The sequence below is a fragment of the Pinus tabuliformis genome, chromosome 3_1, assembly GCF_031772625.1.
Source record: "Pinus tabuliformis cultivar Carrire ecotype Pingquan chromosome 3_1, CPIR1, whole genome shotgun sequence".
Lineage (NCBI taxonomy): Eukaryota > Viridiplantae > Streptophyta > Pinopsida > Pinales > Pinaceae > Pinus > Pinus tabuliformis.
Window position 1 is genome coordinate 91815864 of NC_142301.1, and position 144179 is coordinate 91960042.

Below are 144179 nucleotides of genomic sequence, written 5' to 3' on the forward strand. Positions count from 1 at the left end.
GAAAACCCAGTCAAGAACTCTTCCTTCAGTAGATTCAAATCAAGATAAGAAACTTCCAGATTTCTTAGACCTAGAAAAATACCTCCTCCAACCACCAATTCAACCCTTCTTTCCTGTATAATATCCTTATCAAAGTCTCCAAGTACCAGCTTCATTGTAGCAGCTTCAACCCATAATTTCGGCCCCCAGGTTCAGGATTTCGGACCTGCAATAGAGAAAGAATTTTTGGCCCTACAATCTTCCCAGAAATTTGCATGTGTGAGAGATATATAGCCCAAAAAATTGATTTAGGCCTTCCCACCAAACTTCGTCCTCTTATAGCTACTTCGCACTCTTTTTCTTCCTCTCTTGCTTGTATATCGAACTTGTTGAGTGAATGTGTCAAATAGGTCAAATTTCCTCTCCTTATACAACCTTTCTGTTGGGTCAAATTTCCCTAATGTAGGCCAACTTCATGGAGACGAGGTCGACTTGGTGTGGAGGTGACAAATTACCTTTTTGACTAAAAAATAATTATTTTTACATCATACAAAAGCCCAAGAAGGGTCTAATAAAAATGAAAATGACTCTAATGACTTAATAAAAAACCTATAAGAAGCCTTCAATGGAGGATTTGACCTAGAAAACTTTGACCCAAGCATGAAACCCATGCTTTAATAAGTCATTTTCTTTAATAATAAATTTTATTTTGACAAGTACAATTATGAAGATCAAAACTAGTTACATTCTTCAACACTCCTTAAGTAGGGAGGTATTCATAATTACATATAAATATGAGAGTAAATGGAATATTTAAAAATTAAATTAACTACGAAGAGTTCTAGCACACTCAGTGTTGCAGACTAGATACCTGGCCAGGGTAATCTATCCAGGTGGGACTATGGGGACTCAAGCTTCAGTCAGTTTAGGTACCATCAAGCTTATAAGCTCTACCACCAACCCAGGGATCTAGTTGTGTATCCAAGGTTGAAGCTCCATGACCAACACCACCCTCCCACTTAGGGATCTAGACATCAACACATAGGCTAGCCAAATGTCCCCCCAACCATATTCCATTAGATGCTTCATCTCTCCCTATCAACTAGATCTATAATATCAACCAACCCAAGCATAATTCTAAAATATTTAAAATTATTATTGAGAAGAAACTTCATCATCATGTCAACTACCTATTCATTTGTTGGTATATACTTTAGCTTCTCGACCTGATCTTATACCAAGCTCCTAATGTCATGGTAATTGTTGTTGATATGCTTCATCCTTGCATGGAATATAGGGTCTTTGGACATCTTGATGTTTCTTTGATTATTAAAATTTATTATTGTAGGATCCATAGGTTTTCCAAATAAATCTAACAAAAGATTCCTTAACCAAATATCTTCCTTTCCTGCTTTACATGCAGTAACATTTTTTTCTTCAGCACTACTTAATGCAACAAGATCATGTTTTCTACTCATCCATGAAATCATTGCAAATACCAAACTGAAGCATCCACTAGTAGTGCTTCTTCCACCAATCTCACTGCCACCCCAATCAGAATCTGTAAGTTAACTTCCTTTCCATCATAATTCAGGCGGTGATGTATAGTGCCACGTAGATATCTCAAAATGTGCTTAGCGACTATCCAATGGTCATGAGGAGGCTCCAACTGAAATTGACTACGAACATTTACAAACAAACATATATCAGGTCTTGTATTTACCAAGAACATCAGAGAACCCAGCAACTTACGATAGCTAGTAGGATCAACGAGATTGGAGTCAAAGCTTCTTATCTTTTTGAGATTAGTGATCCATCACACTGAATCTCCGCAATATCTCGATTTTGTATTTACCTTGACCCATATATATCTCTACAGGTTTCTGGCAGACTTCCAAACCCAAATAATAGTGCATAAGTCCCAGATATTTCATTTCAAATTCAACTGCTAGCATTTTCTTACATTCTTATATTATGCGCTCCACACCTGTAATAAACAAATCATCCACATATAGTAGTATAATGATTGGTTCAAACTTCATTCTTCACCACCTTGATGTATATATTTGCATCTACAAAACTTTTGACGCACCCATTTCTTAAGAGATATGCATCCATTCTTGCATACCATGCCCTAGGATCTTGATTCAAGCCATATAGGACTTTCTTGAGTCTGCAAACATATGTATTTCTGCTATTTATTTCGAAACCTTCCGGTTGTTCAATGTATACTTATTCATCAATGGTTCCATTTAGAAATTATTTTTTGACATCCATTTGATAAATATTCCATCCCATAGTAGCAACTAGAGAAACCAAAGATCTTATAGTAGTATACCTGGTAATAGGAGAAAAGGTTTCTTCATAGTTTATGCCTTCCTTTTGCGAAAAACCCCTTGCAACAAATCTCGATTTGTATTTTTCTATGCTTTTATCAATAGCAGGTTTGATTTTGTAAATCCATTTTGAGGGGACAAGTGATTTGTCACTTGTTCTAAGAATCATTTTCCAAACCCCATTCTTCATGATGGATTTAAATTCTTCTTGCATCACCTTATTCCATTCTTCTTGATGAGAAACTTCTTCAAATGTAATAGGTTCAACTTCTGTCAATTTTTTCATATATGTTTCATATCCTGAATATTTGATTGGTATTTTTCTTTCTCTAAAAGTTCATTTTGTAGCTCCATTTCCTTTGGCATCTTCAAGTGTAGCTTTTAACCAATTTTGCCTCTTCTTTGTTTCGAGAATAATTATGAGCTGAATAGGCTCACTTGGTCCTTCTTATTCTTCTTCTTAGTTTGTAGTTGTATTATCTTGATGCTTTTCTTCTTCAAATAGTGGTATATCTTCGTCATCAGAATCAATTGGAATATCCTTAGATATTTTGTAGAAATGATTTTCATCAAATATAACATCCTTCCTAAATTCAATTTGTCTTCCTTCCTTGATGTAGATTCTATATGTTTTTGAAGAAAGATTGTAGCCAACGAAGATTCCTTTTATGCTTTTAGAATCTAATTTCTTTCGCTTGTGTTTTGGAACATGGATGTATGCGGGACACCCAAATATTTGGAGATGGTCCACACATGGCTTCTTCCTTGTGAATTCTTCTTTCGATGTCATATTATTAAGGATTATATGAGGACTTATATTTTGTATATATATTGTTGTCATTGCTGCTTCTCCCCATAGAAACTTCGGTAGATCTCGATCAAATATCATGGTTTTTATACATCCTTCAATTCTTCTATTTTTCATTTCTTCAACTCCATTCTTCTCGGGATTGTAGGGAACAATGAGCTCCCTCTTAATACCTTCTTCTCTACAATATTCAATTGGTTCTTTTTAAGTGTATGCCCCACCATTGTTAGATCTCAAAGTTTTTATCTTTCTTTTGGTTAAGGTCTCCACTTCATATCTAAGTTCCCTGAAATTTTCAAATACTTCATCCTTCGTCTTGAGAAGATAGAGCCATGTATTTCTAGAATGATCATAAATGAAGGTCACATAATAAATATGGCCTCCAAGAGATTTGTTAGACATTGACCCACACACATCAGAATGAATGAGGTCTAATATTTCCTTAGACCTTGTGTCACTACCTGTAAAATGTTTCCTTGTATTCTTTCCCAAAGCACATCCCTTATATACTCCATGATCTTCCTTGATGTTAAGGATGCCCTTTACCATTTGACTAAGTGAGGGTATTATCTTGTAATGAATATTCCCATATATTTTATGCCATAGTTTGATAGGATTTATCTCCATGTGGACTAGGGCTTGAGGATATGGTGTTATAACTCTATATAGTCTTCCTTCACAAACTCCAATAACTTTCACCTTTTCAATACTTGAATATTTTCCCCAAACCAAAACTTTACCATCTACAAATACAACCCTATCTCCTTTATCTTCTAAAAAAGAAATTGAAAGTAAATTCTTTTTCAAACCTGGGAAATAGAGTATATTGTTGAGGTGTATCTTCGCTTCACTTTCCAGCTTCAATCATGTATATCCAAGGCCCTTGACTGCATAATTGTTGTTGTATCGTAGTTCCACTACATGAGAGGATGGTTCCTTTTATAGAGTATGAATTTTTCCACTTTCTCCTGCCATATGTCCTGATGTTCCACTATCAATGATCCATGCATTGTCATCATCAAGGGTACATATAAGTGCAGCCAAGAATCCTTCACTCCTGGCTTTCATAAATAGGTTGTAGATGATCCTTCCAATCTAGCTTCCTGCAATTATTATGATATTGAATCCCATCTTCAAGTAAATTTCCATAGAGGGAGTAATCTTTACTTTCAAGCAAACAAAGTGATCTCCAATCTTCTTTGACCTTGGCTCTGATACCATGTTGAGAAATCAATGCTTATGTGAATTAGGCTTTGATTCATCTGTCTTGATAATTGCTAGTGAATTATGTTAGATTATTTTACTTATTGATTTGTTTATATTTCATCAAGAAATTACCAATTATATGTATATGAAGATCACAAGAACAAGAGACACAAGATGTAGGCGCTCAGCCAGGGAAAAACCCCTATAAGGGCAAACACAGTCAAGAACTCTTCCTTTAGTAGATTCAAATCAAGATGAGACACTCCCATACTCTTAGACCTAGACAAAGGCCTCCTCCAACCACCAATTCAACCCTTCCTTCCTATACAATGTCCATCTCAAAGTCTCCAAGTACCAGCTTCACTGCAGTAGCTTCAACCCAAAGTTTCGGCCCCCATCTTCAGGATTTTGGACCTGTAGTAGTGACAGAATTTTCAGCCCTACAATTTGCCCAGAAAATTCGCACATGTGAGAGATATATAGCCCAAAAATTGATTTAGGTCTTCCCAACAAACTTTGTTCTCTTCCATCTACTTCGCACTCTTTTTCTGCCTCTCTTTCTTGTAGATCGAACTTGTTGAGTGAATGTGTCAAATAGGTCGAATTGCCTCTCCTTATATAGATTTTCTATTAGGTCGAATTTCCCTCATTTAGGCTGACTTGGTGTGGAGGTGAAAAATTACCTTTTTGACTCAAAAATAATTCTTTTTACATGACACAAAAGCCCAATAAGGTTCTAATAAAAATGGCAATGACTCTAATGACTCAATACAAAACCTAGAAATCTTGAATGGAGCCTTTGACCTAAAAAAATTTGACCCAAGAATGAAACCAATGCTTTAATAATTCATTTTAGTTAATAATAAATTTTCTTTTGACAAGTACAATTATGAATACCGAAACTAGTTACATACTTCAACATCTAGCAATGCATCAAATATCCATTTCCAAAATGTTGCTCTCTCCACTGATCATTAGATGCATATATGTTATTCAACCCAAATATTTCATCATCTAAGTTCAAATGTAACCAAATTAGCATCTATGTAGGGTTAATGACCCACAATACTAGAATAGAATCTTGTTGCAAGGAAATGGGAGTAGAAAATGCCCCTTCCACTAAAGTATGAATGGAAAAGAAATAAGTAGTTCCCAACAAAATCACAAATAAGGTCATGTCTAAAATAATCCCAACAATTTAGACTTTACCATGTATAAAAAAATTCACCTCCCTAATCATAATGCTTTTTAAAACATAAAAAAATTCACCTCCCTAGTCACAGTTGACCAAAGATGCTTCCCATATTTCTCAACTCAATACCATTTGATGATTATGGTGCTCAAGACACATCAAATAGACTATTCCATTACTTCATATTGAGTGTTAATGCCTTATGGATTTTTATGAGATTGGTGATCATTTATTGAATTAGATCATGGATCATGATGCTCTAAATTTATGTTATTTGCCTTATTTCACCTTCATAGATCAACATCATCCTTTAACTAAGTGTTTTCACTCTTGGGTTGAGTTGTACAATTGTGGGGCTTTAAAAGGGGTAGCATGTACATATCCCAATCCACACTTAATACTTTCTAGCCTCCAAATCTATGTTGTTCCTCTCATGGTTGGTTGTCACATGTCACCAAAAATTTTGTGCTTCATAGTCTCTAGACAAGGAGGGGCTCTATGCTTGAAGTGAATGTAGCTTAAAAAAAGATGAAAAATACAAAGCAAAATAAAATGAAAATATTTAAAAAAAATCAAAAGCCAAAGTAAAGCTTGAGAAATACCCCTTCATTGTGAGGCCGTCACCCTAAGTCTTATATGATTAAATGAATATCCACAAAAGGGACTAAATGAAATAAAGAAAAAAAGCCTATTGAAATAAACACAAAGAGCAAAGCAAAATAGACACACACACACACAACAAAGAAAAAGAAAGATAAGGGGCAGTAAGAAACATTATTAAGGAAAGCTTAACTCAATGCATAAATGCTCTCTCATATCAAAGGAGCTCATGTGGAAAAACTTCTTAAACAAATTAGCATGACTATGTAATGAAATTCATCAAATTACCCGTTGAAGCATACCATCTATCACTACACCTACTCATTGACATATTTTCTTAAGAACTACTTCTCTTCTTAGGTTTTAACACATGTAATAGGGATCAATGATGCCCACATCATACCTAAACTTGGAAAATTGTATGCATTCTATCAGTTATTGCAAAGTTTAAAAAAAAATGATACTTGATGTTTCTCTACCTAATGGCATTTAAATTTGATGACCCACTTTTTTATGTTGCATTGGAATTGTAGCACAGGTGTCTATGAGCAATTATCTTTTGACATAATGCCTAGAATCCTACTAAATCCACATTATTAGATACAAAATCGTCACGAGTTTTCCAAAATGGCACTTATGGGCCTTTTAGATTCTAGTGTGGAAGATTATTGTCAAATTTTTAACCATTTGTAAGACACCTTTGGAGGAGTCTATTGAGGCTTTTGAGGAGCCTGTCATTCCACATGTTAAGGAAGGTGACTTGGAACTTGAACATAATTTAATTGATTTGGGGAGCATCTTTGGGGTTTTTTAACTCATTCACTTATTTATCATGGATGTTTTGCGTATTTATTTATCATATCTCAATGGTTTGTAAAGATATATTAGTGTTTTATATTCTTTAGGGCTACAAGCTAATAGAATATTATTATTGCGATGCTTGCTAAATCTCTCCATATAAATAAGAAAAGAAACTCTACTTCTATTTCTCCTTTGGCTCTGAATGGATAATTAGAGTGACTTCTTAAGGATGATGTCTTGTGGATTCTTTGAAAAAATCATGGATGCTCTTGGCTAGGGTTTTGTGGATGGATTTATTGAATACTTTGTATCTTTTAATCCTTATGGATTTTGTTTATGAGTGATTGAAAATCTAGTTGTGCATTTTCTAGTGTTGGTGGTGCACTCTTTTTATACTTTTGTGAACAAGCCCCTTCTTCAAAGTTCTTGGAAGATTACCAGTTGAGCATCTTCACCTTGAGTTATATTGAAGCTTGTAAGGTATTAGGTCGATTTTCTCAGGTTTGTAGTGGACAACCCTTATTATCACACTAATTTCACTTACCTCTTTTTAAGAGAGTCCTTAATTGACCCCATATGGTGGGTAAATAAATAAATAAATAGAAAGCACTAGTCTTTTCTCATCTAGTAAACTATAAACTGAACTATAAAATGTTAATTTTATTTTAGGTTAGTTTTAGGGCTTTAGCAAGCTATGTATAATTTTTAGCAATCAAAATCCTACATGTCTAAGGTTTGTCTTACATTTTTTTTCGACCTAAAATAATCTTTAATTGAAAATCAACATTGCTAGTTTATATTGCAACATTCTTGAGATTGGATGTCATCTTGTTTTTAGATATTACGTGCTCTTAAATTCTTAGGATTAAAAAGTTACTTTAAACCCTAATTTTATTTTTTTGTTTTAGCCCTACATTTCACTTGTTTATAGTATGTTCATATGACAAAGGATTTATTGTTGTGACTTGTTTTCCATTGTCATATATTCATCTTTTATGCAAATTTACAACAACAACAAAAAATAGTAATTTCGAGTTTGGGTTGTTTTGGGATAATTTTTCATTCGTTAATTAGTTAATAATTTCTCTCAAACAACCCTAAAGTGAACAAACCATAAATCTATAATTTACCTTGAATCATTGCTAAGTCTTTAATTTGTTTATTATTTTAAATCTGTGGTAATTTGGGTAGTATCATAGGTTACCTAGGACTGGACTTGTCATGCTTTAAGAATTCTAGGTGCCACCAAGGAAGTCTCCCTTATGTTGAAATAAGTTGTCATTTTGTCAAAGGCTATCCAAATGAAAGAGAACGTTACATATTCAAATAAGAAAATTTTGAAATATTATTTTTTTATTTTTGATGCCCCATTTGGATACTCTATATTTTAATGCATTTTTACTCCATTGACCTAGCTAAAAAAGAAGTATAACATATATGGTTGGAAAATTCATTACGATACCTTTCCAACTATATATGGCACTCCCTCTAACTCTTCGCAATTGAGGAGAAATGATTTTTGGATTTTTGATGCCCATTTGGAAACCATATATTTGAATGCATTTTCACTTCATATACCTAGCTCAAATGCAAGCATAACATATATGGCTAGAAATATTATTTTGAAACCTTTCTAATGGTATATGGAACTCCCTTTAACTAATTATTGAGGAGAAATTATTTTTCGAATATTCATTATACATTCTTCCAGTTGCACAAGCCAATTGAGCCAATGGACAAGTTTCCCCGGCCAGTGGAAAGTTGCCCTAGTCTAGACCTTGAATGCACTATAAATAAGCACAAGAAGGAGCATTTTATGTTATTTTCTCAAGAAAATTTGGAGTTGTTCAAACAAGAGAAGAAAAGAAAGAATTATAAGGTTCATACCTCATCAACTAGAAGTGAAGAGGAACTGATTTGGAGAGACTTTGTGGGGAAGGATTTTTGGCACATTTTTGAAAGGTTTTTGGCTTATTTTGGAAAGGTTTTTTGGCTTATTTTGGAAGGATTTTTGGCACACTTTTTGAAGGTTTCATTCCTAGTTCGAGGCTTTTTGAGGTTGAGTATTGTTGATAAGAAGGTCGATTTCAAGGATAATGTGTTGAGGGAAGTTCTATTGCTAAGAAGGTCATGTTTGGGAAATTGAGTGCTTGTGTGAAGGACATAGGAGAAACTACCAAGACGGCAAACTTTATTTGACTAATATTGACTCTTGTACAAGGTTTGGTTTTGATAAATCACAGAGTTCGTGCTTCCTTTCACTTGGAGCTGATAAACCAGGGAGTTGGTGCTTCCTTTCAGTTAGTGCTGAAAAACCAAGGAGTTGGTTCTTCCTTTCAGTTGGTGTAGATAAATCCATGAATTGGTGCTTCCTTTTAGTTGGTTTTTATAAACCAGGGAGTTGGTGGTTCCTTTCAGTTGGTGTAGATAAATCCATGAATTGGTGCTTCCTTTTAGTTGGTGTTGATAAATTTTAATGTATTCTTTATATATATTAAGAAAATAATTCTATGGTTTTCCCTTGCTTTGGGCTTCAACATAAAAATATTTGTGCTTTATATATTTATGTTCTTTTCTTTATATTTGTGGATGCATTGACAAGTTTTTGAAGTTAACTTTTTTTAATATTGATTCACCCCCCCTTAGTATTATTGAATATTCCAACAATTGGAATCAGAGCAGGTTCCTTCAGAAGCAATTTAACCATTGGAAGGTAGATCTCAGTAAGACTCTTAGACAAGCAAGAAGAATACACCAAACATGATCCACCATTGTTTTATGGAAAAAATCATACCTTCTGTAGCATAAGGATGATATTTTTCTTACAAGCAAAGGGATTTGATGTTTGGCAAGCTGTTCTAAATAAATACAAGGTACTAATCTCTACTCCAACAAATTCGGTTGGAAGAAGACTCTATGAAAGTAATTCAAAGGTTATGTATGCCATTCTAGGAGGGTTGATAGGATCAGAATTTGTCAAGGTTATGCATTGTGAATCAACAAAGTAAATTTGGGACAAGCTCAAGAATCTGTATGAAGGAGATGAAAAGGTCCATAGGGCCAAACTTCAAACTTATAAAGGACAGTTTGAACACTTGAATATCAAGGAATATGAAGACATTGCAACTTACTTTCTCCAGGTTGATGAGATCATGAATACTATGAGAGGACTAGGAGAGAAGATCACATATACAATCATTGTTCAAAAGATACTAAGATCTCTCCCAATGATATTTGATTTTAAAATCTCAGCTTTAGAAGAAAGACAAGATCTAGATATGTTGAGTATGGATGAGCTACATGGAATTATTATAGCATATGAAATGAGGACATAATAGGAAAATCCATCTACAAGGGAAGAATCTTTCAAGGTATCCAAGAAAACAAGGAAGAACATGAAAAAGTCAAAAACAAGCTCTAGCTATAGTGATAATTCAAACGATGAAGAAGAAGCCAACTTTGAGAGAAATTTGAAAAGAAGAACTGGAAAATATAAAGGTAAGCTTCCTTTAAAATGTTTTGAATGTGGTAGAATTGGCCATTATGCTTCTAAATTTCATTTTTCAAAGGGGTCAGATAGTGATGAAGAAAGTTATAAGAAATAAAAGAAACAAAGGAAAGAACAAGGGGGAATTATTTAAGAAAAGTCTCTATTCAAGAGAAGATAGTAGCTCATCTGATGAAGATGATGATAGTGACAATGATTCCGATAGAGTGCTCTTCATGGGATTATATACTAAGAATGAAAATCCTGAAAACTATGAAGGAAATCATGAAAAGAAGAATGAGAAGTGGGTATTGAGGCAGAATTGATTAGTGCCTTAAGTGATCTTAGAAGAGAAAGGAAGAAAAATCTTATACTCAAGGAAGAGGTAAAGAAACTAAAAGAATGTTTACAAATTCTGGGCAGGAACTCTGAGGACACCAAGTAGACTATCATAAATCTGAAAGTACAATTATAAGAAGCCAAAGTGATTGAAGAAACACTCAAGAGGCAGTTAAAAGAGAATGAGAGAATAACCGGGAATATAGAAGTTGAGCTAGTCTCCTTGAGGAAGAAACTACGGAAGAAGGATATCCAGCAGAACTTTAACATTATTACCAAAATACTGGATGAGATCATCAGCAACCAGAAATCATTTAATGGCAGGTCTAGGCTAGGATATAAACAAAATAATATTGATAAAGGTTCAAGGTCTATGATGACAGGAAATGAAATTATTATAGAATATGAAATGAGGACATGATAGGAAAATCCATCTAAAAGGGAAGAATATTTCAAGGTCTCCAAGAAAACAAGGAAGAACAAGAAGAAGTCAAAAACAAGCTCTAACTATAGTGATAATTCAGATGATGAAGAAGAAGTCAACTTTGAGAGAAAGTTGAAAAGAAGAATTGGAAAATATAAAGGTAAGCTTCCTATAAAATGTTTTAATTGTGGTAGAATTGGCCATTATGCTTCTAAATGTCATTTTTCAAAGGGGTCAGATAGTGATGAAGAAAGTTATAAGAAATAAAAGAAACATAGGAAAGAACAGGTGGAATTCTTTAAGAAAAGTCTTTATTCAAGAGAAGATAGTAGCTCATCTGATGAAGATGATGACAGTGACAATGATTCTGATAGAGTGCTCTTCATGGGATTATATACTAAGAATGAAATTCCTGAAAAATATGAAGGAAATCATGAAAAGAAGAATGAGAAGTGGATCTTGAGGCAAAATTGACTAGTGCCTTAAGTGATCTTAAAAGAACAAGGAAGAAAAATCTCATACTCAAGGAAGAGGTAAAGAAACTAAAAGAATGTTTACAAAGTCCGGGTGGGAACTCTGAGGACACCAAGTAGACTATCATAAATCTGAAAGTACAATTAGAAGAAGCCAAAGTGATTGAAGAAACACTCAAGAGACAGTTAGAAGAGAAGGAGAGAATAACTAAGAATATAGAAGTTGAGATAGTCTCCTTGAGGAAGGAACTACGGAAGAAGGATATCCAGCAGAACTTTAACATTAGTACCAAAATACTAGATGACATCATCAGCAACCAGAAATCATTAAATGGCGGGTTTGGGCTAGGATATAAACAAAATAATATTGATAAAGGTTCAAGGTCTATGATGACAGGAAATGAAGTAAAGCAAATAAGTTACGTTGATGCACTCAAGGGTCCTATCAAGAAGGAAGAATACAAGCCGCTAAACAAGAACGTACAACAACCAACAACGAAGAAGATTAAAAAAGAATATCATGGCTTCAGAAGTACAACACCATCAAGAAGGCCACCTACACTCAAGCACCCAAATATTTCTCTTGGAATGTGTTATTCTTGTAATAATTTTGGGTAGAATACTATAAACTATTGAGTCTATGCAAGTGGTAGAAGTACAACAAATATCTATGAAAGTACTAAGAACGACTATGAAAGCAATTATGGTAAAAAACCTCATGAGGTTTTCAACAAAAATTATAAGATTTTTGGCGATCTTAGTTATGAAACTGAATGTTACAAATGCAACAATTTTGGAGGCATATCCATAAATAAATAAATAAATAAAAATCAATTTCATATTTCCTTCAAGGGAAACAAGGCAATTTCATGTCCATCATACGAGGGAACAACCAAGAACTTGGAAAAAGAAGTAGGAAGATGTGAAGGTTGAGGAATGTGGGCTTGATCTATAAGCCCAAAGAAAAATAAGTCAATGGTATATTTATAGTGGAAGCTCAAAGCATATGACTAGAGATAAAAACATATTTGTAACATTGAAAAAAGAAAAAGAAGGATCTACCACTTTTGGGAATGATAACACTACCAAAATTATAGGAAAAGGCACAGTTAACCTTGGAAGCCAAGATGTGGTGGAAAAAAATGCATTACTTGTTGAATATATGAAGAATAATATGCTAAGTGTTAGCCAAATGTGTGATCAAGGACACACAGTACTATTCAGTTCAAAAGAATGTGAAATAAGGAAAGAAGGATCAAGGAAATTTGTTACAACAAAAATAAGAACTGCAAACAAAATATACATCCTCAAAGAGATTGGAAAGGAAATATTTTTCCTGGGAAAGGAAGCTGAAAGTTGGCATTGGCATAGGAGATGAGGGCATATACACCTTGAAAATATTTTCAATGATCAACAAGAAGGAATTTGTGAGGTATATGCTTGAAATTACAAAACCTTCAAACACTATATGCAATTATTATCAACATGGAAAACAAACAAGAGTTGAGTTAAAAACTAAGGAACGTTCCATGACAAAACCAATGTAACTTGTACATACTGATTTATGTGGACCAACAAGATCAAAAGTACTAGGTGGTGAACAATACTTCATGTTACTTGTTGATGACTACATAAGGATGATTTGGGTTTGTTTTCTTAAAATGAAGTCAAAAGCTTTTGAAAAACACAAACTATTCTAGGAACTTGTTGAAAATGAAACTGATTTGAAAATCAAGTGCTTGAGATCAAATAATATATGAGAATTCACTTCAAATGAATTCAATGACTACTATGAAGAACATGGAATAAGAAGACACATCTCAATATCTATAACTCCTCAACAAAATGGAGCGGTTGAAAGAAAGAACGAAACCATGGAAGAGATGGCTAGAAATTTGTTGCACAAAGCCAAGCTAAGTAATATTTTTTTGGTACAAGAAATACATACATCTATTCACATTTTGAATAGAGGATTTCTCAAAATCAACAATGCCAAAACTCCCTATGAATTTTGGAAGGGAATACCAGCCAATGTTAAGCATTTCAAAATATTTGGAAGCAAATGTTACATAAAGAGGGATGACCATAAGTTAGGAACTCTCGAACGGATGAAGGCGTACTTTTCAGGTACTCGTGTAAAAGAAAATCATGCAAGTGCTACAATCTTAGACTCAACTATTGAAGAATGTAACTAGTGTCGGTCTTCATAATTGTATTTGAAATAAAAGATATATTATTTATAAAAGAAAATTTTATTGACTTATTAAAGCATGGGTTTCATGCCTGTGTCAATGGTTTATAGGTCAAAGCATCCATTGAGTTCTCTAGGATTTTTGTTGAGTCATAGTCAAAGTAATTTTTGTAAGAGACCCTTCTTGGGCTCCTTAAGGTCAAGAAAGAAAATTATTTTATTGTCTTATTCCTCCTCCATCAAGTCAACCTCTTCAAAAGTCTACTAGTCGGCCTCCAACAAGATAAAAAATCAGTCTTAACCAATTAACAAGTCGGTTTCTCCTATTATTCACGTAAACTCAATTACAGGAAAAAACAAATATATATACCTAGGTGAACTCGACCCCACCTAAAGAAGTCAAGTTCTGATATATTTCAGAGCATTGAAGTGAATGAATTCAGATTGATTAGAGACAGTGGATTTGAGTTCATTGTAGGACAACAAATATTAGATTATCAAGATGATTCAGATCATCCATAGGAAAACAAAGTATAGAATGATTACATAACTAAGGTTCAAAGTACAAGACTGAGATATCATATCACCGCATGGTCGAAGTATTAAGTCCAGGACCAAGGGGCAAAGTGTTGAGATGAGGTATCACATCATTACAAGATTGAAATATTAAGTATTGGACTGAGGTTCGAGGATCGAAGTAATAATACATAATCAAAGTTCTCTATTATCACAGGAACTAAGGAATTTGAGGCTACATAAAGAAGGACAAGCATCTTGATGAACCTCTTGTCAAAAAATGGACTAGCAGATGTGTTGTTTCTTAACAAAGTTGACTTGATGGATGGAAGATGTTCTTGGTCTAGGTAAATAGGGTCTTGATCATCTCAACTTGATTTGAATCTATTGTTGGAAGAGTTTGACTGGGTTTTCCCCTTCCTAGGGGTATTTCCCTAGTTGAGTGCCTACATCTCGTGTTCTTTGTGTTTTTGGCATTTATTTGAATATAAGAACTCTAATATAATTGACATAAGACAAATACAATATCACAAGTAAATGTCAAATTAGAGAAATCAAATATAAATGTTTCCCTTGTGGATTTCTCAACATGCTATTAGAGCTAAGGTCAATGGCATAAAAGGAGGCTAGAAGATCATTGATGGTTGGAAAAAGAAATCTCATCTCTAGCTCTCAAGACTGGGCAACTAAGGAGGGAGATTAAATTAACTCACTTCCGAACTTGATGAGGCAGCAGACCTGGGTTAATACTTAAGATTCATAACAGATTAAGGAAATGAGTAACATTTTTAAGGACCAAACAAAACCGAGTCTTTTTCAAGAATTAGTGAAGGCCTGTGCATGAAACTCAAAGTCCAAATCTACCTCAAAATCTCAAAGGTTATGTAGTTAGTAAAGTAACTAAAAAGTTCAAGTATCAAACGCATGAGAATAAAGTCATATAGAGGCAGTATAGGACTGTCATAAAATATCAATTATCTTTGAAGAAAAGCAAAAGCCCTGTGGATAAAATTGGATAACTATGAAAAGTTTAGCAGTTGAATTGAAAATATCAGCCTTAAAGGAAGAATATATCAAACAACATCAAGAATGTTATGTATCTACCACACTAAATTCTATTTGAAGACTTGTAACAACTTCTACGTCTTATTCTATCTAGCAGTTGAAAAAGGCAATAAAGTAAGCGCAATATCCCTATCTAAAAGAAGGAAGCATTCCATAGCAAGAATTGACTTAGCATCTTAAAAGGTTTCCTATACAGTCAAAATAAGCATCTAGCATCTTATTTCAGCCAGTTGAAGGAGATCTCAAAACTCAAGTAAGTATTGATATTATTCTTTATAATTTAGTCATCTAACAATGTGTTTATAGTTTTCTAGAAAAAGCATTAAGCTCAATGAAACATCAAATCAAATGTATGTAATTTTTTAAGTATGTATTGCATGAAATTTGGGCATCTATATGGTTTTAGGGTTGGCTAGATAGTAATATTGTAGAAATTACATAGAAACAAGCCCTCGTCTTATTCGCTTGTTCCCTCTAATCTCTAAATCATGAAATATAAAGTCTATAGGACAACTCCTTATGAAAAATAGAATTGTACGATATTTATATTTTGACATAATACTAATTAGAATCCCTTGGAATTCATTCAAAGTAATATCTTCTTGAATTTAGATATGAAAAACCCTAGTGTCTTCTTGGAAGTACCTATCAAAATATTGCAGGTATATGGTGACTTGATTAATCAAATCCTTATAGCACAAGTTGACAAACAAGGAGATGAAAATACTTCAGAGGGAGCCCTTCATTAAACTTACTAGGTTTGTAAAAAGGAGTAATTCAAGGTATGTATAAAAACTTATAGTAAATCTTCTTCATATTACAAGGTACGGTCATTTTAAAATGTTTGTTCTACATTACTAACTCTTTCATGTCTAGGTTTTTGAATCATGAGGATTCTTGTTTGGGTGATTAATATTCATATTAAATCTACCCTTATTATCTCTTGTTGTTTACTCACTTTGGTGAAACCCTAACCTTTAGGGGTCACTGTGAAACCCTATCCTTTCAATGCTAAGGGTATGTTAATCCTATTCTTTTGAATTTTAGGGTTGTGGTATTTTTATGACAAAACCCCTAGTCTTTTAGGGTTTGTTGTTATTGTCCAAGTTATAAAATGAAACCTTAGATCTTGATAAGTTAGGGTTTGTTGTCGAAAACTTAGGGTTTGGTAAATTTGGGTTTATGAAAAAATCCCTTGCAATAGTTATAGTAAGATCATTGGAATGAAACCCTAGGTGTATATTCATCTGTATGATCAAAAACCTAGACTGAATAAAATTGATGTATATCTAACTTTGATGTATTAATGTTTGTGTCTTGGTTTTACCTAGTAGATATCAATATGAAATGCATCCTAGATATGTATATGCAAGTATTCTAACTTAATTGTTGATGCTCATAGCTTGTAAAATATATGGTTTGTAACAAAAACCTAGTAGAAATTGATATTCTAGGATATGATGATATTGTTTTCAATATAATGATAAAATGTAGGGTTGGCAACAAACCCTAGATGTATAGTAGGATTGTTATTTGATTCAATTGTTGATATATAAGACTTTGTGTCTCAAATATGGAGTCTAGGGTTTATGATAAAACTCTAGCAAGAAGTTTAAGTTTAGAAGATAAAAGATATGACTCTTGTTGATTATGAACCTAACTAGGTTTAGGTATTTGATTTGATGTATCCATTGTAATGGCATAGTTAACTTTCATGCTTATGTATATTTGTTTTTGGTTGTGCTTGCTATTAAAGTTTTGAAGGTACATAATCTTCAAGATGTTGAAAATGTTCGTAAGTAAAGATGACTTGATAATATTGTTAATTTTGATGATGAAATCTATAAGAATGATGATGATCGAGATGATGCCATAAGAAAGAAATAAAGCCTTGAAAGAATTAATTTTCTCCGATACTATGAAGTTGTTGATTTCCCTAAGTTGAGAGGGATCCTGGATAGAAGAAAGGGTATATCTCCCTAGTTGAAAGGGAGGGCATATTAAGAAATTAAATACCTTTAGTAAGAATGAAACCAAATTAATGAAAGTGCTACAAATAAATGTCAGTGATTCATGAAGTTGCAAACAAAAGACTTGAGAAGTACTAAGGTTGTATTTGGTGCTACTGAAGAAAGAAAGCTTCCAACAAGATGTATTTGGATAACTTGATGATAATATAAGAAGCATTTGAATCATTGAGGAGCCCAAATATTTTTGTTTACTTGAATATGTATTCAAAGGTTTATTATTGATTGGGTTTGTGATTGTGCAAGATATCTCCATAAAAAGTTGAACATCTGAAACATGCTTGGAGTAGTGGATATTTGATTTAGTTGATAAGGAGAGATGAAGCATCTTATGTAAAGATGCTTGGGAGGACACGTGGTCGGCCTATGCGTTGATGTCGATCCCGAATTAGGGAGGTTGGCATTGGTCATGGAGCTCCAACCTTGGATACGCACTTAGATCCCTAGGTTGGTGGTAGAGCTTAAAATCTCGATGGTACCTAGAGTTGCTAAAGTTTGAGTCCATCTTAGTCCCACTTGATTAGAGTACCCCGGTCAGGTATCTAATATGTAACACTGTGTGTGATAGAACTCTTTGTAGTTCATATCACTTTGAGATCTTCCATGTACCTCTATGTGCATAATTATGAATACCTCCCTAGTTAAGAGGGAGTGTTGAAGAATGTATCTAGTGTTTGTATTCATAATTGTTTTTGAAAGAAAAGAAAGGTTATTTATAAAAGAAAATTTTCTTGGCTTATCAAAGCATGCATTTCATGCTTGGGTCAATTGTTTATAGGTCAAAGCACCCATTGAGTGATCTAGGATTTTTTTTTAGTCAAAGTCAAAGTCAAAGTCATTTTTGTAAGAGACCCTTCTTGGGCTACTTAATGTCAAGAAAGAAAATTATTTTATTGTCTTATTCCTCCTCCATCAAGTCGGTCTCTTCAACAGTCTACTAGTCGGCCGCCAACAAGATGACAAGTCGGCCTTAACCAATTGACAAGTCATCTTCTCGTATTATTCATGTCAACTCAATTATAGGCAAAAACAACTACATATACCTAGGTGAACTCAACCCCACCTGAAGTAGTCAAGTTCAGATATATTTCAGAGAAGCGAAGTGAAGTAATTTGGATAGATTACAAATAGCAAAGTTGAGTGCATTGCATGACATTGAATATTAGATTATCAAGATGATTCAGATCATCCATAGGACAACAAAGTGCATAATGAATACAAAACTGAGGTTCGAAGTACAGGACTGAGATTATATCATATCACTGCAGGGTCGAAGTATTGAGTACGGGACTAAGGGTCAAAGTGTTGAACTGAGGTATCACATCATTACATGATCAAAATATTAATTATTGGATTGAGGTATGAGGATTGAAGTAATAGAAGTCTACAAAATCAAATTTCTCTATTATCACAGTAACTAAGGAAATCGAGGTTACATAAAGAAGGACAAGCATCTTGATGAACCTCTTGTCAAAAAATGGACTAGCAGATGTGTTGTTTCTGAAAAAAGCTGACTTGATGGATGGAAGGTGTTCCTGGTCTAGGTAAATAGGGTCTTGGCCATCTCAACTTGATTTGAATCTATTGTTGAAATAGTTTGACTAGGTTTTCCCCTTCCTAGGGGTTTTTCCCTGGCTGAGTGCCTACATCTAGTGTTCTTGTGTTTTTGGAATTTATTTGATGATAAGAACTCTAATATAATCAACATAAGAAAAATACAATATCACAAGTAAATCCCAAATCAGAGAAATCAAATATAAATGTATCCCATATGGATTTATCAACATCAACAAGATAATAGAAAGCACCAATGTAAAAATTGATGAGACAAATTTTCTAAATACCAAGAAGGAAATAAAAAATCCACACATGTTTGAAGAACAAGAAGAGGAAGAAAAAGAAGAAGAGGAGCATCTAGAAGAGAAGCAGCTAGAGGAAAAACAAGAAGAAGGAGCTAATCAACAAGATTTTCAGACACCTTCTAGGACACCTAAATGTCGATATCAAAAGGATCATCCACCAAAACAAATCATGGGGGGAAGAGTGTGGGAGTAGAAACTAGAAGAAGAAAACAAGCACAAACATCGGAGCAAGGGCATCTATCACTATTGTCCACAATTGAACCAAGTAACTTTGAAGAAGCTAGAAATGGTGAACTTTGGATCAATGCCATGAAAGAAGAACTAAATCAAATTGAGAAGAATGAGACGTGGGAACTTGTTCCAAGACCTAAGAACAAAAATGTGGTTGCTACAAAATGGTTCTTCATAAACAAAGAAAATGAAGATGGAAAGGTGACCAGAAACAAAGCAAGGCTAGTTTGCAAGAAAAGGATATGCTTGAGTTGAAGGGATAGACTTTCAAGAAACTTTTGATCCAGTAGCCAAAATGGAAGAAATCTTAATGTTATTGGTCTATGCATGCTCCAAAAGAATCAAAGTGTATAAGATGGATGTAAATTAATTATCCTTTCTTAATGGGGATCTAGAAGAAGAAGTCGACATAGAGCAACCAGAAGGATTCCTATTATCAAAAGATGAAGATTGTGTTTGTAGATTGAAGAAATCCTTGTATGGACTTAAGCAAGCCCCTAGAGCTTGGTACTCAAGATTGGATAGGTATTTGCAGCAACAAGGATTCAGAAAGAGAAATGCAAACAATAATCTCTACATAAAGGAAGATCAAGACAATATGATCATCATTGAAGTATATGTTGATGACATCATCTTTGGAAATGATGATGATAGATTAAACCAAAACTTTGCAAATGATCTGCAAAATGAATTTGAAATGTCTTTTCTTTGGGAGTTGACTTTAATTTTAGGACTGCACATAACTTAGTTGTTGAAAATTGTAATTAGGCTACGTCTCCATAATGACCTAATTGTAATCATGACATTGTATATTCTTTATAAAGAAAAAAAACAAATAGAAATTATATTTCATTTTGGAGTATGGGTTTCAAGTTGAAGTTTGGGTCAAAAGAATGTTCATTGTGCTTTTAGGTTTTCTAGGTCTTTCTAGGATAAATAATATTATCGGTCATGTGTCATAGTCCCATTTGGACTCATTGTAATAAAGAGATATTTATTTTATCAAGAAAAATCCATTTTGTATCACAAGACCAAGTCGGCCCAAGAGCAAGATCAACTTTACCTAAAGGAGGTCTATTCGACCCCTTAAGGAGGCTATAAATACAAGGAGATCAACCTCATTTGGGACATTCATCCAAGTCAAGTTCAATTTTCAATAGTGAAGGAGAAGAAGAGCTAGAAGGACGAAGGAAGGAAGTAAAAAGTGAAGTTTCTTGGGCTAAAACTCTCTCTCTCTCCACACATGCGAAGCTAGGGTTTCTGTGAAGTTGCAGTTGCAGGAGGCCGAAATTATGACAAGTAGTTACAAGGCCAAAATTTTGGGATGAAGTTGCAATAGGTCGAAGTTTGGAAGTTTCCTTGGAGAAGATACTATTGGGGGTTGACTTGGTGCTTGGTAGGGTCATTGTCTTTGGTCTTTGGGCCTTGGAAGTCTCTTTGCAAGCATATTCTAAAGAATAAGGGAAGCATTTTTCTGGGTTTTCCCCCTGGAGGGGTTTTGTCGTGGCTTGGAGCCTATATCTCGTGTAATTTGTCTTATTGTGAACTTTATTTTTTTGGTAATTACTTAATGAACAAAGATATAATAATGTAATAAAAGGCCAACACATATCACAAGTAATTATCAAGTTAAAATAAATCATCTATAATACATAAGTCTCTTAATTTTCCAACATTAGCTAGATGGAGGCACTTTCATCTTTCAAACCAAGTACATCAAAGAAATTTTGAAGAAGTTCAAAATGGAATATTGCAAACTTGTGAGCACTCATATGGTCACCGAATGCAAGTTGAGAAAAGAAGATGAATCTAAGAAAGTGTATCAAAGACTCTATTATGTGACAACTAGATGTAATGCAAGCAGTTGGACAAGTTGCAAGATTTCAAGTTGCACCAAAGGATACTCATGTTCTAGCAATGAAAGTTATCTTCAGATATATCAAAGGAATAACAAACTTTGGGTTGTGGTATCCGAAAGGAAAGGAATTGACATTGGTAGCTTACACAGATGTAGATTTGGCAAGAAGTATAAATGACAGAAGAAGTACAAGTGGAGAAACATTCTACTCGAGAGACTATTTAATATCTTGGTTGAGCAAGAAGCAATCTTCAATATCATTTTCTACAACATAAGCACAATATATTGCAATAGACGTAGCATGTTGTACTCAGGTCCTCTAGATGAATCCAACCTTGCAAGACATACAAGTACAACAACAATCCAATAAACATCTCCAAGAATCTAGTGATGAATTCCAAGACCAAGCATATTCCTATCAAGTTTCACTTTCTAAGGGTGCAAGTAATGAAAAATAATATAAATCTAGAGTATGTTGGGATGAAGGAATACGTTGCAAAAATATTCACCAAACCAATTCCCAGAGAGACATTTGAGTATCTCATAAAGAAACTATGAGTAATTTCTATTCCAAATTGATTTGCACAATCTTCAGCAAAGAAAAACAAGGGGATACACAGTGTCAGGGGGAGTTACCCTTTGTTATTGAAGTCAAGGGGGAGAGAAAGATTAAGAAGCATGAAGTCAGGGGGAGAATGATGGTTTCCATCAATGACAAAGGGGGATATTGGTGAAAGAAGTTGTCATTGATTGCAGAGGTTATCCAAATGAAAGAGAAAGTTTCATATTCAAATAAGCACATTTGAAATATTGTTTTTTGGATTTTTTATGCCCCATTTGGATACCCCATCTTTGAATGCATTTTTACTCCATTTACCTAGTTCAAATGGAAGTATAACATATATGGTTGGAAAACTTATTCTAATACCTTTCCAACAACATATGACACTCCCTCTAACCCCTCTGGTTAAGGAGAAAATATTTTTGGATTTTTGATGCCCCATTTGGATACCCTATATTTGAATGCATTTTTACTATGGTTACCTAGTCAAATGGACACGTAACATATATAGTTGGAAAATTTATTCTGGGACCTTTCCAACAGTATATGGAACACCCTCTAACTCGCAATTGAGGAGAAAATATTTTTCAAATCTTCACTATACATTCTACAAGTTGCACAAGCCAATCCAACCAATGGACAAGTAATCCTAGCGAGTGGACAAGTTGACCCGATCTAGACCCCAAATGCGTTATAAATAGGCACGAGGAGCATTTCAAGTCATCCACTCAAGCGAATTCGGATCTATTCAAACAAGTGAAGAAAAGAAGGAACTCTAAGGTTCATACCTCATGAAACAAAAGTGTAGAGGAGTTTATATGGAGAGACTTTGTGGGGAAGGATTTTTTGCACATTTTTTAAGGGTTTTTGGCTTATTTTGGCAAGGTTTTTTCGCTTATTTTGGAAGGATTTTAGACACACTTTTTTAAGGTTTCAGTCCTAGTTTGGGGCCTGCTGAGGCAAAGTTTTGTTGATAAGGAGGCCCATTTCCAAGATCATTTGTTGAGGCAAGTTATGTTGCTAAGAAGGTCATGTTTGGGAAACCAAATGCTTGTTCGAAGCACAAAGGAGTAGTTTCCAAGAGGGAAGACTTTCTTTGACTAATATTGACTCTTGTACAAGCTTTGGTGTTGATAAATCGATGAGTTGGTGCTTCCTTTCATTTGGAGTTGATAAATCAGGGAGTAGGTGCTTCCTTTCAGTTGGTGCTAATAGACTAGGGAGTTAGTTCTTCCTTTCAGTTGGTGTTGATAAGTCAAGGAGTTGGTGCTTCCTTTCAATTGGTGCTGATAAACCAAGGAGTTGGCACTGATAAATTTGAATGTACTCTTTGTATATATTAATAAAATAATTTTGTGGTTTCCCCCCCTTTAGACTTCCACATAAAAATATTTATGCTTTGTATTTATATGTGCTTTGTTTTATATATGTGGATGCATTTACAAGTTCTTGAAGTTAAAAATTGTTAATATTGATTCACCTCCCCCCTCCTCTCTCAATATTGCTAAATATTCCAACACCTTGTGGACTTGTCCTTTACTAAAGGAAGTAATTGTCTAGGTAATTATGGCAACATTTCTAATGTTCAAATAGTGTTTGTACCTTGTGAAGGATTTGCACTAAGATGCAACATTTTGAAATTGTGCCTAAAAAATCAACATTAAGGGACCCTTTTACAATTGTAAATCACATAAGGTTTGTGGGGATCAGTAATATAAATTTCTAACTATGTCTTTTCTCAACTCCTCTTAAATGTGTCATTGTAAGTCAAGCTAGGAATTATCTTTTGGTTATTGAAATATCCATGAGCAAAAGTGTTTTAAATTTGTTGTTACTCGTAAGAATTTCTAGTCGCATATAAAGGGGCAACAAGCCTTAATTGGGAGTAAATTTTTCTTCCAAGATTTGAACTTACATTTCAATTCCCATCTACATCTTTGTTGAGCAACCATGATATATGTTGTAGAGTTCTTGTGAAACCATCTCAAGCCATGAGAATTGACATTGTAAAGGAAATCAAAGAAGACCAAGGTCATTTCTTGAAATGTGGATAAACCTTATGGGATACTAGGGTTCAACATGAAGACCTTACTTGGAGTGAAGATGAGTCATTATTGTTAGATTGTATCCCCATTTAAAGATGGATAGAGCAAGCTTGTGGATGCACATGACAATCTTGGCGTGATTTTTTTGCTTGCATCCATCCTCATGAGTTGGGATCTATGTTGGGTCTTGATATAATTTTTGAAATAGTTCATGATTATTTTGTACTTTGACATATCCTTGTTTTGGTTCATGGTTAAGCACAAGGGTAGAACTTTGAAGATCGATGAGACGCTAGGGTGGCTTCATTGGTTGTATGATTTTGCTTGGCATTTTCTTTTTTATTTCAAATAGTGTAGAATGAATAAGATTCCTTGAAATAGTAGGTCATTTTGTGTGCTTCTTTAATGCATCTTGAGTGTGTGTTCTTGCTTGCTTATGCTCAGCTATTGCTTGACTTCATGCATTCATTAGTTAGTTACATTAAATTTAGTATTGTCTTAGAAGAAAAGAAAAATATTTTCTATAGTATTTCCTTTCATTTCCCATATACGAAGGTGACCATATCTCCTTGCTGTAGAAATTTTAATTGTAGATTAACCTGATTATGAAATATAACTAAAGCAAAATACTTAATCTATTTCTACAATCAAACTTGCAAAAGCTTAATATATTTGAGCAAGATCAAGAGGAACACATATAACAGAGAAGAAGAATCAATACACATGAAACACAAAAGAATACTCTTGGGAAAGCCTCAGCTAAAAACCCCACTATCTGTATTATCATACAAGTGGAAATATCTCAAAATTACACACAGCTTTAGCTCTCACAACTATTCAGCTCTCAGTACAATCCCTCACACTGCTCATAGACAGAATAGACTGCTCATATGCCTTCTCCTCTGCCCTCCAAGCCTCCTATTTCCTTGCACTGTTTTCCCTGGGTGATCCAGCTGTAACCTTGTGTGACACTAATCTCACACACTGCTCCAACACACTGTAAAACTGTGTAAATCTCAAGGAATGAATTCCTTCTGCATGCAAGAGATTTTCTTATAGGAAAATTCTTGCAACTGATAGTACATTGTCCCTGTCTTTAATCTCAACTAGGTCTTTGTCTGAACTGACATGCATGAGTTATCGATGAGAGAATCTTCAGTTATCTGGAGTACACTAGTTTGATGCATGCATGCATTAACTAATTGAACTCACAATTAGTTCCTCAAACTGTTTGGAACTAATTTAACTTAACTTAACTTAGTTAATTGAGCTAACTAATTACAACTCAAATACAACTCATCCTTATCTCCTTAATTAAGGGATAATTGTTGCATGACTTCACAAAGACTTCTAGCTTGAATTTCTCTAGCTAATTAACTCAAGATGAATTAATTATTTATTTTCCAAGCAGCTGGTTGTTCGGTGCTAAAAGGTGTCTTTTAAAACTCCTAATTACCTCACATTAATTATCAACCTAGGTAAGTCTTTTTGTTTCAAGAGTGTACACAATATGTGCAAGCTATAAATCCAGAGAGTAATGTTTTTTAAGTTGAACTATAAAACTTTATACAAGATTAACTGGATGCAATCATAAATCTCAAGCTATAACTTTTAAAGGAAATAATACATCTAAGCATCAGGACTTAATCTCAAGCAAAACGATAATCAAATCCGAAGCAAGCAATTCAATTGAAAATAGCATCAACCGAGAGCATAATAGCATTAACCAATCTCTTCTAGCTGATTCTATCTAAATCACACTCAATCTCAATTAAGCAATTCAAATGGAAATGATGTCAACCGAGAGTTCAGTAGCATTAACCAATCTCTTTCAGTTGATTCTATAATAACCACACTCTCACGTATGCCCTATTCTGAAATCTTGTAACCGAAATAAAATGAAATCAATGCTCTAATCCACCCCTGCCTGTGCAAAAATAACTCACGCTTATGATAGAAATTAAACACTCTGTAATGAAATTAACACATGCTCTGCAATGAAATTAACACTCACAACCTATAGAATTGACAGAATTGAAATGCAACCGGTAATGGAAATCTACAGCGTTGGTGCTAATCTAGCTAGATCTCCTAGTTGTGGCAGGCCCTTGCCACTTCTGGGAGGAAAGAACTTACAGTAACCGGAGAATTAAAAACCACTCAGGCTTAATCAACATGTCTCATTTGATTCGATTGCACGCGTCAAAAGAAATCAACAGACTCTTTCATTGAATGAAAATAATATAACATAGTCTGCCTGTAATTCAATAGTGATTACATGTATGTATCAAAATCTCTCCATTATCCCCTCTCCTCCTATCATATCCTATCCTATCTCTAATGATCCATATCTCTTTTTGATCTCTGTTCTCATTTAAATACACAGAGAGCAGACAGAAGTTACAACAAAGATGATTACAAAATGATTCACATAACAAAATTGGATTGTTCACAACAAATTGATCAGCAAGATCATATCTAAAATATCTTTCCATCAGCATTCAACAGAAACAGGTTGAATTTGGTATTGCAACTGAGATATTTGGAAACCCGCCGCAACAGCGAATCTAAGACAAAACGTCTTCAGAGAACCTTCTGTTTCTCTTAATATAGACTAAATTTGGGAAAACTTTTTATTTCAAAACTAATTTGGTCCGTTATGAACAAAACCCATGTTTCGGATTTTCTAGATTCTTCTCCATTTGTCCGAAATGTCCAATGCAAAACTGTCACTTCTTATTCCAGCGAATTTCTGAATTGGAATATTTAATGATGAGCTGGAGATCAAATCTGCAATCTGGAAAATATCTTGGAGGCTAAAATGGTAAGTGATGTTACAAAAAATTTATTAATAAACCATCATTGGTAAAATCATGCATAATAATCATCAATTTATTAAAAATAAAGGAGAAGAAATAATATTTATCCATAAGAGCATAAATAATTATAAAATGGAATTATATGATAAACCATGATAAATGACGTGATAAAGAATGGTAGAAATGGATAAAATAGGCGTTAAATAGTGATAATAATAATGCCCAACATACCCCCAAATTGAATATATTGCATGTCCTCATGCAATCCAAAGACTTTGTATTAAACAAACAATAATACAAAAATTGTTCATCTCAACTCATGAAATGGATGGAACAAATGAATTCTTTCTCAAATAATGAATATTCAATTTTAGCAATGTTGATGAAGGCATAACAATTTTTACATTGATGTTCAACTATATGTATATGAAGTTGCAACAAAATGTGATATAAGTAACAACAAACTTCATTAACCATTTCCTCAAAACTACAAACCAGATTTTGCTGAAATTTTGCAAGTAGATTTCTACTATATTAATGTTTCTATGATCCAAAAATTAGATCGTTTTGATGTACGGATCATGAGATATAAACAAAATGGTTTTAAGTGACAGTGCATGATTTCCGAAATTTTATGAACTAATTTAACTTGAAATTATCTGGATTTGTGTATTTTAATGATACATTTTTTTTATCCAAAAATCACAAGAATTCAGTTCATAGTTTTAAAGATATACGCAAATCAATTTCTACACTGTATAAAAATGAAATTGTATGCCTTAAATGAAAAAGAAAGTAGAAAACAGTGATCATGTGTAGCAATTCCTCCTCCAAACTAGAGAATTAGCATGCCCTCATGCAATGCTAAAAAACAAATTGAGGTGGTTGCTACCATCTCTTGAAATCTATGGGGGGTGTTGAGAATGAATAAGAAGATCAATGGATGATAAAGAATATTAATGGCATGGCCATAATAAATAAATAAATGAAAGGAACACTCCCCCAAACTGAAAGAATCTGTCTTTGAAAAATGGGAAGTGGTAAAGATGTGGAATGAATGATGATAAATAATGCTCAATGGATTTTCATGAAAGTCTCCTAAATTTTCAATAAAGCATAAACTTATGTTATTTTACCTCAAGTTTTACCTCTGAAAAAAATGTGGAATGACATGTATGGATTGACATTTGTTGAAGCTGATGTATGCTGATTTGATGCTGAAAGTGATGCAAAAGGTGGAATCCAAACAAGCACATCATGTGCGTTCGCGAGTTGCTCAAGCCTCTGCTATTAAGTGCAATAGTGTGGTCTTGCTGCGAATATAGTTTCCCCCCATACTTATTGTTCTCCTGTAAACAAATCACTATTTTGCATGCAAAATTCTTGAATCAACAGTTTTAGTTTTGAACAACAACAGATAAGCCGTATGCAAAAAGACCAATCAGAAAAAACTGTTGTATAAATGCAATATTAATATTTTGTCAAACCAACAAGTTATGGCAGTGCAGTAATTATATCGCATGCTATCACATAATGCATACCTTCCCCCTCCAATTGGAAAAGGGTGTTAATGACCATAAAGCGTAGGAAAAGTGTTGTTCCGATGGCAAGGCAAGGGAATGAACAGTTCAACAGTAAATGAAGCAGAGTACACATAACAATGATAGGACGGCAAGAGATATGGTTATAATGAGAGCAGTGTGTAAAAATAGTTATGAATAAGAGATAAGATGCTTTGGATTGATGATAAGTTATGCGAAAAACAAAAAGGACAGCAATATGCCAAAAAGATACTTTGTTGATGGTATTCTAACCGAAAATGATGCAATTGATCGAAAAACAATTTCTCGTGCATAAAGGTTCAAAACAGGGAAAAATTAAGGAAATAAATGCTCCAATAAAAAAGAGAATAAGAAAAGGGTATTATAGTAATAATTGATGATAAAATATAACTTCAATACCATAAGCAGAGCCTCTGCTGCCAGCAAGCGTCCATAGCCTCAGCAGGATTGCTTTTTAACCCATATGAGCCAAGATCCTCAATTTATAAATGGAGAGTTCCAGTGTTGTTCTACAGAAGAGATCAGTGTGCTGGCGTGGTAACCAGATAACCACACTGTCATGCACTAGGATGTAGCAAAAGTGATCAGGTGAGCTCGTGATAAGACCTCCTGCTCCAAGGATATTTTGGCTATCTAATGGATCATAACCCTAGTGTGGTGGCCATAGTGGGAATGTCACTTCGCTACATTCTTATGAACATAGTAGGCTGACTCTTGATTAGACCCCCTATCCTTTATCTGTAGGCCAAATTTTGTTGTTATTACACATTTTTATGATAAATAGAGGGAGGCTCAGTACTCCTTAAGAGTAGGGATGGTGGAAGAAGTTAAACATGTCAATAATATATATATATATATATATATACCCATAATCTCATTTATTATAGACAAAGAATATATAACCTGGAAGGGTGGAACCAGCATGGTATTAAAATGATCAATCAATATCATGTATAGCAGAAAACGATGCAGTAAAGTAGTATATAAATAATTGTGTCCCTTTTGAAAAGAATCTATCATCAAGGAGTTATCATGTTAAAGATCATAGCGTGAATGATATTAACTCGCTTCAATAGAATCCATAATTCTTATCCTCATAAAAGTAGTGTACTTCATGCCCTGAAAGGGAATCAGTAAAATGTGGTTGAGATGAACTAGGAATAATCCCACAAGAGGAAAAAGGTGCTATTCACACCACACAAAACTTCACAAGAAGCAAAAATGTTGTTCCGAAGAGGGAACAGCAAAAACACTCTAAAAGTGTTGTTTCCTTGAGGGAACAGCAAAAACTCAAAAAAAGTGTTGTTTCCTTGAGGGAACAGCAAAAACTCAAAAAAAGAGTTGTTTCCGCCTGTCACGTGGGTGACCCGGGTTCGATCCTCGGCAACGGCGCCAAAATGTTGGGTGCTAAAAGGTGTCTTTTAAAACTCCTAATTGCCTCACATTAATTATCAACCTGGGTAAGTCTTTTTGTTTCAAGAGTGTACACAATATGTGCAAGCTATAAATCCAGAGAGTAATGCTTTTTAAGTTGAAGTATAAAACTTGATACAAGAGTAACTAGATGCAATCATAAATCTCAAGCTGTAACTTTTAAAGGAAATAATACATCTAAGCATCAGGACTTAATCTCAAGCAAAACCATAATCAAATCTGAAGCAAGCAATTCAATTGAAAATAGCATCAACCGAGAGCATAGTAGCATTAACCAATCTCTTCTAGCTGATTCTATCTAAATCACACTCAATCTCAATTAAGCAATTCAAATGGAAATGATGTCAACCGAGAGTTTAGTAGCATTAACCAATCTCTTTCAATTGATTCTATAATAACCACACTCTCATGTATGCCCTATTCTGCAATGCTGTAAACGAAAGAAAATGAAATCAATGCTCTAATCCATGCCTTATCCACGCCTGCCTGTGTAAAAATAACTCACGCTTATGCTATAAATTAAACACTCTATAATGAAATTAACACACGCTCTGCAATGAAATTAACACTCACAACCTACAAAATTGACAGAATTGAAATGCAACCGGTAATGGAAATCTACAGCGCTGGTGCTAATCTAGCTAGATCTCCCAGTTGTGGCGGGCCCTTGCCACTTCTAGGAGGAAAGAACTTACAGTAACTGGAGAATTAAAAACCACTCAGGCTTAATCAACACGTCTCATTCGATTCGATCTGCACACGTCAAGGGAAATCAACAAACTCTTTCATTGAATGAAAATAATATAACATAGTATGCCTGTAATTCAACAGTGAATACATGTATATGTCAAAATCTCTCCATTATCCCCTCTCCTCCTATCCTATCCTATCATATCTCTAATGATCCATATCTCTTTTTGATCTATGTTCTCATTTAAATACGCACAGAGCAGACAGAAGTTACAACAAAGATGATTACAAAATAGTTCCCATAACAAAATTGGATTGTTCATAACAAATTGATCAGCAAGATCATATCTGAAATATTTTTCTATCAACATTCAACAAGAACAGGTCGAATTTGGTATTGCAACTGAGATAATTTGGACACCGGCCGCAACAGCGAATATGATAAAAACGTCTTCAGAGAACCTTCTGTTTCTCTTAATACAGACCGAATTTGGAAAAACTGCTCATCACAAAACTAATTTGGTCCGTTATGAACAAAACCCATGTTTCGGATTTTTCAGATTCTTCTCCATTTGCCCGAAACATCCAATGAAAAACTATCACTTCTTATTCCAACGAATTTCTGAGTTGGAATATTTAATGATGAGTTGGAGATCAAATCTGCAATCTGGAAAATATCTTGGAGGCTAAAATGGTGAGTGATGTTACAACAAATTTATTAATAAACCATCATTGGTAAAATCATGCATAATAATCATCAATTTATTAAAAATAAAGGAGAAGAAATAATATTTATCCATAAGAGCATAAATAATTATAAAATGGAATTATATGATAAACCATGATAAATGACGTGATAAAAAATGGTAGAAATGGATGAAATAGGCGTTAAAAAGTGATAATAATAATGACAAACTAGCGGCCCAACACTGGTGAGACTAAATTCGAATTTTAATTCAACGACAAATTAAAATTGGAATATTCTTGTTTCCACATTTCAACACTCCCTCTCAACAAGAAAAGGATTATCTTCCACCCCAATCCTGTCTTTATGGAACTCGAATTTACACTTTGACAATGCCTTAGTTAAAATTTCAGCATCTTGCTCCTCGGTCTAAATATACTGCAACAACATGATCCTCTTCGCCACACAGTATTTGAGATGATGATACCGAATGTCGATGTGCTTGGACCTGTCATAAAATACTGGATTCTCAGAGAGTTTGATACAACTCTAATTATAACAATAGATCACAATTGGATCCATCCTCTGATCAAACAAACCAACTAGAATTTTCCCCATCCAAATGGCCTCACATGTTGCCTGACTTGCAGCCATGTATTCAGCATCTACTGAGCTGAGTGCAACCGACCTTTGTTTCCTGCTATACCAAGAAACTGCAACTGAGCCAAGGTTGAAAATTCCTCCTGATGTGCTCTTCCGATCTGATGGACTCCCTGCCCAATCTGCATCCATGAAGCCCTGTAGCTTCACTCCCTCTGTCTGTATGTACCATAATCCATATTGAGATGTGCCTCTGAGGTATCTCAAAACATGCTTAGCTGCCTTCCAAAACATCTTGGTAGGCTGAACCATGGCTTGACTCAGCTGGTTCACCGCATAGTACAAATATGGTCGTGTGTTCACTAAATACATCAGTGAACCCACAAGCTGCCTGTACACAGTAGCCTCTACTACTTCTCCTGAAGTAGCATCCTCCTTCCTCCAGTTACCTGCTAGAGGAGCCTGCATGGGCTTGCACTTTTCCATGTGGAATCTCTTGAGTATCTCATTGGCATACTTTCCCTGAGGCACAAACAACTCCCCATCCTTCTGCAACATTCCATGCCAAAGAAGTAGTGCGTGAGACCCATGTCTTTCATCTCGAATTCTCTTGCAAGGTCCTCCTTGCAAGACATGATCAACTGATCATCACCTGTCAATATGAGATCATCAACATAAAGTACAATGATCAACTGCTTACCTTTCACCATGATGTGGTACAGGTTCGCATCCACTTCACTCTTTGTGAAGCCCAACCCAGTGAAGTAGTTGTCGATCCTGGTGTACCAAGCATGAGGTGCTTGCTTCAGCCCGTACAAATCTCTCTTGAGTCGGCACACATGCGAATCATGATCGAAGGTCTCAAAACCTTCCGGTTGCTCTATGTACACCTCTTCCTCAATCTTGCCATTGACAAATGTAGTCTTCACATCCATCTGATGGATCTTCCAACCCATCTATGTGTAGGTTTTAACCCCGTACAGAAATTACCTGCATATGAATTCTAAAACACAGAAAATAAATAATCTGAGAGCAGAACACATAAAACACATATACACAGAGATTTTCTACTAGATCCCAAAACCGGGACTACCAGCTTGACTTTTCATTATTTTCCTTTCAATGTTATAATACATATTTATACATGCCGAAGCATCCAATACCATGGACCGAAAACCATCGTGTCCAAAAAACATGTGCGAAAATCATGCGCAAAACCATAGGTGGGTCCGCCCAACCTAACATAGGGTCCAAAACCAAAATTTTCCAGGGCACTGCCCCGAAACCCATAAAGTGGGGTTACGGGTGCCCCTCCCCTGTTAACTACGTAGAAAGAATATAACACAACCCAACACTCTGCTGATAGTGCCAACATTGATATGATAAATGAGTACCTTACTACAGGAGCAAAAGTCTCGTCATAGTCGATCCCCTCGACCTGTGAGAAACCACGGGCAACAAATCTTGCCTTATGTTTCTCCACACTACCATCAGCAGCGTGCTTTACCTTGTAAAGCCAACGGGAACACACAACTGACTTGTTCTTCGGTCTTGGAACCACATCCCAAACACTGTTTCGAACTATGGAGTCATACTCCTCCACCATAGCATCAACCTAGATCAGTTGCTGCATTGCTTCCTCAAAGGAATATGGCTCGGTCTCAACACATTCCCCAACAAGGGCCATGTATCCAGTGTACCTCTCAGGTGACCTCCTCTATTTGCGCTGAGAAGATGGTTCTCCCACATTCTCTCTCGCATCTGACAACAATCTGTCAGCGTCTCTTGTGCACTTCCGTCCCTCTCTGGAAGACTCTGCTTGAGTGGATGTCTCCACTCCTGGAACCTTTGCATGCAGCTGCTCCGCATCAGTCTGAGGCTCCTCCTCCTTAGGAACCAATAGTTCATCCACAGCCTGTAGTTGGAGCTCCCTCTCAAGGGAAACTCGCATGGCCTTCTGCTTATCAAACTTGAGATCTCCGCGAACCACTGTCCTCTGACTGGTAGGCAAGTACACCCGATAATTTTGGGGTGTATCAGTGTACCCCATAAGTATCCCCAACTCAGCTGTCGGCTCAAGTTTCTTCCGGGCATCCTTGGTTACATGGAAATATACCAATGAGCCAAAGATCCTGAAGTGACCCACATCTGATCTCTTCCCAGAGAAAGCTTCCTCTCATGTTTTCATCCCAAGTATGCAATGCAGGCTTCTATTCTGCAAATAGACTGTTGTGTTGCATGCCTCAGCCCACAAATGAAGTGGTAGGCCTTGGTTATGTAGCATCGTCTGAGCTTCCCCCACAATCGTTCTGTTCTTCCTCTCGACTACCCCATTTTGCTATGGGTTATGAGGTGTCTTCAACTCCCGTTTAATTCCTTCCATTGCACAGAAGTCCTTAAACTCTTGAGAGACATACTCTCCACCATTTTCGCTTCTCAAGGCTTTGATATTCTTCCCTGACTCTTTCTCAACCAAAGCTTTGAACTCACAAAACTTTGAGAAGGTTTGGTCATTCTTTTGCATGAAATAAATCCAGCATTTACAAGAAAAATCATCAATGAAAATCACATAATACCTTTGCTTCACGGTGGATTTTGTCAAGAATGGTCCTCACAAATCAGTATGAACTCGCTCTAAGATTGCTTCAGCTCGACTGTCTCGATCATGAAAGGAAGACTTGGTGTACTTTCCCAAGGTACAACCTTTGCATGTGTCCACTTGCTCAAGTTTACCTTTGGGAAGTCTGGTAGAGATCTATTACATTATCTTCAAGGCCTCATGATGCAAGTGGCCTAACCGCATATGCCATAACTCGCCAATGTCTTGGCTTTGCACCAATTCTACTTTCGAACTCAATGCAGCACATTCATCTACCTCTAGTTTATAGAGATTTTTCACTCGAATCCCAATCCTCTTGGTCTGACCGTGGCTATGTGTCTTAGGAACACCTTTCCTTTACTAAAGACAACATCGTAGCCTTTGTCCTCCAACATCACGATCGATACCAAGTTCTTATTCAATCCAGGCACATACTTTACATCAGTCAAGGTGAGAGGAGCTCCATGCTCCCTCTGAAAAGAAATCATGCCTTCTCCTGAAACACAGTACTTCCCGTCATCACCCATCTCTATGCACATCTTGAGGTCTTTCTCCTCCAAGGTACTGAATAAAATTTTATCGCCAGTCATGTGGAATGAGGCACCACTGTCCAGATACCAAACACAACCCACCATGATGAAACCATGCATGCGATGAGGGTAAAATCCAATTCGAACTGAGAGGCTAATGCCTCACCTTCCAATCCTTTCGAGGATCCCTTCTTGGATTTCTTCAATGGACAATTAGTTGCATAATGGCCCATCTCATGACAATTAAAGCATCTCACTTTAGATTTGTCAATCTTCTTCCCTCCGTGAGAAGAATTCGATTTGGAATGGAAAGCCTTCCCTTTCCCTTTTCTTGCCTTACTTGCTAAGGCCAAATTTTCTTCATCATCATGCTTAGATGAAGAACCATCTCTTGTGCTTCCCCTGATCTCCTCCTGCATTAGATCCGACTACAGTCGTTCCCAATCCGGAAATTTCTCTCTTCCATTCACAGAGTCTTGGTAGCTATTCCAGCTCTTTGGAAGACCGAGGAGAGCAAGACTCACCATATCATCATCGGCAGTAGTTATTCCCACACTACCAAGCTCATCTCTGCAAGTGGTGAGCTTGTTCATATATGTAGAAATAGTATCGCCCTTCTCCATCTTGATTTTTCGAAGCTTATCCTTGAGCGCCAATTTCCTCTGGTCGCTACTGTTTTGATAGAGGTCCTTCAATGTCTTCCACATTGAAAACAGAGTCTCCTTCCCATGGAGACTTGAGACAATATGGTCTCGAACTCCCTCCAGAAGAATCTGTCTCACCTTCGCCACACACTTCTTCCATTCAGCCAATTCTTGTGCATTAGCTACAGCTGGCTTGCGGATTTCTTGATCAATGAAATCCTTCAAACCATTGTCTTCTAATACCGCTTCCATGCGATCCTTCCATGCTATGTAATTCAAGCTGCCATCCATAGCATACTCGAGTCTCAAGCCATTGAATGCTATTGGTGAACTTTGAAGTATGATAAGAATTCGATTTTGTACCTGCAACCTTCGAATTTCCCTTCTCAGTATACTATTCACAGCTTCGATCACCTTTGCTTCGATACCATGTAGAAATTCTGACTGTAGATTAACCTGATTATGCAATATAACTAAAGCAAAATACTTAATCTACTTCTACAATCAAACTTGCGGAAGCTTAATAGATTTGAGCAAGATTATGCAGAACACATATAACAGAGAAGAAGAATCAATACACATGAAACACAAAAGAATACTATAAGGAAAGCCTCAGCTAAAAACCCCGCTATTTGTATTATCATACAAGTGGAATATCTTAGGATTACACACAGCTTTAGCTCTCATAGCTATCCAGCTCTCAGTACAATTCCTCACCCTGCTCATAGACAGAATAGACTGCTCATATGTCTTCTCCTCTGCCCTCCAAGCCTCCTATTTTCTTGCGTTGTTTTCCCTGAGTGATCCAGTTGTAACCTTGTGTGACACTGATCTCACACACTGCTCCAACACATTGTAAAACTGCGCAAATCTCAAGGAATGAATTCCTTCTGCATGCAAGAGATTTTCTTATAGGAAAATTCTTGCAACTGATAGTACATTGTCCCTACCTTTAATCTCAACTGGGTCTTTGTCTAAACTGACATGCATGAGTTATCGATGAGAGAATCTTCAGTTATCTGCAGTACACTAGTTTGATGCATGCATGCATTAACTAACTAAACTCACAATTAGTTCCTCAAGCTGTTTGGAGCTAATTTAACTGGACTTAACCAGTTAACTGATCTAACTAATTACAACTCAAATACAACTCATCCTTATCTCCTTAATTAAGGTATAACTGTTGCATGACTTCACAAAGACTTCTAGCTTGAATTTCTCCAACTAATTAACTCAAGATGAATTAATTAATTATTTTCCAAGCAACTGGTGAGACTAAATTCGAATTTTAATTCTCAATTTTAATTCAAGGACAAACTAAAATTGGAATATTCTTGTTGCCACATTTCAACACTTGCTTCTTTTTGTTGAGAAATGTAGGGGCAGTGAATTAAGTGATTTTTCTTACTTTGATAATTTATTATGATGTTTTTACTTAAATTGATTCTTCTTTCACTTGATTATAATTAGTGTTCTTATTATTAAACAACTACCAAAAACAATAAAAAAAATGAGACAAGAGGACACAAGATATATGCGATTAGCCAGGGCCAAAACCTCTCAACTCTGAGAGGAAAACCCACAAGAATTCTTCTCTTCTTATAGAGTTTCAATTGACGAATTCCAATACCTATGACCCTTGACCAAGATCCCTCCAAGGCCAAGTCTGACTTCTCCTTGAAGCACTTTTTCAACCCATGGCAAACTTGCCTTCTTGCGGCCTTCACTTCTCCTTTGACCAAGAAAATTGACCTACAATTTTGACTGCAACGTCGACCTCTTTCACCTACAATTTTCGGCCTCACTGTTGTTCCTGAAGTTTCATACATGTGACCAATCTAGGGTAGATTATGATGATTCTCTTCTTCGCTTGTTTTGAGTTGATTTTTTTGGAACTTCGGCTTGCAAGAAAGATCCTTTTCCTACCTTGTTTCGGCCTCCTTGAGGTGATTGTACTTCGACTCCATTGCAATGAATTTTTCCCTAGTCTCCTCGCGCGTGTGAACAGACATAGACCAAAAACAGTCCTTGCGAACTTCGTTTTTCTCCTCCTTGGATTCTTCTGCCCTTCGCTAGGTATCTTCGCTCTTTTTGTGCTTCCATGAGATGCTTGAGTGAGTGTGTTCAAAGGTGGTGGACTAGCCTCTTATATATAGGTTTTTTGTCCAAGGTTGTAGGTCGACTTGTCACTATTTCTAGGCCAACTTGTTACTGCTTGATAGGCCAACTTGTTATTTGCATCTTGACAAGGTCTTGGAGGGTCTTTGACTCTAACTTTGACTCAAATAAAATTTTATTTACAATATGTAACATGCCCAAATGGGTCTTCCATACATGACAATGACTCAATTGACTTGTACACTAAATGACAAGTCCTCGAAGCACTGAATGGGTGCTTGACCTAAAAATAAATTTTCCTTGAGAATGAAACCCATGCCTCAAGAATGACAATAATAAATTTATTTTTCTCTTTACATCAAATACATAAATCATGATTACATATGTCATTGTGAAAACCGTACCTAGTTACATGTTTCAACACTCCCTCTTAACTAGGGAGGTATTCATCCATACAAGGTACTTGGACATTCTCAATCTGAAGAATTCTCATAAGAAGAATCGAGTTGGTAAGCCATCTTATAAGCTATTAATTTAGCTTATCTCTTTGCATCATACCAACCATCATTGTCACATAGCAAAGCCTTGACTAACCGCTCTATCCCTCCACAAGATTAGAGCACAATGTTGGCGAGACCAATTATTGATAGAAAACAGCATCATTGTCTCTCAAGGCACATACCCCACCTGGGTGTTCATGAAGTATGTCCGTTTAAGACAATCCCTATCTTGGAATAACACATCCTCAAGGATTTTCCTCTTCGAATACTCTTATCTTGGATTCCCTACCTCATCCTCAAAGCATATTGAAATCAGTCTTAGATGCTTACGTAATCCTCCATTCTTTCTTCACAACATGAAGACAAGAATGATGTGTCTATCTCTCCTCATGGCCTTCACTAAGATTTACAGTTGTTAGTCCTAGTCTAGTACATGACACATGAAAGAGAGAACCATATCTATCACTCCCTCTTAACTAAGGAGGACCAACTCATTCCTGTTAAAGGAATATACCAAGCTCCCTCTTAACCAGGGACTTGCCTAAGCTCCCTCTCAACTAGGGACTTGTTTTCAACTGCAACACTTTGGTGGAGATCATAGTATTATCAACTGCTAATAGGGCTCCTCCTTTTGATGTCATGAATTTCATTTTCATCATTGTGGAGCCTTCATCTTCCAGATTTTCTTCGTAGGGCATCAACCATCCACCACTTTCCTTCAATGAACCAATAGTCATGTCATCCTTCTTTTCATCGGAAAGTGATCTTCTAGTCCACATCTGGCTTTCCTTCATACAGCTACCTCTTCCAGGTCATGTTTCTTTTAGGATCTTCCATCCAATCACATCAGTGTTGGTTGTAGGTGACATCTACAACTCTATTTCGGTAGGCTTGTTCCAACCCAAGCCAGATGTTGTTCAAAAATAAAAAATGAACATCAAATCAAAGTTACCTTTTATGATGGCCTTTCATCATGACATCAACTTCATGCAACATCAACATCCTGTGAATTCATAAACATATCTCTGAGATTTCTAATGTCAAGGGTCGTCTTCTTTTTTCAGACTTTTATTGGGGCCTTCATACCTTCCCCATGGAGATGCCATACCAAATCCTTCTAGTCATTAGATGTTGATTCATTATTTTATGTGACCATATTTGTGGCTTTTCCTTGAATCCTTCTTCATTTCCTCACATATTGAACCTCATAAACTTCCATACATATTTCCTACATCTTGTCAACCACCTCATATTCCATAAAAGGACATTCATGTTGACTTCATCTTATCAATATGTGAACTAGTTCAAGGTGTATACATTCATGCATCAAGAAGAGATTCTTATTTTTCCATCGTGCTCATAAGATAGAGCATTCAACCATGCTTTCTGCAACTATATGATGACATGATTTAATCTATCAAATACATGCATACATACCTCTTTTTTTTCTTTTGGCCATCTAGACTTCCTTTGGCAACTTCCTTTCATTGCTTGAAAGTACTTCAATCATCTTGGCAGGTTGCACTCCTTTGTCATCATACCATCATCCTTATAAAAAAAAGGATCCCACACGCGGTGGAATGTAGACCATTAGTGTGGCACTAGCTTCTTCCAAGTAAAGGTGAACCTTCTAATGAAAATTCCAATGGAGGCTCTTGATTATCCTCATCCTGCAAATGCTCCATCCGATAGATGATGTGTGATGATTTTATTTTCTATGCTAGATGACTTTCTTATAACCATATATACTACTCATGCTTTCAATGTAGTTAGTAAGAGCTACTTCCTTGATACATCCATGTAGACTTCTATTTCATCTATTCTCTCGAGCTTCTTTAATAATGTCATGAGCTCTTCCTTCCTTCGTATGCTTCTAATATGATGTCATATTCTACTAAGATGCATCTTGTCATAATGCATCTCATCTTCACTGTCATGGTAGAGGTATTTTCACCTGCTACTTCTCCTTGCTATGCATATCAAAAACCTTAATAGTGAAGATCTATCCCTTTGGATTTCTTGTCATCTGGTTCTTCCACTTCTTCAGTGATATGGGATTCATTCCTTTCTTTCCTTTTCTTGTTATCCTTCTTGAATTTAGGACAATTTCTCTTGAAATGCCCATATCCCTGACAGCCATAGCAGTGTACCTTTGACATATTGATCTTCTCCTTTTTTTGGGGACCAAACTTCCCAAACTTTCCTTTTCTCTTGGCCATGGCAGAAAATGCTTGAACTTGTTCACTTGGTCCAACATCACTCTTTGCTTTTAACCTGGTTTCTTCAATCTTACATAATGACCAAAGTTTGTTGAATGGGGTAGCTTCTTTCTTTCCATAGATGCTTGATACAAAGTGGCCCCACTCCTCTAGTAGTGCTTTGAGCACAACTGTGGTCATTTCTTTATCGGACATTATTTCCCCCAATTCTTGCAGTTGGTCTCTTATTTGTGACATCCTCATAAAATATGAGGTTATTCCTTTTTTATATATATCTTCATCTTGTATAGCTCGGTTCTCAAAGATACGATTTCTCTAGCAGTGCTTATGGAGAACAATTCTACTAGCTTATCATAAATTTATTTTGATGTCTCCAACTTTGCTACATAAGGTATGAGGGGATCCTTGATGGATCTATAAGGCTTCTTTGAGCCCTCATTTCCCCTTTTATATACTTTGATAATGCTTGTGTTTGTTCTTCAGATAATTTGTAGACCTTACCATTGACATGACCAATAACTTCATTTTCTATGAGGATCAAGTATGTCCTCTTTTCCATGCAAGGAAGTTCGATGACCCAACCAATTTGTTGCTCTCCTTGCAAAATGAAGTCGTTTTAATAGATTCATATATAGATATAAAGATACTCATCAAGTGAAGATGCTCTTTTGATGGTGATATGTTCAATTTGGTGCCTTTCTTGATGATGTTGATAATAGAAGATGTTTTCTTGATGAAGATGTCTTCCCTCTATTATGCTTTGGAAAGTGATCCTTACTTTAATGAGAGGGAGATCGCCTTGATGAAGAGACTTCAAGATGCTTCAATGTGTAGATCTTCTTCCTTGAAGTGGATGTAGGGTCCTTGAGGTCTTCTTCTCCTTTTGATGATGAATGTAAAATGTGTGAGCTTCAAGAATGTGGAACCCTTCTTTGGATGAGATTTTGAGGTCTTATTAGATATCCCTTCCTTCAAGATGGTGAGTGGGTTAGTCCTTTGATGATTTCCTTGTGCTCTGCCCTTTTAAATACTTTATTGATGGTTCGATATCCTCTTTGATCGCTTTTGACGGTCTTTCTTCAAGCTGCCTTTCGTTGTCTTGTCACCTTAGCTCTGATACCATGTTGAGAAATCTAGGGGCAGCAAATTGAGTGATTTCTCTTACTTTGATAACTGCTTGTGATGTTTTTACTTGACTTGATTCTTCTTTCACTTGATTATAGTTAGTGTTCTTATCATCAAACAACTACCAAAAACAATAAAGAACAATGAGACAAGAGGACACAAGATATAAGTGATTAGCCAGGGCCAAAGCCTCTCCACTCTGAGAGGAAAACCCACAAGAATTCTTCTCTTCTTATAGAACTTCAATTGATGAATTCCAAGACCTGTGACCCTAGACAAAGATCCCTCCAAGACCAAGTCAGACTTCTCCTTGAAGCACTTTTTCAACCCAAGTCAAACTTGTATTCTCGCAGCCTTCACTTCTTTGACCAAGAAATTCGACTTGCAATTTTGAGCCTCCCTATTGTTCCTGCAGTTTCGCACGTGTGATCAATCTAAGGCAGATTGTGATGATTCTCTTCTTCGCTTGTCTTGAGCTAATTTCCTCGGAACTTTGGCTTGCAAGAAAGATCATTTTCCTACCTTGTTTCAAGCTCCTCAAGGTGACTGTACTTCGACTTTGTTGTTGAATTTTTCCCTAGTCTCCTCCCACGTGTAAACAGATATAGCCCAAAAACAGTGCTTGTAAACTTCGCTTTTCTCCTCCTTGGATTCTTCTACCCTTCACTAGGTTTCTTTGCTCTTCTTGTGCTTCCATAAGATGCTTGAGTGATTGTGTTTAAAAGTGGTGGACTAGCCTCTTATATATAGGCTTCATGTCCAAGCTTGTAGGTCGACTTGTCATTGCTTGATGGGCTGACTTGTTATTTGCATCTTGACAAGGTATTGGAAGGTCTTCGAGTCTAACTGACTCAAATAATTTTTTCTTTACAATATATAACATGTTCAAATGGGTCTTCCATACATGACAATGACTCAATTGACTTGTAGACTAAATGACAAGTCCTAGAAGCACCCAATGGGTGCTTGACTTCAAAATAAATTTTCCTTGAGCATGAAACCATGCCTTAAGAATGACAACAATAAATTTGTTTTTATCTTTACATCAAATATGTAAATCATGATTACATTTGTCATTATGAAGAGCGAACCTAGTTACATATTTCAACGCTTTTTGCTAATGGTTTTATGGTATCTAGCACGTACTTTTTTTTTAATTGATGCAAAGTGCAAATCTTGGAGTTCCAAAGATATATGAGGTTCTCGTGTGCTTAAAATGTGCCCATGTTGGAGCTATATATTACCCCTTGACATGCAGGGGTAATTAGAGGATATTTTTCTCGTGTGATTCTCATCACATACACAATAATTTTGCAGATCAGATCTTGGTTCTCCATAGGCATTTGACTATAAATGTTTCGCATATTTACTTAACATGCTCCCATTTGATGATTATGGTGATTGGCACACGAGGTAGATTCTTCCATTGTTTCATATTGGGTGTTAATGTCTTATGTACTTGTCATGAAAGTGATGATCATTAGTTGATTGAAATAATGGATCATGATATTATAAATTTATGTTTTTTTGTCTTCTTTCACCTTGGTGGATCATCATCATCATTTAAATAAGTGTTATCACTCACGCTGAGTTGTACTACTAGGGAGCTTTAAAAGGGGTGGCATGTCTATATCTCAATCCACAGTTAACACTTCCCATCCTCCCCATTTTTTGTTGTCCTCATTACCCATCCATGTACATGGGTAACCCTAGAAGAAAAAATTGTATCCTACATTGCAACTTGCTAGCCGACAACCCTCCCATTATCCACAGATAGATAGCCTCAAATGCCTCTCATCCATTTCTCAATCAATGCACTCATTGATCTATCCTACTCATATGATGAAGGTAGGTCATCTAATGTCTGGTACTTTAACCATTTTCCAATTAAGTGCTTTCATTTAATGTTTAAGCCGTTCGAGTATGGATTACAAGTTGAAATTTGAGTATAGACCGCTAGCATGTAGAATGTCTATTGGATTTCCAATATATGGTCATAATAAAAATTCAATCAAAAAATGACACACTTATGGTGCTTTTAGTTTCTGCCACGAAAAGATTATCACTGAATTTTTTACCACTTTTAGAACACCTTTGGAGAACATCGTTAATACTTTCAAGGAGGTCATTCCACCTTTTAAAACATCATTCCACCTGTTGAGGAGGACTACTTGGCAATTGAGGAAGTTTTACTTGACTTGGGAGCATATTTGGATATTTTTTTATTGATCATTCATGGATCATGGATGTTTTATATTTTTGACAATATCTTCAGGATTTGTAAGGAGATGATGGTATCTTATATTCATTTAACACTAGAAACTAGAATAATAATAATAATGTGAGGGTTGCTAGAGTTCTCCATATATATAAGAGAAGCAATTGTTATTTGTAACTCATTGCTAGAACTTGGAGAACACTACTAGTCTACTTCTATTTTTCTTTTAGCACATAGATGGATAATTAGAGCAACTTCTTGAGGATGATGTTTTGTGGATGAATCAATTTATTAAATAGTATTTTTTAACCCTTATAGATATTGTTTGTAAATGATTATAACTACACTTGTGCTTTTCTAATGTTGGTGGTGCACTCTTTCTACTTTTTGAAGTCCCTTCTTCAATGCTCTTGGAAGATTACTAGTTGATTATCTTCCGTTGAAAAAATTTAAAAGCTTGTAAGACACTAAGTGGATATGCTATAATTTGTAATGGACAACCTACCTATCATCCTAGATTCACTTGCATCTTCTCTAAGAGAGTTCTTAGTCGAATCCATATGCCAAAGAAAAAAGAAAGAAAAATAGGTACTAGTCTTTTCTCATCTAGTCAATCTTAAATTCAGAATCCCAAATTTTTTTTGTATTGGCATAATTACAAGGTTCAACAACTAATGAATAATTTCCATCTATCAAAATCCTAGACTCCCAAGGTTTTTTTAATATCTTATAACTCAACAAAAATCTTTAACTGGAAATCAACCTTGTTAATTTATATTGCAACATTCTTAGGACTAGACATCTTGGTGTTTTTGGATGTGCTTTTAACTTTCAAAATTAACAAGTTAAATTTTCAAAGTTACTTCAAACCCTAGTCTAATTCCTTATTTAGCCCTCAATTTCACTTGTTTATAATATGTTTAAGGGGTTGAAATACATCAACGTTGTAACTTGCTTAGTGTTGTCATTAATTCATCCTTTAGGATTACGTACCCTAGGGACGGAAGATCACATGCAATCCTTGGCCCATCAGTCAGACCCTAACCAGAGCTCGTCTCTAAGATCTGTTCATTTCTTTGACTATTAGACGGCCTACCTCCCCAGTGGAATAAACCATCTCAATTAAAATTGCAAATATCTTTGGAAGATTCTAAACTAGCTGCTTCATATGATCAATCCCATTTCTCAAGGTGTCCCAAAACATAAAGTTGCAAATCTGCTGCTTCTGCATTCGTATAATGTGTTGTTGGTCTGAATTCTCATCACAACAAGCTCTCTGGGTTGGGAAACAAGATTCTGATGACTCTCGAGAAGTTCTGGAAATGATATACATATCCATTAACAGTGTTTGTCTGTTTTGCCCATGTGTAGATTAGTCTGTTAGCATTAACGAGTTTAACCAGCTACCATGCCTTCCAGCAGTGAAAACGTGCTAAGTGTTAACAATGAATATTGAAACAAGATGTTGACAATAATAACTTTTCTATGTCAGCACGGTCTGTAATTATACTATCTTGTTCTAGAAACTTTCGACACTGAAAACATAATTTTCACAGGAACTAAAATATGCTGCCAAATACAACAAAATAACAAAAATATACGTGCACAATTTTAGCCTTCAGTCTGACCATTATTATACTCCTTAAAAAATCGAGAAATGGCATTGTTCAACTTTTAGCCCTACTTACGAGAATAAAAAAATCAAAAGCAATTGCTATTGTGCTCACTGAAATATATACTTTTCACTATGTTTATAGTCTGCTGCAGATTTCCACCCCATAGAATCAAATTTTCAACCTTTGAAATCAAGTCAATCTCATAGTCATAAACAACATTATGAGATTGTCATATAAAACCTATTCTGATTTAAAGATTCTTAATAGAGAATGACATGGGATTTCTCTGATTGCCAATTTTCATGGCTACAGTACTGATTGATTGAAATAATAATTTGAGATTCCACAATCATAAAGCTTCTAGGCTAAGACAAGCCTCCCACGCTACCCTGATTAAAATTAGATATGGAAGCATGGCAGGGAGTCTAGTCTGCAGCATTACTGAGATTCCTTCTTTGATCCAGAAACTGCTGCTGCTGCCGCTGCCGACATTGCTGCAGCTGCTGCTCCCAATTTTGCTCCTCCTGCAGCCTTCATCACTGCGGCAAATTTGGCAAAGACAGCAATTCCCCCAGCAATAGCTGCCCTAAATGCAACAGTCGGCTTTATCTCCATTTTAGAGTCTGCAACCATCATAGTGACATCAGTATCATGAAATTTAAAAAGCATTACGCAGCAAGGGAAGGTTGTCAGCGAGAGAAGGTACCAAACCTGAGAACAAAAAGGCAGAAAACAAGTGTACAAGCACTCAACTATTGTTACAGGCCAGGCAATCTCATTTTGAATGAATCTTCTTTTCAGTTCTAAGATAGAAGAACTGTTGAGTCATTCCTTAGCTTTGAGTTTCCAGCTTTCAGTCTTGTTCAAGTTTGTTTTAACTCCGCAAAGTTGAATCCGCTTTCAGTTGGAAGTGGTTTTCAATGTCATAGAGTTGGGATAGATTGCTGGGAAGGCAATTCTGAATTTGAGTCAAAATAGCACCTTCAGACACCATAGCTTGCTAGGATTGGTCTTTCATGGGAATCCTTTTGCATGTCTTTGTTCTATTCATGAGCAAGAAGAGAATTATTTTCAAGTACAAGGGTCAAAGTTCCTTGGGAACACAGTCAAACTTCATGTTTGTCAAATTTTTTGAGTCTCAAGGTCTGGAAGTCGTGTCTCAGTCTTTTCTATGCTTGTGTTACCCTGTGTTAGCTGTACATATTTTTTTTAAAGGCAAGAATCATAAATGCTGCGTTGAAGGAGAGTCAAGTTGAGTCAAATCAGGTTCCTTCGGGTTGTGTCCAACAATGTGTTTTGAATCATTGACCTATTCACAGGTCTTTCATTAGCATCCAAAGATCTGGAATTCTGATAAAACCCATAAAGGGCTCCTTTCCACAAGTTGGAGCCACTGTTAACAGTGAATTTGTCCTACATGGATTTATTGTAAAGTTCTAGCATATTTGTGAGTAAATTTTGTGATCACGGTGAACTTCCCCAAAGTTCATCTCAATTGACTCTGGATCAACAGTTCATGAATTCATAGCAGTAGATTCAGTATGAGCATCTCATGAGTACCATGGCCAGATATTTTATTACTCAAGTTGTCTCGCATCAGTCTTCGGCTCAGGATTTCCTTGGGGATCAGTTCACACCAAGGGACCATTTTCAGTACCTCGCTTCAGAGATTTTCAGAGTTCAGCAAGATTTCCAAGCAGACAAAGGGCATGCATCCGTTAGTGCATGCATGAGCAGGGGAAAACTCCAAAAGGGTAAAAATCAGATTTTCAAGATTTGCAATGTTGAAAATCTTCTATTTTTTGGAACTTCATCTTTCTTGAAATCTGATTATGTATTTGGATACCCTCTACAGAAATGAGCTTATGGCTAAGCTTTGGTGCCAATTGAACAAATTCAAACTTTTCGTCAAAGTTGGTTAAACATACGTCTAAATTAGTGTTTCTGCACCTTTCACAAATAATTACTTTTTACATACCTAAGTACAGCACGGGTGCGATGTTAATCAAGGTTGTCATTGATGTCAATATGGCATTGACCGAGATGTCAATATTCTTGAGATGCTTGGTCCCAGATGATGATGTTAGGACTCTTGTTTGACAAGGATACCATCAATGAAGATGTCAAACCATTAATGAAGAAGTCCTAAGGAGCCCTTGAACTAACTATAATGTTGCATGTGCCTTGATGATATAGACATTAACCCTTGATGACATATGGAGTCATACACTTGACAATGTCATACTCTTTAAAGAATGACCACACTTTGACATAATTGGAAGACTACTTTGGTGTCTTTGACAAATTAATGAAGGCTGCACTATGACGTATTACTGCACTATCATTGAATACATGATGCTATACCTTCATCATGATGCTGGATACTATCATGATGATATTATTGGTGCAAAACAATGGAGAAGCCACGCTGTCCCAAAACTGTTCCAAATATTCTATGCACAGAAATTTAAGGACAGTCACAAAGAAAATTAATTTTCACTACCTTAGAGGCAGCCTCTCAATGTGATTCCTAGACCATCTTTTAGAGCATAATTTTTCCTTTCCAATGAGCTATTACACAGCCCGAAACTCCAAGCGGTTTGAAAGTTATGAATTTTTGAAGTTAATTTATTAAATCTGGACATGGAGCCGACCTGAGCAGCCGACACAAGTCGGCCTCCAAACAGGGACGTGTCTTTTCGTTTTGCTGTGCGAAAAACACTATATATAAGGATTTCAGACCTCATTTTAACCATCAATTTTTCGGTCAAGAAAACAGAGAATTCGGTGGAGAACTCAGAGGCAAATAAGAGGCCAAGGAGGCATTGAAGTTTATTGTTTTGGGCAATTTTTAAGGAAAACGTGGAGGAATACATTACAGCAGACCACATTACAGCAGACTACATTACAGCAGACCAGTGACTGTGTTTGTGAGGCTTGGTTTTTGTGACAAGTGTGTTGGTAACTCTGCCTGTGGATGACAGTCTTGTGTGGAGGGCTCAAAACAGTTGCAGAAGGCTCAGACAAGTGTTTTGTGTGGTGATTTTTGAGACCTATACTTATGCTGTCGCAAAACTCGCACCCAGACAGATTGCTGACCTGAGGCCAGAACTGTGGAGGACAGTCATCTATTGAAGCCTGAAAAAAGAGAACAGTGGAAAGCTACCAGTGGAGAAAAGCTTGTTGAGAACTTACTGAAGCTAGATTGAAGAGAATCCTGGAAAAGATTGAAGGTTTTTTTGGGCTCATTTGGAAGACACCTTGGAGCTGAAGTGTGGAGAAGACTTGGAAACACTTGGCTGCAGAATTTGAAGAGGCTATTAAAGAAGGGCATTGAGCAGCCTTAGAAGAGAATTTAAGGAACATCTTAAAGACTATTCAAAGAGATATTGTACCAGATCTTGAAGTATTTTGAGGAACTGTTGTGAAGACACCTTGAGGCTACTTGGTTGAAGTGTCTTGGAAGCCATTATTGGGACAGCTCTTGGAAAATCTTTTGTGGAGACTTAAACCTTGCTAGAGCATACTTGTTGAACAGATTTGAAGCCTTGAAGAAGAGTTTGCAGTAGTCCTTGTACTTGAAGTTGTTTTGAAGACCTTGTGCAATTGATTGAAGGACTTATAAGACACACTTGGTTGGAGAATTCTTGGGACAACGTTTTGAAGACATCTTGTTGAGAAGCCTTATTGAATATCATGATGCATTGAATGTCATCATGAGGTGACCTTGGAGTATCATCCTAGAAGTACCTTGTGAAGACATCTTGAAGAAGACATTATTGGACACCGTGATGCATGAGACATCATGAGGTGACTTGAAGAACTTGTTTGGGTACGATGAAGTGCAGTGGCGATACCTTCTAATTGACAAGGTTGTCATTGATGATGTTGTGTGGAGACTACAGTGAAACTGAAGATTGACAGGGCTCGGTGAAGAAGACTTTGGGAGCCATGAAGCACAACTAAACATATCTTGACAAAGCGAAGCTATAGGATTGGTGTCCTTGGAGTTGGTGCTCCTAAACTCAAGGTTGGTGCCTTGGATAAGATAGGGTTGAAGCCCTAGAGGTCGGAGCCTCACTAAAGTCCAAGTAGGTGCTTGGCACATTCCAGGTTGGAGCCTGGGTGTCTTCATCTAGGGTCGGAGCCCTACCTATATTGTACTTGATTCATTATAAATATTATATTAATAAAAGCATTTATTTCTATTGTTCATTTTGTGTTCTAAATATAAGTGATCTAATTGGTAAAAGTAACAATTGAAAAGAAACACTGATTCCACCCCCCCCCCCCCCCCCCCCAGTGTTTCCAACATGCGAAATATCGTGGCAACTTATAACCATGAAAAAATAGGCTAAAATTAGGGGGTCTACATTTCAGAATTAGGTCTTACTCTTAAATACCTTTTAAGGTGAACAAGACTGGCGTCAGATATCAAGTCATTCCAAGAAATCAGAAAATTAGGGGTTTTGTAACTTCTAGAAGCCCCAGATATTCCAGGATTACCCATGTGATATTTTCATGTTAATAATGTGATCTAGTAATTTGTGACCAGACGACCAGTGCACCACAATTGAGAGATTGCTTGGAAAACAAGTCACTTGATAGCCAGGCAATTGACATGTGGCATCCATTGCTGTGTAGTACATTTACAGGTTGACTTTCCTTGCGCTCCATGTTTTCTTCAGTTTGATTTTGCTTGCACTCCAAGCAAGATTGACTTGAGGAAGATTAAGCAGATTATTACTGGGAGGAGGGTGAACTCTTCCAGAAGGTTCCCTTTCCTTCTAATTTGAGGTTCACATGACCTATTATTAGACAATGGAGTTGGGAAGTGCACCCTAACTAGGGGCAGTTCAATTGATATGAATTCAGTTTAGTGCCTTAGTTCAATTGATATGAATTCAGTTTAGTGCCTTAGTTCAATTGATATATCTTGGAGTTCTCTTGAGTTCACTTGACTGGTCTTCAATTTGGTTCAGTTCAATTGTGTTCACTATAGTTTGAATTCAATTCACGTGAGTTCACTCAATGCACATGCTATTTCTGCCTATCAAATGAGCACAACACATGAGGGAGCATCCTGATGGCTATTTTTGGTTGCAGTTGACTTGATTCATGCACCAGAGCATTGTGCTCTTGTGGTCCTATATTATCTTGTCTTGCAGTAACTTGCACATCAACCAAGTTCTGAATTTAGTAGTTATTTCAAGCAGAAGCTTCCACCTTTGACTAGGGCACTTTTTTGGATGAGACCTTATGCCCTTCTATTTTCAGACTCCTCATCCATTTAAAGCACGTGACTGGTGCACCTTACTTAAGGGGGTGCAGTTTGACTTTGACTTCACTGACATCCATTTCAGGGTTTTTTCTAGTCCAAGAAGGCTGTATTTATGTTTGCCTTGTACATCAAGAAAATGCTCATTCCTGGCCTAAGGAAGTGTGCCCTATCTTGAGACTGCTTCAGTTGACTTTTATCTCATGCATATGGTCTATTTTTGCCTAGAGAGGAGCACTCCACTTGAGAGTCCATTTCAGGATGGGAGTGCTTCACTTAGAGACTTTTATGTTGATTGTTTGAATCTCGAGCAGGTACTTCCACACAGGCTCAAGTGTCTAGGCATGTAGAAGTCGCATGAGCCAACTAAATAAAAAGAACTTTTCTTATCCCAGCCTCGATGAGCAATGAAACACTTCATCTTTAAGAGGTCAATGATGAATCATTTGAAGCTTGTAACCCAGTATATGTTCAAAACAGGTTGCCTCATCAAGCTTTGGACAACAAGACTCCCAAGGAAGTATTATCAGATGTCAAGCCCGATATTGGTCATCTCTGGATTTTTGGCTGCCCCGTATACTTCCATGTGTCGAAGGACAAAAGAAACAAGCTAGAAGCTACAGGAAGGAAAGGTACGTTTGTTGGATATAGTGAAGATTCTAAAGCATTTAGAATATATATTTTTGGTCAAAGGAAGGTTGAAATTAGTAGGGATGTAACATTCGATGAAGATGTTGCCCTTAGAAAAGCAAGGGACCTCCCTCCGCCTCTTCTCCTGAAGATAAGAGTGATGATATGGATATACTGGAAGGTCCTCTGCATGAATCTAAGAAGGACATTGTTGATGACCCTATGGAGCCTATGGACCCTTTGGATCCTCCTCCAAGTAATCCTCCTACTAGGAATATGTTGGCATTATGATTCAAGTGTTGTCCTTGATGGCAACTCACTCAGTGGATGGTACAGGTGCTCAGAGGTTGGTACAGGTGATGGCAACTTAATCAGAAGACAGATCTCAGTACAGCATGCCAAGGAAGCTCATACACGCCGTTTCGTTAAGCCCAAGTCGCGTGTACACGCAAGTTCGATTCAGAAAAAGCGCGTGTATGTGGAAAGGTTCCTTTGGTTCATGGTGGTTAGTCCTTGGAAGTTGTGCCTATGATTTCGGACCATTATGTCTCGACGGGCGTGTCAATCCCTAGTTTTAAAGTTGATGGTATTGTGTTACTATGGTTTTGGCTCTTGGTATTGAGAAAGGCCTAAGGCTATATAAGGAGAAGAAGATCATTAGGCAAAGATCATCTTTCGACAAGGCTTGAATATCTAAGAGAGAAAGAGATCTGATATGCAGGTTCTGAGTTGCTTGATCTAAGTCAAGGAGAGATCACATCGGTTGATGGAAGACTAGATCTAAGGATAGATCGGGATCTAATGGTTTGAAATGCACTATCATGATATGGTTGATTATGCGTATTTCTAGATCTGCATATTGTCGCAATGTTACGTTCTGGGTCTAACTAATGTCTGGTACAGCTGCAAATTGAGAAAGTTTATTTTTAGATCTGTACGCAGGTTGGCTTCGGTAAAAGAGCGTGTATACGCGGGTTCTGCTCATTAAAGTAGCGTATATCTTTTGAAGCTTGATTTGGGTTTACAGTGGGGTCTGACTGTTATTGCAGAGTTCTGTAGTCTGCTCTGTGTTCTGGTAACTGGTGATTGACAGAGTTCAGTGGTTCAGTGATTCAAAGTTTGGTTGTTTTATGCTTCAATGATCTATTGTGGAAATTGAATGAATTGTGGTCTTCAGATTGTAATGTTGTGCTTCAGGAATATCCAAGTCTGAAAATGTATGAAAAGTGATACCTGGAAGAAGGAAGATTGTAGGTCAGCACCTACGTACTAGTATCTTGGCTAGTACAAGAGCAAAGGGGGGTTGGAGCTCCCTTCCAAGGAAGTTTGGAGAACGAGAGAAGGTTGAAGCCTTCTGCAGGTTGTAGCCTGCGTACTGGTATAAGGCTGCACCAGTACAAAAGATTGTAAACTGAAGTTTCATATTAAAGAAAGATAGAGACAACTTGTGGTTTTCACCCACATTGGGTTTCCACCTTATATATTGGTGTTCATGTGTGTGGCTTTTTATCTGTTCTGTTATACTGCACATGTTTACTGTTAATATGATGAATAATGTCCTGATGCACTTAATTGAAGAATAAGCTAACTAAATTGTGAGTTTTCTGCTTATACGCTGTTTTACTTCGTCACAGTAGCGTGTACACGCTGGTTCACTTAACTGAAGTAGCGTATATGTTTCTGGGCATTTGAAAAGTTTGATTAATCTGATAATACTGATTCACCCCCCCCTCTCAGTATTATTTCCAACAGAATAGACCAATTTGGCTCAAAGACACACTACAAGACGCTGAGAAACATGTTGTTGCTCGTGGAACTTTCAAGGAAAGTAAGAAGCCATGCAAGTATGAAGCATATGTTGTAGCTATGAGCAATATGATTCAAGTTGAACATAGTACCTTTGAAGAAGCCGTGATTGAACAAGTTTGGAAGGATGCAATGGCCGAAGAATATGAGTCTATTATGAAAAATGATGTATAGAATATTGTGTTGAGGCCGAAGGGAAGATCTGCGGTAACCTTCGAATGGCTCTATAAGATCAAGCATGGGGCTAATGGAAGCATCAAAAAATACAAGGCAAGGTGTGTAGCCCGTGGATTCTCTCAAAAAAGGGAGAAGATTAAGATGATATATTTGTTCCTGTGGCCCGATATACAACCACTCGTTCGATAGTAGCCCTTTCTGCAAGTCAGGGATGGACTCTCCATCAAATGGATAAGAAGATCGCTTTCTTACATGGTTTGCTTCAAGAAGAAATGTGCGTTGAACAACCTCCAGGATTTGAAGTTCATGACAGGAAGACTCATGTATGCCGATTGAAGAAATCTCTTTATGGATTGAAGTAAGCCCCCCCTTCTTGGCATGCTCATATTGACAGTTATTCGATAAAGCTGGGATTCACAAGGAGCAATGTTGATCCAAACTTGTACTTCAAAACAATCTAAGGTATGCCTCTCATTTTGGTATTATATGTCGATGACTTATTCATGACAGGTGCAGACCCTCTCATTCTAGAATGTAAGAGGAAGTTGGCTTTCAAATTCGAGCGAGATATGTCGCTAGAGGCGTTAGACTACATGGATATACAGAAGCAAACTGAGTTGGAAATGTTGTCGACAGGAAGAGTACTTCTAGATGTTGTTTTAGTCTGGGATCTACCATGATATCATGGATAAGCAGGAAGAAAAAATTTGTAGCCCTTAGCATTGCTGAGGCAGAGTATATTATAACTAGCGTTGCGAGTTGTGAAACAATTTGGTTGAGGAAGCTCTTTGGAGAGCTATTTGAGTAGGTTTTGGACACGACAGTTATCTATTGCGACAACAAGAGTGGGATTAGTTTGTCACGAAATCCTGTTTTCCATGATAAGTCCAAACACATAAAAATCAGATATCATTTTATCCAAGACATGGTGCAGAAAAGAGTCGTAAAACTTCTTCACATTTCGACAAATGAGCAGATAGTCGACATATTCACCAAGCCTTTGTCAAAAGGGAAGTTCTTGGTATTCAGGGAGCAGCTTGGACTAGTTGAGATGACCCTTTCGAATAAGGGTCTGGGGTGATCAAGAACACTAAGCAGTGCTCTTCCCCCCTAGTTGAGCTCCCAGGGTATGGAATGGAGCTATAAGACCCCTCAAGATGAGATACCTTTAACTGATAAGATGTTGAGACCTGGGATCTCCCCTAGTCAGAGTATGCCTCAATTAGCGTCCTTTCCACTTTGTGGGATAACCTCTCCCATCCAGTCAATGGGTTGTGGGACTTGGGATAGAGTGTGATCCCTACCCCTTGCGATAGGTGGATCTCGCCCAAGTTGGTGGATGCATGTGTTCTACCATCTGACTCTTTAGGGTTAAGAGTCAGATCAGGGACAACAGGGTAGAGTGTGATCCTTAAGTTGATCTCACCTATTTTTAGGGACTTAGGGAAAGAGTGTGATCCCTACGCTTGGGGTAGTTTGGTCTCACCCATTGTCTTTGGTTCCGGGTGGTAGCTATGGCTCCTCGATGATGATTGTTGACCACTAGAGTGGCACCTGATGATTATATGAAGACTCCACGCACAAAGATGATCCAGAGGACACTTGTACCATCAGATATCATCAGTCAACAGAGTTTTTTAACTCTATTTCTATCTTCTCATCATCTTTCTTGTACCCAGATTCCACACTCTGCGGGGAATTGTAATAAGTGATACTAGTAATGATGAGTTCTTGAATTTGTAACAGGGTTAGGATATTGGGACTCGATCAGCAAACGAGTACACCTTGGAGTGTTTTTTTTATCTGGTTAATTATCCCTTCTTTTTCAGAGCGGATAATTTTTGGGTTTTTTTCACTCATTTTTTACCCCAAAGCCAGGGTGACGATTTGAAAGTTGAGCCTCTAACACATCTTAGTGTCTACAGTCGATGTATATTACCGTACTAGATCACACAAAAAAATTTGTGGAATTTGGTTAAGTCTAAGTAGGATTTATAATAATTAAAAATTTCCCGCAAAACAGGATTTTTTAATTATTTTCTATATAATGGTATAAATAAGTGGCCTTAGGAAATGTCTGAGGCGTGTGACTACTCGAAATTCATCCTCAGAGGCCCAACATTATTTTATGACCCACTTTGGCGGTCAAAAAATGACTTATAGTCCCTCAAAAGCCGATTTTTCAAATGACAGTAGCAAAAATGAGGAAAAAATTCAAAAGAATGAATAATTGGAAAAATTTATAAATTTTTCCAAAGTCAAAATAAGTCAAATTTTGACATGGAAATTATGTGGAGAGTCAAGGGTGATGTAGCAGCAATGTGGGGCCCACCACATGAAGCCACAAAAGAAAGTCAAAGTTCCAAGTCAAATAGAGTCAAAGAGGGCCCACGTTGAGTTTATGAGCCACATCGAATTGTTAAAAGTGGTGATTTATTTCAAAAGGACAAGAAACTCAAAATATTAAAGGTGGACACATTAAACTAGTTCCAAAGTTAAGGGGGGACAATAAAAGTGACATGGCAGATCTTGTCCCCACTTAAAATCACACATTGGCAATTTGTTAGTGGAGTATGCATCAGCCAATTTCAACGAATGCACAGGCAGTTAAAGAAGCATATGTAGAGCTAGAGACTCATGGATTAGTGGGGGACAACACCGCCATGTGTTAAGAGTTTGTCCCCATTCATTGGCACACATTGTAACACATGTAGTTGACAGCCAACAAGGGGGACTATGCTGTCAGTTTAAACAGTGAATAGAGCCTTCAATTCAGCCAGCTAGAGAGCACGTAAAGAAGACTTTAGTGCACACGCAGCTCAAGAAAAGACAAGTATATGTGGCAGAAAATTAAACACAGGTTTGGAGGAAGTTGTCTCCTCTCATCTCTACTTTTTTACACACATGTACGCAGCACATGTTTGAAAGCTTCCACACAATCACCATAACAGCTACACGCAGATCTTCATAACAGCTTACACAGCAGTTGGTTGGCTTGACTGACAGCAGTTTAGAGGCAGCCAAACACACAGCAGATTTGAGGATATTCAATGGACAGTCAAGGAGTCAAGTTTTCCACCTACAGCCAGTCATCTTGCCACTTGTGATTTGATTTTCTACATTGGGATTGTCAATCCATCTCCACTTGTCATTGGAATTTTCCTTGGGATCATCTCCCATTTTCTTATTTATATGAGTCTTGAGCTCTCATTTGTATCTTTAGAACGAGCTGTTGGGCTTGCGGAGACTCTGTTGGATTTTGTATTCATCTTTCATATAATAAAAGAGACTTTGGGGTACTATTGTGTTGGTGTTCTCCTTCCATTTCTTGAGGTGATGTTATTTCAATTTTTGTGCTTTACATTCTACATGTATGTTGGATTATGCTAGTTATCATTTTGCCACTTGTTTGGATTAACATATGCAAGCTATCTTGTATGGTTTTTGGGTTAGAGAAATACTCTAGGAAGAGGAGCACTAGAAGATTTTTGGTGAAATCTCTAGCCTTCTCCTCCATTGTATAATCTAATCCCTTATGATTGCTGACATCTTTTTCCAAGTGTGTAGAGATCTTTAGATTTGGTTGAAGGATTTACTTGGGCGTGGGGTAGCTCTCCAATAGACGAACTAACTCCCAAGATCAAGAATAGAAGGACCCAATCGGTTTGCCTCAAGGATCTCATCAAACGATTTTGAAAGAGGGAGTTTCCTTTCCTCTAGCTTATTAAGATCACATAAATTTAAATTAAATATTTTTCTTGATCAATATCTTGTGCTTTCAAGGATTTTATTTGCTACCTAGAGCATTGTTTTAACTAGACAAGTATGGAGTTCTACTTGCATGTCTTGATCTAGTTCTTGTACACTAATTGTAGATTATCATTTTGACTATTTCATGTCATCTTTGTCTCCATTTCAGGATTGTTTTGCTTTCAATTTTTGAAGCATTCTACTTTTGTTTTAAGCAAAATACAATTTCATTTCTTAAAGAGCAAATACTTGGAAGGCACTGGTTGTTTATGTATTTCATGCTTATCTTATGATGGTTATTGCTCATATCAGTTTTTGCTTATAAATCTTAAAGAAATAATCTATTTAACTCTAACAATTCTCCTAGAAACTCACATCTCTTTTTAACTTAACTTTTCATTAGGGACCACCCCCCTTAGCTAACCTAGGAGATAGCTTAAACAGAGAGAGAAGGGATTCAGTGTGACAGCCCCTTCTCTGAGTTCCCTACCACCAACCACACCTTGTGGGGTTGAAGGCTTTTCTCACTGACTTGTAGGTAGGTGTAGGCGGCAGGGTCAACATCTTTGGCGTCGTTTCCGGGGACAAGCTTTCTTGTACCTGGGAAATCGACTAACCCTTTGGTTTTTTAGCATTTTTGAACTTTAGATTTAGATTCTTGCTCAAGTGGCGACTCCACTCAATCCAAATTTTGCAAGAGTCTCTACTAGGAGAAATTCAAGTGGTCTAGTTAGCCCCTCTTCTGATCCTGAAAGGGTTTTTAGAGAGAGGTTGAATAGACTTTCTCGTAGTAGAGCTCTTGCTAGTCTTGGGCAAGAGGCTATTTCTAATATTCATTTGCTTTTTCAAGAACAAGTAGAGCCTAACATCATGAATGATCTTTTTGCTCCTTGTGACTTCACTAACATAAATGGCTATCCTCACAATATCCCTGACAAGGCTATTGAAAAGTTGTCTTCCTTTCAAGGTAACAATGCCATTAGTGCTACATCACATGTGAAAAACTTTAATGTTTGTATCTTTAAATGGTGTAACACTGCTAATTATGAGGATGTCAAGATGAGACTTTGTGTTTTATCTTTAGAAGAGGATGCTCTTGATTGGATCACTGAGCAACCTGCTAACTCATATAACTCTTTACAAGCCATTCTAACTACTTTTTTAGATAGTTTGGAGAGAAGAAGCAAAATAGGCATTTGATCAATGCCAATAGCAACATGAAGAAAAATGAGAATGAAACCATGGAGTTTAACAAGAGATTTAATGAACTAGTAAAAAGCATGCCTGCCACTGTTAAACTTCCTGATGAATTTCTTTTATGCTCATATCTAGATGCTTTTGGGGTTGAAACTACCTATGAGTTGAGGAGGAAGGAGCCTACGAATCTGAGTGTAGCTCAATCTAAAGCCTTGAAGATAGAAAGGGCTAGAAAGCAATCAAGAAAATCTGAAATTCTTGGTTTCAATAGAGGGCCATTGAAACTGAATGATTCCAAAGGCAAGGCCAAAGAAGAGACTACACATGATCCTATTAAGGAGTTAACCCAACTCATCAAGAGTATGGAGGCAAATCACACCAGTCAAATGAATGCTATCCAAAATCGATTAGTGGCCATGGAAAGAAATCAAGGTGGGAGATTCCCAAATAGAGGAAATGATAGATGGCAAAAGAGAGGACCTCCCAATGACCATAGGCCACCTAATCCACTCGAGTCTACAAACTTAGTTGATGATTCCATGCCTTATTGTAGACCTTGTGATGACATACATGATGAACTCACTTGTCCTTATGCAAGAAGGATCCTAGAAGGAGATATGATGGGAACAAGTGAACAAATCAATGTAGTTGGAAAAGAGCATCATTTGTCCTTGGAAAATTGGATGGGAGTTATGGAGAGTAGTCAGAAGGTAAATAAAAAGTTTCCATCCTCCTATAATATAAATAATTTTGAAGATTTGGATAGGATCATTGAATTATATGGAGAGAAGCCTTCATCGACTCAAATTTCAGAGATAGCCAAGGATAAGGAAAGGGGAAAAAATAAAGAAAGAAATCATAGTAAAACTTTCACTCCACCAACATCGAAGTTGAATATTGACTTGGGAGGATGGATTAATAGTGTTATGATTTTAGTTCATGTCACTGAAATCATGAAGATTCCCTCCCAAAGATATAAATTGTTGAAAGCCATTGAGGCTCCCAATGGAAAAGAAATGTCTAATTTTTCTAAGGATAAATATGAGGATGCCCCTATCACTCTGCAAAGTAGTGATATGTGTAGAGATAACAGAGACCACCAACCCTTTTTCATAACTATGTTGGTCAATGGAATGCTTTTACACAATTGTATGTTTGACTCTGGGGCATCATCTTGTGTCATGACTAAGAAAGACATGAATCAGTTAAATTTGAGGATTTCTAGACCCTACCACAACATTTGTGCAATGGATTCAAAGATCATTGAAGTGTGTGGTTTGATAAAAGATCTTCAAGTCCACTTAGCTGTACATCCTGACATTATGATCACCATGGATATTGTGGTGATTGATGTGCCTGATGCTTGGGGGATGTTATTGTCTAGAAAGTGGGGAGCTGATATTGGGGGTAGATTGCAAATGGATTTAAGTTATGCTACCATCCCTAATAGTGAGGGCATCATGGTTGATTGGATAAGGAATTGGAGAGAAAGTTTCATATAGAAAATCCCAAGGAGCTTCACAATGAAATTGTGTAAATCCGATAACTTGGGAAACTATGCTATCCTGGCTAATTCTTTTCCTCCTTTGGAGAAGGAGGTTGATTGTAAGAAATATGGAGTTTGGCACATGAATTTTGATGGTGCCCATTCTAGGTATGGTAAGGGTGCTGGAATTGTCCTTACCTCCCCTCTTGGTCACATATTCAAGTTTGCCTATAGATTGGAATTTGATGCAACCAACAATGTAGCAGAGTATGAGGCTCTATTGTTGGGCCTTGAGTTGGCAAAAGATTTGAGGATAAAGTTGCTTAGTATCAAGGGGGATTCTGATCTAGTCATTCTTCAAACTAAGAATCAATTTGCATGCAAGAACGATAGATTAAAGAAGTATCGAAATGTTGTTTGGGATAATATGGATTATTTTGATGCATTAGACCTTCAAGCAATTCCTAGGGAAGGAAATAAACAAGTTGATGAGCTCGTTGTTGCTGCATCTACATTTCAGCTTGGAGAGAACTTGGTGGACGATAAAATTAAGATGGAAATTATCTTTAGGCCATCAATTCCTGATAATCTAGAGCAATGGCAAATCTTTAATGATGAAAGCTAAGTGGTTCTTTTTTTAAATAACAAAGAGGAAGGATGTGATTATGAGGAGTGTAATGTTTGGGACAACAAAAAGGAAAAATTACAGTTGCTGATTTTTCACTCAGAAAATTCCAGCAAGCTGATTTTTTCATAAACAGCAGTTTTATCTTTACTACAGCAGTGCTATTTTTCAGTTTTACGACAGCAGGATGTCATTGGGATTGAGGGTGGAGAATAGGCTGGATGGGCATATAAATTACAGCGTTTGGAAGGAGAGAATGCAGAGTATCTTTGAGGAGGCAGAAGTCTGGGATATCATGGTGCATACCGCACAGAACCCTGTTGTTGTGCCCACTGATGTTGCTCAGTTGGCTGAGTATAAAAAGAAGAACAATAAGGGTAAGAGGCTAATTCTAGACGGAATCAAAGACCATTGCATTCCTCATGTGAGAGGAAAGAGCAATGCCCATGAGATGTGGACAGCATTGTCCAATCTCTACCAGAGTATCAATGAGAACCGGAAGATGGTCCTGAAGGAGAAGCTGAAGAACATTAAGATGGGGAATGATAGTGCAGCTGGATATCTCACAAAGATTACCAATGTGAGAGATGAGTTGGCAGCGATTGGAGAGGCCATTCCATCCACTGAGTTGGTGCGTATTGCAGTGAATGGCCTCCCCCGTTCATGGTTGAACTTTGCTGATGGGGTTTGTGCACGTGAGACCCTTCCCACATGGGAGAGGTTTTGGGATGATTGTATTCAGACAGAGATCAGGAAAGGACAGCTTGGGGCAGCCAAGCCAGTTGAGCAGGATGAGGACGTAGCACTGGTGGCAGGAGGCAAGAAAGGCAAAGGGAAGAAGCAGGCTTCCACAAGCAGTGGTGGGGGCAAAGGCAAAGGTAAAGGTAAACAGGGTAACTCACAGAAGGACTATTCCAAGGTGAAGTGTTGGAATTGTCAGAAGATGGGACACTATGCAGTTGTGTGTCCGGAGAAGAAGAAGGGGAAGAACCAGGATGTGGCAGCTTCAGCTGAGATTGAGGACTTTGCAGGTCGTTTTGACCGGGAGTTTGCGTTCACTACATGTGAGTCCTCTAGTGCAGGATCACCTGCCACACAGGTTCAGAGGGAGCATGCTTTTCCCTCGATTAGCGGAGCATCTTCAGGTATCTGGTATGTGGACAGTGGGGCTTCACGTCACATGACAGGAGTCCGGGAGTACTTCTCAGAGCTTTCAGAGAGTGGCACTGATATTGAGGTAGTACTCGGTGATGACAGAGTTGTTAGAGCAGTCGGGGTGGGGACAGTGACATTTCAGAGGGAGTCCAAACCTCCCTTGAAGGTGTCAGAGGTTCTTTATGTGCCAGGGATGAGGAAGAACCTCATATCCGTCTCAGCTTTGGAGGACAGAGGATATGAGGTACTGTTCAGGGGAGGACAGGTGTTGATGTATCCCAGGGACGCTCCAGCTGATTCAGCTAGAGTGATAGGTGTACGCCATGCAAAGGTGTACAAGTTTGCATTCCAGCCCCTTTTGGCATTGAGCAGTAGTACCGACAGCAGAGCTAGCAGTTCTGAGCTGTGTGAGATTTGGCACCGCAGGATGGGACACATGTATCATGGAGCCTTGAGGACATTGCGGGAGATCACTACAGGTGTGCCAGATTTCAGTACTGATCACTTTGATACTTGCAGAGGTTGTGTGATGGGCAAGTTTGCCAAATCCCCTTTTCCCAGCAGTGACAGCAGAGCGACGGGGATACTTGATTTGATTCATTCCGATGTGAGCGGTCGGATGTCTCATGTTTCCTTGAGTGGATATGAGTACTATGTGTTATTCATTGATGATCACTCCAGGAGGACCTGGATTTATTTTTTGAAGACCAAGAGTGAGGTCTTCAAGCGGTTTCAGGAGTTCAGAGATCTTGTGGAGACTCAGACAGGTCGAAAGATCAAGTCCTTGAGGTCGAACAATGGAGGAGAGTACACCCTTGGAGAGTTTGTTGACTATTGTGCGGAGGCAGGCATTAGGAGGGAGTTCACTGTTCCTTACAACCCCCAGCAGAACGGGGTTGCAGAGAGGAAGAACAGATCCATCATAGAGGCTGCCAAAGCCATGATACATGATCAGGGGTTGCCATTGTTCTTGTGGGCAGAGGCCTGCAACACAGCTGTTTACTTGCAGAACAGGAGTCCGCATCGTGCTTTGGGGCACATGACTCCGGAGGAGGCTTTCTCTGGGAAGAAGCCTGATATTGGTCATCTTCACATCTTTGGATGCATTACATACTCCTATATACCCAAAGAGAAGAGGACCAAACTAGAGCCCACCGCAAAGAAGGGTATCTTTGTGGGCTACAGTGAGACCTCAAAGGCCTTTCGGATTTACATTCCTGCACAGAGGAGAGTTGTTGTCAGACGGGATGTGAAGTTCGAGGAGGACAGGGCCTTTAGGAGGTCACGGGAGTTAGAGTATCTGGATCAGCCAGACCCTCAGCAGCAGTTGAGTCAGTCGCAAGGATCCAGTGGGCAGGGATCAGGAGGATCCGGAGGTACATCTATGAGGATGTCAGGTCCATCAGTGAGCAGTGGCTCGCCGAGCCAGAGGGGTGGTGCTCCGGGCAGCATGCAGAGCAGTTCACAGAGCAGTTCACTAGGGAGTCCACTGATGGACAGTTCACACGGTACCTCAGCTTCTACAGGTTCAGGTGCAGGCAGGAGGACAGCAGACAGACAGTCAGGAGTTCAGGGTACTGATGGTGATGAGGAGGAGGAGTTTCATTCTCCTATGGGAGAAGCATGCTCAGGGAAGAGGAAGCCCAAGTGGCTTCAGGACACCTTGAGAGATGCCACATCTGTTGCTGAGCCGAAGAGGCCGGTCAGAGAGAGTAGACCACCTGAGAGGTTTTGTAGTTATATGGCGATGGTTACCAGCATCCCTGACTCTGAGCCTTCTAGCTATGAGGAGGCAGCTAGCCAGCAGGTCTGAAGAGAGGCCATGCAGGAGGAGTATTCTTCTATCATGAAGAATGATGTTTGGGAGGTGGTGCCGAGGCCTGAGGGCAAATCCGTGGTTACTTCCAGATGGCTTTACAAGGTAAAGCATGCTGCAGATGGCAGCATTGAGAAATTCAAAGCGAGGTTTGTGGCTAGAGGGTTCTCCCAGGTAGATTATGAGGAGACCTTCGCTCCCGTGGCTCGATATACTTCGATCCGCTCCATTATATCGATAGCAGCAGAGATGGGTTGGAAGATCCACCAGATGGATGTGAAGACCGCATTTCTCAATGGCTTCATACAGGAGGAGGTGTACATTGAGCAGCCACAGGGCTTTGAGGTGCATGGGAAGGAGTCCCATGTGTGCAGATTGAAGAAGGCCCTTTATGGCCTGAAGCAAGCTCCCAGAGCTTGGTACTCCAGGATAGATGCATACTTGCAGGGGATGGGTTTCACAAAGAGTGAGGCAGATCCGAACCTTTACTTTATTGTGATTGGTGAGGAGCCTCTCATTCTGGTGTTGTATGTGGATGACTTGATCATTACAGGTGCAGAGAGACTCATAGAGCACTGCAAGAGAGATCTTGCGGCGGAGTTTGAGATGAAGGACATCGGCTTGATGCATTACTTTTTGGGTTTGGAGGTGTGGCAGGAGGAGGGGCATTTCTTCCTGGGGCAGGGGAAGTATATTGTGGACATCCTTAGCAGATTCCACATGGAGGATTGTAGACCCATGTCGACACCGATGATCACCAACTGGAAGAAGCTTCATGCTTCGGATTCCGAGTTGGTGGATCCCACATTGTACAGGCAGCTGATTGGTTCCTTGATGTATTTGGTCAACACTAGACCAGATATCTGTTTTGCAGTCAACACGATGAGTCAGTTTATGTGTGAGCCTAGGAAGGTTCACTGGGTGGCTGCAAAACACATTTTGCGGTACTTGCAGGGGACAGTGGATTATGGTCTGGACTACAGGCAGGGAGATGGAGTGAGATTGGCAGGATACACTGATTCTGATTGGGCAGGTTGTGCTTCTGATAGGAAGAGCACTTCAGGGTGTTGTTTTGGGTTGGGTTCAGCAGTAGTGTCATGGTTCAGCCGGAAGCAGCAGTCAGTAGCACTGAGTTCAGCGGAAGCAGAGTATATGGCAGCCAGTCTAGCTAGTTGTGAGGCCATCTGGCTTCGCAAGATGTTGTTTGGCTTATTTGGTCAGCCGTTGAGACCTTCAGTGATTTACTGTGATAATCAGAGTTGCATTAAACTCACGGAGAATCCAGTATTTCATGACAGGTCAAAGCATATCGGGATCAGATATCATTTCATCAGAGACTATGTTCAGAAGGGAGCTGTGAAGCTTGAGTATATTTCCACTGATGAGCAGGTTGCAGATATCCTTACCAAAGCCTTACCACGGGGCAAGCATGTCTACTTCAGAGACAAGATGGGTGTGGTGAGGAACACCTTCCTCGGTAAGAGGGAGTGTTGAAATTTGGTACCGGAGGACAGGTGGTTCCCTTAGGCTTTGATCTTTGGCCTAGGGAAAAGTGTCCAAAAGAATTTAATTTTTCTCCTAAAGTGACTTTATAATTTTATAAAGTTAAATATAATTTAAAAGTGACTTTAAGTGATAAAGTTATTAAGTCTAATTTTAAAGTGACTTTTATAAAGTCAATGAAAAATTAGAAAGGAAAAGTGACTTTGGAAATAAATGACTAAGTGGGTCTTTATTAAAGTGGGGTGAATTAAAAAATAGAAAGTGAGATTTAAATGAGCATTTAATCTCAACCATTGATCTAAATCTATTTCAGCCATTGGATTTAGAGATCACCCAAAAGTCACTTGGAGTTATATTAAAGGAGGAAAAGGTCATTCATTCTTTCATGAGCAGATTGGGAGAAGGAGAGCAAGAGAGATTTCTGAGCAGGAAGGAGAAGGAGACAACAGCTTGGCACACATTCCAAGGCAGCAGTTGAGCAGATTTGTACAGCTGATTCAGCACATAGTGAAAGGCAGATTTTTGCACAAAAATCGAGGAGCAATTTGCTGATTTTTCTGCACACAAAACGGAGGTCGTACAGCATTTATTGCTGTCCTGTTTGCTGTAATTTCCAGATTGCTGTGAGGCACGGGAAAGGAGATAAGTTGTAAATTTGCTTGCTGATTTTTTGCTAAATAATTCTCACTGTAAAAAGGCAATTTTCATAAATAAAGAAGAGCTCTCAAACTGGTTTTCCCCAAGAGTTGTAGGGGGTTTTTCTAGGGTCAAGTTGACCAAAAATATCGGTGTTTTAATGTGTTTTAATGGCTGTTTTTAATTGCTGATTTTTATTTCTGCAATTTCCAGCATTCTGAAAAATTTCCAGAATTTGTGTTTTCAGCAATATTTATTTTTTCAGTCTGTTAAATGTATGGTTATGGAAATGAGCATTTAACTACATGGGAGAAATAAGGTGAAACTGAAAACCGGGGCGGGAAAACAGAAATTTTTACACGTATAGCCTTGGAGCAAGTGTTTGACAGACATGATGCATCAAAGAGAAAAGATGATAAGAAAATTGGCACAGGGGAATGCATTGAAGTGAATATTGGTACCCCTCATGACCCAAAGGTTATTAAAATAGGCAAGGGTACCAATGAGCAAGAAAGGAAGAATTTGATAAATTTACTTCATGAATATAGAGATGTTTTGGCTTTTTCATATGATGAGTTGAAAGGTTATAGGGAAGATGTTATGGAACATAATATCCCTCTTATGGATGAAAATGCCAAACCCTTTAGGCAGAAACTTAAGCAAATCAATCCTAAGTTAGCGCCCTTAGTACAAAAGGAATTGCAAAAGATGCTTCAAGCTGGTATTATTGCTCACACCAGGCATTCCACATGGTGTTCAAACTTGGTTATTGTGAGGAAGAAGAATGGATCAATCAGGCTATGTGTAGACTTTCGAAATCTTAATTTAGCTTGTAAAAAAGATAATTACCCTTTACCTAATATGGAAACATTATTGCAAAGGGTAACAGGATCTGGAAGGATGTCTTTGTTAGATGGAATTTCAAGATACAACCAAGGCTTAGTGAAGGAGGAGGATAGACATATGACAACATTCACCACACAATGGGGTACTTTTGAATATTTGAGGATGCCTTTTGGATTAACGAATGCTGGAACAACTTTTCAAAGGGCTATGGACTATGCCTTTAAGGGTCTAATTGGGAATATTGAGCTCTATCAAGATGATTTAACTGTTTTTTCTAAAAATGGAATTTCCCATATAAGCCACCTAAGGCAAATTTTTTATAGGTGTAGAGAGTATGGAATATCCTTAAATCCTGCTAAATCTATTTTTGGAGTGACTGAAGGGAAGTTGCTTGGTCACATGATTTCAAAGGATGGGATCAAGATTGACCTTGAAAGAGTTGAGGCTATTCAAAAGATTCATTTGCCTCATAATATTAAAACCCTTCAATCCTTCTTAGGAAAGATTAATTTTCTTAGAAGGTTCATTCCAAAATATGTTGAGATTGTCAAACCCATCCAAACCCTCTTAAAGAAAGATGTTAAGTTTGTTTGGGGAAATGAGGGTAGAAAAGGTTTTCGGGAAATAAAGGATTCTATTGTCAAAGCACCTGTTCTAATAAGCCCTGATTATTCAAAGGAGTTTTTAATTTTCTCTTTTGCATCCGAAGACACTATTGTTGAGGTGTTGCTTCAAAAGAATAATGAAGGGCATGAGCAGCCTATTGCTTTTATGAGTAGGTCCCTTCAAGGGTCTGAGTTGAAGTATAGCACCATGGAGAAGCAAGCTTATGCTTTAGTCAAGTCTCTTAAACAATTCAGAGTTTATGTGGGGTATTCTAGGATAATTGCATTTGTTCCCCACTCTGCTGTAAAGGATATTTTAGTCCAAGTTGATTGCTTAGGAACTCGAGCTAGGTGGGTCTCGAAGATTCAGGAGTACAATTTGGATATTAGACCTACCAAGCTTGTGAAAGGCCATGGATTAGCCAAAATCTTGACTGAAGGAAATGAGAAAGCGATAGGAATGATTTGTCAAAATGATTTGGAATTAACTTCATCAGAACTTCAAAGATTGGGTCAAATTGAATGGTATAAAGACATTATTTATTATTTGCAAAAAATTTCATGTCCTAACCATTTAGTTGGCCATAATAGTAGAGCATTAAGGCTTAGAGCAACTAAATATTGCATTATGAAGGATGGTCTAGGTTAGAGAAATCCGAAGGGGGTAATACTTAGGTGTGTTGATGAAGTTGAAGCCAAAAAGTTTCTATCTGAGTTTCATTCAAGATTTTGTGGAGGGCATTATGCTGCTAAGACTACTAGCCACAAAATCTCGAGGGTTGGTTATTTTTGGCCTTCTATTTTTGTTGATGTGCACAAGTATGTTAGAGGTTGCCAAGCTTGTCAACTATTCACTGGGAAGCAAAAGTTAGCCACTTTGCCTCTTCATCCTATGGTCGTGGAGGCTCCCTTTCAACATTGGGGGCTAGATTTTATAGGGAAATTTAATGAAAATTCGAGTAAAGGCTACTCATGGATTATAACTGCCACTGATTATTTTACTAAATGGGTAGAGGCCATCCCTACAAAACACGCCACCAATAAAGTAGTGATAGATTTTCTTGAAGATAAGATTATCACTCGTTTTGGTGTCCCTGCCAAGATAACCACCGACAATGCCAAGGCTTTTAGCTTTGTTGAATTCTCATCATTTCGCTTTAAGTATGGCATTGTTTTATCCCATTCATCAAACTACTATCCTCAGGGTAATGGCTTAGCAGAGTCTAGTAATAAGAATTTGATAACCATAATCAAGAAGATAGTAGGAGATAACAAACGAGCATGGGATAGTAAAATTAAATATGCTTTATGGGCTGATAGGATTACAAAGAAGAGTTCTACTGGGAAGAGTCCCTTTAAGTTAGTTTATGGCTTGGATGTTACCCTTCCTGTGCATTTGAGGTTACCAGCTTACCAATTGCTACAAAGTTTTACATCTGATAAAGATGTTGTGCAATGGAGGGTTGACCAAATTGTAGAATTGGATGAAACCAGAAGAAGAGCATTTGAGCATTGTTGTAAAAATCAATCTAAAGTAAAAAGAAATTTTGACAAATCATCTAGGAATAGAATGTTTTCTAACAATCATATGGTTTTGCTATGGGATCATAGGAATGAAAAGCCAGGAAATCATGGTAAGTTTGACATTCTGTGGCTTGGACCATACATTATCAGAAGCAGTTGGACAAAATTCCTACCATTTGAGCACTTTGGATGGAGAACTACTCGAATTATCTGTGAACGGCCAACTGCTCAAATTGTTCTACAAAGAAAATATCTGATGCCATGGGGCATCTTTTTGTATCTGTAGAAATTTCTGTTTTCCCACCCCGGTTTTTAGTTTCTCCTTATTTCTCCCATATAGTTAAATGCCCTTTCCCATAACTATACATTTAACAAGCTGAAAAAAATAAATTTGCTGAAAACACAAATTCTGGAAATTTTACAGAATGCTGGAAATTGCAGAAATAAAAATCAGCAGTAATAAACAGCCATTAAAACACATTTAAACACTGAGATTTTTGGTCAATGTGACCCTGGAAAAACCCCCTACAACTCTTGGGGAAAACCAGTTTGAGAGCTCTTCTTTATTTCTAAAATTGCCTTTTACAGTGAGAAATTTTCAGCAAAAAATCAGCAAGCAAATTTACAACTTATCTCTTTTCCCATGCTTCACAGCAAACTGGAAATTACAACAAACAGGACAGCAATAAATGTTGTACGGTCTCCTCGATTTTTGTGCAAACCTCTCCTCGAAAATCATGCCAAAATCTGCCTTTCACTGTGTGTTGAATCAGCGGTACAAATCTGCTCAACTGCTGCCTTGGAATGTGTGCCAAGCTGTTGTCTCCTTCTCCTCCCTGCTCAGAAATCTCTCTTGCTCTCTTGCTCTCCTTCTCCCGATCTGCTCATGAAATAATTGAATCGAATGTGATCTTTTCCTCCTTTTCCTCCCTTAATATAACTCCAAATGACTTTTGGGTGACCCAAGTGACTTTTGGGTGATCTCTAAATCCAATGGCTGAAATAGATTTAGATCAATGGCTGAGATTAAATGCTCATTTAAATCTCACTTTTTATTTTTTTAATTCACCCCACTTTGATAAAGACCCACTTAGTCATTTATTTCCAAAGTCACTTTTCCTTTCTAATTTTTCATTGACTTTATAAAAGTCACTTTAAAATTAGACTTAGTAACTTTATCACTTAAAGTCACTTTTAAATTAGATTTAACTTTATAAAATTATAAAGTCACTTTAGGAGAAAAATTAAATTCTTTTGGACACTTTTCCCTAGGCCAAAGATCAAAGCCTAAGGGAACCACCTGTCCTCCGGTACCAAATTTCAATACTCCCTCTTACCGAGGAAGGTGTTCCTCACCACACCCATCTTGTCTCTGAAGTAGACATGCTTGCCCCGTGGTAAGGCTTTGGTAAGGATATCTGCAACCTGCTCATCAGTGGAAATATACTCAAGCTTCACAACTCCCTTCTGAACAGTCTTTGATAAAATGATATCTGATCCCAATATGCTTTGACCTGTCATGAAATACTGGATTCTCCGTGAGTTTAATGCAACTCTGATTATCACAGTAAATCACTGAAGGTCTCAACGGCTGACCAAATAAGCCAAACAACATCTTGCGAAGCCAGATAGCCTCACAACTAGCTAGATTGGCTGCCATATACTCTGCTTCCGCTGAACTCAATGCTACTGACTGCTGCTTCCGGCTGAACCATGACACTACTGCTGAACCCAACCCAAAACAGCACCCTGAAGTGCTCTTCCTATCAAAAGCACAACCTGCCCAATCAGAATCAGTGTATCCTGCCAATCTCACTCCATCTCCCTGCCTGTAGTCCAGACCATAATCCACTGTCCCCTGCAAGTACCGCAAAATGTGTTTTGCAGCCACCCAGTGAATCTTCCTAGGCTCACACATAACCTGACTCATCGTGTTGACTGCAAAACAGATATCTGGTCTAGTGTTGACCAAATATATCAAGGAACCAATCAGCTGCTTGTACAATGTGGGATCCACCAACTCGGAATCCGAAGCATGAAGCTTCTTCCAGTTGAAGCTTCTTCCAGTTGGTGATCATTGGTGTCGACATGAGTCTACAATCCTCCATGTGGAATCTGCTAAGGATGTCCACAATATACTTCCCCTGCCCCTGGAAGAAATGCCCCTCCTCCTGCCACACCTCCAAACCCAAAAAGTAATGCATCAAGCCGATGTCCTTCATCTCAAACTCCGTCGCAAGATCTCTCTTGCAGTGCTCTATGAGTCTCTCTGCACCTATAATGATCAAGTCATCCACATACAGCACCAGAATGAGAGGCTCCTCACCAATCACAATAAAGTAAAGGTTCGGATCTGCCTCACTCTTTGTGAAACCCATCCCCTGCAAATATGTATCTATCCTGGAGTACCAAGCTCTGGGAGCTTGCTTCAGGCCATAAAGGGCCTTCTTCAGTCTGCACACATGGGACTCCTTCCCATGCACCTCAAAGCCCTGTGGCTGCTCAATGTACACCTCCTCCTGTATGAAGCCATTGAAAAATGCGGTCTTCACATCCATCTGGTGGATCTTCCAACCCATCTCTGCTGCTATCGATATAATGGAGCGGATCGAAGTATATCGAGCCACGGGAGCGAAGGTCTCCTCATAATCAACTCCCTCTACCTGGGAGAACCCTCTAGCCACAAACCTCGCTTTGAATTTCTCAATGCTGCCATCTGCAGCATGCTTTACCTTGTAAAGCCATCTGGAAGTAACCACGGATTTGCCCTCAGACCTCGGCACCACCTCCCAAACATCATTCTTCATGATAGAAGAATACTCCTCCTGCATGGCCTCCCTCCAGACCTGCTGGCTAGCTGCCTCCTCATAGCTAGAAGGCTCAAAGTCAAGGATGCTGGTAACCATCGCCATATAGCTACAAAACCTCTCAGGTGGTCTACTCTCTCTGACCGGCCTCTTCGGCTCAGCAACAGATGTGGCATCTTTCAAGGTGTCCTGAAGCCACTTGGGCTTCCTCTTCCCTGAGCGCACTTCTCCCACCGGAGAATGAAACTCCTCCTCCTCATCATCATTAGGAGCCTGAAATCCTGACTGTCTGTCTGTTGTCCTCCTGCCTGCACCTGAACCTGTAGACGCTGAGGTACCGTGTGAACTGTCCATCAGTGGACACCCTAGTGAACTGTCCATCAGTGGACTCCCTAATGAACTGCTCTGTGAACTGCTCTGCATGCTGCCCGGAGCACCACTCCTCTGGCTCGGCGAGCCACTGCTCACTGATGGACCTGACATCCTCATAGATGTACCTCCGGATCCTCCTGATCCCTGCCCACTGGATCCCTGCGACTGACTCAACTGCTGCTGAGGGTCTAGCTGATCCAGATACTCTAACTCCCGTAACCTCCTAAAGGCCCTGTCCTCCTCGAACTTCACATCCCGTCTGACAACAACTCTCCTCTGTGCAAGAATGTAAATCCGAAAGGCCTTTGAGGTCTCACTGTAGCCCACAAAGATACCCTTCTCTGCAGTGGGCTCTAGTTTGGTCCTCTTCTCCTTGGGTATATAGGAGTATGTAATGCATCCAAAGATATGAAGATGACCAATATCAGGCTTCTTCCCAGAGAAAGCCTCCTCCGGAGTCATGTGCCCCAAGGCACGATGCGGACTCCTGTTCTGCAAGTAAACAGCTGTGTTGCAGGCCTCTGCCCACAAGAACAATGGCAACCCCTGATCATGTAACATGGCTTTGGCAGCCCCTATGATGGATCTGTTCTTCCTCTCCGCAACCCCGTTTTGCTCGGGGTTGTAAGGAACAGTGAACTCCCTCCTAATGCCTGCCTCTGCACAATAGTCAACAAACTCTCCAAGGGTGTACTCTCCTCCATTGTCTGACCTCAGGGACTTGATCTTTCGACCTGTCTGAGTCTCCACAAGAGCTCTGAACTCCTGAAACCGCTTGAAGACCTCACTCTTGGTCTTCAAAAAATAAATCCAGGTCCTCCTGGAGTGATCATCAATGAATAAAACATAGTACTCATATCCACTCAAGGAAACATGAGACATCCGACCGCTCACATCGGAATGAATCAAATCAAGTATCCCCGTCGCTCTGCTGTCACTGCTGGGAAAAGGGGATTTGGCAAATTTGCCCAACACACAACCTCTGCAAGTATCAAAGTGATCAGTACTAAAATCTGGCACACCTGTAGTGATCTCCCGCAATGTCCTCAAGGCTCCATGATACATATGTCCCATCCTGCGGTGCCACGTCCTGGTTCTTCCCCTTCTTCTTCTTCTTCTCAGGACACACAACTACATAGTGTCCCATCTTTTGACAATTCCAACACTTCGCTTTGGAATAGTCCTTCTGTGTGTTCCCCTGTTTACCTTTACCTTTGCCTTTGCCCCCACCACTGCTTGTGGAAACCTGCTTCTTCCCTTTGTCTTTCTTGCCTCCTGCCACCAGTGCTACATCCTCATCCTGCTCAACTGGCTTGGCTGCCCCAAGCTGACCTTCCATGATCTCTGTCTGAATGCAATCATCCCAAAACCTCTCCCATGTGGGAAGGGTCTCACGTGCACAAACCCCATCAGCAAAGTTCAACCATGAACGAGGGAGGCCATTCACTGCAATCCGCACCAACTCAGTGGGTGGAATGGCCTCTCCAATCGCTGCCAACTCATCTCTCACATTAGTAATCTTTGTGAGATATCCAGCTACACTATCATTACCCATCTTAATGTTCTTCAGCTTCTCCTTCAGGACCATCTTCGGGTTCTCATTGGTACTCTGGTAGAGATTGGACAATGTTGTCCACATCTCATGGGCATTGCTCTTTCCTCTCACATGAGGAATGCAATGGTCTTTGATTCCGTCTAGAATCAGCCTCTTACCCTTGTTGTTCTTTTTATTATAAGCTATCAACTGAGTAGCATCAGTAGGCACAACAACAGGGTTCTGTGTAGTATGCACCATGATATCCCAGACTTCTGCCTGCTCAAAGATACTCTGCATTCTCTCCTTCCAAACGCTGTAATTTATATGCCCATCCAGCCTATCCTCCACCCTCAATCCCAATGACATCCTGCTGTCCTAAAACTGAAAAATAGCACTGCTGTAGTAAAGACAAAACTGTTGTTTATGAAAAAATCAGCTTGCTGGAATTTTCTGAGTGAAAAATTAGCAACAGTAATTTTTCCTTTTGCTGTCCCAAACTGCCCTTCAGCACTCAAGCTCTGATACCATGTAGAAATTTCTATTTTCCCACCCCGGTTTTCAGTTTCTCCTTATTTCTCCCATATAGTTAAATGCCCTTTCCCATAACCATACATTTAACAAGCTGAAAAAAATAAATTTGTTGAAAACACAAATTCTGGAAATTTTACAGAATGCTGGAAATTGCAGAAATAAAAATCAGCAGTAATAAACAGCCATTAAAACACATTTAAACACTGAGATTTTTGGTCAATGTGACCCTGGAAAAACCCCCTACAACTCTTGGGGAAAACCAGTTTGAGAGCTCTTCTTTATTTCTGAAAATTGTCTTTTACAGTGAGAAATTTTCAGCAAAAAATCAGCAAGCAAATTTACAACTTATCTCTTTTCCCATGCTTCACAGCAAACTGGAAATTACAACAAACATGACAGCAATAAATGCTGTACGGTCTCCTCGATTTTTGTGCAAACCTCTCCTCGAAAATCGTGCCAAAATCTGTCTTTCACTGTGTGTTGAATTAGCTGTACAAATCTGCTCAACTGCTGCCTTGGAATGTGTGCCAAGCTGTTGTCTTCTTCTCCTCCCTGTTCAGAAATCTCTCTTGCTCTCTTGCTCTCCTTCTCCCAATCTGCTCATGAAATAATTGAATCGAATGTGATCTTTTTCTCATTTTCCTCCCTTAATATAACTCCAAATGACTTTTGGGTGACCCAAGTGACTTTTGGGTGATCTCTAAATCCAATGGCTGAAATAGATTTAGATCAATGGCTGAGATTAAATGCTCATTTAAATCTCACTTTTTATTTTTTTAATTCACCCCACTTTAATAAAGACCCACTTAGTGATTTATTTCCAAAGTCACTTTTCATTTCTAATTTTTCATTGACTTTATAAAAGTCACTTTAAAATTAGACTTAGTAACTTTATCACTTAAAGTCACTTTTAAATTAGATTTAACTTTATAAAATTATAAAGTCACTTTAGAAGAAAAATTAAATTCTTTTGGACACTTTTCCTTAGGCCAAAGATCAAAGCCTAAGGGAACCACCTATCTTCCGGTACCAAATTTCAATAGTATGATATTTCTAACCCTATCTCGTGTCATTTTTGTTTAATTAGTTTTATTTCATCAATAAATTGTCATTTTTGCTCTTAGAATAAATTTCCATTTCTTCATTTTTGTACTTTATTTCATTTGATGATATTTTGAATGGATACTGTTGATATATGTCTTTTGTCGGTTGATGCAGATTCCAGGTTCTTGCACACTATCACTTTGTATCTAGCATGCATCCCCATATGGAGCCAAATGTTGACCACTGGAGTGGCACCTGGTGATTATATGAAGACTCCATGCCCAAGGATGATCGAGAGGACACTTGTACCATCAGATATCATCAGTCAATAGAGTTTTTTAACTCAAATTCTATCTTCTCATCATCTTTCTTGTACCCAAATTCCACACCTTGCAGGAAATTGTAACAAGTGATACTAGTAATGATGAGTTTTTGAATTTGTAACAGGCCTAGGATGTTGGGACTCGATCAGCAAATGAATACACCTTGGAGTGTTTTTTTTATCTGGTTAATTATCCCTTCTTTTTCAAAGACAGATAATTTTCTGGGTTTTTTGACTCATTTTTTATCCCAAAGCCGGGGTGACGGTTTGAAGGTTGAGCCCCTAACACATCTTAGTGTCTAGAGTCGATGTATATTACCATACTAGATCACACAAAAAATTTCGTGGAATTTGGCTAGGTCTAAGTAAGATTTTTTAATAATTAAAAATTTCCCGCAAAACAGGGTTTTTTAATTTTTTTCTATGGAATGGTATAAATAAGTGGCCTTAAGAAATGTCTAGGGCATGTGACTACTCGAAATTCATCCTCAGAGGCCCATCATTATTTTATGACCCACTTTGGCCGTCAAAAAATGACTTATAGTCCCTCAAAAGCCGATTTTTCAAATGACAGTAGCAAAAATGAGGAAAAAATTCAAAAGAATGAATAATTGGAAAAATTTATAAATTTTTCCAAAATCAAAATAAGTCAAATTTTGACATGGAAATTATGTGGAGAGTCAAGGGTGATGTAGCAGCAATCTGGGGCCCACCACATGAAGCCACAAAGAAAGTCAAAGTTCCAAGTCAAATAAAGTCAAAGAGGGCCCACGTTAAGTTTATGAGCCACATCGAATTGTTAAAAGTGGTGATTTATTTCAAAAGGACGAGAAAATCAAAATATTAAAGGTGGACACATTAAACTAGTTCCAAAGTTAAGGGGGACAATAAAAGTGACATGGCAGATCTTGTCCCCATTTAAAATCACACATTGGCAATTTGTTAGTGGAGTACGCATCAGCCAATTTCAACGAATGCACAGGCAATAAAAGAAGCATATGTAGAGCTAGAGACTCATGGATTAGTGGGGGGCAACACCGCCATGTGTTAAGAGTTTTTCCCCATTCATTGACACACATTGTAACACATGTAGTTGACAGCCAACAAGGGGGACTATGCTGCCAGTTTAAATAGTGAATGCAGCCTTCAATTCAGCGAGCTAGAGAGCACGTAAAGAAGACATTAGTGCACACGCAGCTCAAGAAAAGACAAGTATATGTGGCAGAAAATTAAACACAAATTTGGAGGAAGTTGTCTCCTCTCATCTCTACATTTTTACACACATGTACGCAGCACATGTTTGAAAGCTTCCACACAATCACCATAACAGCTACATGCAGATCTTCATAACAGCTTACATAGCAGTTGGTTGGCTTGACTGTTTGAGGTGTCAACAGTAGTTTAGAGGCAGCCAAACACAGTAGATTTGAGGATATTCAATGGACAGTCAAGGAGTCAAGTTTTCCACCTACAGCCAGTCATCTTGCCACTTGTGATTTGATTTTCTACATTGGGATTGTCAATCCATCTCCACTTGTCATTGGAATTTTCCTTGGGGTCATCTCCCATTTTCTTATTTATATGAGTCTTAAGCTCTCATTTGTATCTTTAGAACGAGCTGTTGGGCTTGCGGAGACTCTGTTGGATTTTGTATTCATCTTTCATATAATAAAAGAGACTTTGGGGTACTATTGTGTTGGTGTTCTCTTTCCATTTCTTGAGGTGATATTATTTCAATTTTTGTGCTTTACATTCTACATGTATGTTGAAATATGCTAGTTATCATTTTGCCACTTGTTTGGATTAACATATGCAAGCTATCTTGTATGGTTTTTGGGTTAGAGAAATACTCTAGGAAGAGGAGCACTAGAAGACTTTTGGTGAAATCTCTAACCTTCACCTTCATTGTATAATCTAATCCCTTATGATTGCTGACATCTTTTTCCAAGTGTGTAGAGATCTTTAGATTTGGTTTAAGGATTTACTTGGGCGTGGGGTAGCTCTCCAATAAACAAACTAACTCCCAAGATCAAGAATAGAAGGACCCAATCAGTTTGCCTCAAGGATCTCATCAAATGATTTTGAAAAAAGGAGTTTCCTTTCCTCTAGCTTATTAAGATCACATAAATTTAAATTAAATATTTTTCTTGATCAATATCTTGTGCTTTCAAGGATTTTATTTGCTACCTAGAGCATTGTTTTAACTAGACCAGTTTGGAGTTCTACTTGCATGTCTTGATCTAGTTCGTGTACACTAATTGTAGATTATCATTTTGACTATTTCATGTCATCTTAGTCTCCATTTCAGGATTGTTTTGCTTTCAATTTTTGAAGCATTCTACTTTTGTTTTAAGCAAAATACAATTTCATTTCTTAAAGAGCAAATACTTGGAAGGCACTGGTTGTTTATGTATTTCATGTCTATCTTATGATGGTTATTGCTCATATCAGTTTTTGCTTATAAATCTTAAAGAAATAATCTATTTAACTCTAACAATTCTCCTAGAAACTCACATCTCTTTTTAACTTAACTTTTCATAAGGGACCACCCCCTTAGCTAACCTAGGAGATAGCTTAAACAAAGAGAGAAGGAATTCAGTGTGACAGCCACTTCTCTGAGTTCCCTGCCACCAACCACACCTTGTGGAGTTGAAGGCTTTTCTCACTGACTTGTAGGTAGGTGTAGGCGGCAGAGTCAACAATGACAATGATAATGATGATTCTGATTGGTAGCAGAGTCTCCTCAATGGTGATAGAGGCAAGGTGGTAGCTAGAGCTTCCCTGCAACATTTCTTCTTCTTTAGATTCGAGAATGTTCAGCATAAGATGAGCATAGACAAGCATAAATGGTACATGATGACAAGATGACATGATAATCAATGGACAGATATTGACAAGGGGAATTCTTCCTAGTTGAGAGGAAGTGTTAAATTATGCAACTAGGGTCAAATTCTACTTTGGACAGCTCATTTGATGGAGATAATTATTGCATTGAATTCCTCTTTTCGAGAGGACCAAAATTGAACTAAAGATCACTCAAATCGGATAAAGAGAAGTGTATTTTTGAATTAAAGCCCACACATGTGCAGGTTGTCAAGGTCGGCTTCAAAATCATGTAGGCTCATGAAGCCCAAACGACACGCCTTTTCACCCTCATGGATTCATATAAATAGAAGAGACCTCCAACTTCATTTGGCACCTCACTCACTCACTCATATCTTCTCTCCCCTCATCTGGTTGGTTCATACCAGTGTTGTGAAAATCGCGATTAAATTGCGAATTTTCCAGCTTGCCGATCAATTCGCGATTTTTTCAGCTTGCCGATCAAATCGCGATTTTTATACGAAAAAATCGCCTACTTTTTTTTTGCCGATTTTTACTGAAAAAATCGCGATTTTTACTGAAAAAGATCGTGCAGGGTCGAGGCAGCACGATTTTATAAACTTTTTTTTGGTTTTTCAGTTGCTCATTTGGACAGTGGCACGCGCGGAGGGAAGAGGAGCTCTTGGAGAAGAGGGTTTTTACTATTTAGCCAAATCTAAGTGCTTAGAGGAGAAAATCAAGAGGAGACCACCGATTTCTCCATAGAAACGGTATGAGGATTAAATTTTTTTTGTTTTCATTGTTTAAAAACATTGCTTTTGGTTGGGAAACTTGGCATGGGCACCATTTTTCTTTTGTTTTCAACTTTTCATTGTTTTTAAAAAAAAATTGTATTTCTTCATTGATTTGGGATGGGTAACTTGGTATGACTACGGGTACCAATTTTTCTTTTTTGTTTTCATTTTTTTTAAACATTGTTTATGTTTTTTCATTGTTTTTGGCATTTTCCATTTGGTTGGGTAACTTGGGTTTGGATTCTGGAATGGTTGGGTAATTTGTGTTTGAAACTTTGAACTTTGGAATGGTTGTTTTAGGTTGGGTTATGGGTAACTTGGATTTTCATTGTACAATCATCAACGTAAAAATTAAAAATTAAAATACTAAATTGTAATTTGTAAATTTGTAACTTGTAATTTTGTAAATGCTAAATTGTAATCCTAATCCTTATTTTCCCATAGGTTCACAACTGCACCAAAACACCATTCAAGACTTCAAGTTTGCAAATTCAAAGTTCAAAAACAAACATGCCAAGGAAATTGGATCCTTTCTGGGAATATGGTGAACCTAAAGTTCCGAATGATAGACAAAACTTGAGTTGCAAGTTGTGTGTAAAGGAGATATACGGGGGGGTGTACAGGTTGAAGTTTCACCTTGCACAAATCCCTAGACATGATGTGGGGCCCTATATAAATACAAATGTTGAAATTATCCAAAGAGCCATGAGAGCATTGGAAGAATTAGAGCACAATAGAGAGGCCAAAGAAGAACTCAAAAGGCAACTAAAAAGGTCAGCTGAAGGAAGTGGGCCAAGTGGCACTAGTTCTACTGCAGCATCAGTCAATCCGATAGCTGCATCATCATTTTTTGTTCCTCGAACCACACCTGGTTCACAACCATCTATCGGTTCAATGCTAAAAAGAACTGATAAAGAACAAGCTGACAGGGTGATGGCAAAATTTCTCCTCTGGAGTGATATTCCTTTCAGCGTTGTAAGGAATAATCCATTTTTCCAACCTACTGTTGATGCTATTGCCAGTGTTGGCCCGGGGTACAAAATCCCTCCTTATCATGATTTCAGAGGCCGGATTCTTCAAAATGAAAAGCGTGACTGCACCCAAAGATTGGAGGATTTTAAGGCATCATGGGCACAAACAGGATGCACTGTTATGTCAGATGGTTGGACTGACCAAAGGGGGAGAACCCTTATAAACTTCTTGGTTAGTTGTCCCAAGGGGACTATGTTTGTCAAATCTGTTGATGCATCTCATCAAATCAAAGATGCAAGAACTTTATGTGATTTGTTGGATGTGTTTATTTTGGAGGTGGGTGAACAACATGTTGTCCAAGTCATAACGGACAATGCTGCAAATTATGTTGCTGCTGGTAGAATGCTTATGGACAGGCATCCTACTTTATTTTGGACACCTTGTGCTGCCCATTGTATTGATTTGATGTTAGAGGACATAGGGAAAATTCCCTTTGTCAAAAATATTGTTGACTCATCAAAAAGCATCACAAAATTTATATATAATCATACATCTGTGCTTAGCTTGATGAGAAGATTCACCAACAACAAAGAGTTGGTGCGCCCTGCCATTACACGGTTTGCCACGAGTTTCATATCTCTTCAATCCCTCTTGAATTCTATGTGGGATGTGAAGAAAATGTTTCTTTCAGAGGAGTGGCGTGCTTTGTCAATGAGCCGCAAACCAGAAGGAGAGGTCGTATGCAAACTAGTTTCATACCAGGAAGACTTCTGGGCAGGAGTGCAGGAGGTGTGCGTCGTTACTGAACCTTTGGTAAAGGTTCTTCGGTTGGTTGATGGTGAGAAGCCCGCAATGGGCTATTTGTATGAAGCCATGGACAGGGCCAAAGAAGCCATTCGGGCCTACTATGATGATAAGGGAGATGATGGGTTTCAGAAACAACTCCTTCTATGGGGAGTGATTGATGAGCGATGGAACAACACACTCCATCGTCTCATTCATGCTGTTGGGCTTTTCCTGAACCCTACATTTTCTTATGCATGTGGGTTTGATTTTGATGCTGAGATCATGGATGGATTCTTATCCTGTGTCCAGAAGATGGTGCGATCTCCAGAACAACGTATAGAGATCTCTAAACAAATTGAGACATATAAGATGGCAGGTGGCACATTTGGCTTTGAGATGGCTATCACTGATAGGACGATTAAAATGCCAGGTATTTTTTAGTTTGTAACTTTGTTTCAAATTTCATTGTCTCTTCAAATTCCATTTTTTTCTTATGTTTATTTAAAATTTTATTTGTAATTTTGTTGTAGATGCATGGTGGAAAATGTATGGTGGCAGGGTACCCCTTTTGCAAAAGCTTGCCATTTGCATCCTCAGCCAAACATGCAGCTCCTCAGGATGTGAGCGCAACTGGAGTGTATTTGAAAAAATACACAACAAGAAGCGCAACAGGTTAACACTTAAACATTTAAAATATTGCAAATTTCCAAATAAATTTTTGAATTCATTAAACAATATTTTTTTATAATATTAATTATTATTTCATGATCTTTGTACAGGTTGGAGTCCCAGCGACTTAATGACATGGTCTACGTCTACTACAATCTTCGATTGTGGGTGAGGCAACTTGAGAGGACACCTCATGTGGATGCCATCTCATTGGATGGGATTGACACCACTGCTGCATGGAGGGTTGAGACCGAGAGGCCTCTCATGGATTCTGCTGATGATTGGTTAGTGCAGGATGTAGTGGAGGGGTAGGAGGAGCAGGAGCAGGAGGAGGAGCAGGTGGAGGAGGAGCAGGAGCAGGAGCAGGAGGAGGAACAGAAGGAGGAGGTGACACCGCCTGCCCGGGCTACCACTACCACCAATAGAGGACGTGGTCTACCTCCTATAGCTCCTACTTCTAGTTCTTCAGCTTCTAGAGCACATCAGACTCCACTGCCATTTCCACCAGCACGAGCACCAGCATCTACATCTAAAGGGAAAGGGAACGCTGTGGCATTTTCTCGCAAGAGGGGCAGAGGAAATCAATAGGATTAGACTTTCATTTTATTGTATATAACATTATGACATGATGAGATACATTATCATATTTTTTGCTGATATTTTGAGGCTGAGTTGGGACTCAGGAGTCAGGGCTTACTATTCAGGGCATGATTCAATGTTATGTGTGATTTTAGCGCTAGAAATGATATTAAACATCTTATATATTAGTTTTTTAATCATATTTATGTGTCAATGTCTTTATTTTATGTTGTAGATGGTTTAGATATTAAAAAAATTGAAAAAAAAAATGAATATTTTTGTACCAAACAATTTTTTCCCGATTTTTCCCATTTTTTCCAATTCGTTCCCCGCGCCGATTTAATCCCGATCGCGCTTTTCACAACACTGGTTCATACAACTATTGGGAAACCTAATTCTCTCGCATGTGGCAATGAGGAGGACAAATTGCAGGGCCGAAATTTTCGAGTTTGTTGCAGGTTTGACCAACATTGACCAAGGGTGTTTTGACCACATTTGACTGCGATTTTTCCACCAAAATTTCAATCTTTGAAGGCCACATCTATTGGCACAAAAATCGATGAGTTTTGGGTACGTTGATCGAGGTTGCCCTGGGACTAACTGCAAGTTTGACTGCGGTAAAAAAAATAGACTTTGACCGAGTTTGACCATCTATTTTGGGATTGTTTTGACTAATATTTGACCAGCTTCTAAGGCCAAATTTGATTGTCCTAGACCGAGTTGCTGAAGGGTTGATTTGACCGTGAACTATTAACTGATTAGGGCACACACCACTACTGTTGACTGGGTCAAATTTGCACTTGAGTTAACTTTTGTTAACTCTCTCGCTTTTGTCTCTGATTTGGATAGTTGATTGGATATTGGATATTGAAATTGATATTGGATGATGTACTCTATCTCTGTTGAACATTTGAAGACAAGCTAATAAGAAGAAGATTTGCAAGGGTTTTCCCAATAGTGGGTTTTTCCCTGGTCATTGACCAAATTTATGTCTCTTGTCTCTTGGTTGTCTTTCATTGTGCATTTGTTTAATTGTTCTATCTACTATTGCTCTATTATCATTGGATAATTTGAAGAAGTGAAATTTTTTTTTGGATGCTATAAGATATTGTTGAAGTGATAGTTGAAGCATAAAACAAATTGATGAAAAAAATAATTAACATACATAGCTCCACAAACCACTTCACTACATAGTCCTCTATCTAAATCATTTTGTTTCTTTGATGTGTACAGACTGCTTCTAAATTGCCTAAAATCCATTATAACTCCACATATTGTGCATGTACAAACATCACCAAAGTCTTCTAATATTAGAGTCCTACCATTATAATTAAATTATGTGTCATCCACGCATCATTCTTGTTCACCTGAGTTTGTGGGAGTCTTACTTTCGTTGTGTGAGGTTGTTCATGCATATATCTATTATTGGAATACTAATCACATGGTTGGTTGTAGGTATAGGCACCTTGGTGAGGCTACTGAAGATCTATCACTTTAGAGCTCTAAAATATCATTGTTGGCGTGCAAGATTAAGTCTTTGCTCCTAGAACACCATTCTTTTTATTCCACCCTACACCATTTCTTAGGTTAGCCATAACCTTTGAACATTGTCTTTTGAAGATGGGAGTTGAGTGTTGATTGGTCAAATCCACCCCTTGCATGCAATGATAAAAATGATATTGAAAAATTCTGGTATTTGAGGTCCCCCGTGAAACTCAAGGCCACAATCACCATCATCGACATCATTTCTCCTATCCTTTATGCTTCATCAACCCAATTTAGTGCAGGACAAAATTCTTGATTACAGGTACCTATAGTAAAATTCTTCACTTTCATTTACATTTTGATGAGTAGGGCAAATTGGAGACATGGTTATTTTTACACTGATTTTGGGCATTTCACGTTTCCCAATGCACTTAATAAATCCAAATGCATAAGGTCCTTAGACCAAATTTCAACTAGGACTCCTTATGATCAAGGAGAGGCATACTTGATATTCCATATTGAATTTTTGGCAAAAGGAAGATATTTCAAGGTGAATTTCATCGCCAAAGGGAGATATGGGCATATATTATATGAATATAAAGGTGACAAAGAAAATGGATGTTGCATGTGGATAACAAAGCCTTCTATCACCCATGCATGCCTTCTAAAGTTGAAAAGAAGATTAATGTTGTAGTTTTCAAGCCCACACAAGCAAAATTGACATCTCCTAAAGAAAACGTGAGGATAGTAAGATGGTCAAAGTGCAACATTCCAAGTTAAAAATGGTCAAAAAGGTGATCATTAGCCTTTCCAAGTTGAATGTTGGCCTCCCTCGCCCCAAGCTCAGTGTTAGCCTTCTCATGCAAGATGTTAGCCATCTCAACCAAGTTGTGTGAAAGGGGCATCCAACCAAACGTGGGGGTCAACTAGCCTTTTTGGGCTCAACATTCAAGCACATGGTGTTTGTTTTGACCATACAACAACTTCTCCTGCACAAATCAAGAAAAGCACTCCATCTTCCATGCAAGGTGCTACTCTTCAAGGTGAACGTGGGTCTCCTCGTGGCCTCCTCCACCTAGCCATTGAACCATTCCAAAGGGGGCATCAGACACCATTTTTAAGGGATCAAGCATTTTAAGGAATATTTCAGCCTGGATCAAGTCAAACATTGGAGTATTAGACCATTTCTTCTCTTCATTGGGTGGATCAAACCACTCTTCTAAGGGATTTATTATTTCTCATTGTACATGTGGCTTGACCACTTTTATCTTAATGATGTGTTAGTTAGATCTAGCTTTTTCATCGTAGAACTAAGGAAATTCCATAATATATTATTTTAATGTAAAGTAAGTTACTTACCTCCTCTATAAAAAGGAAGTGGTTGGATAATAGGAGTATTCCTCTCCTTGGGGTTTAATAAGTATATCTTGGTGTTTTCTTTGTGTTGAGGGTCTCTTATGTGATGTATGTTTCAAAAAATGCTTGTATTTTCTTAGTTTCGTTAGCAATATTTTTAAGGGTTTAACTTGTAGGTGATTCAAGATCACCACAAGGCTTAGTGAGAGCGATTCATTTAGGGGCAATATTGTCAAGTGTATGGAAATGTCACGGCACTTTCATGTCCCTTTGTTGGTGTGAGATAAGTGTTAGTCCTCTTTGCTAAGCAAACCTTCAAGGGGGTTCCCTTAGCAAAGCTTGCTTTGTTTCATGCCATAGTTGATCCTTGGGCATGGGGCAATCTTATTGAGGAATCCTCTCTCATGGAGTTTTGGATTTATGGTTCGCCCTAAAATTGGCTAAGAGATTACCCGTCCTCTAGATGCTAATCTCTCCCCTAATCCATTATTCCAAGTACTTGATAAGATGAGGGTTGTACTTCTTGATATCTTCTCGTCATTGATCTTCTCTTGACTCCATAGCCCTATATATTGGCACTGATCATCATGTCTCTCCATCACAATTCTTTTCTTCTCCCCCAAAATCAACTCAATTGTTAGGGTTACTTGTGATATCACCTTGTTCTTTATTGATTAGTCGTAGTGATTCTTTCGACAAGCCCCCCTTAAGCCGGAGAAGAATCAGCCTACAAAGCACAGGTAAGTCGCTAAAATGACAGTGGTTACCTTCCTAGGTTCCACTTGGATTGTATGGTGCGGGTTAAAGATTTTATCATTCTAACATACAATTTGGGCATTAACAAGGAATATTGTAAATTAGAGTATAAAAGAGTGATGCAATGAGTGCTAAGTGAACTATTCAAAAATCATGAGATATTAGTCAATTACGACTACCTCTCATGGAAATGGTCATACGTTAATGACTTACTTAACGCAGTTGAATCCCAAAAATGATATCTAATATAATGCACTGCGTAAACCCCCATACCTAAATTCAAAAAGTGTGAAGGGATCTCTACTTGAATGGTTGATGAGGCACAATACTTGTTAAGGTTTTGCAAATGGGGTAGCAAGCTAAGTGGGCTTGATTGTGGGGAAAACTCCACAGTTAAGCGCGCTTGAGCCAGAGGCGATCTTGGATGGGTGACCTCTCGGGAAGTCCTGGTTACCGGGTGCAAGCCCCGAAAGTGATGATTGACGTTATGTGATTCATTTCACTAGTTTCAATCCCACTTCTTCACCCTTGTGAGCATCACCTGATGCAATGAGTGCTAAGTGAACTATTCAAAAATCATGAGAAATTAGTCAGTTACGACTACCTCTCATGGAAATGGTCATATGTTAATGACTTAGTTAACACAGTTGAATCCCAAAAATGATATCTAATATAATGCACTGCGTAAACCCCCATACTTAAATTCAAAAAGAGTGAAGGGATCTCTACTTGAATGGTTCATGAGGCACAATACTTGTTTAAGGTTTTGCAAATGGGGTAGCAAGCTAAGTGGGCTTGATTGTGGGGAAAACTCCACAGTTAAGCGCGCTTGAGCCAGAGGCGATCTGGGATGGGTAACCTCTTGAGAAGTCCTGGTTACCGGGTGCAAGCCCCAGAAGTGATGATTGACGTTATGTGATTCATTTCACTAGTTTCAATCCCACTTCTTCACCCTTGTGAGCATCACCTGATGCAATGAGTGCTAAGTGAACTATTCAAAAATCATGAGAAATTAGTCAGTTACGACTACCTCTCATGGAAATGGTCATACGTTAATGACTTACTTAACGCAGTTGAATCCCAAAAATGATATCTAGGATTGGAATTGTCATTAGTTTCTTTTTGTGCTTAAAATTTACCATATTTTAAAGTTTTTTTGTATTTTGACGAGTCTAATACGAGTCTACGAGTCAATAGCTAGACGAGTCTTATACGAGCCGACGAGCCAATAGCCAGACGAGTCGTATACGAGTACGAGTTGTGCAACATTGCTTGGTATGAGTAGAATCTAAAAGACCTTGATTTCCCAAACTCAATCAATTGCTTATACATGGTTTGGGTTAGGTACTCAAAAAATATAAAGATTCAAGCTTAAGACTAAATATTACTAAAGATTGGCATCATGAAATATTCTGCAGTAGAGAGAGTGTCTTTGCCTAATACATGAAAAGCAATTCTTCAACTCAATCTGAAATACACCAGTCGAGAAATTGTCTAATGTGGCATTGCCTCACCCTCCTCAAGAAACTTGTTGAATGCTTCCACTTTGCCCATTTTGGGGAGGCTTCTATATTCATTACCCTAAGAAGATGGGTTAAGAACAATATCTCCTTTCAATAATAAGAGCATACACTAAATGGCATGTAGGGTTTACTGGGAATATAACAATAGCTTTGTCATAAGGCATGACACACCAAGTATTTAGGTCATAGAGCTAGTGCAAAGTTCATTGTACTTGAGAAATGAGTAGAGCATAGGGTAGACTAAGCCATTGTTCCATGGTTTCAGGCTTTAAGTGTAAATTTCTCACATTTGCTTTGAGTCTAATATCTTAAATAACTATCTTGGTCATATTTGACAACTAGGTCATTCTTGGCACGAGGATTCAAACCCAAGGTTCCAAAGACTTAACCAACAAATACCCCGTAAGCACCAGCATTTTCAATCTTCAAGAATTGAAGATGGTATCAGTTGAGATGCTTATAAGAACTGCAAGAATAAAGTAATCAGGTTCTTCATATACTCATGAAGGCAATCTAAGCATTAAGCATTTAAATAAAGAATATATTAAAGGATCCATTAACGACCCACAAAAAGCATTCATTACAACACAATATTCAAGAAGGAAGAATCCATTGAGACATTTCATTTACTTATTCATAAACCAAATCTTTACATTACAAATATTTGTCTTACGCAACTCGCCAAAACCTAGAAGAGACTCTAAGAGGACTCCACAATATAGAGGCAAAAATCTCTCTATAGTCTTTCCTCGCGCATCTTTTTATAGGTCATTCCAACTCTAATCATCGCTTGGTTGATTATAAGGTGGTTACAACTCATAGATTCCCGAAAATATCCCCTTGGACGACTGACACAATATCCCATAATCAACATGTACAATGACTAAGAGTGGTCCATTTGCGCAATGTAAAAGCTTGTGCACGTAGACTTTTGCAGCGCACAACACCTGTTGCACATCTTCTCAAAACTTGCCCTTGTTTTGGTGCCAACACTTCATATAACATGAGTCACTACATCTTTTATCTTCCAAACTCAAGCATAAACACAAAAGTACACAATATTTTCGGAACCAATAGCGAGGACAATTCTATAAGATGACTCAACAATCATCCCTCATAAAGTCTCGAAAATGAATTAGCTCTAGTGATAAGAGTAGTCAACTTATGGAACAACTCCGAGGTCAAGCTCAAAACTTCACAAGCAAGTGTAACTTGAAATTGCTTGGCTAGTATTATGTGAATACTCAAGGTGATGGAACAATAAGGAAGATAAGTTTTTAGTTATCAAAAAGGCATTTTCGACATAAAAGCCATAAGATTTTTCATTAAGTTGGGATCATTTCTTTAATACCAAAGTGTATGCATGTCAACTTCCCTCGCCCCTTTGTAATGTACATTCACTAATTCGACCTATTTGCCACATGGATGAATGAAGTTATCCCTTGGAGATCACTAGGAGGCTCTACTTCAATATGCATCTCAAACCTTAAGTCGTAGATACTATTTTCCCCACCAATGTCATGCTTTTTTATCTTTCTTTTCTCGTCGATCATGAGCCAAGTGTCACTATATGTTTAGCCAAGGGTCTTTTACTAATTCGAAGTGGCGATATTAGAGGTGGATTCTGCCCTATCAATCTCTAGTGATCGGATAGCTTGAGAATTCCAAAAGGGTGTCAAGCAACCTGCCAGTGGGGCATGTACATTGAGGACGTGTGTCCCATCTATTAAGGGGGGGACCACCAAAATTCCAAACATTCAACTTTTACCTTTTTCCCTTCTACCCATTTGAATGCTCATCTTAAGGCTATATGTCCACTTCTCATTCACTTGACGATGGTGATGTCGAAGGGGCATCATATCATGGAGTTGACAAGTGTCAATTCAAGCAAGACACATTGTCAATTTTAGGAGATCCAACAGTATATGTATGATGACTCATTGCCAAAGTTATGTCAATCAAGGACGTGCATTAGTGCCATATGTCCCTGTTACCGCAAAATCTAGCACCTTAGTGCAAAGCCTCACTAAGCTCTCCAGATCAAGGGCAACAATGGGATAAACTACCACTGTCACCTTAGTAGTTGCTCCCTTGTTGTTATGTGGATGGATGTTGTCCCCACGAGGGAGGCATCCACAACAAATCTCGGAGATTAAGTAAACCAAGAAATTTTAGGATAAATACCCTACAAGGTTATGCTATATAAAACCCAAGGATAATATTTAATAAGGTAGGGCTATGGTTTCCCCCCAGGGGCAGCTCGATTGGTGAGGGTCGTGATATGAAGTCTTAAGTAAAGTATGTGGTTCGAGGTTCAAATCTTGTCGATTTAGTGTGTGGGCTATGCATGGTGGTGCATGTGGTTCACGTAGAGTTTATAGTGGTAACGAACGAAATCAACCTCATGCCATGCGAGTACAAGCTCGACCCGTACAAGCTCGACCCAGTTGTTGATTCCTCTAGATACACAAAAAAAGGTAGGGCTACGGTTGAGATGAGGCAACAAGTTCAAAAGACCTATGACTAAGGTTAAAGGGCTACGATAGTCCTATAGATACCCAAAGATCCCAAACACATGTTATCTTTAATTTAATAATTGTTCTAATGAATTAGGGTTTATAATAAACACAACTTATAGCATGCAAAACTTATGACAACAATTGATTTGAAATGGGGGTTTGATAACTTGTTATGGTTACAAGAACCTCCCACTCAGTTAAACAAATAAATGATCTAGCTTATATATGACATTTGCGGAATTAAATACTTGAAAGAGGTGTAAGTTTTTTTTTTTTTTTAAACTGTTTAAGTGCTTTAAGTCCATTTGTTTCTGCTGATATTAAACACATATAACAGCCATATAATGCAGCAAATAAACATCTACACATAACAACAAATTTAATCTAGGAGTTCACCCGAATATCGTGGGCTACGTCTCCTGAGCTTTTGTCATCTTGACTTGGCTCTTTGGGATTATGGTAAAGTTTCTTTTACAAGTTCCACACTTAACCCCAAAGGTTACTGAACTGAACCAATGGGCTTAGAATACCATCTATATCCCTGGCATGGCTATCATCACCCTGCAAACAGATCTAAGCTCCCTTAGACTTTATTCCTTCAATCAGTGTTTTGAGCTACCCTGAGCTTCTTGATGGCACTAACTCCTTCAGAATTCTTTAACTGTCACTGAAACCTCATCTACTATCTCCAGCACATATCAGACACCAAAAATAGACTGATCATTTGCTCAAAATGAGCACTACATCCCCAAACTAGGCCTTCCTCCACGGTTGGCACTGGGCTGCCTGAAACTTCCATGTATCATCTCGGCCTTTAGAAGTCTTCAAATGCTTCTGCAAATCCCTGCAATGGATTCAGAATGCTCATTACAGTCAGGAATGATTATTGGTTCGCTGAGAATGAGTACTGGTAGCTCCTACAACTGCCTCCAACTCCTGGTGGCCCTGAGCTCCAAAATCTCCCTGGATGAAAATCTCTATGAAGATGACTTCTTCAGCTTCTCTGGACTATTCCATTGGCTTCAGAAGGCTCCAATTAGCCTATCTAGCCTCTTGTTTCACTCTCTCTGGTCGAAAACTGCTCCTGGAGTGCATTTAGTCAATATCCCCTAGGGATACTCCACCAAATTTGGTGAACTGGCACTTAACCCCGGATAAAATGGCATATCTGCCTAAGTTTATCCACTCCGCCAAGCTGAACGTCGTAGGTAGCCATTACATAAATTTCTGGCGCGCATATGGGCGGTATAACCCCGACGGTTAGGCTAACTCTCCGTAGAACTGGTGGTCATGTTAACCTTCAACCGCATGGGAGGGCGTTACAATCGGCGGTTAGGTCGCATCAGGATTTCATGTGAACAATTTTATGGGGACTGCTGGCGGGTAAGACCGCTGGCGGTCCTAAGCCCCAATCCTGCAACCGTTATAACACAAATATGCAATGTAACCGTAACATGTTAAGAAACAACGTCAAGCAGAGTTGGTAGAGCGTTGTGCTGTCTTGTCGAAGGTCGTGGGTTTGATTCCATTGGACTCCTAACAAATTTTGCATAACCATTCCAAGGCCACGTGTCGGCCTCCGAGCTTGCCATGTGTCAGCACCTGATTGGTCCCCAAAAGGGAATATTCCTTGGGCTCTTTTTAATATTTCCAAAAACCAAATTAACCTTGCTCCAATGTCCAAAAATTGCAGTTTAATGGACTTTTCAAATTGCGATAACTCCTTCATACGGTGTCGGTTTTTCGAACCGTTCGCGGCATTAGAATCAGGAAGACGAGATGTATCTGGTCGCTCAGGGTCGACACTCTTTCGAACACTTTGAAATCTAAGCTATCACTTAGGTCATTGATCATTATCTGATCACTCCTCCCCATTAGGAATCTTTTGGACCCCAAAAGACTGATATATTGATCTGTACAGTAGATTAGAGTACAACACCCTCTTCTTTTTAGCGTCCATACACTTGCCTTGCATGGCTAGTGCCTTTGAATCAAAACTCGAAGGTAGTTGACACTTCCCTTCCTGGATGCGCTTGTCCTCCCGTTAAGAACTGTCTTCCTTGAACTCATTCAAAATTTCTGTTGAGAAGTTTACAAAAGGTAGTTGAACATCGCTTCCTTGATCATCGACCCAAGGTGGCTCAAACAAACGTGAGATTACATCATAAATATATGCATACTTAACTGAAATTTGCATATGTACCAATGAAAGTATGTTTTACTGTGTCAAGAAATCCAACCACTTCTCACCAAGCCACTTCTATAGCGACTTTTGCTGCTGCAAATCTTCTTCTGACATCTTGTCAAAAACAACATAATGCAAGAAACAACTTGACGACATAAATTCACATCATGTGAATCATTATCATGTCTCTTACATCTTGGTGTACAAATGTTCGACTAAATCACAAGCCGACAAAAACATGCCTTCTTCAAACAACTGACTCTCCAAGTCAAGCATGTACAAAAAGTACTTGACGATTCTTTTTCAAAGTAGAAAGAATTCCACCTCTTGTGAAACACTTCATCATTATCTCCCTTTTTCAATATTGGATACAAAATCAACTTTTCCAAGTCGATATGACATTGCATGCATGTTTAAACAAAGTTATCGACCATCAAGTCAATTACATATACATGTTCAAGTACAATGAAATCATCAACATTCCTTTGTTCATACATACCATTCTCATGCATGTATTCCATTCTTCAACTTTCTCTCAAGCACAATCATAAATACAAGATCCTCAATCATATGTAAATGTACTTACAAAGCTGAAATGAACATAATTTTGTTGCAATAAAGCGAGTCTCATACTCAACTTTTCCATTCACCTTTTTGGTAAAACCCTGCAACTTGCATTCCATTGGAAAAGAAATGTATCAAATCAAAAAACATGCAACCTTTAATTGGATAAGAACTCTAACCATTTCTTACCAATCCACATCAAAGGCGCTTCCTTTAACTGCACATCAACATCAACATGTGAATCATCCTGAAACACATCAATTATGGAAACTTCCTTTCCATTCTTGCCATTCTCTTTTTCCACCTTCTTCAAATTTCGTGGAAGCATTATTGGATTCAAAATCCAACACTTTTCAGCAATATGTCCTTGCTTATGGCAATAAGAGCAACACATGTTCATCCTCTTTACAGCATAATTTGCCTTGTCCAATGGACCTTTGGCTTCTTGCCTACTCTTCTTCAAAAGTTTCTTGTATGTGGCCATTTTCTTCTAACATCTAGAAACACTATGGTTAATCAAACCACAAAAGGAACATGCAATTTTTTTCCAATGCTTATGTGGAAATTTACATGCTTAACATAATCAAAAGAAATGTGATTGAAATCAAATTTATACCTTTCTCTTTAACCTTTGTTGCCTTCATGAGAAGGTGAATCGAATGAAGAAGTGGCTCCCTTTGAAACACCATCAATCTCTTCAATGATTTTAGAGCTTTCACAACTCCCTTGTTCGAGTGCATGCTTATGAACACCTTCTTCTTGCAAAGTATGTTTCAAACAATTGCATTCCCCATGAATACAATCTTTACAAACTTAAGGTAGAGAACCTAAAATGAAACTCCTTTTAGGAATTGTTTCAATTGCCTTCATGGCTGCTTTGGAACTTTCTCCATAAGATTGTCCATAGCCAAGACCCAAATACTTAGGCCTTTCCTCAACCATTATTGGCTCAACAATGCCTTGTGCATGTTTGCCCAATCCTTTTCCTTCATAGCCCATTTTTGACATCAAGTTGGACCCTATACCTCTTGTATGTTTTTCAAAAGAACCAACATAAACATTCTTAGAGGAAATTGAAGACAGACTAGGATTGTTTACCTCTTCTTCAAACTGATGCTTGACTAAGGCTTCTTTGGCAACAAGGAGTTGTCTCTCCAACTCATGCATCCTTTCTAGGTTCATATTTGCAATATGAAGTTGGTTCTCCATTTCCTGCAACTTGTCAAAAAGCAACTGCTTCTCTTCCTTCATGGAATTCAACTGCTCTTGAAGTTTGTGCTCTTCCTTTCATCTTCATACATTTGTTTCACCATATCCTTCATGATGAACAAGTCACGCTTCATGTCTTCATCAAAGAATCTTGTGAAGGAGGAGAATTTTGAAAACTCAGTTGTAGAAGTTGTCAATATAAAAATGAACAAAAGAACTTCAACAAAATTCACAAAGCTTTCAAAATCTATTGACAAAACTTCTGAACTAAATGGTTGTAGAGTCAAACTCTTATTCAAGCAACCTTTTGCAAACAAACCCTCTTGTGCTTCAAGGGTTGCCTTGAGGTCCTTTGGGTAAGGAGAATGCCTTCAACCCTTCTTCCTTCATAAACTCAAGCAACAGTCAGTTTACAAACAGTCAAACAGTCAAATTCTTTATACTGTTTAAACACCTTTCAAGTCAAACAAGCAACCTATTGCTCTGTCAATCAAGCAACCTGCTCTGATACCACCTGATCTGAAATGGGGGTTTGATAACTTGTTATGCTTACAAGAACCTCCCACTCAATTAAACAAATAAATGATCTAGCTTATATATGACATTTGCGGAATTAAATACTTGAAACAGATGTATGTTTTTTTGGTTTTTAAATTGTTTAAGTGCTTTAAGTCCATTTGTTTCTGCTGATATTAAACACATATAACAGCCATATAATGCAGCAAATAAACATCTACACATAACAGCAAATTTAATCTAGGAGTTCACCCGTATATCGTGGGCTACGTCTCTTGGAGCTTTTGTCATCTTAACTTGGCTCTTTAAGATTATAGTAAAGTTTCTTTTACAAGTTCCACACTTAAATCTAAAGGTTACTGAACTGAACCAATGGGCTTAGAATACCATCTATATCCATGTCATGGTTGTCTGTAGAAATTCTGTAGAATTTTTCTACAAATTAACTAACTCTGATACCATGTAGAACTTTTTCTACAAATCAGCTAGCTCTGATACCATGTAGAAATTCCCACCTGTAGATCACCTGGTAATGCAATGTACTAAAGCAAAACACTTGATCTACTTCTACAACAATTGAGCAGAAGCTTAATCGAACATGAGCAACATCAATAAGAACACATATAATTGATAAGAAGGAATCAATCACACATAACACAGAAGATATAACCCGGGGAAAGCCTCAGCCTAAAACCCCAACTCTGTATTATCATACAAGTGGAAATATAGCCAGTATTACAAAAAGAATCAGCTCAAAAGCTATCCTGCTCTCTCTGCAATACCTCTGCTGCTCATAGACAGTCAAAGGCTTCTCACAAACCTTCTCCTCTGCCCTCCAAGCCTCCTATTTCTATGCACAGTTTTTCCTGGGTCCTCCAGCTGCAACCTGTGTGATTCTCACCTCACACACAACACTGACCTCTGAAATAACTGCACAAACCTAAAGGAGATAAATCTTCATCATGGATGAGCTTCCTTTATAGGAAAAATATTCATCCAACTGATAGTACACTGTCCCTTCTCTGATCTCAACTGGGTCTCTAACAGAACTGACATGCATCAGTTATCCATGAGTGAATACACAGTTATCTGAAAATAATAGTTGTCACATGCATGCAAGCATCAACAAACTATATCTCATTAATTTAACAACTTGTTAAATTAATCTAACTGAACTTGACTAAGTTAAACTAAGTCAACTGATCCTCTCAATATAGAACTCATCCTTAATTCCTCAATCAGTGGAGAAAATCAAGGACACATTCCCCAATTAGTGGAGAAATTATTGCATGTTCTCACAAAGACTTCAAGTTTAATTTTCCATAACTAATTAACTCATGGAGATTAATTAATTAATATTTTAAAATGTTGGTAAGACCAAATTCGAAATGCTTCCTATAGATAGACCAAGGACTGTTATAAATAGGAAAGGACCCAGAAATGCTATTTTTAGAACTTTCTATTTTTAGCAATTTCACCTCTCACCCAATGTGGCCAATGACCTCACTGGCCAAACTGCTATTTTTAGACATGCTATTTTTAGCAGGTCTATTTTTAGCACATTCTAAATATAACATTTCTTGTTGCACATTTTTCAACACCGTCATCACTCTGTAAACATATCTAAGCTCCCTTAGACTTGATTCCTTCAATCAGTTCTCTGAGCTACCCTAAGCTTCTTAATGGCACTAACTCCTTCGGAATTCTTTAACTGTCTCTGAAACCTCATGTACTATCTCTAGCACATATTAGACACCGAAAATAGACTGATCATTTGCTCAAAATGAGCACTACATCCCCAAACTAGGCCTTCCACCACAGTTGGCACTGGGCTGCCTGAAACTTCCCTGTAGCATCTCGGCCTTTAGACGCCTTCAAATGCTTCTACAAATCCCTGCAATGGATTCAGAATGCTCATTACAATCAGGAATGACTATTGGTTCGCTGAGAATGAGTACTGATAGCTCCTACAACTGCCTTCAACTCCTGGTGGAACTGAGCTCCAAAATCTCCCTGGATGACCTCTATGAAGATTACTTCTTCTGCTTCTTTGGACTGTTCCATTAGCTTCAGAAGGCTCCAATTAGCCTAGCTAACCTCTTGTTTCACTCTCTCTGGTCGAAAACTGCTCCTGGAGTGCATTAGTCAATATCCCCTAGGAATACTCCACCAAATTTGGTGAACCAGCACTTAACCCCGGATAAAATGGCATATCCGCCTAAGTTTATCCGCTCCGCCAAGCTGATCGTCAGAGGTAGCCATTACATAAATTTCTGGCGCGCATATGGGTAGTATAACCAGGCGGTTAGGCTAACTCTCTGTAGAACTGGCGGTCATGTTAACCTTCAACCACATGGGAGGGCGTTACAATCGGCAGTTTGGTCGCATCGAGATTTCATGTGAACGATCTTATGGGGACCGCTAGCGGGTAAGACCGTTGGCGGTCATAACCCCTAATCCTCCAACCGTTATAACACAAATATGCAATGTAACTGTAACATGTTAAGAAACAACGTCGGGCAAAGTTGGTAGAGCGTTGTCTTGTCTTGCCGGAGGTCGCGGGTTCAATTCCATCGGACCCCTAACAAATTTTGCATAACCATTCCAGGGCCACGTGGAGGCCTCCGAGGTTGCCACGTGTCAGCACCTGATTGGTCCCCAAAATGGAATATTCCTTGGAATATACTCTTTTTAATATTTCCAAAAACCAAATTAATCTTGGTCCAATGTCCAAAAATTATAGTTTACTGAACTTTTCAAATTGCGATAACTCCTTCATATGATGTCGGTTTTTCAAACCGTTCGCGGCGCCGGAATCAGGAAGACGAGATCTATCCGGTCGCTCAGGTTCAACACTCTTTCGAACACTTTGAAATCTGAGCTATCACTTACGTCATTGATCATTATCTTATCAACATTAGCAAAGCATCCTATAATTAATGATAAACAATAAATAATCAAAGGCTATTGAATGAGTAAACAAAGAAAAGAGTTGCAACAATACTTCAATGGTTGAAAATGCATAAAACAACTCCTAAACCCTAAATGTCAACCTAAAAAGGTGGCTGAAATTTGCATATAAAATGATATTTTCTTTTTTCAATATAATAGATTCGAAGTCTAACACTACAAATATGAAATCCAAGATATTTTATGTTATTAAATGCAGGTTTTCCCATAACCATAACCTAACCCTAATTTACCCTATAAAACATTAAAAAAATAAGGAAAAATTATTTTATTTTAGAGATTAACACACAATAGACTAATGCATTTATCAATCTTGGATATGGAGTAGAAAAGGGTGAGGTCAATGGTAGAAGACCTTGATTGAAGCAAGTTAAGAGAGAAAAAACTTTCAATCGAAACCGTAGCGGCTTTCAATTAATTGGAGTTTTAAGGTCAAGGAATGTTCTACTAACTTTCCTTGATGGATACTTGGTGACAAATTTTGCAAAAAAAATGTTATGGCCATAAAAGATTCAATATATCAAGATGAAAACTAGATAGAAACCCTAATTCTACAACATTTGCAAAATGGAAGAAGATAATAAAATGGCACAATTCACCATAGAATCACTTCATTAATCCAAAAAAAAGTCCCTCCAAGCAATAATATCCTCCCCAACACTATTTACTACCTTAGTGCTACATTGTGTCCAAGAGAAAAGAAGACTAGTGCACACTCTCTCTAGTTGAGTAAATGAGTATTGTGTCACAATGAATCTTCTAAATCAACTTCCATCTATTTATAGGAGGGCAACCAAGTCAATTTAAGTCAATAATTGACTAAAAACCCTAAAAATAATATTTTAAGTGATCACAAGTCAAGTAGATCGCAAACAAGAAGACCTAAAAGATTGCAAAATGGAAACCCTAATTCTACAACATTTCCAAAATGGAAGAAGATACTCATAATAAAATAGCACAATTCACCATAGAATCACTTCATCAATCCAAGAGAAAATCCCTCCAAGCAATATTATCCTCCCAAGACAATTCGCTACATTAGTGCTCCATTGTGTCCAATATAAAAGAAGATGAGTTCGCACTCTCTCTAGATGAGTAAATGAGTGTGTGGGACAGTTAATCTCCCAAATCAACTTCCCTCTATTTATAGGAGGGTAACCAAGTTGATTTAGGTCAATAATCGAATAAAAGCCCTAAAAGAAATAATTCACAATAAAATAGCACAATTCACCATAGGCTTACTTCATCAATCCAAGAGAAAATCCCTCCAAGCAATAATATCCTCCCCAAGACAATTCGCTACCTTAATGCTCCATTGCATCCAAGAGAAAAGAAGACTAGTGCACACTCTCTCTAGATGAGTAAAAGAGTGTGTGTGACAATGGATCTCCTAAATCGACTTCCCCCTATTTATAGGAGGGCAACCAAGTTGATCTAGGTCAATAATTCACTAAAAGCCCTAAAAATAATACTTTAAGTGATTGCAAGTTAATTAGGACACAAGCTAGCCTAAAAGATAGCTATCTCAATGATAAAACATAACAAAACGCCTCCTTTTAGCCCACACATGTGAGTAAAAGGTCCTCCAAAGGTCACATCATCCTCCAAAAATGAAGATCTCCATCAAAATGTGCTAAGGATAGGTCCAAAGAGTGCTCCTCACTCAAAAGCCATCTCCTCATCAACAGAGAGTCCACTTCATCAAGCAAAACCCTCCTCATCAACATGTGATCATCAACCAAACCCATGTCATCACTCCAAGCCTCATAAGGGTGACATCATCATCCTGAAATGTGTACCATCTTTCCCAAAGGGATCTCGAGTCATCTTCATCATCAAATTGGTCCAGGAACAGATTGACATAATCAAGAAGGTACAATGCCAACCTATTGACGTTCTATGGTCTCTAGGGTACATCTTTCTAGGCAACACCATGGCTTCAATGTGCAACATTCTAGGCTTTGGAGGGAGAGGAGAAACACATCACTGGTGTTGGATACAGCCCAAGGTCAATACTCCTTACCAAGTGGTCAAAGTCCTAGCTCTGGCACCCAAAAGGGTCGTCAACAGGGGTTAAGTGTTGGAGAAGTCTCAATCAACCCCCCAAGGGATGGCAGTTATACCTAAGAGAAAACATTTGAAATATACCCTCAAAATCAATTGAGATCTTCGTCATAGGTAAAGTACCTATAAGTTTATCTCAGTGGGCCATATCTAATGCAAAAGGCACCAAAGTACTTCACACAAGCATCATCTTCAAATTTCTTATTAGCTTAGGGTTTGTAAACAAGTTACCATGCTTATATATGGGAAGGTTATCCAAAAGCCCTATTAAGTGCTTCTAAACCTAAGAGGAGGAACAGTTCCTAGGTCGACACATCAATTTGCAGGTGAAAGTGGTTATTAGCATGATGGGGGGTTACTTTGTGGATGATGTCACAATCTTTCTACCAATTATGAAATTCCAGCATCCTTGAGCATCATAGTGTGAAGAGGGAGCAATCGTGTGACTTAAGTTACCCCTATCCTTTGCCTATTTTTACCACCCCTCCTATGCATTTTTTTCTTCACTGATTTTCTCTTTCTTACACGTCTTGGTATACAACATTTATTTCTATATCATTGGCCCCTTAAAGATGAAGTGGTTTATTGTTCAGTGAGGTCGGGATATTCAAAGTTCCTTTCATTTTCATTGCTCATGTATTAGCTAAAAGTTGGGTGAGGGCTAATGAGGGGGGTAGAGCACAAGCTAGGCTTTTATCCACGTATTTTATTGTATCCCAACCATTTTTTTGCATTTTATCATTATGGTTGATGCTCTTTCTTTTCTTCCTATCGCATCAACCACTTAGAGCAATCTTTCTAAGCCCCTACTCAAGAATGATGAAAACAAGGAACCAATACTAGTGATAAATACCAATCAACCCAAAGATGGTATGTGGATACAAGGGTGGAAAATGTTAATTATGATTGCCATGGACACACAACATCATTCAATGCCTCTTATTCGTGCCCCTCCTGGACAATGGAAAGAAAGGCCTCATGGAAGGTCACACTACAGTAGGGGTAGCAGATAACCACCGAGTTGAAGCATGGGAACAAGAATACAACCAAAAGTTGTCTATCATCCAATTCGCCTATGATCCATACTAGAATGCCTTTAAACATTAAACGAAAGCACTTTATACAAAAATAGTTGATGTACCTTTCAATACCTTACAATAGACCAGTATAGATCCATCTCAACCACAGATGTAGCAAGAGCTGGGAGGGATCGAATCTCTTTAGGTGTAAACCCTTTTTATAGTGCAAAACTTAATTGCACCTCCAAAGATTGCATCCCTCTAGAGACTTGATAGATGATGGCTAAGATGAATCTCGAGAGAGAGATTCATCTTAACCATCATCTATCAAGTCCCTAAAGGGATGCAACAAATTTTTTTTGAGTTTTACACTATAAAAAGGGTTTACACCTCAAGAGATTTGATCCCTCTCAGCTCTTGGCTCTTGCTATATATATATATATATATATTCAATTGCATTTTAAATGGATCCAACCCCTTGAAAATCCCTTGAATACATGGAATAAAATAGCTTAAACATGCAATTCCAACAAATATTTGCTTCATTCAAAATTAACCCTTAATAAAATGGTCCAAATGTAAAATAATGATAATAGAACAATAAGAATTTAATTTTTCAATTACTTAGTGTAATATATAGATAATTTATTATTATTATTATTATTATTATTATTATTATTATTATTTTAAACCATATATAATATGTAAATTGTTGACATTGAAATAATTTAGTTAACATGAGCATTGAGATATTTTATTTATGGATTACATTGTCCACATTAAAGCTTTTTTCTGTTAATATATTTTTAAATACATTTCAATATCTTATTTATGATGCACATTGAATTTTTTAATTACTACTAATATTTTTTAAATGTTACGAATTAATTTTATATTAAGAATTGAATTAATTACACGTCTCCCTCTTATTATTAAGGAAGGAATTAAATATGTTTACTTTCAATTACTTCTTCTCTTCGCATATTGAAATATTATATTGTGATTCATATATATACATAAATGTTTATGTTTTTTCTAAAGTTGATATTAAAATAAATTAGTTAACATGGATATTAAAATGGTTTATTTACGTATCCAATTGAAATATGAAAATATAAATAATATTAACTTTATTTGTTTTTTGTTTTAATTACTTTAAAAGAATTTTAAAAGTTGATATAAAATTATCTTATTTCATATGGACATGGAAATATTTTATTTATAACTGAGAATGAGAGTGAGAGTGAAATATTTTTACCATATTTACTTTGTTATGGATTGAAATATCAACAACCAATAAAGCAAGCACAGTTAGAGTGGGACTTTGTTTTATAATACTTTCAAGTAAAACTAACCAAATATAAATATTTGTTTTTTATTTTGATTATGGCCGACATTATTTTTTAATTTAAACAATATTTTATTTTTATTTTAGAAGGACATGTGTCAACTCTACATTGAGCACAAACGGAATTACACATCGCCCTCGTACTAGGTTGTAGAATGAGCCTCTTCGCTCAATGACTCACCTCCATCTAATGAATAGGCTAGAAGTCATAAAGCACTAACCATAGCATGGACAGAGGGCCTTTGAGGCTAGTTATCTATAGATCATCATAGGTTTGTTAGTTGGCAAGCTAATCAAAATGGGAGAAAATTCTCTCCTAAGGGTTAGCCACTTGGGTGGGTAATAGTCCCTACCATCAAGTAATGGCTTATCAGAACTTCAACTACCCCTCGCGATTATGCATTACTCCTTTCACTCTAACTTCTCACAGGGAGGACCCCCATGCATTGTATCATCTTATGATTTAAGTACATCCTACCACATTGATTTTGTTGACTTTTCAGTACAATAGATGCAAGTACTTTATTTTTTAATTATGATAATTACTTCCAATGATATAGATGTGTTTAGCGCAACATTGTGATCATTAAGTCATTATACTTCGAAAATTCAACACCATAGACAATAAAACAATAGAGATCACAAATGCACAAAGAGACAAGAAGATTTTACCCTGGGAAAACCCAACCAACCTTTTCCTTAGAGAATAAATGCAACAAGGGATACATCAAAGTACTAACTAGCAAGAGGACCATCCACCATCGACAAAGGTCTATCTTTCACAAGAATTATGATTTTATCACAAAGAGAATTCGATCCTCTTTCCACAGAGTGAATGCTTCAAAGCTTCGGCCTCTTTCCACAAAAGTCAACCACAAAATCTTGGCCTCTTTCCATAGTGATGACCCACAGGATTCTTGGCCCCTTTTCTCAAAGATATACCACAGGGTCTCAGCCCCTTTCCTCAAAGATATATCACAGGGTCTCAACCCCTTTCCTCAGAGATATGCCACAGGGTCTCGACCCCTTTCCTCAGAGATATGCCAAAGGGTCTCGACCCCTTTCCTCAGAGATATGCCAAAGGGTCTCAACCCCTTTCCTCAAAGATATGCCACAGAAAATTGCGTTGATATCAGCCTCCTATTCTTCCTTGAGCAAGGGCAGTAGAAACACTTCTTATGCTTTTGAATTTGGCCTCCTAGACTCCTTGAATACCTTCGTAGATTGCAGAGACGTATTGCTTAAGTGAGTGATCCGAAGTGTGTCTTGAGAGGAGATCAAATGGGCTATTTATAGTCTTCTAATCATGCAAATGGGTGTCTCTCATAGGTAGGCTGACATGTCTCTTGTTGGGCCGACTTGGTCACTTGTGGAGGTAAATACAAAATTCAAATTTTCATTTTTCTCGCCTTGGTAAGGTCATGAAGAACGTGCCTTATTAAATTGTCTTTTGAATGTAAAAAAAATAAATATTTTCCTTTTTCTTGCAAGCATGAAGAACATGCTTCATATAAATTTTCTTTTACAAATTTAGCTTATATTTTCATCATCACAAGTACAAATGATACATTATGAAGATCGACCATAGCTACAAAATTCAACACTCCCTCTTGACTATGGATGTATTCATAATGACTATCCAAATGTTCTCTGTATACATGATTTCATTTTTCTCACTTTGATAAAGTCCTGAAGAACATGCCTTATTAAATTTTCTTTTGAATTTAAAACAAATAAATATTTTCCTTTTTCTTGCAAGCATGAAGAACATGCTTCATATAAATTTTCTTTTACAAATATAATTTATATTTTCATCATCACACATACAAATGATACATTATGAAGATCGACCATAGCTACAAAATTCAACACTCCCTCTTAACTAGGGATGTATTAAATATTCATAATGACTATCTAAATGTTCTCTGTATACATGATCTCTCTAAGGAAAGGTACAACTCATCGATAACATCATTATCTAGGTCAACACTTTTGACCTACATTAGCATCATCGTCAATATGTACCACAACCTAGGTTAGCACTCCTAACCAATGGTATTCACTCAATTAGTCACCATGATCCAATGGGCACCTCACCTCATGGTACTCCAACTAGTTCAAGGTTGCCATCACTCATGGTCAAACCCTAGGGAAACCCATATCCCAAATCCAAAGGCCTCACTCTAGGCCATGATGTTGAAGAGGCACCCACTCCATGAGTGTCTGGGCCTCAAGGACCATTCTCTTTAGAACGTCTGCCCCTCATGATATCTCATCAACAACCAAGCTATGCTCCTGTTGTCACTAATAGTCCGAGCTATGCTCCTGTTATAACTGATAGTCTGAGCCATGCCCCTGTTGTCCACCCATCAACAATCTAAGCTATGCTCTTGTTGTCACCAAAAGTCTGAGCCATGCCCCTGTTGATTTCACATCAATGCTCCCTCTCACTAATAGAGGGGTTTTGCACAAGTCCAAGCTTGTCCTTGAAGTATACAAACTTCGCCCGGGACAAAGGCTTTATGAGAACATCAGTTGTCTACTCATTCGTGGAGACATATTGGAGCCTCACTACTCCCTTTTGCACCATATCAAGAATGAAGTGCTACTTAATACCAATATGCTTCAACTTATCATGAAACATTGTATTTTTTGTCTGCTTCACACGACTTTGATTGTCATAGAACAACACAGTGAGTTCCAGCATCTAGTTGAACAATCCAGAGAGTAACTTACAAAGCCATACTCCCTCACAGCATGCCAAACAAGTTGCAATATACTCTGCTTCCACAGTACTGAGTGCACTAGATGTCTGCTTCCTTCTCATCCAGGATATCATAACAGAGCCCAAACTGACACATATACCAAATGTACTCTTCCTGTCATTTGCATTCTCTGCCCAATCAGAGTCCATATATCCCTGATGTTGTATCTCACCACTCGAAGCATATCTCAAACAATAGTCAACAGTACCATGCAAATATCTCAATATATGATTTGCTGCAATCCAATGCTCATGTCTCGATTCCATCTGGAACTAACTCAAGGTGTTCACTGCAAAGCAAATGTCTGTCTTAGTCACCAAATACATCAACGATCTAATCAACTATGGTTACATGGATGTATCTACCAAATCAGACTCAAAATTTCTCAGCTTTCTCATAGGAGTTGCCATAGACTTGCATTCCATCATGCCAAACTTCAGAAGGATCTTGATGACATATATTCCTTTCCCAAGAAGGATTTCACCAAGTTTTTGCCAGACTTCCAGTCCTAAATAGTAATGCATCAATCCAAGATCCTTCATGTCAAATTCAGAGGCCAAATCCCTCTTACACTGAACAATAAGATGCTCTACACCTGTAAGGAACATATTATCAAAATATGGTAGCAACATCACAGGCTCGCCCTTCACAATCTTGACATAAAGGTTTGGATCAACAACACACTTGGAGAAACCAAATCTCGTAAGATATCCATCAATTCCGGAGTACCAAGCTCTCAGTGCTTGCTTGAGTCTATACAAGACCACCTTCAATCTGCACACATGAGATTCTCTATCAAGAACCTCAAACCCTGAGGTTGCACTATGTACACCTCTTCCTCAACCACGCCATTTAGGAAGGCGGTCTTCACATCCAATTGATGTATCTTCAATCCCATAAATGATGCATGAGAAACGAGATCTAATCGTGATGTAACTGACAGCCGGTGCAAAGGTCTCATCATAATCTTCTCCCTCTTTCTGGGAGAACCCTTTAGCCACGAATCTTCCATTGTATTTTTCAATGTTGCTCCCTCTAATACATGAGCTCTTCTGCTTTCGTCAAATCATATGGGATCAACCTTGATCCAATTCAATAGGAGTTTGTACAAAGCCTTCCTTCTGCTTACAAGTATAGGACTTCTTCATCTGCCTCACAAACTTGAGATAGTTCTTACGTGCACTTCTTTCATCGAGGAAGACGATCTCTACATTCATCTAATGTAGTTTTCAACAGAAATCATAAAGATAACAAATTTTGACAATATGTCATTTCATAATATTCTTCCTTTTTACTAAGGTAATCCTTTGCTTTGTACTTCTTGCCATCCAACTTTGTCTTGGAAGTTACCACTTACTTCTTCCTGGCATACTTCAATTTTGCTAATCTGTCTGCTCCCTTTGTGTCCATATCTCATCCAATATAATATCTCTCAGCATAAATCCCTTTTCTTGGGAGATTCCACTTGTCACAGCTTTTCTTTGCTCTTCTACCTACTACCAAGGTCTATGCAGCCTTTAAAATGTACCTACAATACTCACTTAGGATGCCATGGAAGAACAATTACAACTAAGCAAAGGATACAAAGACAAGAGACTAAAATGACAATAACAACAGTAATCATCGAGGAAAGATATAGAATACTTATCGTTTTGAGAACTATAGGACACTGTCAACTCCCTCTTAATCTTAGCCTTCTTGCATTCATCTTGCAGCTTCCTCATCCTTGTCTTTAACATCAGCATGATGTCTTACCTTTCTTGCATGGACTAGGGTTTCTTCTTTCAATGGAACGATCTATCCTAGGGTTTAGTCCACAAACACTAAAGTTCTCTTATTCAAGCCCTTGTTAGGGTTTACAAATCCTAGATATTCCAATATCCAAAACCCTAGAATCTAATCAAGATTTTTAGTCTTCCAAAACCTAGATTTTCTTGCAAGTCCAATAGTCAAATGCCATCAAGTCTCAATCCCTCAGCAAGATATCAAAGATAACTTCCTTCAAGTCTTCAAAACACTTTTCTGTTTCATTATTCCTAATGGCATTAGACAGCAATTAGACCCCCTTGTCATAGCATAAGGTTTATGTCAACAAATGGTGTTAATGTTCTACAGTCTTTGTAACCTCAACATCCTGCTTTTATGCATCATCTTCAAGGCAATTACAGTAAGGTATGGCTTCATGGATTTGCACTTTCAACACTTTATACATATAGGTCCTTTCTGTCTATACCATGATTGAATACACCAAGATGGTTAGCATGCCAATCTTTAGTAGATGCACATCAAATTTTGGACTAGTTTTCGACCATCCAACACTGTCATGTGCTTTCATGAGAAACAAATACTTCAACTTTATATTTGTTATCAGTCCTATATAGTGACTTGCCTTGATGTTTTCAAACTCTTTGGACTGCTACCTTCAACATAACACAAATTCAAATTCTCATAAGACTCCTTAGGACTCTGTCATAGCTTGATCTATAATCTTTCTGAGATGTTTCGAATCTTTGAAAAAAGAATTGTAACCTTCGAAACTTAGGGATTCTAAAACAGAGGTTCTTGGCCTCTTCTAGATGGCTTTCTCGAGGATTCCTTACAATTAAACCTTTAATACTTTCCTAAGTTCACAACTTCTATACAAAAACTTTTCTCAGGCATATAGATGATCAATTCCTCTTGATGCGTACAAGAGTCTTAGATGAAGTTACTGAAATGCATTCATACCTTTAAAAGGAAATCGCAGACTGATAAGTTCACTAGCCTTGTGTAGATCTTCACCCCACACCTAAAATTCTTATTGTAGTCTCCAGGCAGGGATTTTATTCTAGCTTCTTTTGACAACAGATCGACATCTGGAAATGACTTTCACAGGCTTATACTCTATGATTTCTTAGAGTATGCATTAATAATCCAAACAGAATTAATTCCTTGGATCTCCTAACATTTTTAAACCTATAAACGTTTAACTGAGATTTTCCACTTCCAGTAATAGACCCCAAGGTTCTTCGACCTCTAGCAATTTTACTTAGAGGCTACTCAAACCTCTAAAGTATAATTCGAATTCTCATTTGTATTATCTTGGCCTAACTGAAATCAAACTGAGGTGCCTTGGATAGTGATTTTTGAGTTCAATCATGAGGGTTATTTCTAAGGCTAAATCAAATTGAGGGCTAGACAATTTCGTCTTCTTCAAGTCTTGGATTTCAACCTTCTCACTAATGCCAAAATGAATAAAGAAGAACTTCAACCTTAAGGATGTATCTTTGATCTACCTTCTTTGAGATACTAGACCTTCTTGAATTCGAACTGCTATCAACTTAAGGTTAGGGCATAGATAAGTTTTGGATCTGCTCCTCATTAGGAAAGGTTGCTCTTAAATCCCAGCTCCAATACCATGTTGATTTTTCAGTACAATAGATGCAAGTACTTTATTTCTAAATTATGATAATTACTTCCAATGATATAGATGTGTTTAGCGCAGCAGTGTGATCATTAAGTAATTATAATTCAGAAATTCAACATCATAGACAATAGAACAATAGAGATCACAAATGCACAAAGAGACAAAAAGATTTTACCCTCGAAAAACCCACTAAGGGGAAAAACCCAACAAACCTTTTCCTTAGAAAATCAATGCAACAAGAGATACATCAAAGCAGCAGTGTGATCATTAAGTAATTATAATTCAACATCATAGACAATAGAACAATAGAGATCACAAATGCACAAAGAGACAAGAAGATTTTACCCTCGAAAAACCCACTAAGGGGAAAAAACCCAGCAAACCTTTTCCTTAGAAAATCAATGCAACAAGAGATACATCAAAGCAAACTAACTAGCAAGATGACCATCCACCAAGGACCAAGTCAACCCTCCACAATTTTGTCTGCAACAGAGGTCTATCTTTCACAAGAATTCTTACTTGATCACATAGAAAATTTGGTCATCTTTCCACAAAGTGAATGCTTTAGAGATTTAGCCTCTTTACACATAAGTCAACCACAAAATCTCGACCTCTTTCCACAGTCATGAACCACAAGATTCTCAGCCCCCTTTTCTTAGAGATATACCATAGGGTCTCGGCCCCTTTCCTCAAAGATATGCCACAGAAAACCGCATTGATTTTAGCCTCCTGTTCTTGCTTGAGCAAGGACAGTAGAAACACTTCGTATGCTTCTGAATTTGGCTGGCTAGACTCCTTGAATACCGTCGTAGATTGCAGAGACATATTGCTTGAGTAAGTGATCCAAAGTGTGTCTTGAGAGGAGGTCGAATGGGCTATTTCTATTCTTCTAATCATGTGGATGGGTGTCTCCCATAGGCAGGTCGACATGTCTCTTGGAGGCTTGACTCGGTCACTTGTGGAGGTAAATACAAAATTCCAATTTTCATTTTTTCTCGCTTTGATATAGTCATGAAGAACATGCCTTATTAAATTTTCTTTTGAATGTAAAATAAATAAATAATTTCCTTTTTCTTGCAAGCATGAAGAACATGCTTCATATAAATTTTATTTTACAAATATAATTTATATTTTCGTCATCACAAGTACAAATGATACATTATGATGACTGACCATAGCTACAAAATTCAACAAATTTGAGACTAACAGTGAATGAATCTACAATCTCAATCTGGAGTAATTGGACAATATGCAGACTTCCTTTAGTGTCAAAGAATGTGTCAAGGCGGAGCGTGCATCTTCAACGTGTGTCCCCATTTCTCAATGGGCAAGCCCATAAGGCTTCCCTTGGCTTTCTCTTCGCATTTACCAAGTGTTACCTTCTAAATGGTGTGATCTCTGCCATTACTTACAAAAGAAGTCAATGAGGCAAGTTTAAATGGTAATTCTAACATGATTGGGCATCACCAAAGGATTTCAATTCCTTTGTCAAAAGGATATGTGCAATCTTGCCATCTATCCACCTCATTAGTGGAGGCAACCCCATGAAGCCTTTGTGTATGTATTACTTTACCTTGTTAAAGCTTGTCACCTCCATCATGCATTTCTTTTACATGATAGATCCATGTTTAATCCAACAATTGAGATATTTGTGGGCTGTGTTGTGCTTCCCTTGATTCGGTGCCACTTCAAACCTTGTAAATACATGATGTTAAGACAAGTGGAGGACCACAGTGCAGGGTCCTCAAGGTTTCTTCAAGATTTTTCCTGTATGTGAAGCCTCACTTCTCTCATCCAATGCTCAACTTCACCATGCATGAATACATTCGTTGTTAACAATACCAAAGAGTCATGACTTGTACCTTGCTCTCCAGTCATTGCTATGAAAAGTGATGTATCCAGAAATCTTTCACTCCTCACAATCGAGCGCCATATTCTAAGGTTACAATTTATCTAGTCAATTTGTGTTCGGTGAGTGAAGATAATGCTGCTCAAAATCCATTAATTACTTCAAATTCCTCCATAACTACCAAAGTTCCCAGACACTCAGATTCTAACGTCCCAACAGAAAAATAAATGGTGGCAACATTCATAAATCATGATCCATCACAGGAACTTTGGTCCTTAAAATCTAAACGATCAATAACAATAGGCTATATAAAATCAGTGATCCTGAAAAAGTTAATCAAGATCTCTATCGAATTCTTTAAAAATTTTGTGGAAGCACAGAATTCCTATACTGGCCTTCATAAAGTGTCGCCAAAAATAGCTTTAAAATCACGTAAAATGCAAATCTGACCCTCAATTAGCCGAACTTCTACATTTCACATAAGTCAAAATGAGGAGCCAAATTACCAACGGGGCATTTCTTCCCTGGTGAAGTTAAGCGGCCCACCAGGGCTCCATTATCCCTCTTGTCTGCATCATCCAAATGGCATGCCAAAAAGACGAGGCCCGAAGCAAGTCCGCACTGGCTTTGGTGGAATAGATAGCCTTCCAAATGAGAATTATTCGTTAAAATAACTTCCATAGAGTCTCTGGCACCTATCCCTTTCCTATCCTAGGAGAAGAAACAACTGTCTCCGAACCAGATTTTGCTCAAGATTACTCATTCAGAATATCCCAGGTAGGGTGGGGGTGGAGGACTTCCCAAAATTATTTGAAAAAATAATTAAAACTAAAATTTAGGGGCCAAATTCGCTAAAGGGCAGACGCCAGAAAAGCATCCGCCTCAGGAAGAGGAGATTGACATAATAGGTTCGAACCACCTTAGGGAAAAGAAGGGTTAGTGGCAACTAAATAACAACCATACTGATAAACATGGGGTATATCATGCGTGACGCCATGTGAACTGAACCTCTGCCAACATTTCAATCACTGGTCGTGCATTCATTTTACCTATCAAAACCCTTAAACATAATATCATTGCTTGACGAGATCATATACGAATTGTCACCGATATGTCTTAAAACCCCAAACTCTGGCATATTCACCATTTTAAAGCACCTGGCATTCTTTAAAGCAGGCTACAACAAAGGAAATTATGCAGAATAAAAAGAAATCAAGAGGAAAAAACCAAATGGCGTCAATTTCCAACCTGTGTGCGAAGGCGAGCGGAGAAGCTGCCCTGGGTGTTCGTGTCTGTCGATGGAAATATAGTAAAAGTAGTTCCACCTTTCCGAGCAGGCACAATATTATTCCCTGGGGCAATAACTCCTCTAGTTGGCGGGCTTCCCAGCGGTGATAAGAACGAGGTCACATGGAGGCCAATACTGAAAATCCTATTGAACCCTTCTGCCTGGTACCTTTAAGCTCCTAGAACTCACATGTTCTCGCACAAAAACACGAAGATTTATTCCACACCGCTGCCCCTTGGTTTTGAATATATTGGGGGACGTGGATGTTCTTCCACCTTATGTTATGTTAGATGTTGGTGTATAAGTATACGGTGAAAATGAAATTTATATATAAGGAGTAAAATACATTTGAATGGTAATGATGAGTTAATTTGTATTTCAGTTATGGTTGTCTCTACTAATACTATTAGTTTGACAATTGAGTATTCATGAGTGTATTTGAGTCATGGTTGTCTTTACTATTAGTTTGACAATTGTAGTGAAGAGTGCATTTGAGTTTCAGTTATCCTCACTATTAGTTTGACAATTGAATATATATGTGAGGGGTTTTTTGAGAAGCTCGGAGCATTTATTGTGAAGCTTCACAAAAAAAAAGTCGAATGCATCAAGCAAGAAGCAATATGTTCCATAGGCTATCTTTAGCCTCATGGACGTTAAAATACTTTCTTTCTTTCTTTCTTTTTTAGTAGATTATATGGTTCAGTAATCTAAATATGTTAAGAATTTGTGAATATAGTTATGGAAATTTATTATTGTGAATTTTGAAAATATAATTAGGGCATTTTTTAGATTAAAGGATGTAATATTGTAGGTATATAATATTATTTTGTGGTATAAGTGAGAGTTATATTTAGTTTATGTGGTTAAAGATGAGAAAGGTTATCCTCTACACTCAAGTACAATCCTACTTATGATATGTTTTGTTTTTGTGAGTGAATTGTTGTTGATGTTATGGGACATGAGGAATTTTGTAGGCATATAAATAAATAGATAGATTTTAGCCTATGAGGTTGACTCAAATTATTGACATCAATGTTGTTATGTATTTGGTTAGTTATGCGCTAACAAGCATTAGTGTATCCTAAGGGGTCCTTTGGGTTTCCCATTGGGATTTTACGTGGAAAAAACAAAAGATTAATATATATGTTATTACATCATGCATGAGATCATGACCATTTAAGACAACAGAGTTTAGATTTGAATGGAGGACCCATATCATGGACTTCATCTACTCAACTTAGTAGAGGATCTTTTGTTTCTCGTTGAGGGTTTGCTACCTTGTTGACTTAACCCTCTACTTTTTACTTGCCTCATTTTCTCAACCAATCTTATTGTACATTTCATTAATCATCCTTGAATGTTGATTCTTGTTCTCCAATATACAAATTTGACCTCTCCTTGATTTATAGGTGTGCTACACAGTGTGGGAGAAATGATTCTTAGCTTCTTCCTCCCCTTTTCACACACTCAATATAACATTTTCCCATGACTCCTTGGGTTGTTCCCATCTTCCTATTTCACTTCTAAACCTATATGACTTGGTTCTTGGTTGTGTTATTGCATGCTTTTCATGCTAATGATTGTTAAGTTTTAAGTAGCTTTGCATTTTTATTTCTTAGTGTTTGTACAAGTTGTTTATGTAAGGTATTGTTTTCATTTGGCATGTTTCTCCATTGCCCCTTCATATGGAAATTTGTCACTATTGATTGTTTCTTTTTTCCTATTTCTTGAAAAATTATTTTCACAATGCACCAAACACTATTAGATATAGTCATGTTTCAACGAGGAGCATCTTGTGTGTCCGTGTTGGAGGGGGGGGGGGGGGGGGGGGGGGGGGAGTCTTGGGTGGGGGCACATTTTTTCGCTATTATATAGCTTCGGGGGCACATTTTTTCGCTATTATATAGCTTCTTATTAAGTATTTTTCCACTCGACCTAGTTCTATTTATCTCAAAACATACTCATTCTCCATACTTCAAATCAATAAAGGGGTTTTAGAGTTATTAGCATTTGAAGTGGGTAGTGCAACATTTTTTCAATGCACAACCTATGTTATCCAACATCTATTTTGTGACATGAAGAATGTTTTCCACTCCCCTTCACTTGTGTTTACATCCTATATTAACTTCCCATTGAACTCTACTCCCAAATATTTAAAGTTGTAGATTATCTCTAGTGGCTCGTCTCCAAAGTACATTTGTGGTCATTTTGTTCTTTTTCTTAGTGAGAAGCCTATTTTCTTGGTTTTGTATATGTTCACATTAACCTCAACCTCTACGTGAATGGACTCCAAGGCCTCTAGATGATCTCGTGAGTTGTATGGTGCCTAAGATTCTAGTGTCACCGAGACCCCTACTAATTTCTAGAGGGCACTTTTGAGTATTTTTGTTGAATTGGTTCATGACTCTATTGAAATATACATGGATGATTTCACTCCTTATGGACGTGACTTCCATGAAGCTCTCTCCAATATGTGAAAGGTTTTGAAGAAATGCATTGAAATGATTCTATCTCTAAGCCGTGAGAAATGTGAGTTCTTGATGAATGAGGGGATTGTCCTTGGCCATTCCATATCCAAGGAAGGGATACAGGTAGACCCAAACAAAATTGCCACCATCAAAAGGGTCCCTACCCCTTAGAAACAAAGAGATACCAGGAGCTTATTGGGACTAGCTGGGTATCATAGGAGATTCATCAAAGACTTTAGTACATTGGCTTCATCTTTTTTTAGTTTATTGGCCAAAGATTCACATTTATGTGGGATTGGCAGTTGTTAAGAGGCCCTTAAAGTGTTGAAAGAAAAGTTGACCACTACACCCATAATAAGGTGTCACAACTAGGCATTGTCTTTCCATATCCATATTGATGCACCAGATAAAGCTATGGGGGGAGCCCTGGGACAAGTAGAGGATAGGTTGCCTTATGTTATTTATTTAATTAGTAAGAATTTGTCTAAAGTTGAGCTAAATTACACTGTTACTGAAAAACAACTCTTAGTTGTAGTATATTCTTCTAACAAATTTAGGCATTATATCACTGGGTACCAAACTTTTGTTCATACTGGTCATGCAGCCATTAAATATTTGATGAACAAGTCTGATGTTAATGCTAGGATAATTAGATAGTTGTTATTGTTACAACAGTTTGATTTGACTCTTATTGACAAACCGGGGAAAGAAAATGTGGTTGCAAATTTTTTTGTCCATATTAACCTTGCCAGCAGGTAATGAAGAGATGGTGGATGATCAACTGCTAGATGAGCACCTCTTTTCCATCTCGGTGCTTTCTCCTTGGTTTTCTGACATAGCAAACTACATGGTTGTTGGGAGGCTCCCTCCTAATCTATCATCCAGGGAGAAAAGCAAGATTGTAAGGAAAAGCTTTCCTTTCACTTGGATTGGGGGCAACCTTTTTAGATTGGGTCTAGATCAAATCTTGAGGAGATGTGTAAGAGAAGAGGAGGTCTTTGACATCCTCTTAGCATGTCATGACGAGCCTTAGGGAGGTCATTTTGCTGCAAAAAGGACAACCTTTAAAGTTTTACAGTTTGGTTACTATTGGCCCACTTTACATCGAGATGTAATGATATATATCGCTAGATGTGATCAATGCCAAAGGATGGGCAAACCCACAACCAGGGATTAAATGCCCTTACAACCTCAAGTGGCCTTAGAGCCATTTGAAAAGTGGGGCATGGATTTCATTGGGCCAATTGATCCACCATTAGGATAGAAAAAGTACATCATTGTGTGCATTGTTTACTTGACAAAGTGGGTTGAGACAAAGGCAATCAAAGCAGCAGTTGAGCAGAAAGTGGAAATTTTTTTAAGAGAAAACATCTTCTACAAGTTTGGGTATCCAAGGGCTTCATTGATCAAGGAGTACAATTCACATCCAATTTGATTGAATATTATAAAAAATCGGATACTTGATTCCTACTGCAACCACTGATGTTAATTCTTCTAATTGTTAATTCGATTAAACAATTTACTTGTTGTGTGCTACTGCAAATATCGAATTAAATACATTGCATCCTACACAAATAAAAACCGCAGAAACTAAATACAGTACATGAGTGAAATAATCATCACACACATCTACACAGTTATTTTTGGACAAATGTCCCCAGAAAAAACCCAATGCGGGAAAACCAATGCAACAGTTGAGGGTTTGTATTATTAAGCATTGGTTTTATAAATACAATCTCTGGATGCCTTGTTGGCTATCCAATACAGAGAATATGACTAATAGAGAGATGAGTGAGATATACCTCACACTATCACTGGCGATCCTGACTGATCCAACCACAAAATGGCTTGTCCCTTGTTGCCTCTGTGCAGTCACTGTGTAGGCCCAGCGTCATAGCTTCTAGGGATAGTGTCACCCCTTTTGTTGATTGATTTGCCTCTGAGACTTCGATTATGTCCTCTCGGTCTCACACCCCAGCTTCTAAATTCAGAAATTGACCTCTCTTACAAAAATATGAATCTCCTCAACGCTCTGCGTTGCCTTTGCGTCAGCCTATGCTGCCCAACGTAGACTCTGTGTTGCCTCTCCCGGATCCCTCTTTGCCTCCTCTGCTAAGTATTCGTGGATCAAGAGAAATCTCCAACCGAAATTATCCATGTCCCTAACTGCAAGAAACCACTTCGAACTTCTCTTCGGCAACTGCTATGTTGCTCTCTTTAGAAATTCGATCTTTAACCTCCCACTTGATGTATCTTCCAAATGCCCATCAAGCCTCCTCTTATAATCCTCCAGTTGAGATCCAACGACCCATATTAGATTCTAATAAATGGCTCGGATCATTTTGGCTTGATCATCATATTCTTCTAGAAGTTTCACCCACTGTTTCATTAATACCCTTTAATTATTTTAATTTCCTAAGTTTAGACTTAGGCACCCATCAAAATTAATTATTTATTTTAATAAAGTTGTCTCCACGTGGAATTTCCCAAAACGATTTCTGGGTATTGTGTAATACATGTGTCCAAGCCTCCCTGCAAATTTTGAGGCTGAGAGAACATCCGATGCTACTAGAAATCAACACTCCCTCTTAGCGAGGAATATGTTATAGTAATGCAACCTGCCGAAGCATCACCCTTCTCAGTAAATCTCCCTCTGCATTGTTGATGTCTAACATCGTTGCCTACCAACTACTGCGCAAATGTTGCATTTGTACTGTGGTTGACCCTGCCACTGCCAACACTGCATTTGTACTGGAACCCTCATAATTTATGCATTAGTGTTGTTGCTGGCACTACCACTGCCAACACTGCATCTGCACTGCAACCTTCTCCAATTGTTGCAGCTACTGCTTCAACAACGGAAAAGCATCCAAAATTATTGAACAAGTGTTCAACATGATGCATTTGTTGTTGGCATTCTGACCATTGCTAGTCTCTGCACTGACCCTCTGAAGCCTCTTTGTTGTTGTTGACTCTACACTATTTCCAACTCTGCTCTACGCTGCTCAGTCTCTGGCGCTCCTAGACATTGCAATCACATTTAATTCTTTGTTGGAAACCTCTATGAGGCATTTGAGGCCAACTCTAGGGTTGAAAACCTCTCTAAGGTGGCCCAGGAGCGAAAAAAAAAAAAAAAACAAATAAGAAAAGGAAAACGAGGAAGAAGCTTATATCATGTTTGCTAACATTTCTTTTGTTTTGCATAATTGTACACAGTGGCAGATTTCATGGCTACAGGCCAAGATCTACAAGCTATCATCCATTCCTCCATCCATACACCTCATGTCCATCCTCTCCATTCATATTACTATCTCTTAAAATTGGCAACTAGGGAAAAGCTTCATGTGGGTCATCTTATTCATGGCTGATAATATTTTTATTTGATTCCTCTCATCGAGAGGTGTAGGATTGATATAAAGATCATCCGATTTCGATAAGTATTCATGGAGATATGAATTTATTTTGATTATGGAATTATTATCAAGTCGACCTACAACTCATGTAGGCTCAGAAGCCCAACAGTCGCATCTATTCAAACAACAACGTTGTGTATAAATATAAGAGGACTTTTTCCTCATTTTCACTCACTCTTCTCATCACATATCTCTCTCTCTCTATTACGCAGAAATGAGTCTCTTCTCTACTGCGCAGAAATGGGTCTCTCTCTCACACATGTGAAGCCGGAAGCTGTTGAAACTGAAGCTGCAACTGCAAAAGTAAATATTGACCTTCGTGGCCTAGAATATCTCCTCATCTAAAATGCATTGTAAGTTCATCTGAACCTCCTCTAAAAGCTACAAATTTTGGTGGTGGAATGAAGTCAATCCAACGAACGGTTTGCAAGATATCGACTGCCCTAGTTTGAAACCGGAAACCGTTGAAACTGAAGCTGCAACTGCAGAAGTAAAGATTGACCTACATGGCCTAGAAGATCTCCTCATCTGAACTACGCTGTAGGTTCATCTGAACCTCCTCTAAAAGCCGCAACTTTTGGTGGTGGAATGAAGTCAATCCAACGAATGGTTTGCAAGATATCGACTACCCTAGTTTGAAGCCGGAAACCGCTGAAACTGAAGCTGCAACTACAGAAGTAAAGATTGACTTGCGTGGCCTAGAAGATCTCCTCATCTGAATTGCGCTGTAGTTTCATTTGAACCTCCTCTGGAAGCCGCAACTTTTGGTGGTGGAATGAAGTCAATCTGATGGTCGGTTTGTGAGATATCGTCTGCCCTAGTTTGATAATGAAGCCGCTAATGCTGATGTTGCTGATCTAGGTTTTTCTACTGCTGACATGAATCAAAATTATTGTACTATTTCTCTCTGCTGAATTATTGAAGATAAAAGAAGACTTGATCAAAGGGTTTGCCCACACATTGTGGGGTTTGTCCCTAGCTAGTCGCCAAATCTTGTGTCTCTTGTCTTGGCTTGTTTTCTGTCGATCGTTTAATGTTCTATCTGCACTTTACATTATGTACATGTGATTGCTAATCTATGGAATATAATAAGAAAAAGAAGTAAACTATTATAAGCATAGAACATACCATAAATTAACATGGAATCAGAGTTGAGGTGAAGACAAAGCCCGAGCAAGAGCAAGAGCAATCACCAAAGAGAAGATTGGCAAGGCTATCCTAAAAGAACTATGGGGTCCTCAACACTCTTTCCTGCCGAAGACAAGCTCCGTGAGAAAGATGACTATCACGCATGGAAGATGTCTATCGATCTAACCCTAGAAGATCCAGGAGTGCTGGACCATGTAAGAGGCAATATTGTTGAGCCTCCATCAAATGCATCCGTTGCTGCATGGAACAAATGGAAAACCGAAGAAGACAAAATAGAAGATCATCTGGGACTCTATCGACAAGCACTTGGTGGCCTACATCTCTGAACTGGACACCTCCAAGGAAATCTACGATAGACTGGGAAATGGCACTCACGACTCTTGGAGGATTACCATCTGAATGGTACGTATTCAAGACTACTCTTCTGAACTATAATGTAATTCCTGGTTTCAAGGAATTAATGGCTAGATGCATTCAAGAAGAAACTAGGGAAGAAGTGCAAGAAATGCCCATGCCTAAAGGTCCTCCTGCTGCCTTTTCTTCTCATGCTAAGAAAAGAAATAATCTTGGGACTAAATCAAAAGGAAAGGCTGGACCTAAGGGTGGAAGAAAAGAACGATGTTACATCTGCGAAAGCGGGTCACTATGCAAGGGAGTGCCCTAATAGAAATGACTCACACCGGGACGATGATTAAAATCCCTCTGATGGCAAATCAAAGGAATGACAAATTCAACAGCAAAGGTAAGAGGAGAGTTGGGGTTCGAGGAAGAGGACAACCATTCAAGAAGGCTAGAAAGTCCAGGATGTATTAAATGCACCTGACCTCAAAAGAACCTAGTGTCCATCTCGGCAATGGAAGACAAAGGCTACAAGGTAACCTTTAGCAATGACAAGGTATGTATATGGAAAGATAATGTTAAAGATGCCTTTACTCTTGGGTTTAGTGTTGATTTATTATATCACGTTGATGGAAGTCTGCTAGGTGTCATGTCTTATGACACAACTCTTCAGTCCGAACTTTGGCATCGGAGGTTTGCCCACCTTCATTATAAAGCTCTACTCGGTGTAAGACAAATGGTGACAGGGATGCCCGAATTCCGAGTAGAGAAAGAAAGTGTATGTCCAGGATGTGCTGAAGGAAAGCTTAAAAGGGGACCATTCCCCTCAAGCCTAAGCAAGACCTCCGATATATTACAGTTGGTTCACTCAGGCATACCTAAGGTTGGCATTAAGAGGGAGACTACTACACCACATACTCCAGAGCAGAATGGTATGGCACCGTACGATTGTGGAAGCTGTCTCTATGGGTAGACGATGTAACAATGCCTGATGTGGAAGAACCAATGGATCCTATTTATCCACCTGAGCCTTCCTCTTCTAGGAAGAGGCCTTCATGGCTTAGGGGGCTACTTGATGATGTTGAATGACATGCTGCACCCTGAGGAACCTTTCGTGAAAATAAGAAACCTAATAGGTATCAGGGATACCTGACCATCATGAGCATGATCATACAAAATGAGCCTTCATCATTCTCAGATGTCGTCAAGAATCAAGTATGGAAGGATTCTATGACCATAGAATATGAGTCTATTATGGAGAATGATGTCTGGGAAGTAGTTCCCAGACCCCAGACAAGACAATTGTTACTTCAAAATGGCTTTACAAGATAAAGCATGCAGAAGATGGAAGTACGGAAAATTATAAGGCACGTTTTGTTGCTCGTGGTTTCTCCCATAAGGAAGGTATAGACTATGATATTTGCACCTGTTCCCAGATATACGACCATCCACTTGATCATAGCCCTTGTGGCTTCACAAGGATGGAACTTACATCAGATGGATAGACCGTGTTCTTGCATGGTTCGATCAAAGAAGAGGTCTATGTGGAGCAACCTGAAGGATTTGAGATTTATGATTGAAAATCTCATGTATGCAGGTTGAAAAAGGCTCTCTATGGGCTGAAGCAAGCACCTCGAGCATGGTATGAGAGGATCGATAGCTACTTGATGAAGTTGGGATTCACTAGGAGTGAAGCTGATCCTAACCTTTACCTTAAGGTTGAAGATGACAAGCCTCTCAGACTAGTGTTGTACATGGATGACCTCTTTCTAACAGGTGCAGACCCCCTCATTCTCAAATGTAAGAGGGAGTTGGCTTCTGAATTTGAAAAGAAGAACCAAGGACTTGAAGTGTGGCAGAAGCCAAGGGAAATTTTCCTATCTCAAGAAAAATATGTGGTAAAGATATTGGAAAGATTCGGTATGATGAACTGCAAGCCTGTGACTACCTCGAGGATCTTAACTTTTAGAAGTTATATGGTAGTGATGTCAGACCAGATTTGGGAAATGCCTCTGAGTTTCATAAACTCATTCGCATTGATGTTCTTGGTGAACCTCCATCCAAAGATATGTTTTGCAGTTAGCATTGTGAGCTCATATTTGGTTGAGCCTCACTGGATTGATGCCAAGAATCTTTTGAGATATCTTCATACTACAAGGGGTTAAGATACACTGCCGGAGATGTGAAACTACTTGGATATACTGATGCTGATTGGGCAGGCAGTGTGGTGGACCGTAAGAGCACTTTCGGGTGCTGTTTCACCTTGGGATCTGCTTCGATATCCTGGATGAGCAGGAAGCAGAAGTCGATGGCTTTGAGCACCGCCGAAGCAGAATATCTCCTGTGTGGCAGGATGATTAGTTCTCCTATGAGGCCTGGATTGATGTGTTCTCCATGGCAGCCCGGATTGATGTGTTATCCATGGCGATTGTAGCAGGATTGATGTGTTCTCCATGGCAGCCCGGATTGATGTGTTATCCATGGCGATTGTAGCAGGATTGATGTGTTCTCCTGTGAGGATAGGATTGATTAGTTCTCCTGTCGAGGCATCCTACCCATGCAGTCTGGGACTCATGGGAAGTACCTCTCATCTGATCAATGAGTAGGGAAATGAAGTTAGGGACCATAGTAGTACCGATGGACGCATCGTTGTATCTACTGTACTCCCTATGCTAGGATGACCTCCATTGATCTGGGATCAATGATATTGGTCTGGGACCAGTGGTAGGAGTTGTACCATACTATGACGCTGACTTCAGGTTAGTTGAGACTGGTCTGGGACCAGTGGTACATACTCTGAGACTGACTTCGTGTTAGTGCAGTACTGGTCTAAGACCAGTGAGAGTGGTACATACTATGACGCTGACTTCGGGTTGGTTGAGACTGGCCTGGGACCAGTGGTACACTCTCTGAGACTGCAATACTGGTCTAGGACCAGTGGTAGGAGTTGTACCATACTATGACGCTAACTTCGGGTCGGTACATACTCCGAGACTGACTTCATGTCAGTGCAGTACTGGTCTGGGACCAGTGAGAGTGGTACATACTATGACGCTAACTTCAGGTCGGTTGAGACTGGTCTAGGACCAGTGGTACACTTTCTGAGACTGCGATACTGGTCTGGGACCAGTGGTAGGAGTGGTACTTACTATGAAGCTGAATTTGGGTCGGTTGAGACTGGTCTGGGACCAGTAGTATGCACTCTGAGACTGATTTTGAGTCAGTGGAGGATGATACTGGTCTGGGACCAATGGAGTTGTACTCACTATGACACTGACTTCGGGTTGGTTGAGACTGGTCTGGGACCAGTGGTACATACTCTGAGACTGACTTTGAGTCAGTATGATACATCCTCGATCATTTCTTCTTCTTCATAATTCGAACAAAAGCAAGCAGAACAGAACAATGTAAGAGCAGAGCAGAACAGAGCAAAACAGTACCGATGGGACCAGTGGTACATACTCCGAGACTGACTTCATGTCAGTGCAGTACTGGTCTGGGACCAGTGAGAGTGGTACATACTATGACGCTGACTTCGGGTCGGTTGAGATTGGTCTAGGACCAGTGGTACACTTTCTGAGACTGCGATACTAGTTTGGGACCAGTGGTAGGAGTGGTACTTACTATGAAGCTGACTTTGGGTCGGTTGAGACTGGTCTGGGACCAGTAGTACGCACTCTGAGACTGATTTTGAGAGTGGAGGATGATACTGGTCTGGGACCAATGGAGTTGTACTCACTATGACGCTGACTTCGGGTTGGTTGAGACTGGTCTGGGACCAGTGGTACATACTCTGAGACTGACTTTGAGTCAGTATGATACGTCCTCGATCATTTCTTCTTCTTCATAATTCGAACAAAAGCATAGCAGAACAGAACAATGCAAGAGCAGAGCAGAACAAAACAATGCAAGAGCAGAGCAGAACAGAGCAAAACAGTACCGATCAGTATAGGGCAGAACAGGCAGAATAGAGCAGAGCAGGGCAAGGGTCAGGTTGTACAGGGTAGTGCATTTGATGGATGAATAGTAACAACCGATAGACAGATTGCAAATGAAGTTCTCCAAGGTTGAGAGGGAGTGTTAAAATTGGAAACTAGGGCAAAAATTCATGTGGGTCATCTTATTCATGGCTGATAATATTTTTATTTGATTCCTCTCTTCGAGAGGTGTAGGATTGATATAAAGATCATCCGATTCTGATAAGTATTCATGGAGATATGAATTTATTTTTATTATGGAATTATTATCAAGCTGACTTACAACTCATGTAGGCTCAGAAGCCCAACAGTCGCATCTATTCAAACACCAACGTTGTGTATAAACATAAGAGGAATTTTTCCTCATTTTCACTCACTCTTCTCATCACATATCTCTCTCTCTACTGTGCAGAAATGAATCTCTTCTCCACTGCGCAAAAATGGGTCTCTCTCTCACACATGTGAAGCCGGAAGCTGTTGAAACTGAAGCTGCAACTGCAGAAGTAAAGGTTGACCTGCGTGGCCTAGAAGATATCCTCATCTGAACTGCATTGTAGGTTCATCTGAACCTCCTCTGAAAGCTTCAAATTTTGGTGGTGGAATGAAGTCAATTCGACGAACGGTTTGCAAGATATCGACTGCCCTAGTTTGAAGCCGGAAACCGCTGAAACTGAAGCTGCAACTGCAGAAGTAAAGATTGACCTACGTGTCCTAGAAGATATCCTCATCTGAACTACGTTGTAGGCTCATCTAAACCTCCTCTAAAAGCCGCAACTTTTGGTGGTGGAATGAAGTCAATCCGACGAATGGTTTGCAATATATCGACTGCCCTAGTTTGAAGCCGGAAATCGCTGAAACTGAAGCTGCAACTGCAGAAGTAAAGATTGACCTGTGTGGCCTAGAAGATCTCCTCATATGAACTGTGTTGTAGGTTCATTTGAACCTCCTCTGGAAGCCACAACTTTTGGTGGTGGGATGAAGTCAATCCGACAGTCAGTTTGTGAGATATCGTCTGCCTTAGTTTGATAATGAAGCCGCTAATGCTGATGCTGCTGATCTAGGGTTTGCTACTACTGATATGAATCATATTTATTGTACTATTTCTCTCTGCTGAATTATTGAAGATAAAAGAAGATTTGATCAAAGGGTTTCCCCACACATTGTGGGGTTTGTCCCTGGCTAGCCGCCACATCTTGTGTCTCTTGTCTTGGCTTGTTTTCTGTCGATCATTTAATGTTCTATCTGCACTTTACTTTATGTACATGTGATTGCTAATCTATGGAATATAATAAGAAAAAGAAGTAAATTGTTATAAGCATAGAACATACCATAAATTAACAGTGTTGTTGTTGGCACTACCACTGCCAACACTGCATCTGCACTGCAACCTTCTCCAATTGTTGCGGCTATTGCTTCAACAACGGAAAAGCATCCAAAATTATTGAACAAGTGTTCAACATGATGCATTTGTTGTTGGCGTTCTGACCATTGCTAGTCTTTGCGCTGACCCTCTGAAGCCTCTTCGTTGTTGTTGACTCTAAACTGTTGCCAACTCTGCTCTACGCTTCTCAGTCTCTGGCGCTCCTAGACACTGCAATCACATTTAATTCTTTGTTGGAAACCTCTATGAGGCATTTGAGGCCAACTCCAGGGTTGAAAACCTCTCTAAGGTGGCCCAGGAGCGAAAAAAAAACAAATAAGAAAAGGAAAACAAGGAAGAAGCTTATATCATGTTTGCTAACCTTTCTTTTGTTTTGCATAATTGTACACAGTGGCAGATTTCATGGCTACAGGCCAAGATCTACAAGCTATCATCCATTTCTCCATCCATACACCTCATGTCCATCCTCTCCATTCATATTACTATCTCTCTCCTCCATCCCATCATCAAGAAATCCAAATTCCACCTCCTCTTTGTGATGCTACACGAAGATCTTGTGGAGCTACGGGAGGGAGATCTGAGGAGAAAAATAGCCCAAAAGACCATCGCGACTCTGAGAAATGATAAATAAGGTCCTCCTATGAGTTTTCCATCATCCATCCATCACCCATCCACTCCATTTCACCAAAAAAATTCTCAAATTCTCCACTATGTACTACCTTAAGAAAAAAAAATCATAAGATACTATTTTCTATCTCTATAATGTCTACACTACTCCTCCATGACTCTAACCCTATCCTCATAGCTTATCATCATCTCCCTCATGCAAACTAAAGACTTCAAGGGGAGAACAAAAGACTGCTACAAGAAGAAACTCCTCCTGTAGCAGCATGTGCAGCCACACAACAATCACTCATATTATTTTTTTCCACAACTAGAAGGGATGATGAAGCTATGTTTGCAGCCATGAAGAGACATCTCATTCTTAGGGAGGCTTTCCACAACAACAACTTGGATATCAGAAGAGGCACCTGCAAACACAAGGCAAAAGCAATAGTCAAGGTAACATCAAGAATGAAGACATGCACAAGAAATAAGTCAAAGAGGTCAACTCCCTTGTTCATGTTGATATATGGTCCATCTCCAGTATGCAAACCTTTGCAACAATTCGATCCACAGGTAGGCTCATGTATGACAACCTTAACCTCCTCCCTCTACATAAAAATGACAAAAATGTGTTTTGAATGAGAAAAGGTGTTTTAATAGGCTGGAGGTAGCTAGTGAACTTGGCCACCCTTGACTAGTAAACTCAAGTTTGAGTTAAGTCACCCATGCAACGTGGAAATGTCAACTCAAAACAAAGTGGTGTCCTCGAAGAGTGGGGTGATAATCACGAGGAGGGAGAAATGATTATAGTTAGTGGGGACAACGGTCCAAAAGAGGAAACTCATGTTAATGCCAAGTCACTAGAGTGCTCCAAGATTTTAACCAAAATAGGATATTATGTGTTGGCTCGACTTCATTTGCACCATCACTCATTCCAAAAATAGGTAGAGGAAGGACGAGCTAGTGCATTAAGCAACCTAGAGTGTCATTGAGAAGCTTTAAACCCTGTCTACAAGTGCTATAGGAGAAAGCCATAGGCAGGCTTGAGATTTCTATAGGAGGGCCGAGAGGAGCTACATGAGGAGTTGGGAGGAGAAAAAGGAGTCACGGTGGCTCGATATTGTCTCAAAACCTTCATGCACACCCAAAATTGGTTTGATAAGTAAGTGACACCCTCCTTATTCATTTCTACACCCAATTTCATGAGAAGTCTGCTTGAAATTAAGAGCCTATAGCAGTCAATTGATCAGTAGTGGGCTATTTTTGGAAGTTTGTTGTGGTTAAGAGAAGAGAAAATAGTTTGGTTGATATCAATTCAAGCACCCTTCTTCCTCACCTTTACCAAGCATTGTACCAATGTTTCACCACTAAGACTATTTGATTTTTTTTTTGTTAATTCCACGCCTACATAACATCAAGGAGTAATAGAGAAGAGATAGGGGCAGGATTTAACACAAGGGAACCCTCAGACACCAGGAGAATTCACCAAGACCCTCCTGTAGTTAACATCTTCAGAAAACACTAGTGGTTGGGTTTCTTTGAGTTGCTAAAGGGATACAATGATGATCTTGCCCATGAATTTGCCATGACATTACACTCTCAAGAGGAATACAGTGCCACAACTGTTGTCAGAGGGTTGGCCATCTCTCTCAGTCCTGAAACCATCATTAGAGTGACCACCTTGCCTCTAGGAATTAGATGGAGTAGGGAAGACAAGCAAGTATGTGTCACAACTACAAAAAACTTATTCCTTTAAAAAGTGAAGCATGTAGAAGAAAAGAATGGAGTGAGAAGAGAAATTATGCCTTACCCTTGGGATGAGGTAGCTTACCGTATCCTTAAATATATATCTTGTGAAGGGAGATTAAGTGTGGTTTATGCCTACCACTTCAGGTTGCTCCAGGAGCTGAGATTCAAGGCAGAATTACCCCTTTCTCAAAGACTTAGTGTCCCTCATTTCCTTCTGCAATCAATCATGGAGATGAGTGAGAACGTAAGGGAACGAAAACAAATGCATTTAACTCACCATGGCCTCATCAAGTTGACAGTGGTGGATGCTTTGAACCACTTGAGAATCCCTATCATATGGAACAAATTTGTGGATATGGATAAGGATACTTTCATAGAAACATAAGCCCTCACACCAGGAGAGACTCTAGCCTCTAGTATTAGAGGAAGAGAAGGAAAAGCAGAGGGAGAAGAAGGAGAAAAGACAAAGGAGGAAGAGGCAATAAGAACAAAAGAAGAAGAAATAAAAACAAAGGAAAAAGAGGCAACAGAGACAGAGGAAGGAGAAGCAGAGATGAAAGGAGAAGAAAGAGTAAGACCTGAGGAGACTTTTCCACCTCAAGGAGCAGAAGATACTGAACAGGAAGTAGTTGCAACATTAGCTACATTGGGCACTCCTGTCAAGCCCAAGAGGAAGCGAGCAAGACAAAGTAAAATTTATTTTAGAACTAGGAAGAGCACTAGAATTAGACAAGGGAAGCCACAAACTCCTACAAAAGTTCCTAAAATTATTGATGAGTCACCAAACAAAAAGGAAGAAATAAGACACAGTGAAGGAAAAACTGAGGAGGTCACTCCTCCTAAAACCAAAACCAAGTCATGTATAGCACCTGTGAGTATGCCTACCACTAGGTCTGTCACCTTCAAGAAGCCAAGGACACAACCTGCCTTTGAGGAAGAAGAAAAAGAAAAGCTACAGGAGGATTAGGCTTTGTTATAGGAGATACAAGGTTTTCTACAGGAGGGGCAGAGTTTGCTAAAGGTAGGACAGTGAAAGCTACAGGAGCATAAGAAAGAGTTACAAGAGGAAGCCACCACCTCAAATACTATTGGAAAAGGCCTACAAGAGCTCCAAGAACCTAGCCCATAACATAGCTTGAAATCCTACTACAAATTCATTGAAGGAGGAAGGATTATCCCTAAAAAAATTGTAATCCCACTCCTTTATGAGATGGAAATAGAGAGAGGTAGAACCCACAGGTGGATGCAAATTGCTAAATCTAAGAATGTAGAGGATGTAGGCATACGACCGCAATGCATATAACAACAAGTTACTATCCTTCATGACTAACTGACGCGTGTACATACGATCACACTGATTAACTAACATCTGTCACACATGTAACCATAATCATAATAAATGACAAACATGTATATAACAGTCCATTAACTAACATACCTACAAGCCAAACATACACTACCTATATGACGATCTTCTCCTACACCAAAGTCTAGTGTTGCAACCCAGATGGTCTACATCTCCTGCTCTATCTCAATCAACACATTAGAATTGTAACATACCAACAACATTATTCATGCCCACAATAATGCATGCATAACAACATATAGACACTGATATTCATAACAAATGCATATACAACTAACATGCATTCATGAATAACATATCCCAACAACAACATCATCAACTTCCACATGGAAACATAAATGTGACAATGACCACCACCATGCATACACAATAAGCACATAGTCCACAAACATAAAGAATACATATGCAACTGACATGCATGCATGACAAACACATTCCGCCCATATAGTCCAAGCGTTGAACCATGCTTTGATATAATTATGTGGTATCAAATATCACCAAAAAACCAGACACCACCTAAAGAGAACAAACCCCACTCTGATACCACTCTTTGGTATCAAATATCACCCAAAAATAATGGAAACCAGACACCACCCAAAGAGAACGAAACTTGCTTTGATACCACTATGTAACACCCTCATCCCACATATACCCAAGTAACCAGCCAACCGGGGTAAATATGTGATGAGAGGCCACTATAATGGGATTCAACCTCCTAATTCACCTTGAGGAAGTGGAATCAATGGAAACACGCCACACAAACCTTATTCATCAACAACAAAACTCCCATGAGCCATCCCAACCACTCTAAAACCAACCCCTGAGAAGAACTAAACTTTTGGTGCATCAAACCCCTGGAAACTCCCTTAATATGGACAAGGGTGAGTCTGGGAGGCTCCAAAAGCTCCCACAACAAGGGAAAGGGGGCTTTTGGGGACTTTTTTCCCTAGTGTTGTGCCTGTGACTCTAGGATTTGTGCCACTTTTTTAGGCCCAAAGCCTAGGTCACTAGCCTGAACTCAATGACAGGTTCAGAAATGAAATTTCACAACAGAACAATGCTACATTTGCAAAAGCATTTACAAGGGCTAGACTAGACCCCCACTAGCCATGACAGGCATTTCATCAAACATGTCATAAACATGAAGGCTACATGTCTTAACAACAGAACTGAGCATAGGGGTCTCATACTTATCTGAAAATCACTAAGAAGCATTGATGCCTCAACAAATTAAGCCATAGATACATTGTTCATTCATTTACAAGTAAAAACATGATATGATCCAAACATCATGACAGTCATAAAACTCATTCATAACCAACATATAAACATCAAAGATGCTAAGCATAAAATAGCCATATAAGCCACATAGCAATAAGCATATTTACCCATCAGTACCATCAGAAAGAGCTTTTATTGCCACAAGAAAAATGCAACCAACTCTGGGACTTCCACGTACCACCTGACCATAGATGGTTGAGCCAAATCTCTCTTCATCCAATCACCCTTGTGCCAGATTCCAAGCATGAATTTGGGATCTCATGGAACAATCCATCAAAATCGAACCAGAGCTTCCAAAGGCCAAACCACCTCAAACGATCAAACATTGATTCCACCTCACAGTCGAACATCAAACCATCACCAGATTGGTCTCTACCCAAGCCTTCTAGGGCTCCAGAGTGCTTGTTCCAACCAAGGCTTCCAGGACTACTAACTCAACCCATCAAAGGCTTCCAGAGCATTTCTCAACCAACACTTCTAGGACTACTAACTCAACCCAAGTTGTTATAGGGATTCCAGAGCATTCCAACCAAGGCTTCTAGGAACTAGTAACCCAACCCAAGCTAAAGGAACACATTAGAACCAACTGGAAAAATAAAGAAATGAGCCCACAACACCATGGCTATCACGGAAATGGCAAGGCTAGGCAAATACACCGTCAATCCAGGAAATCCTCCATGCCAATGACAGATCATGACCAATAAACCACATGCATATGCCATGCATGCCAAAATTAGTGAGGAAAACATACATGCAACTCGGTACCTACAAGAAAAATATGTTGTAGTTGTTGATCTCGATATCCTCTTGCGCTTTCTTGCTCTTCCTTTGACTTCTTGCTCCAAGCATCCAAGTATGCCACACTCTCCGAGAGTGCTCCAAGAAAACTCTAAGTGTCCAAGAGTATGAGGGAGGGAGAATAGAAAGAGAGCTCCAAAACTTAACTGACAAAAAGCTACACTAACCAAGCCTGTCTATTGATCCTCATAAGCCTTTTTATTAATGAGGCCTCTATTTTCTTCATTTTCCATTACTTTCCTTTATTTTCCTCCTCACATGCAACCTGTGACCTTTCACCTTCATTTTCTCCTAATTTCCATTATTTTCATTAATAAATGCCAATTAATGCAATTTTACCTTTCCAAAGCCTTTGCTAATTTCCTTTAGCCATAATAATTGAAATGAACACTCACTAGAATTTTTTCCCACCATTCAGCTTGGAATACGTGTCCCATGACCATGGCCTTATATATTTTCTTCCATGGATTTTTATCCAGGGCTATTATAGTGGCATACTTGGGATTTAGAGCAAGGAGGCAAAATAAAAATAGGAAGTGTGAGAGGACAGCGGGATCAACAACTACAACGAGTTTTGCTTGGGGGTTCTAAATTACATGTATGATTTCCTTGCTAGTTTTGGCATGTATAGCACATGCATGTAGTTTCTTGGTTATGATATGTCATTGCCTAGATTGACAATGGTGTTGCCTAGCCTTTCGATTTCCCAGATAGCCATGGTGTTGTGGGTTTTATCTTTGTTTTCTGGTTGGTTCTCATGTTCCTTATGGTTGTGAGTCGAGTTATTAGTTCTTGGAACCTTGGTTGGACAAACACTCTAGAAGACCTATAACAGCTTGGGTTGTGTTACCAATCTTGGAAGCCTTGGGTGGACAAATGCTCTGGCACCCTTGATGGGTTGAGTTACTGGTCCTGGAAGCCTTGGTTGGAAAATGCTCATAATACCGACAACAGTTGTCAGTTGAGTTACTAGTCCTGGAAGCCTTAGTTGGAACACATGATTTGGAGTGCTAGACAACTTGGGTAGAGACCGATCTAGTGATGGTCAGTGATGTCCGACTGTGAGGTGGAATCACTGGTTGAGGGTTGTTGTGGTTTGGCCTCTGGAAGACTCGGTTTGGTGTTCTCAGTTTATTCCATGAGGTCCCATATTTATGCTTGGAATATGGCGTAGGGGTGATTGGCTGAAAGAGAAATTTGGTTCAGCACAATCTATGGTCGAGTGGTACATGGAAGTCCCTAACTTGGTTGGATTTGCATGTGTTAAGAAGAGCTCCTTTTCCTTCGGTATTTCATGAGTAAATGTTCTTGTCATTATGTTGTTTTAATGGTTGTTTCATCATTGGTATATCTCTGGTTATTCGTTGGTTATAAGCACGTTTCATGACAATCTTGATGAATGAATCTCATTATGTTTTAGTTAGTAGATGAAATATTAAGGAATGAATGACCTAATATATAAAAATGCAGCTATTGGGAGGAGACATTAGTCCTCCTTGACGATTCTTAGATAAATATGAGATTCCTATGTTCAAATCTGTTGTTGTGACCTGTAGATTACATGCTTATGATATGTTTGACGAAATGTTTGTCATGGTTGGTAGGGGTTCATTCAAGTCCTTATTCAAGTGTTTGTATCAATAGCCTTATTTCATTTTTATTTATCAATTTTAGAAGTTTCATGAAGTTTTAGGCAGAGGCTTGAGTCCTGGCCCTAAAAAAGTGGCTCAGAATTTGGGGTCGCTGGCACAAAACTGCCTGAAAAAGGCCACAGTCGCATGGATGCCTTACTGTGGGAGCGACTAGAGGGTCTCAATCGCATGGAAGGCTTGTCATGGGAGGACTCAGGGTCTAGTTCAACAATACATAAAGTTGTCTTAGGGGTTGGACACTTGGAAGGGTTGGTTCTCTTGTGAAGATTTTGTAGCTCCTTAGGAAGGTCAGATTGGTCTTGTATTTTCGATTCCACTTCCTTGGATGTACATGGGTAGTTGAATCATATCATAGTAAATATTCATCACATGTTTACCTCGGTGGACCGGTTAGCTTGGGTAAATGTGGGAGGAGGATGCTACAGAGTCGTATCAGAGCATGGTTAAACTCTTCGACTGGATAGGAAAAATGTGTTTGTCTTGCATGCATGTCAATTGCATGTATCCATTATGCTTGTGGTCTATGTGTTTGTTATGTATGCATGGCGTTAGTCCTTATTGCAGTTGTGGTCTCATATAGAAGTGATGACATTGTTGGTAGGATGTGTTTGTCGTGAATGCATGTCGGTTGTACATGCATTAGTTATGTGTGCTAGTGTCTATATGTTGTTGTGCATGCATTATGTCTAGTTGGTGTTGTAGTTGTGACATAATGCATGGTAACTGGGATGATGATTGAGATGATGTGTATATACTGCTATGATTATGTATATACATGTATTGTGTTAATTTGGTTGATCTTGCAAACGAGATATCCTCCCCTAAACTATACTGAGGTGTGTGGGTTATGCTTATGTTTTGGTTTAATTGACATGATATACTTGCAAGAAGAAGAAGATCAAATATGACTATCAAAATAGTAGACTCCTTTCACAAGACTCTCCCTATAGATCAGATGAGCAGCATGGTGATGGGTACTCTCCTCATATAGCAGACACTTTGAGACATTTTAAGGCATAAATAAGAAGTTGTAAAGTAGATAATGACAGAATAATTCAGTCGCAAGGAAGACTTGTTGGGGCACAAGAGAAATAATCATAGGTTAATGCAATAATCCTTTAGAGCTTGTAAAACTTGCGAAGATAGGGACCACTTAGGATCAGTCATGGACATGAGAACAAGACTAATGGGGCATATGGCAGTACATCTCATGGTGGGAACATGTCAGATAGGGATGACACAGTCAAAGATGGAAGGTTATTGGATACATCAGATAAGAGAGGTGATAGATATGGGTTCTACGCTACTTTTGTTTCAGACTGGTATCATGGTCATCATTGATATCATCCTTACATGGGGAGTGAGAGGGGATACTTGTCGGATGAGTTCAAGAAAGCCAGGCCACCTATATTCGACTAAGACTTGAAGAAGCTGGAAGATGCAGAGGCATGGTTGCTTAGAAGGAAGAAGGCTCGAGTTGAGCTTTCCCTTGGAAACATTGGGAACCATGGGGTTGAGTCATGGTGTTTGTTGTGAGTTATCATGCTTTCAATGTTTTGTGATTTGTTTGCGTTTGACTTGCAATTTTGTTTATGTCTAGTGCATGGCCATGCCATTTTGTTTGTGGGGTTGTATTGTTATTGGTCTTCATGGTTTTCTTCATGTTTTTCGCTTGTTCTTGCCTTTTATGTTTTGAGGGCCTTGGCAATTAGTTGGGGAAAGAAGAAGGTTAATGGGGATAAGGGAGAACTAAATGAAACCCAACAGGTAATGTAAGACTCGGATGAAACTCGGTGCATAAGTAAAGAGCAACAAAACATAGGTGATGGTAGGTTATAGGTTATAGGTTACAACTCACAAGTTGCAGGTTGCAAGTTACAAGTTACATGTTACAGGTTACAAGTTAGTGCAGTTAGCTACAGGTACTAAGAAGAGAGTCCATAATTGGGTAAGAGATGGTGCATTTGAGTTAAAAAATATGGCTATATCAGTGCATTTGAATGTTCTTCCCTTGGGTTCGTACAATATGCTTCTGGGTATGGACTGTTTGTATCTTCGTAGGACTAATGTGGATTGTTATGAGAAGGCCATTGAGTGCTTAGATGAAGATGTAGAACATAGGATCTTGCAAGGTAAGAAGAAGGAAACATCAGTTAAAATGGTTACAATTATGCAGGCAAAGCATATTTTCAGGAAAGGGTGTGTCTTATTTGCAGTGCACATTTCTAGTGATAAAGCTAGGGATGTTGAGGATGCGAAAGTCTTCAAGAAGTATCCGGTTTTGCAATAGTTTTAGGATGTATACACAACAAAGATTTCACAGTTTCCACCACACAGGGAAGTGGAATTTTTTATTGAGTTGATACTATGGGCATTTAAAGGCAAGAATGTGACAACTAGTTGGGTTGGTTGGGTCCATGGGGATGAATGGACAGTGGCAGGACAATCGTGAGAAATGTAGCATGAAAGGTAAAGTAAATGGGCTTAACATATCATATGCCTTGGCTAAGTTAGGAATTGTTGTTCTCAATGTTATGCATGTTGTGCACAGATAAAGGGAGTTCCCTTAACATTGACCTTATGATATCTGGTAATTATGATCATGATTATGATGATGTCTATATATGTATACATATATGTATGTCATGTTGTCAAGGTTCATGATTGTTTCAAGCTAGTTTTTACATGTATGTATGTCGTTGTGTGATAGGGTCGTCAGGGATCGTTCTTGTGGAGGAATGATTGCTTATGCAGGGGAATGGCATGAAGAGGTTCCTGGTTTATGAGAAATCAAGTGGGAAGAGTAGCCTTAACAAATCTACAAGGTTAGTATCATGTGGATATGAATTGATATTATCTGTTTATATTATGCCTATGTTTATGTGATGGACAAGCTATGCTGAGGCATACATCAACTGAATGAAAATATTGTCATCCAACATCTTCCCGTACTCAATTTGGAAAAATAATGCTCCCAAAATTTTAAAATAACCACATAAACTTTATATTAAAATAAATATGCTCCTAAAATTTGGCATTGGTGCTGCAATTTGTTCACTTCCATTAGACTTATTCATTCAATAAAATGGCATCCATGAATTAAAAATAAAAACAAATTGACTTCTCACCTCACAATGGTCAAACCTGCAACCTAGGGTATACAATGCAGACGTCTTTACCGTTAGGTCCCTTTAATATAGTGTAGCCCCCATATTGTTATTGTTGTGTCCCATGTAACCCCATATTGATATTTTTATGCCCTATAGAAGCCCACTATTGTTATTATTATACACTTACACTATTATTGTTATGTAGGCCCTAATTATATTGTGACAATTTAGACTTCTATATATACAAAGGAGGCTTTGTCATTTGTATCATCCAAGAATTGTTCATTTATGTGATGTAAAAGGAGGTTTTCCCCTCAAAGAGGCTTATTTTCAAGTTTTGATATATATTTTCTTCTGTTTTCTTACCTAGTTACATAACATTTGGTGTCATAGCTTTGGATCCTAAGGTTTCGCTGCTTCAAATAGGCCATCTTGGAATTTTTGCTATAATTTTGTTTTTTGCAAGGCTTCAAAAGCTAAAATTTTGACCACGTGAATTTGAAATCTTGATGAACATTGTGTAAAAAATTTAAAGCTTGTTTCGCTATATTATCGGAGATATGATTTAAGGAAGTTAGGGTTTTTGTATGCTCCAAAATTTTGTCTCAAACAGATGTCTTGGGGAAAATCGTCATAAGTTTCATTTTGGGCATCCAAATTGAATTTTGTAAAAATTGACTGAAAGTGCAGAAACTGTGATTTCTTGGGTACCATTTTTAGTGCAAAAGGATGAAACAGTGACACGTGGAAATCCGTACAAGTTCACTCTACTCAACCAATCCATAAGAAGGCCATCTTGGGATATTTGGCCTAACTTTATATTGAAGAATCCAATCTCACTATAACTGTTGGAAATAATACTGAGAGGGGGGGGGGTGAATCAGTATTATCAAGTCAATAAAACTTTTTCATTTCCAAACTCTGATTCATATATTCTACTTCCACAACTTCTTATGATTAAGTTAATTGATCTTCAATGATGCATTAGAACATTATCAACCATATTATCAGTTAACAGATGCAGTAACATAGAGTAGATCATCACGCATAAGGCACACACATGAACACCATGATATAAGGTGGAAACCCAATGCGGGAGAAAACCACCTGCTGCAAGTCATCTCAATCTTCTTCTTAATAAGAAAATCCTTTTACAATATTTTGTACTGGTGCAGTCTTATACCAGTACGGGAGCTACAACCCCCTTTGCTCTTGTACTAGCCGATCCATTTACTAGTACGCAGGCTGCTACCTGCTACAATGCTCCAAAGATTTCCTTTAGCTCTTGTACTAGCTTAGATACTAGTATGTAGGTGTTGGCCTACAATCTTCTCTCCTCCAGGTACCACGTTTCATCAATTTTCAGACTGGTTACACTGAAGCACAACACATAATTTGAAAGGCCACATTTCATCCAACAATATTGAAGCTCATAATCAAACAACCTTCTGAATCACCCAATCACCATATCAATACATATACAATGAGAGTTATCAACCAGATCTAGTCCACCAGATCATATAAGGATAAGTCATTATGAACCTGATCCATTCATCTATCAATACTGAAGCTAATCATAATCATTCAATCAATCACTGTTGTTATCAGACCATAATACCAGACATCACTTCAAAACCCAGGACATAACAATAATAAACAGGGGCAGCTAAATAGAGTTCATGAAAAGTCCGCAGCTTCACCCATAGAACACCTGCGTACATCCGCACTGTTTCCAACTGCTTTCCTGCACGCCCACGCACTGTGTCTCACGAACTTCCTGCGCACCTCCGCTCTGTGTCCAAAGGGATGCCTGCGCCCCTCTGCACCTTCTGCAATTCTGGACCTGCGAACCTGCACACCTGCAGCGCTTCTGCGCCTGCGTATCTGCGCACCTGCAACGTTTCTGCGCCTGCGTATCTCCGCACTTTTCTTTCACTACACTTGCGGTCCTGCGGGTATAGACAATTTTCAGACTTCAAGGATAACCCAGACTATCAGATCTACAGATCTGATCACGGGCTGAAGGGATCTCAACCCATTAGTAGATCCGACTTGTAACCCTCATGTTTCTCCTTGATTTAGATTCAGCTATCTCTCACAAACCCATCACTAGAATTTCAGATCTAGCTTCTCTTAAGATCTTCTTCTTTCACAAGTGTCTAGCCAAATGATCTCCTTTGCTTTATATAGGCAGGCTCTTCCTAAAATCATGGATCAATACCATAGATAACCAATACAAGGGATCCAAACCGGGGCTAAATTAGATCCTATACCACGGGCCAAAACCATAGAATCAAGAACGACGGGCTAAATACCACGGGCCAAACATAAGAAACCCCACGTGAGCACGCTTCTCTGCCTTGAAGTGAGTGAACTGGGGTCCGCACCTTTTACATGGTGTACCTGCGGGTATATACGCACTTTATCTATGACATGCCTACGGGTCCGCAGCTTTTGTACGGTGTACCTGCGTACTTCTTGTTTTCTTCATTATTTGTGAGCTAATCATCAATCTCTGCTACTGACCTGTTATACAGTGATCCATCACCTGTATGAGTTGCCATCAAGGACAACACTTTAGCCATAATGCCAACAATAACTGGTGGTGTTGGAAAGAGGACACAAAGCGCTACCACGACACGAAATTTCAGACTTAGGGAGGCAAAAATTACAGACATACAACAATTTCAAGATGAAGCTCGAAAAACCAAGAAAAAAAAGTGTGTATTTTTTTTTTAAATTTGCATAACTTTTATTTGAAAAATTACCCTGAAGTGATTCAAAGAGCATAGTAAATGTTATAGGCCAGTTTGTCACATCTGATCAATGAGCCTCCTAATCGGATCAATCAACATCCTATCCCCCCCTTGTCACCATCTTGCAAAAATCCCTAAGCATGTTCCCTTCATCCTCCAGAGTTTCAGTCCTAAACTACTTCATCTGAGCCAGTTTGAAGCCCAACACTCTCTGTAAGCCTACTGGGGTGTGTTCACCTACAGGTTGCTCCTTTGTGGCCTACATCGGTCACCACCAGGTTGCTCCCCTTTTCACCTGCGTTGGTTCTAGAAATATGGGAGAATGATCAGGATTCCAGAAGCTTCCCTTTCTAGGAGTTTCTAGAAGTTGTTTCAACTACTTACCATGGATAAACATTTGGATCCTATCCTTCCCTACTTTGGAGTTTTCACCACTTATCCTTTGATCCTATCCCCCCATCAAACGTGGATCTCTTATCCTATATTGGCAATTGGATAAGAACTCCCAACTTCCATACTTCTCTCTATATTCCCAACCTTCTATGTGGTTGGGGGTTGGCTTTTGGAGAGTGATTATGCCCTTATGTTGTTGTAGTGAGTGGTTATCATCTCACGCATTTAGGGTGATTGGAGGTGCGTCTTGTGACAAGGAAAGGACAAGTCAACAAGTTGGAGGAGCTCTTCTACAATATCAATTGCTACTTATGGTTGTAATTTCCTTCCATTTATATTAATGCAAAGAATTCATTGTTTTCCTATATGTGATATTGTTATTTCACTTATTTCAATACCACGTTGATCTATTGAATGAATTACTTAAATGATACTGCATAGATCTCATAGTTTCTTGGCTTGTATTATCTGACTGTGCAGGTTCTAATTTTGGCATTCGGAGTTGGAATTGGAGCTTCCAAGCTAAAGAAGGAACGAAGTGTGTGAAGGATTCCAGGTAGGCCTCACTCTGTCATTTATTTACTTTAAGGAAAAACATTGTATTCCTTGTCTCTCTGTTGTTCCAGGTTAGCCACCGTCCTAGGGGAGATACTTTTGTCTGCAATTGTAAATCTCTTATAACAAATTGGCGACCATACTGGGGAACAAAGTATTCCCTTGGTGGTTTCCTTGGCCATTGTGTTTGATTACCTCCTTGACAAAACAAACCTAGGAAGTGATTTCGTTGAGCATGTTTTGCAATTTTTGTGCCGAAATACTCTTTCCCAGGCCCAACGCTCCCCCAATGCCTCTGATAAAGAATTGCACCTCACCTAGGCCCATTATGTACCATCATTGCAATGCACTGGTGCCTCTTCTTCACCAGCGTTGGTCCCTATTTTTGAACAAATTTTGCCTTGGTTCTTGAGCCTCTCATTGGTCATCCTACTTCCAGCTGAACTTCCCTAAGTCTTGAGTGTCTTGTGGTCTATCTAAAGCCTCCACTTGGTTTGCATTTGTGTTTGATTTCCTTTAGTAAGAATTGGTTTTGATTTTTCTTTGTTCTTATCATTAGGTCGCATGCAAACTTGTTTTGTTTGATCATTTAACGCTTGGATGAATTGTTGTTCTAGTCCTCATTCTCAAAAATGCATTTGAATTAGTGATTAGACTCTACATCTTAGTTTTATTCATTTCAAAAATTAAGAGTGTTGAAAAGAAAAATCTTTGCATTTGCATCTAGGGTTTTGTGAGTGAAATTGGAATTAACTAGTGTGAAATTGCATATTTTTGCTTTCATTTTTGCAAAAACAATTCCCCCTCAATCATTTTGGGGGGGGGTTGAATTGTGTATGTGTTAATCGCCTTTGAGTGACATCTCTTTTGATTTTTGAGCTTTCACCCAATTTCAATTTGAGTCCTATGTTCATGAAATTTGAGATTACGTTTGATTTATTGGAATCCTCGTGTTTGTTTTCAGGAATTCTCTTGCATAAATCACATTTGCATAGTTATAATTCCCATTTTCATAGCTAGAAAGGAAATTATGCATAGATTACAATTGCATAGTTTTCAGGGGAATCGTGCATAGATTACATTGCATGGTTTGGCATCTTTCAATCCTTTGAATTGAATTGGAATAGTGAAATTGAAAGATATAGTTAGGAAGCTCTTGTTGGATGCATATTTGATTAGTCCATCATTGTTTGCACCTCTTCCCTACACTAGATAACTTTCATTGAAATTGAAAAGAGCTCTTTTTGTCATATTAGTTGCATCATAGGTTTGTTAAGGTGACATTGATTTTTTAGTATTGAAATTGAAACATAATCCAAGATTAACTCTAAAATTTATCTCAATTAACCTAAGGATCATTTGAAAGTTAATGACACACATAGAGTTCTAGGCTAGAGACGTGTTCCAACATCGTTAAACGTAGGAGTTGTCGTTTTTTTCCAGCGTTGCATCTCGAGGGTGAAATATGTTCCACGTACATGAGTGTATAGGATCGTTCTCCACGTACCTTTTGGTATATTGGGCGATGCTCCACGCACGTAAAGTATATGGGAACGCTCTCATCGAATGGTTACGCATTATACAACACTACTACGGAATGCACTCCCACGTACCATCTAGTATATTTTGGGAGTCCCCTATAGGTTGTTATCCATCCATAGGTAATTGATTCGGCCACTTTGTATACCATGATACATCGAACACAACATTCAGGGAGATTGCCTACACGTACGTTAAGTCCTTAGTTCTCCAAGGTGTATATTGTAGTTCACGGTTGCTTGGCAAACCTTTATGCCTAGTTACCCCTTTGTTTTGTTTGTGTCTTTATTTCTAAAATCAATTAATTGACCACAGAACAACATCCTTATCATGGAATAGCTCCTTAGTGGATCTTAGCTTGAGACTAATGGAAAAAGTTTCAAAGTCTACCAATCAAGGGAACCCCTCTGACGAGAATCGTGGTCCTTTTCCTTATTTTGGAAATATTGGTGCTCCTTACATGGAAACGTTGTCCCTTCCCAGATTTACCATTTGTTTTCCAGTCTGGTTATTTTCGACCCCTATGGTTCTGAATGTCCAAACTGTCTCTGAATCGAGTTCTCCCCCACCTGAACAACATCAACCTCATGTTGATCCTAAACTTGACCCTTTGCCTTCTTCGCCTATTCGATCTTCTTCTTCTTCGTTTGGTGAAAACTTGCAAGTTAGTAAACCAGGTCGATAAGAAGAAGAAGAAAAAGAAAAATAAGTAGGGGGAAAACCAAGCAACCATTGCTACCGATGCGACTGATGTTGAGAAACCTTCCATCCAAACCCGTAAAGTTAAATTCCCTTGCATGTTATGTAAGGGTGACCACCTTCTTAGATATTGTCCTGGTATTCCCAAGGTATTAGAAGTGCGGTCAACGGGCTCACATCGTCCTTTGTCGTCAACTTCTGGAGATCATGCTAGTGACAAAACCTCAACTAGTGATAGTAAGGTCCATGGGAAAAAGGGTAAAGTCAAGTTTCCATGTAATCTATGTGAAGGGGATCATCTTATTCACCTTTTTCCTTATATGGATAGAGCCTCAAAAGTGTTGGAAAACCTTAAAACTTCTCAGCCACGACTTCCAGTTGGTTACGGAAGCTTTCTCCCAATCCTCCACTAGTTGATGAAGTGATTGATCAGAATCTGAATCCAATAAATCCCACTCTCTTTGAACGTGAATCTCATAAGTTCGTTCCTGACCAACCATTGGTTGAGGAAATGGTTGACTTGATTCCACCTTCATTTGATCGTACCTTTCTCATAGAGAGTGAACTTCATATTGCTCAAGTTCTTCTCATTTCTTTAGATTCCAATGAACTAGGAGCAATCCTCCTGTTCCAATGGCATAGGGGGGGGAATCCTCTAGTTGCCATAGCACAAGGGGGCAGTTCTCCCATTCCCACAACACCCCCTCCAAGTAGTACAGTCACTTCCTTTGATTGGAGTCGGCTGACAGGATATTTCCTTCCTCCTTACGCGCCCTTCAAGATCAGGGTCCATGCTTATAAAGTGGTCGTACCTAACACAAACATAGATGAGGGAGCTTTTGTTAGTATTATGTCCTCAACTACTTGGAAAGCTTTAGGTTCTCCTTAGCTTGTGCCCGTTACCCAAAATCTGTTGGCTTTTAACATAGGAACCAACCAACCATTGGGGATCCTTCCTAAGTTGCATATTACTTTGGGAGGAAATACTATCTATATTGATGTGGTGGTAGTCCAAGGCCCTTTGGATTTTAATTTACTCCTTGGGCGTGGCTATTTTTATTTCATGGGAGCTCTTGGCTCTTCACTCTTTCGTGTGACGTGTTTCTTGCATGAAGAAAGAATTGTGACCATTGACCAACTTTCATTCATTGGTCCTAATTTGCTCCCAATCAACCAACATCCCTAAATGGTCCTTATATGCAAGTGGTATCCCCCCTGCAATATGTAATTATGTGGAAACCTGTCCCATTCACGTACCTACTGATGAATATGGGTCTTTCACTGTCTACTCAACTTCTTTCGACCTAGATCTAGTAGGTGATGTGGTGAATCATTTACTGGGGGCATTGGAGCTTGATCTTTCCATTGGATCCTTTGATATGCATCCCTTCCAGAGCATTGTTCTTCCATCTGATGAGAACCTCTTGGAAGCCATGGTCTCTTGGAGGCCATGATCTGGATTGGAGCAGAGTTCCTTTTCTTATGTTAAGGTCGTTAAAAAATGAACAAGCTCTTATGAGGATAGTTCTTTCACTATGTCAACCTTGTTAAAAAATGAAATAGGTTCCTATGAGCATAGTTATTTTCCTTTGTCAAGCTCGTTAAAAAATGAAACAAATCCCCTTCCAATTAGAGCGTTGATTAGATCTCATAAATTCCTAGTCGAGTCTTTCACTTGATCTCGTAAATGAACCTTCATTCCATCCACCTGTTAGTACCCAGTAGTCTACTTAGGTGATGGAAATGAGATTTTGCGGGGTTAATTCAAATCCCTTTCCCTTTAAATAATCAATCTTGAGGCCTGTGGGTTATGGCCCACAAACATTTACTGGAAGTGCTATATAAGGCCTTCAGCCTTTAAAATGGACCATTTAACATATATTAGAGCCTTATTACCCAATCGGGCTTTTAAACTATATCGGAAGCTTTACATATATGAATTCAAGCCTAAAAAGGTCGACCCACACCTATATCGGAATACATGGAAAACAAGGAAACCCCGCTCCATAATACATAAACGGACTTCAAGTTCTGTAGGACTGCATTTATAATCATCGTCGGTTCCGCACTGTTATTGCTCCATGACAATGATCTGATGCCGACATCCGACTGCCGACACCTCCGATCGTCGATTGAACTTTTCGGCAATATCGCTATTGCTCTATCGCAATCGCTCATTCCATTGCCACGGTTCTTTGGCCTTACCGACATGCGATCGCCGATCTCATCAGGGCCATCGATCTAGACTCAGGATCTGATGGTTGTCGCTTCATCACATAGTCGCAGTTGCATTGTTACAAGGGCCGCTCCGATCAGTTTAATTCGTCGACCCAACATGCCTTCCGGACTTGATAAGAGTATAGGCCACTCTGTATCAAATTTCACGTCCGCTTTATGGAGCCGCTAAGTGTTTTTTGCACGATTTCTCAGTGTAATTGGAATTCGGCTAAGGGTCTATGAATCTCTGTGTTTAAACATAGTTCTCTGCCACATACCAATTCTCACGCGACATGCATATATATGTAACAATAATTTCATATCATAGGGTTGCCATCGATCCTACAAGAATCGATGGTTGACCAACACATTCACAATTGGGATTTGAACCCGCGGCATATATATATATATATCTACATAGATATATATATATATATATATATATATATATATATATATCTATGTAGATATATATATATACATATATCTATATAGATATATATATGTATATATATATCTATGTAGATATATATATATATATATATATATATATATATATATAGATATATATATATATATATATATATATATATATATATATATCTATAGATATATATATATATATCTATATAGATATATATATATATATATATATATATATATATATATATATATATATATATATATATATATATATATATATATATATATATCTACATATATATATATATACATATATATATATCTACATATATATATATATATATATAGATATATATATATATATATATATATCTACATAGATGTAGATATATATATATATATATATATATATATATATATATATATATATATATATATATATATATATATATATATATATATATATATATATATATATATATATATGTAGATATATATATATATATATATATATATATATATATATATATATATATATATATATATATATATATCTACATATATATATATATATATATATATATATATCAGAATTGAAAAGGAAACATACACACAGACACACAGGAATCCACAGAACACACCTGCGTTATATTAAACAACACGATTACAGCTAAGGCATTTCAGCCTTAGGAACAGATTCCCTCTCGACTACATCTTGTCTACTCTATATCACTCACTCTCTTCTCACCGTCTTCTATCTATTACTCTATCTCTCCCTCTCTGAACACGCATGTTCATGATACATATATTTATATGGAAAATATTGTTGGATCGGATCACTATGAAGGATCCGACCACATCCCCTCCTTGATTTGCTCCAATAAAAGCCCTAAATCTCTATAATGAATGCATATGGAATAATACAATAATAACAAGTCTTCGAGAGACTTTTATCCATCCATCTTTAAATCTGTTTTAAAGTATATTTTTCCCTGTTTTTCTCCCCTAGTCCACGTTCGCTTTCTTTTTCCACTTTCGATTCCTCCCTTTGACTAAGGGTGCTGGATGCTCCTGCATCAAACTTTCGAGGCACAAAAATTTATAACCTCCTGGTCATATGCTTCTCCTTGTCCTTAGCAATTCTATCCACTGCATTCTTCAGTGGAACTGCCTTCATGGTCTCCTTTGAGCTGCAACCAAACCTCTGTAATAGCAAGTCCTCCCTGCTGCCACTTACCTCACCAAGCTCTCCTCTGGATTTGGTCTTTTGGCAAGCTTTATGGTTCTCTCCTTGAACCTCTTGCTGACTGACAATTCTACCCAACACTTCTTTTGCTGGAATTGTTATCTCTAAAACAACTCTACCCACAATCGCAACTGTGGAGTTGCCTCAACAACTTCTACCCAACTGCAGTTGGAAGTTGTTCTCTGCTTCTCTTGAGCACTCCTTGCTCTTAGGCTATTACTGCAATCTTCTCACCTTCGGTTGTCGTTCTTTGTGCGACAGTATGACCATAACTATCCAGCTTTAACAACTGTACCTCCTGCTCCTTCTTCTTTCTGTCTGGAATCCTTTCCCTTCTCTTGCACGCAGAATCTTCATCTGCTCTGATACCAAATGATGGATAGTGAGATTTTTGGGGTTAATCCAAATCCCTTTCCCTTTAAATAATCAATCTTGAGGCCTGTGGGTTATGGCCCACAAGCCTTTATCGGAAGCGTTATATAAGGCCTTCAGCCTTTAAAATGGACCATTTAACATATATCGGAGCCTTATTACCCAATCAGGCTTTTAAACTATATCGGAAGCTTTACATATATGCATTCAAGCCTAAAAAGGCCGACCCACACATAT

The 144179-nt window shown here is 38.3% G+C and overlaps 2 protein-coding genes across 2 annotated transcripts; one reads left to right on the forward strand and one right to left on the reverse strand.

The window, feature by feature from the left end:
• Positions 1-45438: 45438 nt before the first annotated feature.
• Positions 45439-110666, reverse strand: LOC149185933 (uncharacterized). The gene is made up of 2 exons (XM_089410839.1): positions 110414-110666; positions 45439-45984 (listed from the first exon to the last, which is right to left on the reverse strand). Exon 2 carries the CDS (start codon positions 45974-45976, stop codon positions 45800-45802), a length of 177 nt encoding a protein of 58 aa, XP_089266965.1. The 5' UTR covers positions 45977-45984; positions 110414-110666; the 3' UTR covers positions 45439-45799.
• LOC149185934 (uncharacterized) lies at positions 59723-60310 on the forward strand. The gene has a single exon (XM_089409179.1). It carries the CDS (start codon positions 59723-59725, stop codon positions 60308-60310), a length of 588 nt encoding a protein of 195 aa, XP_089265305.1.
• Positions 110667-144179: the final 33513 nt, after the last annotated feature.

Coding starts and splice junctions, on each gene's coding strand:
- LOC149185933 (XM_089410839.1), bottom strand. CDS start 45,976: ATGGAGATAAAGCCGACTGTTGCATTTAGGGCAGCTATTGCTGGGGGA.
- LOC149185934 (XM_089409179.1), top strand. CDS start 59,723: ATGAAATTGTGTAAATCCGATAACTTGGGAAACTATGCTATCCTGGCT.